This window comes from Gouania willdenowi, chromosome 8 (assembly GCF_900634775.1).
Source record: "Gouania willdenowi chromosome 8, fGouWil2.1, whole genome shotgun sequence".
Taxonomy (NCBI): domain Eukaryota; kingdom Metazoa; phylum Chordata; class Actinopteri; order Blenniiformes; family Gobiesocidae; genus Gouania; species Gouania willdenowi.
The window spans coordinates 25,098,057-25,242,235 of NC_041051.1; positions in this window are offsets into that span (position 1 = coordinate 25,098,057).

Genomic DNA, 144,179 nt, shown 5'->3' on the forward strand with positions numbered 1-144,179 from the left:
TTTTTTCTCATTTTGTCTCTCTTAGTTGAGGTATACCTATGATGGAGACCTCTCTCATCTTTTTAAGTGAGAGTGCCTGCAAAATTGGTGGCTGACTAAATAATTTTTTGCCCCACTGTATGTGATTGCAGAATCTCTCCTGGTCAGTTCTAGTCAAACTGCCCTAAGCAGGCCAGATACCATCGTACTGATAGCATTTACCAAGATCTCTTCTCAGAGGCTCTGTCATTGTTATGACTAGCACTATCAGGAACATACAAAACCCTGAGAGCACAGAACAACGGCAGATTCATTGGGGGGGACACACGGAAACCTTTGAATCCCAGACCGGTTGCTTCCAAAACCCATTGAACAAATAAACCCTGTGTCCACATCTGACCAGCAACCCTAAAACTTGACTCCATCTCATTCCATTCAAAACTGCCACGGCAGTGTACTACCGCTTACTGCATGAAGAAAGCTGAAAATAGGCAGCAGCAGACCCCTGCGACTCTGAAAAGGAGCAAGTGGGCCGGAAAATGGATGAAAATACAATCCGTATTTTATTTTGAAAATCAACCCGATGTTTTATTCTGTGTCTGTACACTACTTCCTGTCACGCGTGAGCTCATTTTTGATGAATTTACGCGTCGTGCTCTGGCATCTGGCAAAAACGGATTGATGGAGTCGATAAGCAGCAGTGACGGACCACATACACGTGGTGGAAATTGACACATTTACCAGAATGAAAATGTATCAGCTCCTTTGTCATGTAGCAGTGGATACGTAACAGTTACGCAGTGGAAAATTGGGGGTCATGAGTGGTCATCTTCACTATCGGTTAATATTAACTTTGAAAGTCTACTAATCTTACGTTACTCAACATATTGATCAGTTTTGAGATGGCCTAAAACTATTTTAACGGGGAACATTTACATAGCAAGTGTACAGTGCAAACAAAATCACAGGGATGAGCTATAAAGTTCAAATAATATAATGAATGTGACTAAAAAAGATTATGTACAGAACAATTTAACTCCAATAAAAATGTACATAACCATAAAAGTATGAAACGTGTCCTGATAAGATAATAAAGGTTAAAAAACATTTAAATTAAAAAAAAAAAATACAATACAAAATACATACTGTATTATACTGATTATAATAATACAGATTGATTATAATTATCCTTTTGTGTTAAAGAAATACTCAATGTTTACATACAAGTTACTATACTATATTTCACTTGGCCAAATCCCTGAGAGCAAAGAACAATTTCACCACCACACGGCACGACATTATTAAAAACTTGAATTTATACAAGTTTAAAGTAACACAAGTTTTGAAATGCCCTTCTTCCCTTTCCAGAGAAATACAAGAGATATTAATAATCTAGAAACCACAGGTTCATTAAGTGTTTTCAACAGGTTGGCAGCAAGAGGGCCATTAGAAGTCCTTACATTAGGAAGCATATTATCTCGTGGCTGCTGCTGCACTTTGAAGCAGCAAAAATACAGATTGACTTCTTGTAAAAGCTTCTTTTAGACTTAGTTTTTAAAAGCGCCTGCTGTTTCTTTTTTCTCCTGCCATGTGATATGTCAGGGCCGCATTCTGTTCTCAGTGAAGGCTGCCTGTCTGCATGGTTGTCCTCCTACGTCTCCTTTCTCCTTGGCCTCCATGGCTCCTTTTGCTCTCACCACCCAGCCTGGTGATCAAAGTGCTCTATTGCAGGGTGCTGAGTGGGTTCCAGCGGCGACAAACATCTGAAAATATGTGGACGTCATTACAATTCTGTCTTCTTTTGTGATTACAGGCTTTGTGACAGGTGTCAGCGTTCCCATCAGCTCACATTAAGCCACGGTTCTGTGCCGCCATCACTGCTGCTGGTAATCCTTTAATGTTAAATCTTCCTCACCAGCCCAATCAATTATATGTGATTACACTGATGTCAAAGTCTTTAGCATCCGCCTGAGCGGCACCAACTGTCACCGTTGACGACAACATTGTGTCCACCTCTTATTTTAGTCAATGGAGCTCAGGTTCACAACAAAAGCTATTGTTTCTCTATACAGATGATGAAGTTTAGATTTTTTATTAGTAATTAGATCTATTATGAAATATTCTGATGATTCTCACCTACAAAAAATAAAATAGAAAAAAAAAATTACTAATTTTTCAAATATTTTTCTTCTATGTACTCTAATTTTGCATCAAGTGCACAAAACAACTGAGATCCCTAAACCAACAACTATTTAATGTTCAAAGTCACAGGTTTAGGGTGCTGAACATAAAAAGTTGGTCACTGTTTCATAGCTGACATTTAGCTCACTTTCCTCACCTTTTGCTCATTTTTCTTTCATTTGAGACAAATTGATGTAAAACAGCATGTTCTATATCATTGTTAAAAATGTGTAAACATGAAAAATAAATCTAAACATTCTTTTCATTTATTTCATGTATTTATTTGGCATACATAAAAAAAAAAAAAACAATATTTAAGGTGCAAGGGAGAAAACAAAGCCCAAATTGCTTGTATAAGAACTCCATCTCTTTCAATAAACACAAACAGTTTAAAACAATGTCTAACAAACAAACACTTATAAAATCTAGAGACAAAATGCACAAATGAACTTTGATAGGTGGAAAACTAATATATAAACAAAGTTCACAAAAAATGATATCAAAATACATATGAAAATATTGGACAAAGTATGAATTGAAGATCAAAAAAGAAATACAAACTTAAAACATACAGTATATGCATACTGTATACCTACATACGTATATACATACACACATGCAAACACAAACATACAAGTTACACTTGGATTGTAATCATGGTGGCACAGAGTAATGTTAATGTTAATCTAAATGTAAAAGTAAAATCTAAATGTTAAATCTAAATGTTAAATTGGTCGCCATGTCTAATGCTAAATGTTTGGAAATCATAAAAAAAGTGGGCTAGATTTAACATTTAGATTTAATATTTACATTTAAATTGAATATTTCCTTTTAGATTTTTTTTTCATGTTTACACATTGTTTTTTAACAATGATATAGAACATGCTGTTTTACACAAAGTTCTCTATCAAATGAAAGAAAAATTAGCTAAATGAGAGGTACGTGAGCTAAATGTTCAAAATATGTAAAAAAAAAAAAAAAAAAGGGGGGGGTTTCAGTTTTTAAATTTGGCACCCCATACACTGGTCATTGAAATTACCCATTTTTCAAAACGGAAAACAATTGGCAGTTCATACAGATAATCATTGTTTGAGGATGTGCTGTGGGAATCTATTCAACTAAACACCTCCAATTTACAACTTGACAGGAAATGTTTTATCCGTTGAAATAAATTGTGACTGTGCTTTCTCATTCATCTGTGCTATCTTGAGTATGAGCCTCTATTGGCCACAAGGCTTCTCCTGCATTTCCGGCATGAGCGCTCCGTCACACCGACATTCACACATGGCCTTCAAGCGTCTCTAAATATCATAAAGCTGTGAATTTAGGTTCTAACACTTTCTAACACACACAAACACACCATGAGTAAGCGTTGCTTGTGTTTCTTTTCTCATGCAAGGATGCATCAGCCACTCTCTTTTAACAGTGAAACATGTTTTTCACACTGTGTATTTAGAATCTCTTAATCACCAATTATTCCCATTTTGATGTTTTCTCACCACCAACACCAGCTTTGTCTTAAGTATTACCATCTCACTGTAATATATAATTTAATCCAAACTAAAAAAAAATCCAACAAAGTAGAAAATAGGGGAGGGGGGATATATGATACTGGGCTCATAATAACGATAAAATGTTTTTGGAAAGGAAAAGAAACACCAGTTTGAAAAATAACCATTCTTTCATTTAATTACAACTGTTGCGTTTAACCCTTTCAACTCAATTTTAATATAAACAATAACTGAAAACAATATTAAACAGTCACATTTTTCATTCTACAAACAAAACTCAAAAACAGAGACTGACAACTCATGCCAGTCTAAAATGAAAACCAAATATAGTCATTATCTAGTCATGGGAATGTATGCTCCACACACATAAGCCTACAATATTGTAATACCACTACGATATGTCTTGTGGTGTTATGATATTGTGATGTCATCTTGCACAATAAATTGTCCTTCCCTTAAAATAGTCCACAAAACACAAAAGGCCCAAAATTCTCTAAGAAGCAAACATTTAGGCTCCAGGAACACGAGAAGCAACAAGGAGGAGAAGAAATGAAAACCCAGGACATGAACACCAGCAAACACACTGTGTTGTTTGGTGCACAATCCTTCTTAAATATTTTACGGAATGTTAACAGGGCATGAAAAACTCTTGAGTAAAGACAATCTCTCTGCCCTTACACACTTGCAAGGCAGGGGGTGCCAAATTACAAGAAGAACCTAAGAAGAACCCCCTGGAGAGTGAAGTGATCCCTCCCCGAACCTGACAGAGCTGTGATTGTACCCGATCAGAGTCTCTCATACTACTGATACGCTTTTATGAAGCAACTGTTGAAACTTCCTAGCTTGGTTGTTAAGCCACACCCACTTCCTTACTTTTTGTAAGAAAGTGGGTGTGGTAATACCGCCGTTTCTTCGAAAGAAACCGAGCCAACAAACATGGCCATGTCGAAGATGTTCAGAGCTGTGCTCTGCTCTGTTTTAAAAGACCTGGAAATATCGTTGAAACCCCAACAAGAAGAGTCTTTAAAACCGTAAGTCTGTATCGCACTACACGCCCATTTCCTCTGCCGGCTCTGTTTAGGGAGCCAGCTTAGCTTGTCGCGTTATGGTCGTCATGTCCACTCTTGATTTGATTGATTGCGCGTGTTTGTCCCGCCCCCAGAACCCAAATGCTCGGGGAGCGCTTCCAGACAAATGGCCTATATTAAACATTGAATAATACAAGGAGATTAGGATGGATTCCAGGCAAGAAACTTTCTACATTCACGCATTGGGAAATCAAAAGATAAGCGCACGAACGCACACGGGGAACAAACGCACAAGCGCGCACACTCTCAGATTTCTCTGTAACCTGTATCCCTCTGGTTAACAGACATCTGTCATCACTACTATGTGAAAAATGCGAGCACAATGTCCAGCAGTGGCTCTGTGGAGAGTGTGATTCCTACCAGGTTTGAAGGAAAAGGAGGTGAAGAAGAGTCAGCGATGCCGTGGAGTGCATACCTTATTACTATAACTGCATTATACAAAATGTGACCATGCAACTTCCGGGACATACAGTACATGATCTGCAGCAAATACCTTATATTAGTGCTGGGTACCATAGCCCACCTTGAGAGGTCTCAACTTCTTACTTTGCCAGCAAAAAGAAGAGCTGCCAGTGTTAGGTCATACATCCACCTTTGTGTCCCTTCATGTACCAACGTTTGAGAGGCACTGCTTCAATGTGTCCCCATGACCCTGAAATAGGACAAAAGCGGGTCTGGAAATGAATGGATGAATGCTTCAATGTGTATGTATGCATTGACTCACCCTCTTCACACTGTCAGCCTGTCCTTTAATCCTTTATGTGTTACCAAATGCTGGATGAAGATAATTCGCTCTAGCCTTGGTACTTACTTACTTTGAGGTTTCATCGAACAAGATTAATGGTCCCTCCTTCTGCAACGACTGTTGTTTTGAGAGAGTGGATAGGGCTTGGAATGAAAACAACTGAGCAGCGGGGGTGTAGGGAGGATAGGTTGGTAGGGAAAAGTAAATGGAGGCTGGGTGAATCATGATTGTAAAAGATGGAGAGATTGATGAGGAAATGCCACTATGGAGGATTCTGAGAGCTCATTAAATTTGGTCCGTGTTTTATTGAGTGAGAGTTGGGGCCCACTTGTGATTGGTTACATAGTCAAGCATCACTCTTTCGGCTTTTGCGGATGGGGTGTGGAATTGGCTGCATTTGTTTTGTATGTCAGCAGAATTTTATTTAAATGTCAGCCTTTCTCTTAGGATGCAAATGAGAAAGAAGCACGATGCTGTGATGAAACGATCTCCTACATGTGTTTCTGTCGCATTACGCCAGCGTAGCCTGAGTCTTTGGGATTTAGTGGGTTGTTGTATGGCTGTAAGGAATTAGCAGTCCTTCATCCCTCCTCTCCTTAGAAAGACTCTATTGCTCATTGGCTGTGTGTGGGTGGATCACGGCATTTGGCTGCGATGACAGTTGTGCTCTTAATTGTGTCAGTTATTCTCCCTCGGTGGCTCTTTCTGAATGTAGTGGGCGCTTGATGTAACCCCACTGGCATTTATTCCTCTCTATGTTCAGAGTTTTTAAAAGGCTTGGCAGGTTATTAGGAGTGACGAGACAATGAGAAGTTGATTTTTCTTTTTCTTCATGATTTTAGTACTGCTCAAAAATTTTTATTTTTTTATTTCATTGGCTTTCCTTCATCTTTGTCTGTCCTTGTTTGCCCTCTCCTCTATTTATCAGTATGTCATCCCATCCCATCTATTAATTTACGCTTTATTTTCTGCTCCTAACACTTTGTACCTCGATCATGCTTAGGCAGTCCTACAGAACCCAAACCTGTTGGGTTGATGGTAGGACACAATGGACAGGTATGTCCTCCTGTCTCAACTAACTAAGATTACTGAAGGTACAGTGTTAGACTCAAGTAAAGAAGCTGCCATGAAAACCATGTGTTTTTCCAAGCTTCAGGTTATTTCTCATTTTTTTTGTAATCTCTACAGTGAGCCACAGCTGTGATCATGCTCAGAAAGTTAGATTAAATCAACCTTTAGAGGGTTAAATATATCTTAAAATGGTTTATATTTGACATTTTCTATTTGACATTATTTTAAAGATCCAGCTTGGGATGGGCATTACAAATTAATTTAGACTGTAAATACCAAAGTAGGTGGCACTACTTTTATACTGTATACCTGTTAGGGATATAACGATTCACTCAACTCCCAATACGATTTGATTCACAATACTGGGTTCACAATACGATTCTCTCACAATTTATTTTACAAAATGGGACTGTAGACAATTGATGACTGAAAAATATTACTTTATTTTTTTGGGGAAAAAAAACTAGAAAATACTGTACTATTTTCCTTTTATGTTTCATTTTCAAAAGAATCCCTTGATAAACTATTCAAAACAATTGACTAAAAATAAATCTTGAATGAAATAAATAAAGGAATAATACAAATGAAGAAGAAGCCTATTAATTTAAATTCTGGTTCTATAGTAAACAATGCAAAACTGCATAATAATTCTTTTTCTTTTTAAGTGCAACTGAAAATGTATTTTGTGCCTTAAGAATTGGACAGCAAATCAGCAAAATGAGTTACATCATTAGCGAATGATTGAAAATTATTTGGAAAATGCACCATTTAGCAACAAAGTTTTTCAGGCCTAATTGAAAGGAAATGACAGTTTGGAGCGTGACGACAGAAATCTGCTTGACTTTATTTGCTCCTGATGCTGGGAACACACAGGAAACATGTCCATGATGACCTGAGGGGTGTGGATGCCTTTAGACAACTCACAAGTCAAAAATGTAATTAGGCCTGAGGCCATTTACAATAGAATATAATTTGTCATTTACATACATTGTGAGAGACAATTTGTTGCATCTAGCTTTTAAGAATCCAGACAAGAACAAGTAAAACCAATAAAAAAAAAAAATATATATATATATATATATATATATAGAGAAAGTTAGCAATATAAAAAACGTTGTGATAAATAAAATATAAAAACACTGTTAATTGCATTTTTCATTTTTGTAGCTTTTATTGTGTATTAAAGAGTCTGATGGCCTGAGGAATTAAACTGTTACAGAACCAGGTAGTCTAGTCCAGATTGTAAACTAGGTATAGGATTTGAAGTCACAGGAAGGCTGAAGTGATTTTAAGGCCTGGGGTAAATCTTATTTACGTTGCTAAGTACTGTTACTGCAGACTTCCGGTCTGATTTTTTTTGTTTAGACCTGCAAACAATTAATTAGGCTTTTCTGCATCTGGTTTAGACAGAAAACCATTGATTCTACGAATGTTTTTCAAATGGTAATAGGCAGACTTAGTTATAACTTTAAGCTATAACTAGGAAATAAACATAACGATATTTTATGCTTGATTTGTAACCTTTAATAACATGGCATTCAGGCGTGCACTGATTGTTGTCCTTTGACTTTCGAGGCCAAAAACAACCACTTTGCCATTGTGTTAAAATAAATTCACTAAAGTACCAATCAAACCCTGTTTTGACATCTTTAGTTTGTATTATGAACCTCTTTTGGTGGAGCTTCATATGCATCTCTCAGTTTTCAATGAAATCAAACAGTTTTGAGATATAACATTTTTAAGAGCTTGATTTAAAATAATAAAATCTCTCTCTTTCTCAAGTTTTGGAACAGACTGTGGCTCACATGGAATACATATTAGATTTGAGGTTGATATATTTTTTTGTGAAATGATGGAGTCTTTCCTTCCCCTCATTTTTGCCCCAAGCTCTTTTTGGTGAATTCAGGAGAACCAATTTTTGAGACCCAGAACACATCGTACAACAGAGTACACTGGGGTTATTTTGTATGACAGGAGATACAGCCGAGGAAGTGTGTGTGTGTGTGTGTGTGTGGGGGGTAGCGCACAATATAGAGCGCTATAAATGTGAGCTGAATTCTAGCACAATCAAGTCTGTTCACCCATCCATACATTTTTTACCATTTACCTGGGATGGGTTGCCTTTCATTCGAGAATCAAGGTCCAAGGGTTTGGAGGAAGACGGGTGAGGAACAGAACCCAAGCTGCTTGAGGTCCAGTGTGAAATATCCACAGTCAATCATGATTTGGGGTGCAATGTTCTGTTCTGTTCCTCACCCGTCTTCCTCCAAACCCTTGGACCTTGATTCCTGAATGAAAGGCACACTTTACTTTCATCAGAAAAGAGGACCTTGGACCACTGGCCAACAGTCCAGTCCTTTTTCTACTCTTTTTTTTCTGCAAAAACTAAAAAATAAATGGTGATTTCTTCCTTCTAATTCTTTGAATTCCTGTTTTCATGGGTTTTATGAGCTGGAAGCCCAAATTAAGTAAAAATAAACAAATAAATACTTGAAATAATTTAAATTGTGCGCCCCAAATCTATAATCTATGAAAGTTTAACCTTTTGAATTGAATTATGGAATTTAAACAACTTTTCCATGATATTAAATTTTTTTGTGTATGTATGCATTTTAAACATGTTCAGATTATTCATATTGGGATGAAAAGGGCCCTGTGTGAAAATAAGATAGTTGTTAAGCAAAGTTTTGCACTAAAAAGTAGTAAAAACAGTTATTCATGCTGCATCAGGGCCCTAGCTACCACCCTCTTTAGCAAAAGGCTGGTATCAGTTATTGGCCAAATAAGTAGCAAAATGTTGGCCAAAAAACCAGTATCATTCATTCTTACTATGAGTCATATTTGTCCCAGATGTGCTGAAAGACATTTGTTTCTCTTTAAGTTGTTTTGAATTAAAAATGTTCAGGATCTGCGACTAATGCCAAATTTGGAAGACAGCAGGAATGCACCTTATCTATCATATCTGATTGGTATTGAATGGATGCTCTAAATGCAGCCTATTGATCGGATTTCTGTCTGTTATTCCTGTCAAGTTTGGAGCATTGAAGATATAATCTGCTTCACCAAGTGAGAGAGAACGATCTGATTTTGCATTCATTTGAGGTGATCTATTGATCAAAGGTGGCTCACTGCATGGACACGCACGCACGCACGCACACACACACACACACACACACACGGACACACACACTCATCACGAAGCTTGCAAGCTTTTTGACATTTCTTTCCTGGCTCAACCTTTGTATTTTGCATCTGATTGACATTTCCTTGGTATATGTGTGCAAACATACAGATCTTAAGATATTTCATCCATTCATGCAGGTAGTCCTTTTCTTTCTCATCAGTAAAAGCCCACTGACACTTTTGGAGAGTTGCCATGAATACATAAATTCACATAAATTACAGTCATCTTTTAAGTAGGTATTAGTTTTTAAATGAAAAAGGAACAGTAATCGAAACATTCATTTTTCTAAGAGTTAGCAGAATTTATAAAACGAATTGACAAATGCACAATAATTATGATGAAAAAATATTGTCTTTTTGATTATCATTTACTCATCATAAAGTCATATACAGTAATTCTTATTAATTTTAATACAATGAATACATGTAATAGCTCTATAAATATATAGAAAACATATGTACGGATGCAAAATTTACCAAAACACACCTCAGAGAAACAAACTCATTTCAATGATCAAATCACACGAGTATAAACAGTCTGTCCAGGATTTTTCGTCAAATTTGTGTGATTATTGTCTGATTTTCTAGCAGCTTTTTTAAAAGTTGCGTTTTTTAGGGCTTTTCCATACTTTTGCATAAAAGGTAAATTTACAAAAAAACGTACTGTCTTTGAAATATTTCATTACAATACAGGAAACAATTTACCAGGATATGGATTCTCAACTTTGGTTAACCATGTGAATCATTGTATACTTATGCTTTTGAGTTGATGCTTGCTTTCTGTTCTATGCTCCAGAATTATCCCAAAGTTTGTAAAGAAAAAAAAAAAGTTTTCTTATAATTAAAGAATAAAAACAGTAATGCCTATAGCGCTGTGTGTAGTGTGCTTAAGAGCCAAGCTTTACAAATTGTGTTAATCAATCAACAAAAACTCTATTTGCTGCCAAAAACTGATCCGTCTACACTTTATGATTATCAGGTATTTACTATGGAGCCTCTATTGTAATAACAGTATTGTGTATTTCCATCCACAAATGTATGAACTGTCAAAATCAGCTGTGCAGACAGGCATCTTGTTTTTCCTTATTGAATTGGTATTCATGTTGCTTTACTTTCTTGCTTGTTAAAAGTGTTATTAATTGATTTATTGATTATAAGAGCTCTTCTGAAACAATTCCCAATTGAACTGTGCAGCGTGGATATGAATTGTTCGAGGTGTGGTTGATTGAAACGAAGAAGTATCAAATAGCAAACACATATTTATCTAAAAATCCAGCTACAAAATGTTTGTGTAATGGTCCTCTGGCATTTAAAACAGAAACTTCAGGGAGTTATTCAAGCGTTATTCATATTTGAGCATAAAGGAAGGATAGAACGAAAGGGAAATGAGGACACAAAGGATGAAACAGAGGATACACGAACTCTGGAGACTTAAAGAGAAAAGAGCAGTAAAATGTGACCTTTAGGGAAAATTATGTGAGCCTGTGTGTTTCATGCTTCCCCCCCAACAACTTTCCAATGTTAATTAGGTAATGTAAAACTTGCAAGACAGCAGGAAAGCAGGAACAAAAGCTGGAATAAAAGGCGGTGTGGAAAACTCACAGACAAAATTTTGCGCTTGTGCTGATAGAAAGTCGGAAGTGATGAATGCATTATTAATGCAATGAGAGAACCCACTGGGTGCGAATTCCAGAAGTTAAGAGTATGTCGTTTTAGAGCATCTTATGTAAAAGTTTTATCGTTTGAATTTGAGTATAGCTGCCCTGAGCTACCACAGGTACTCTCTGATCATTAAGAGATTGATGTAATCAGGAGCTATAGTCAACTGTGAGATAAAAACAATTAAATGTTTTATGAACACTGGTCACAGTTACATGATGTTTTTTTTTTTTTTTTTTCGGAACAAGTTATTCTAAATTAAATCATTCGGAATTAGTGTTCTGCTTTGCCGAAATGAGGTTTACATGGAAAATCAATTTATTCTGCTTTATTCAATTCCGCTTTAGGTCTGGGTGTTGGGAAGGCTCTGATTGGACAGGGGGCGAACGTGACGCATCACGTCTATCAGAAAAAACACACAAAAAACCATTTATTGTCAACTTTAACACAGAAAACCACACGTGAGAACTGTTTCCATTTCCATGTTTTTATTTGCAGTTTTGAAGCAGCAGCTCAACAGTAACATACGGTTTCAGTGTGGACCGCAGAGCGGAAGCGAGATAGGAACTAATCACCGGTAAAAAGCCCAGTAAAACTCCGGAAAACAAACACTAGGAATAAATAGTTGCTCCCTCATGGGCCGCATTTACTATATCTCTGGCTCCTATTGCCAGCTGTTAGTGAAACCTGTTCCGTTTATCTCGTTTACCGAGGTCCTTTTGTGTTTAATAAGTACGTGTGAAAGTCCGCATGTTTATGCTTCCGTCCATCCACTCTTTTCATTAACTCCATGTCTTTTAAGGCTCTTATTAATGTCCGGCCTGCCGCCATCTTGGATTATGTCGTCCCCAATGCGTCATCTCCGCATATCGCGCAAGCGCAGAACGACCGAAATTCATTTCAAGTGGAATTAAGCAAGTCAAGTGTTTACAAGAAAGAGGAATTCGGCGACTATGGGCGTGGTTGTCGTCCCTGGGGGCACTGCTCTCGGTGCTGCTTCCGTTCCGGGTCCTTCTGGCCTGGGGTCCGGACCCTGCTGGCTCTGGGCCCACCGGCGGGCGCCCGCCGACTGCCCGTTCCGCGCGGCTCTGGCCGTCTGCTGGGCGGGGGCCTTGGCTCCTCTGCTGGGGTCTCGGGCGGGGGGCTCTCTGGGCCCTTCCCTCGTATACTGGTATACGATGCACTGGCACGCCTTGGGATGTGGGATAAAACTCATACTGGGCTTAACCTTAGACACGTTAATCCCAAATACCTGCTTTAGGCACTACCATTCACTCATTCCCCCTGTTCACAGCCACCACCATTATAGCTAAGCTTCACACTTGTCACCATACTGGCTGGATTACACAACATAATAAGCACAATTTATTCTACAACCTCACATCTCACCCTCACTTCAAAACAGTCTATTCTTCCCCACCTTTTCTATTTCCTGCCTTGAGTCTCTCCTCCCTGCTCCCTTTCCCCTCCCCTTCCCCCTCCCCCTCCACTTAGGTGTAACACTGCTCTCCCTTTTTATATCCTCCCTATAATAAAAGATTTCTTACCCTTCCTTAGGGAGGGCTGGTGATGGTCACAATTAAGCAATAAAATAAATCAATGTAATTTATTGCAATAAAAAAATATGCATTGCTGTCTCATAATGATTGCACTTCCTGTGGTGTTGACCTTTTACAGCATGTGCAGACAAGTAAAAAAAAAAAAAAAAAAAACAAGAAAGAGGAATTATCTAATTAGAAATTTAAATCGGAATAAACCAGCCACGTAATTCGGATTTAAGTTTAATTTGGAATTAAATTAGCATTAGGAATTAAGTGTTTACATGGTCAGTTTAAAGAGGAATTAACTTTTATTCTGCTTTAAAGAGGAATAAAAGCTCCCATGTAAATGTGGCCATTGAAGGAATTAAAGTGTGCTAAGAGAATTTGAGGATTTCCAGTTATCCAGGTCATGTTCACTCTTGATAGTTTGGTAGAACAACAATACTAGGTTTAAGTGTCTCATCATCTCTCATCCAAGAGGCTTCTTCAGTTCTAAACCTGACAATTCAATGTATGGTAATTATACTGTAGATTTCTATAGGTTTAATATGAACGATGGAACATGAATCCATTTTGTCAAACAGGAACAACCACTTTTCATCAGGGCTGAAACATTAACAATCTACGAGCCTACAAGTAACATCAAAATCAGTTTTCTGCTTCTGTTTCCCAGTAATTATCCAATGCTCTCATTAGGGGTAGATGCTCCTGATCTCAGGGAGAGGGCAGTGCTCTCTCATCGGACATTGGGGAATGTAGGTTTTCGAGGAAGCACATGGTTTCTTGTTGATTGATTTATAACATGGTCAACCAAGAGCTACATCAGGCAACCATTACAGGAAGTAAAGCCTTTTTTTGGAGGTGGTAGAGCAATCATTTGTAGTGAGGATTGATCTTTGGAACTAGAATTCCATGTGCTACACAAAAAGGTTACACTCTCACCAGGATTTGAGGCAATATAATATTTAGTCAAGAATCCTTGAATCCAACATTCCCTGGCCACCTTGCACTGCTATCAAATTATTTCACTCACAAAGTGGGAGATAGAAGAACTGGCTAAGCATGTTCTGCTAAGACTCGTACAAAAATGTTCCCGGTCCCACACCAGGAACATATACTGTATAGTAGGGTCACCAGGTAGCCTGCATAGACCATATGATGTGCCCTCTGGAGCTCTAGTCACCAATGAGCTCCATTTAAAATCTGACTTACTTTCCAGGATTCACAATCACAAGGATAAATACAGATGAGAGATATAGTTAGTACTTATGAGAGTTAAATATTGCTGCAGGTGATAACGTTTTAGCATTAAATTACCATCTATATATATAGTTTCACTGAAATATTGTGACTAATGTTTTTAAGTGCTGCAGATTTGGTGTATGGGTTGTGGTACCCTATTTGGCTTTTCCAAATAATTTTTTATTTTACTCCATCCCTGGTAGGATCTGACACTTAACTACTCACTTCTGAAGCTTTGACTACATTTGGTCCACTTTAATACCTTTATCAAACTCTAAAATAATACAATTTTGTTGTTTAGATGTCTCTCAGAATCTAACTAAATCTAACAGAACTAAACAGTTTTTTCACACCACGTGTGCTTTTTTATTTGTGTCCAAACTTTGAGCTCTAGCTGGTTTAAGAAGAGGTTTCCCTGTTCTGACACTTCTGACTCTCAGAAAGTGTGATGAGGTACCTTTGCAGGAAACAAGGTTAAAACTATTTTGCATGTGAAAGACATCTATAACTTAACTCTTGGCTAACCAGGTCAAAGTTTTGGACATTTGTGATTCACTAAAACTACTGTAATGTGTTTTCAAACCTGTGCATGAAGCAGCTCCCTGTCTGTTGATCTAGATCACTGTTACATTTGGCTATTTTGTCATTGTGGCTTTATGTTTTCATCATTTGAAGACTGACTATTTATTGTCTACCCTATTGGACTAATCGTAAAGTGCATGAGAATATTAATCTTGGATTAAACAAATCACTCCATGCACTTCCTGTATTGTGCTGATGTAATCGCGGGGTTACAGGCTTGAATGAATGGATTACTTTTCAAGACAAATCGCTAATCTGTAAGTGTATACTGTACATTTGGATTACGAGGAACACATAGATTTTTGAATGCATTATAATCACTCGTTACAAATCTCTTCTCTTCTATTCTCCCATGCATGTAAGTCAAAAAAGCCTGCTCACTATTCGCCCTCTGTACTTAAGTCAGTCACTGCACGCCTCCATCCCAGTTACGCACTCTGGGTGGAGCGGCCCTGAAATGTGGGCGTTCTCATTCAAATCTGGTCTTGCGTGCATTCTCCTGTCTGCTTAAGTTCTTTTCCTCTTACACGCTTCTAAACCTGGAATGCAGGGTCCCGATAAGGTGAAACATTATACTGCACTAGAAGTTTGTAATTACTTACAATTTAAGCCACACACACTCATAATATTACAGAACAAACTCCCAGAAAGAATCTACCTAAACTGACACTGTCACAGGGTTCAATATGTTCACATTTACCAGTTCTAGACAGGACAAAATGTGTTACATTTCATTATATTTTATCTGTGCGTAGTGGAGCTGATCAGCTGTGCGCCTCAGCTGCTGCTGCTGCTGCTGCTCCTCGATAAATGAAACTCTGACAGACGTCAGACTTATGTCCACGTTGGTCAGAGTAATTTCCAACTATTTTCATACTCAGTCCAACGTAAAGCCACAGTTTGAGCCACTACAGAGTAAATAATAAGTGAAACAGCTGTCATACAGTATGCGGAGGTTGGTGTCGATGAAATGCACATGATACGATGGATACCAGAAACTGCTCTCGCACACATTTAAATGAGGCTCAGCTTCAGTTCACATCAGCTCCATAAGGCTTTAAACGATTCATATTTAAAACTTATGCAGGAAGCCAATTGTTCTATTTCACTGCATACAGCTCTGTCTCCTCTGGATTAAAGCAGGATGCTCTGCAGGATTATTTCCTCAATCCTCCAGCACATCACACTTTAGAGCTACAGGTTGATGACATATGATGCTGATGCTGATCATTTCTGACTGCAGGAATGGAAGAAGGAAATAAAATCAGGCTTTCCACACAAGCAAACGTTAATCTATCGTTAATATGAGGGGGGCAAAAAAAGAGAGATTTTAACTGTGGTTCAGACAAAAAAATGTGTCCAATCCTCACACTACAATAATCTGATCAAATCAACCGGTTACATTGTTGATCAACAAAGGCTTTTCAAATTAAACGTGTGCTTTATCATTTTCACAGATTTCAATGACATTTACAAGCGTTCGGAAAACTCCATGTTCCATGATTTCTAGACAGCCCCCAAAATGACATCATGTCCCAGACCGCCTCCTTGGCTTCAGACCGCCTTCTTTGACAGACTATGCGCTTTTGGTCGATTTACGCTCGGTGGGTGTGTCAGGAGCCTGGACCGGAGAATACGCGCAGGAGAGAAGCGCGTAACTGCAGGATCATAAAAAAGCGCTTAAGTCCAGGCCGGAGAATAGGGCCCTTAATTATTATGTTCAAATGCAGATTATTGATCATGTTGGTTGGGTGTATCTATCATAAAAAATTGGTCTGTAAAGTATTTTAACACTGGGGTCATTGTAACCACAGCAAAGAATATCAGAATATAAAAAAATGAAGCTTCTTACACAACGGTTCTTACAAAAAGTTTTTAGAATAGGGAAAAAAGCATACACATGAAAAGTTTAGGTATGTGTTTGAAAGACAGTTTTAATTGACCCTAAAGAAAGTTGCAGCCAATTTGCTTTAATTACAGTGACACGTCTCAATATGGATATTGAGTAATTAGCTGAAAAATGATTGTGAATGGTTAGTCAGTCGAGTTTTAGAGGAGCTGTTGGAAGGCTCTGCTCTTTCTAAAACCACCCTTTCCAAAATATGTCAGGAGGCTTGTCAGGGGGCCCGTGCTCCACAGACCCCTTCCTTACACATGGCTGCTTCAGTTAATTGTAGCCACTTTAGATCAGTCACAGACTGGAACTGCACACCAGAGCAAACCACTGGGCTCACCTGACCCGTCACTCACTCGCCACCACATCCAAGGACATTGTGTAAGTCTTTCACACTATGTGTGCATAGCAGAATACGACTTAGGATACACTCATACTACGTTAACTCAACGGGCCTCTGCATTTACAATAGCTAGTCCTAAGTCAAGTCATGTCAAGTTTATTTACTGTATATAGCACTTTTCATGTAGAAGACGATTCAAAGTGCTTTACACAAAACAAACATCACAGTAGCGCTAGCACACCATAAAAATTACATTTAAAAATGTGGAAAAATCAAAACACGTAAAATAGACTGACTGTTTAATTAAAAGCAATGTCGAATAAAAAATTATTTAACCTTAATTTAAAAGTGCTGAGAGTTTGGGTGGACCTGCAGTTTTTGTGACATATTTTGGTCCTGTGCCATGTAGTGCTTTATAAGAAAGTCAGAGTATTTTATTTGTGGTTTTATGCATTAATTTTTTTTAAGCATTTGTTAATTTGATCAATGCAATTGATCACGGTTTGTAAAGTCTCCTGTGGATATACTGTAGTTATGTAAATGTGCATGTCGTCTGCATAATTATGATAGCTTGTTCATTGTTTTTATTATCTGAGTCAATGGGAGCATGTAAATGTTGAAGAGTAGGGGGCTCAAAACGGGGCCCTGGGGAACTCCACATTTAGATTTTTATTGGTTCAGATTTTTTAAATAGGACTCAAACCAGTTCAGTGCCGTGCCAGAAAGTCCCACCCAGTTTTCCAGTCGGTCTAATAATACAGCATGTGATGGTCTACTATGTCGAATGCTGCACTGAGGTCCACTAAAACCAAAACTGAAATGTTGCCAATATCTAAAGCACATTTGAACTCACACACTTTCATTTAATTCAACTAAAAGCTCAGGTGGCAGTGGATATAAAGACCCAACAGTACAAGACATCTTAAAAAGTAGACTTTATGAAATTACTATAACTCCATCTTCACAAAGTGACACTGAAAAGCAGTTTTACAGCTATTGGAAGATGAATGTTGTCATCCCATAGCTGGTACTTACTCACACTTGGAAAGCCAAGCATAACAAAATGAACCAAGGGCAAACCTGCACTCAAGATGAATTAAAATGGCTTTTCAATGTGTAGACATTTTTCCACTCAGGAGGTAAGCCCAGGGAAAACAATGATTAAAGACTTTAAATGTGTGTTATATTTGAAACAAGAATATCAACAGTAGCCAAAGAATTTGCCATGAAGAAGTAGGAAATTCAACCAAAGTTGACATTTTTTAAAGACCTTAAAATTATGTTTAACCTTTTTATGAAGGTACTTCATTGTAATTGTCCAAAAATGTGCAATTTAGATACCAAGTAAATGTACCGTAGCTACTGCACCTACCTACATAATAATCTTAATGAATTATGTGAGAACAGCGGCTGTCATTTGGTCTGGTAACATTGAGTATATAAAAGTCAGAGCAAGGCCAAACTGCACCAGTAAAAACTTGCTATGTGAAGCCAGTTAAAGGAAATAAAAAATGAACAGTTTAAAACTTTGTGTTACAGTGTGCATAGAAACAATTGCCATCCTGTTATTCCTCACCCCTACAATTGCTTGCACGAATAATGGTTGTGAGTTGTGATTTGCCATTTTGTTAAACCATTAGCAGTATTTAACAAGGTAACTCCAGATGCGAATGTGGCAAGGGATTCAGACAATAACAAACTACAAGGTCGCTCTTCCACCATGTGACAACAATCCATACCTACTCAACACAATAAATACATTATTCTGCAAATGTGCAACCACCAACAACACATCTGCTATAGAAAACAACTCCCACCAGGATGAGGAGACACTTCTCTTCCATCGAGGACATTGCAGGCAAATGCCGTCTAAGCAGACACCCTGCACCCCCTCCACAGAGTATTCGCCCTGTTGCACTCTGGGAAGAGGTTTCACAGAATCAGAACCAGGACTACCCGGTTCTGTTAATGTTTTTTTTTCCCTCAGACTCTTGAACTCACAATGAAGGCTAAAAATGCATTTGTTGACCACAAAAAACCTCTATATTAAGGAAAGTGCTATTTGAATGGCGCTAACTTTGTGTATAAACTCTATTTATTTACTTTGTTCTTTTTTCTGTGTTCTTGTCCAGTTTTCACAAGCTTTATGAAACATTGAACTTATCATTGTCATCCATTTCAGTCCTTTAGACCAGTGGGGATACTACGATGGCACTACAGGGGGTACTTGAGAGAGAGTGGAAAATTAACAAAAGTATTAAAAAAAGTGGAATTATGGGGAGTATTTTTGGCTAAAAGCTATAATCATCATTTATTAGAACATGAACTAAAATTACAAGGGTCCCCACACCGGGAGATGACAGGAAATGATAAAAACTGTAAAAATAAATGTATTCAGGAGGCACTAAACATTTCATTTCACTTATTTATAAAGTTAGACTCTTTAAAATGTGTGTTAACATTCATTCCGTCATTATGCTCTATTATTTTTTTGAAATAGTATTTTGATCAAGATGTAATATTCTGGACAAAGGAGGTACTTTAATTCAGGAATAATAGAATTGGGGTACTTGAGCCAAACAAGTTTGAGAACCTCTGCTTTAGACAAAAGAAATAGCATTTTTCCTTTTGTAATTGTTTAACAAACTCCAGTTAATATCTCAATCACTGCTGCCTTTCAACTCATATATAACTTATCATTCAGCGTACACACATTCTTATCAAATACTTACAATTTCAATGATCCACTAATTACTACTAGCTAGTCAAATGAGTTAAAACACAATTTGAAAGGGGCTTCATAGTAGGGCTGAACGATTTTGGAAAATATTCTAATTGCATTTTTTTCCCTCAATATTGCAATTACAATTTAATTATGCAATTATTTTTTATCCAAGGGCCTCTTGTCATGTATTTTTCAATTAACACAAGCAATAAATCAATATATATATATATCATAATAAACAATTTCAGCACTTCTTAAACACGCTCTGAACTTAACAGGACACGACAAGAAAAAAAATTAAATAAATACAATTGCAGCCTTTGCGATTAGAAAATCGCGTTCTATGATATTGTGATATCGCAATTAATCGTTCAGCCTTACTTCATAGTGCACCTGGGTAGTATCTAAGCATACAAAGAGGTAAGCCCAAGGAATGTTCTGCAATGACCCAATAGGTCACCTGATTCTAATCCAATCGAGTATGTATTTCACTCAATAAAAACAAATCTGGAGGGAGACTATCCCAAGATCGGATAAGAAAGACAGCAGACTAAAGAGTGCGGGGATCATTAACAGTATTTGTAATGGCTGTATCGTCAATAATTCAGAATGTCAGTTTAATTTATGATGTAAATTGTTTTGATTTTATTCTAGTCTATTTGAGTGTTTAAACGAAACACTCAAATGTCTACCTTATATGGGTTAGAATAACCTCATATTAAAACTGAAAGGCTCCATGCTGAAATGCTCTATTTTTACATCAACCTCTGTTCATTTCCACAACTAATTTTCACCCAAGTTCCAACCTCACCTATCCTTGCATGAAGCTCATTTCCTTCTTTCTCTTTAATTCCCTGTTGGCATTTCAACCCCATTACATACCTTTTCAACTAAAGACAACTTGAGTTTCTGCTCAGGGATTGTGCATCACTAATTGTGTGCTAGTTTGCTGTTCTGTGCTTCTGTTTGGGGTTCGACTCGCTGCGCCTGTTCCTCTTTTTCCAGTAACGCTGAACACAAGGGAGGTATGGAAAAACAACCACAGGGAATTCATTAATTTGAAACATCCCACTTGGGAGTAAATGTCCTAAATGAAAGTGTGTGTGTGTTGTTTTAAATGGCAGGTTTCTCCTATTTCTGTGCTCTTTTTGCTGGTGCCCTTTGTTGTACGAGAGCTCAGTCATCTGACATTTAATACTCAACCTCACCAAACGGGTACCGTGGCTTTGGTAGCTCCTTGTTATAGCGTGAATAAGAACAGACAGATGTGACAGCTGGATAACCATATGTGACAGGGCTTTTAGATCTTTGCATCTTAATTATTCCATCCCATGGGACTAGTTTTGACATTTGAGTCTTAACCTAAGACCTTTTAAACTGCCTGCCTTCATTTGGCATTATCTATGTCTTGGCAACCTTAATCAAGCTGTCTGAAAGGTGTCTTGTACCTGTAGAGATGGATTGGTTGGTATTCTTCATATTGAAATCATTGCTTGTCAATCAATTTCCTCTTTGCCAAAAAGACTCCTATGAAGATTTTACAGTTTTTGTTTCAATGATTTAAGGCATATGTTGCTCTTTGCCACAGAGGAACTGGAACTGAGATGAATAATTTTCTGTTTTGTGTGGTTTGGAAACCCTTTGAGACTCGCTTTGAATCAAATGTAGTTCAAGGAACAAGATGAGCCATTATAACCCCTCGGAGTCAGTATAACTCTCACTATAGCCCATCCAGAGCTATAGAATAAACTCCAACAAATATATTTTGGTCCATTTTTGACTTAATTTTATCAGACATATAGTATATGCTCAAATATTTCCATAACAAAATATTTCCCGATTGAATAATGAGCCTTTATATTTTTGTTCAGTCTACAAAGAGAGAGTCAGAGGCCGGTGAAAATCATCCAAGATCGAGTAAAACTGAAGGCAGGAAACCATCAGACGGTACAAGGACAGTCATTGCCCAAAAACAACTTGCACCCCTGTGGGTCATGGTCAAAAACATGCCCTGTGAGAAATGTGAGAGCAGTTTGGAAAACCATCAAGAGGAGTTAAAACAACAACTCAAAACCTCAAAGGCCAGTGAGAGACGTTAAATCCACCAAAACGATGGGCTAAGGAAACGAAATGAGGTACACAAAGAGAGAGGATTTAATCGGGATCTCCGAACGAATGCGGAGAAGGAGAGGACTAGACATCATTTGTGACTTAGCAGCGAGACAAGGACCAAAAAAAGAGCATAAACCCAATAAATTATTTGTCAAAAGATTCTTGTCATTTCAGCATTTTGAAAGTTGTAAACGGTTAAAGTTTTTATTATTTTGGTAAATGTATGTCGGAGGAAAAAGTGAAGCATCTATGATCAAACGCTGATCCACGTGTGTTTGATATCCAGTAGTTTACACAGTGTTGTCCTCTTTCTGAATGTCAATATTTGAACACCCCCCCCACTCAAAAAAAAAAACCGAGTTGAATCCTCGCGATCATACGAACAAATATTTAAGTCACATTTTTTGCAGATATCTAATTTAATTTTTCGCAACTGTATGTATTATTGAATATATCTTTTTTTTTCAGCACACTTTATTACAAATTCCTAGTGTTACTTGACATGTCAAATGAATGCATGTTGTCATAATCCTTGTTTATTGCTTAGCGGCTCAACCGCGAGCACTAAAAAATAATGACTACAAATATCTCCTACTAAGATACAGAAGAATACATTTCTCCGAAGTGTTTTCTCTTTTGTCTCTCAGTGGGTATATTATCTACAGAGAGCACCTATAATGAGGCTTCTTTTTAATGCTGTCTTAAGTGTGAACAGAATATCACAGCAGGGAAATCTCTTTGTAGCACTTCGCTTAAGTGAGATTTGGTGAATTAATAGAACAGGTTAAAAATGTTGTGAAGACACCAACACAGTCTTATAGTCTTTCTGCAAACTATTAAAGCCATTAACTCAACTAAGATGAGACGAATGAGAGTTTCATTAACACTTCTTTCTCCACAGACGCTCAATTGGAGACATTGTTGCACAGTAGCACTTTGAGGTTACTTGGAGAAAAAAAAATCCTATTCAATCTTTATTTCAACAGGTTGTTTTAATGTGACGTTTTCAATGGGCTGTTTTGGAAAGTTGTTAATGAGTTGGTAGAGGCAAGATGGCTTTGATAGCCATAACAAAATAACGCCAATTATGTGACTAGCTGTTTCTAATTTAAACTATGCACCAAAATAATACAAAGTCTTCAACTACAGCACCTCATTAGAAAATCCCTACCCTAGAATAACAAGAAAAGACCAAAAAGTTGACAGCTAGTCAGTGTCGGCATCACGGGGGGGCATTCGTGGGCAGTGCCCCCCCTGCTGACAAACTGTGCCCCCACCCCACTCTTCCCACTACAGGAGGATCTTTTCATTAATCAAAGATATCTGATTGGCTATCACAACTGAGTGTGTTCATTCACTGACAGCAGACGAGTCTGCTCCATAGATATATTATACTGTGGTGTAATTGTGCTGTTGTTAAGATCAGCCAATAGAATGTGTATATGTCTATGGCCTGCTCCTTTGATTCATGTGACGTCACTCACATTGCTGGATCGCGACAAAGTGAGAGTGCTAAATTCAGATGGAGGGCATGACGTAAAACTTGAGAACTTAATCAAAATGCCCATGTTTTGTGTAGTTTACGGCTGCTCCAATCGTTCTAACCGAGAAAAGTATCGAAGATCGTCGTTCACAAAGGTGAGAAATGTAAAAAGCTCAAAGAACAACGCTGTAAAAAGTGGATTTTAAACCTACGTCTGCTGTCGGGAGGAGCAGAGTCTGCTGATGCCCGTTGTGTCTGTAGAGACCACTTCGTCAGAGAATGTTAGCGAGCTAACTTTGTTTTTGTGGCTGTGTTTATATAGCATTAGGTTGTCGTTAAATGCGCATTTACTATTATTTACCTTCTTTCTTTCACCCCTGCTGCACACAGTGCACATAAAGCTGAACACCCTAATGCTATTTCGCTACATGTCATAAAGTACTATGTATCCTTGGCTAACGTTGTCGTTAAGATGTTTAGCATGTTTGTTTACATTATAGCCGTTACAGCTGAGGAGGTTGTGGACACGCTCATAAAAAAAGTTATATTTGGTGTAATAGGATCATGTTTAAATGTTGAATGGTGTTATATTTTTCTATTTTAAATGTTGGTGCGCAGATTTTGGTGCTTTCCTTAATGCCCCCACATTTAATACCACCTGGTGCAGCTAGTCACTTCCAGCCCAAACTAAAAAGGGGAAGACCAGTATCTGTATGGATAAAAGAGAAACTCTCTTCACAACAGGGTGTATTTACTATTTACAAACTCAAGGTTCCCGCTGAGGTTGAGGAAACAATCATTTTGAAGAGGCTATTTTAAAAGAATGCTTATTCACATGCAGATAGGGATGACATTGAAGAAGAGGCCTTAAATGAGTTAGGTTCTGTTCATGGCGTTGGTGATTATGTGGTTCTTAATCTTATTGGAAGTACTGAACCCTGCAAGCTTCATCTGCATTCACTGAACCCTTTGTAATTGGAAAAAAAAAATATTTCTTCAAAACTCAGGTATTTATCTTTTTTGGACACACACGTAAGCCCGGGCTGATTTTTGACTTTGTTCAAAACGCTTTAAATTATTATTATTTTTTAAATTGATATTTCCATTTAAAATTTTATATTACCATACTTTTTTTTTTTTTTTTTAATTCACTAGTTTATCATGGAGTTGTTTTTGTGTGACACAAAAGGAATAGATTGTTATGTAGACAAATCTTTGTTAGAATTGTTATTTATATCAATGTTTCTCAAATGGAGGTACGCATTGGCACTATAGGGGGTACGAGAGAGAGAGAGAGAAACAGAGGTAAATTAACAAATAAAAGCATTAGAAATATTAGGTTTTATATTATATACAGTATATAAAAATTAGAATCAGACTAAATATTAACAGCAACTCACAAAATGACACCAACAAAACACAAAATAAGAGAAAAAAATACTGAATAATAAAAAGAACAGACAAACAAAGTACACAAAATGACACCAAAATGATGACAGAAATGATTTTGATTAGAATGGAAAAATAAATTAAAAATACAAGGGTCAGTCTTTGTCACACACCAGGTCGGAGATGACTGTAAATGATAACAACTTTCATTCAATGTATTTACAAAATGAGATTCTTTAATATGTTTATCAATCATTTATTCCATCATTATGCTTTTTAGTTGTTTTATCACAGAATTCGGAGCAAAATGTTGTAGCTGAACGTAGAGGGTACTTGCATTCAAAAGTAAGAGAAAGGGGATACTTGAGCCAAAGAAAATTCAGAATCGCTGATCTATGTTATGATAAATCATATCATTAGTTGCTGATACTTGTACACAATAGACAAACTAATTGAGCAAGAATGAGAAGATTGCAAGTGGAAAGAGCCTGAGAATTCAGTACCAAATACAATAATAAATCATCGGACAGTACAGGGACAGTTAATTTGACTTTATTACAAAACAGACATTTTTTTTTAATTAATTTTTTTATCACGTAGTCCACCTCATTTTTTGCCAGGATGTTACCTTGACAAGAGAAATCCAGCTTTGTAGGCCAAGGAGCGCAATCCAAATCCCTTACAATAGAACTAAAACCAGTTAAAATACATATGCATTGTCTATGTTAAATGTGGGTCTGAGCTGAGGTATTGATTTAATATAATTAATATAACTGCTTCTGCTTGCATTTCCTTCATTATTGCTCATACCTCTAGAAACCCCATAAATAGCAATGATTACGTTTGCTTACAACAATCTTTAAAAATCTAGTAGATGCTTCAAAATGGTTGAAAAGTTGTTCTATATTTGATATGTTAATGTTTGCAGAGAGCGTTAAGTGTGTTTAACTCTGTTGGGTTCCCAAACATTTTTAGTTAAAAGATCCAAAACAGATCTTTGATGGTTCCCATGGTGTCACAGAAGCAGCACTGATCAACAGTGAGCTGGGTGCAGATGCAGAAACACAACATCAGTTTGTGACAGTAATGCTACATCTAATGAATAAACAGCAGTAGTTTTACAACAGGTAGCGGGAGCAGACAGATGATTTAGATCAGACATAGGCAACTTTTATCACAGCGGGGCCGCAACACTGTTCTTCTACTATTCCTTCACAGTTTATGATTTTCTTCCCACCATATTTTTCCTTTTCACAGCCTCAAACGTTGTCACGGAAACCTCAGTGACAATTGATGTCTAAAACAGCGGCTGTTTTATGTTCTTTTAAAATAAGTTCCATTGCTTAAGAAAAAGAAAAATCCGGATCTGCATGTCTATTTCTAGCAAAAATCAATCAATCAATTAATTTGTTGTGTTGATTGTCACCTACCCTCCCCATGGAAGAGAAAAACAGTATTAGAGGGACAGATGTAAAAAGAGAGGGCAGTGTTACACCTAAGTGAGGGGGAATTACAAGGGTAAAGGGGTTAGGAAGGACAATAAAAAGGAGGATGATATATGGTATAATGTGTTGCTATTATTTTGTTAAGTAGTGTAATCCGTTGTACCAGTGTAATGATAGGTAGAGACAATATTGGGGGGAATAAAAATCCAATGCTCAAACACTATGAAGATAAGAGTAAACAGAATGAGTAGATGTGTGCTTACAAGTGCGACAGAGCTCCTTGTTGAAAGCAAATGTTTCTCAGTTATTTCATAACCAGAGCTGTCCCAAAGTCCCAGACATGCCTGTGAGTCCCTCAACCGACAGATTGTTACCCCTAAAAGTTTGATAGTGGCAAAGTGCAATCATAGAGAGAGAAAGCTTGTATTCAGAGCTTAGACATTGGTTACGGTCTCACATTCACTACGAACATCTGAAATGTCACTGTGTGTTTGTGTGAGTGGGCCTTTATCTACCTGGCATTTCCTGCTTTCAAAACGGACTGTGGTTACTCAACGTCATCTGATGACCCTTCAAAAGGCTCAAGCACCGCAAAGAATACTGATTGGAACAGATGTAACGTTAACAGGAGTCTGTGAGATGTGGACGCAGAGGATGATACTGGGATTTTTTTTAACCTTTAGCAGCTGTTATTTGGTGGCTTTTTTGTAAAGTGTTGTGGAAGTTCACATTGGCTTTTCCTCTAATGCTCAGGTTTTTTTAGATTCTATTAGTTGGCAATTAAGGGGTCTAGATTCAAAAGGCTGACAGATTATTTAAGATGATACTATACATTTATGTCTGTCAGATATTGGCATATCAGTTTATGGCTACAATCAAAATATTCATTTATTATAATTTCATATATATATATTTATTTATTTATTTTTCTTTCTTTCCTATAACAAAATTATTCAGTTAAATATGCTTTTTGCTTGTTCAGGCTTTTAAGTTGAAATGATTATTGTAAAGCTACATTTTTAAAACTGCATAATGGCTTTTAAATTATTTATTATTAGAACAAAAAGTCTTTAGACAGAAGACAACTGCAGACTTGTTTCTGCATCTGATTCTTACTGCGGAAATAAGAGCAAATGTGTTGGGTTTCCTTAACGTCACCTTTTTCTCAGTAAGGCTGCCATTTCAAATGAAGAGATTATTTTCCAGCCCTCACTGTTTTACGTCTGTCCTCTTTAATTTAATGGCTAAAATGTATAAAAGGTGAGACGGTAACTTCAGGATTCAAAAGGCGATTCATCTTTAATGAATCTAATGGTAACCATTTAAATTTCTCCCTGAATATAAATGAATATGTGCAAATGCGTGTATGTGCGTAAATGTGGTAATTGGGAAGCCGAGTGACGCAGGGGCACACAAAGGAGTAACCCTTGTCATACCAAGTGCAACCGATGGATAGGACTGAACTTATTAGCGCTGCTACCTATTCTATTCTTTTCCTTGCTGTGAAAAGAGCAACGGGTTGGCAAAGACACGGTCCCAGTGATCCGAGAGTTTTAGTGGTTTTTCTCACTCTCTGTGTCTTTTTACATGAAGAAAAAATACAGGCAAAATTTGGCAATTTTGCTTTTATGACAAAGTGCTTTACAATATCAGTTCATTCATACACCAATGGGACAGAACTGCCATGCAAGGCACGAGTCGACCATTTGGGGCATCTTAGAATCTGTGTTTCCATTACCCTTGGAAATGCGCAAAAACTAAATGGTGCAATAAAAACTGGTAAAGGAAACACCTGAACACAGATATCGCTAAAAAGTTTTTACGCTTTGACGAGGAGGAATTTCAGAGGTTTTAATTTTGAAATGTGTCACAAAAGCACTATGGATACACTTTCCCCGCAAATACACGTCACAGAAAGTGACGTACCTGCTCACATGACGTGAGGTACCTGGTCACATGACCACTTTTCTCCAAGAAAACATGATGCGGTACATCTAAACAGAAGAGGAGACCAGACATTTCTTGGCATTGTACTTAAAAATCATTACTGCCACATTAGACAGCAAACAACAATTGAATACAGAGTGTTATAAGGAGTTTTAGGGCATTCATCTTCCTGCAGCAAAGTCTCGCAGGATGAGAATTCACAGGAGTTACGAGGCTCCTGCCCAAAACAACCTTCACTGGAAACACTTTTAAAGCGCAATTATACTTTGCCGACATTTAGAAACATCGCTTTTATTTTGCGAAAATCTGTAATGGAAACCGAGTTCAGTGTCTTGTCCAAGGACACTTCGACAAGTTTAGCCCTTGGATCAAACTCACTGTATCAGAAGACGTCTATTATATAGACGTATATTCTACAATTCCACAATTTTCATTAAGCAGACGCTTTTATCCAAAGCAATATAAAACACAAGCAGTTAGGGTTAAGGGACTTCCTCAACATCCAACAGTGATGACCCAGGTTAGATTCAAACCGGTGACCCTCCAATTACGAGCCCGCTTCCTTAATCGTTACACCAGCACCGCAAGTGAAAGAAAGAAAGAAAGAAAGAAAGAAAGAAAGAAAGAAAGAAAGAAAGAAAGAAAGAAAGAAAGAAAGAAAGAAAGAAAGAAAGAAAGAAAGAAAGAAAGAAAGAAAGAAAGAATAGCAATTGGTTAACAACAGCTTATGCTGCCTGGCCCCTAATAAATAATAAATAAGATTAATTTCTATCTATTATTCTCACTCATTAGCCACCTTGTCCCAAAGGGTTCTAATGTGGCCTACATTTTATGCTTAACATACGATGTGGCAAGATGCTATTGCTAGTGGGAGTTCCAAGAATAAGATCACAGGGTTTTCTGAAAGCACCTCCATGTTTATTGTAGTCAAAAACAGCAAAGTGTATAACCTCATCAAAACCTCAAACCTTTAGCAGTCATAATAACACTGAAAAGCTTTACTCAAGTGAAATCAACATGGTATCAACAACAGAGGCATTACACTCGGGTCTGTAACTTACGACAGAAACTAGCTACACTACTGAAAATTAGGCACAAGTTACAATGGTCACCACTTAGACCATAAAACCGTGTTCCAGTGTGACAAGATTTTGAATAGCAGGAAATGAATGTTCATTATTTCACCATTGATGGGTTGTTTGGCAGTAGCTCGGTGAGCAGAGGCTTGGGTAGTATAAGCAGAAGTGTCTGTTTATGATTTGGTAGCAGAGACTAAAAAACTTCTAGTAGACCCTAATTTAACAGAAAAGACAGATTAATACAAGGTTGTAATTTAAAACATAGGCCTTCATTTATATTTTACATTTGTTCCACAGTCAAACTTGTGGCCTTGCAACCAGGATATGAATCACATCCTAAATGTCAAAGATGGACACGTTATTGAGTCGACAGTCTTTGCTGTGTCTCCTGATGACACAGGCCTATAATGGATTCCATTATAGACAATGTGATTTTATATGTAAAAAAATTGAACTTTTTGTAAAAGTGTTAATCATCATTCCTGAAGGCAAGCCTTTACCAAAATGACAAGGCTTACTTTAAACCGTTTAAAAACCTGCGTGTTATTTTTGACACAGTCCACCCATTTCTCTCTCTCCGCCTAGAACAAAGGTGCTAATGCATGTTTTTATTTCCAGATGTATAGATTACTGCAATGCCCTTCTTTGTTCCTCAAAAAAAGTACATTAGACTTGCAGCTACTCCAAAATTCTGCGACACAAGTACTGAGGAGAACCAAAAGTCAGGAAACACCTTACACTTGTCTGTAAGAAACGAGTTGAAGTGGTACTAGCTTGTATGGGAGAACAGTATACTAACACTTTATGTGTGACGTAGTGGACAAGTCTACAGAAAGAGGATAGAATGCAAGGGGCCACCACCTAAAGTCTTGGTTGGGTGGCTTATTAGTCAATTGTCTGAGTAACGCATGACACCAGGATGAACTATGGAAGGTAGGACATATTCCCGTAGCATGTGTTAGGAGGTTGATATTCTTTGATTGGGTTGGAAAAACACAATAAAGAAGTCATCGACTTGCCTTCTGAAACACCCATACATCCAATCCAGTACTTGCAACATGTTTTGGTCAATCCTCAAAACACAGAGTTCAAGGAGAGTTGAATCATGATTTCTGCATCAACAGCGCTAAAAATAATTTTGCAAGACTGTAGGAAGCCAAACTGACATTTTGCTCATGACAGTTGGTCAGAAATGGCTTCTTTTCAATATCTAAACATGTGATTCACTTAGTAAATTGGTTGTGTTCCCAATGTTTGTTCAAACACGTCATTCCCAGAGTTTTTTCTCCATTGATCGGCTTTGGCTCGTTTCTCTGCCACTACAGACAGCAGTGACGTGTGGTCAGGGGAGGCAGATTTGACAGTGCTTCCACTCTTGGAAGGAAGAACTACTTATGGTAAATACATGTTGGCATTGGTGTACTGATCTTTTAATTTTTCATATTTTGGTGACCCACAAGTAAGACTGAAGAGACATTCACCAAATGTCTGTACCTGTAAGGGAGATATGTTATGATTTTGAGTTTCTGGGTTTACGTGTGTGTGACGCTTTTGTCCTCTCTCGCTGCTAAGTTTGTATTCATATAATAAGTGGAGAGTAAAGTGATTCGACACATCTCCGTCTCTCGTGTCCTCACTTACCGCACTTCACAATGTAATTTTAACATTTTATGATATTTTTAAATACAAGTTGTTTCAGTTTTCACTTTCAGATTTTGACAAACTGAGGCGGCGGGAGAGCCTGACATTAGATTGAAAAACTTCATATTAAGTGTAGGGGTGAGAATATAAGGAACCTTACGATTTGATTCGATTACAATTCAGGGTGCTACGATTCGATTAATCAACGATTATCACAATAATGGGTGTTCACCGGATTGTCTCTCCAAATGTCTTTTTTTTCCCCTAAAAAATTGTCTAAAAGAAACAAACATTTTATTAAAACATCATTCATTTTGTTGAAATTAGAGGGATGTTCAATTTCAGCTTTTTTGGCTATTTCCGATGTTACGACACCAATATTTATAGACCCCCTCCCACATCTATCTCCATAGAAATATCAGGTTAAGCCTACTTTTGTGTGTGATGCCCCACGGGATGTATTCAACAAATAAACTTCATCTGTGCAAAATAAGAATACTTATTCAACTTTAGTTATGGAAAAAGTTTCATATTCGTTTCTACTGATAATAAATGTTATGGCACGTTGGTTAAGTTTTAAGAAAAGGTCAAACTAAGATTATGAATAATAACACAACAAATACACTACCAATAAAAAAGTTCCCAACCCTACATATTAATAATGTGCTAATCTGTTTTATGGTCTGAAAATGTATAGTAGTTTCTATGCAGTTCATTACAGTATGCTCAATTATGTGGGTGCATTACCTTACTTTGGAATTATTGCTGAATATCATCCCTTGATCCCCGTCTGACTGATTTTCTAAGCCTGGTCCTATGGATCAGGTATCTCATTGAGCATTGTGCGTTGGTTACTAAAAGCTGATACCTGTTGGCATGTGAAGATATTGACTAGCCATACACATGCTGTCTAACTCCCTCAGTGCACTGAGAAGGATCAGAGGAGATTAAAGAAGTGAGTTGGATGAAAATAGAGATAAAGACAGCCTTTGTTTTTTTTTTTTGGTCCCCTCTCAAGCCCACGCTCCCGCTAATTACCAAGCTCTCAGGGTCTTGCAAACACTGTTTGAAATCAACTGGATGCAGATAATTGAGCAGGAAATGTGTTACATGACAAAGTCAGGCTGAAGGACAGCTGCTGGAGAAGGTCTCCTTTCTTCTTCACCTCTGTTTTCTCTTTTGGGTTGACTTTTGAAGTCAAACTTTCCCCAAAAGAGTCATAGCAGAGTGTTTGGCTTTGTTGTTTGTGGAGATTGAAGCTTTGGGCATGTTTGAGTGGCCTTTTGTGATAAGCTACATTCAAAGCACAGACAGGCCAGTGGTTGATGTGTCAGGCAGGCTGGGGTTTTCTTGTTGCTTAATAATTGCTTTTAGCCTTGTGTTTAGCTTTAAAACAAATCCTTTATATCAAAGAAGAAAAAAAGTTTTATAGCTACAGGCAGGGTGTGTTCCTCCATGCATCTCGAATGGTCTCCAACCTTACACATTGGAGATTTGGTGTGAAGTCTGGAATTGATTTCAGTGCTTCATGAAAAATGTGATTTACTGGTTGAGAGACACAAATCCCGAGCAGAGATGGGTTCCCCTGAGAATGTTGGAGTAAAGTGAAAACAAGGTGAAGAGAGACTCCCTGTTGATCTATTTGCATTTTAATTATAAATTGCATCATTGCGCCAAGCAGTTACAAAACAACTCCGTCTTCCTCTGTTGTTCCCTCCCTCCTTCAAGCTCAGCTCATTTCACAAAAATGAAAGTTCATGAAGATAATCCTCTGCAGGGCAAGACGTGTTGGAACACACATTTAACACACACCTCAAACACAAAAACCCTCTATTATTCAAGAACTCAACGACACATTAAAGTGCAGCTCAAGTTGAAGAATACTCCAATTTGTGGTTTAGGTTTATGCTGGGGTTCAACTTAGCTTTATATTCAGTCAAATAAGAAACTCAAATAACCCAACTATGGATTATATGACATTTGGTTGTATGTAAAGTCACAGTAGAGTTTTAGCTCCTTGGCACTCAACATCTTCTGTGCCCGACACATGAGACTTTTGAAATTAAAGCTCAGAGAAGTTGCATTTAAGCAGGCGCTTGAGTTTGTGTATAAAAAGGTGATTGGTCTGACGCTGTAATCTCCCCTCTCTGTCACAAGAGCGCGCATGTAGCCAGGCTGATAGCAACTCTCTTAACTTAGCGAGTTGATATTGTCCTTCGTAGGGCAGCTTCTGTCTAATGAAGAATGTTTGGTTAGGTGAAGCCTGCTAACGAATTTAAATCCAGGATATAATTATCTAGCTTCATAGAATAGGCCCTATAGGTATAAAAATGTATCCTGGAATGATTCATTGAAAAATGCAATGCTTGATTTCTCAATAAGTGTGTCTACGTGTTCATTCTGTGTTCACTGTTTGTTAGCTGAGAGTCCAGGCCGTGTACTTCTCACATATCCATTCACACATTGAAGCTTTCTGGCAGGATAAGTGAACTTTACACGGATCAAGTCTTCACCAGTTGGGACGTGGCTTCAGTGTGTAGGTGAAACGTGGAGGAGGTGCTGTTTTGTTTGCGTTTGGATTCAAGCATTGAAACTTTCCACGCTGAGTCACAAAGCAGCTGGTCCTATATTAGAGCAACACGGAGAATGGAGAAACGTTTGAACGGATGGAGAGAAGAGCACATGATAGAAAAAAAAGCAAAAACACACTTTCTTTTGTGCTCTTTTTTTCCTCAATAACTACCTCACCTAAGCTACATGATTTAAAAAAAAAAAAACTTCCATTGATGAACAAACATTCAACAATTAGAAAATCTGTAATCTCTGAGTTATGTAATATTCACCATGGCTGTGTTGACTAACCTGCACAGTGGTAAATATCCACAAATTAATTTATGTCACTTGAAAGCAATTTTATGAGACTAATAAAATATTTCAAATAATAATGTCAAATTGTTCTGACTTTCATATTGCTAAAGAATGTTCAAAACCTTTAAACATCCTATTTAATGTTGTTTCTGTTGCACAAAATGGACACATTTTAGATTTCATGTAATTGGTACAGAACATGTGGTCTATTTGAGGGTCAACGGCTTTTCAGAAAATGTGTGGAAATCATAGTTTGCTGGCTTTGCGGTAATCCTGGTTTTAGCAAGAAGAAACAAAAAAGTCTGTGAGCTGATTGTTTGCAGAGGGAGAGGAAATCACAGTGAACACAGTGATGTGGAGAGACGTTGCACCATTGCTGTGTGGCTCAGAAAGTACTTTTGTTTCTTTTGGTTCTAAACCATCACACCTTCGGCGGTCTTCTATCTGACACTCCGTCATGCATCTGTCATGCATGTGTGCCTCCTGTTTCTGGCACCTCATCCCAGTTCTCACTCTTGCTTTTGCTCTCAGACTCAGAGTGTCAGGGCGCTCACATCTGCGTCAGACAACTTTCTTTTTCTCTCACATTCTTCTCTGAATGGCAGATTGGTTTATCTTTAACCTTGCTTGAGAAATCTCAATCTCTAAAGCCCCAAAAAGTGGTATTTATTGGGCAAAAGGTAGCTTATTTGGATAAAAAGTGGCCAAAAAAATCAACAAAAAATAGAAAAAAAGGGATATTCATTGGCAAAAGATAGCTAAAGTCTGAAAATAGTCATTTTTTAAAAAAAAGGGTCGGAAATGGGACAAAGGAAGTAGCAAAATGGCCAAAGGAAATAAAAAAGGGGTTAAAAGTTTCCCCCTTTTAAGGTTTTTTGGGGGAATAATAAGACATAAAGAGCCACATGTTGAGCATCACTGACTTGATGTGTCCTCTGATAACAGAAAATACCAGGGCTGAATTTTTGTCCCAGTGCACCCCTGCCTTTAGCCCAGCCACTTAAAGCTGTTTTACCACACTGATGAGTCACAAACAGTCCATTGAGATCTGATAATAAACAGGCACCATTACAACTCTCTGTTTTCTAAGCAGATCTGGAGGAAAAAGGGTAACAGCAGTCTTGGTGTCAGAAAAGCACAGGTTTCACCCGAAGCTTTGGAAACTCAGATTGCATGTGGGCGCTTTGTGTTCAGAAGTGCGTCAAACATGCTGTGAGCGCTGCAGCTCAGTGTCAGTTTACCAAGCTTCTTTCTGGCAGGTTTTCTGTGTTTTGTTGCTAGTCCCTCTAAACTGTGCACTCCGCCTCTGTAGCTCACCGTTGTGCTCGCTCCCTGCTGTTGGACAAGGTGACCCTCTAAACACTTCAGGGTCACTATTTGTTTAACCAACTGAACACAGCTCCAAACCCCAGTACAACTGGTAAAGCTGTCCTAACCACGCTTTTGCGTGAGTCATAATATGCAATCATTTTTTTAAATTAATGTTGAAGGTTATAACACTTATGGCCTGTACTATGAAGCTGGATAAGTATATATAGGATATCTCTTTGTTCGCAGGCTCCACCTAAACAAACATTCTCCATGAAAGAGCAGCTGTACTACGAAGCAGGTTATCAACACATTTACTTAACTCAGGTGATTTCAGCCTGGCGACATGCGCGTTCTAGTGACAGGGGTGGAGATTGCAGCGACAGACCAATTACAAACACGGAAAAACCTGGCAGACTTACATCACAATTGAGGAATAACTCTTTAAAAATGTGAAAAATTAAAATCAATAAGTCAAAAATGCTCTTCAACTGAACCAAAAAAATTAAAATTGATCTAGATTCAAGAACTCCCATTAAGACATTTTGATACAACTTGGACTAACCAGTGTCTGCAGCAGTGTCTGTTCTGAACTAACTACATGTAAACATCCTAATGCTAACCCATAGAAATTGAGTTTTTTCTTATGTTTACAACAGGCTCACAAAGACTTTTCACGAGCATAGACCAAAAATGATTTTTTTTTAACCAGTATATCTGGTGAACAGCCCACAATTTTAGATTTCCCAATATACCTTTTTTTTTTTGTCCATATGCATCCTTGAACCGATTTAATCCAATTTACAAATCCAAATTTTTCCGTTTTGTTTTTCTGATATTTCGCAACGTCACTGCTGTCTAAACGGCCAGGTCGCATTTATCTAACATTTACATCATGGAAATGCAATAATGTCACAGTTCTGCATACCAGAAGGAGCGGCATGGGGGAAAAAAAAACAGCCACACTCATGCTCCATATTTACTTCTGTAAACAATACGTGCCTGCGTGATCACTTCAGGATCACTATCAGTTCAGACTCTAAACTGATAGATGTTGCATTTAAAATATGCAATATGAACAAACGCACAAAACAAATCAGAAGCGTGGAATAAGACCTGCTTTCTGAATGTAGATTTGTATGAAGTGAAGGAATATCACAGTGAGCACATTACTACATTAGGAGCTGAGAATCATGCACTCCCTGCACTGTATCAGGACAGATGGCCGCTATGACTTTCGCTCTGATGGCAGATGCATGGATAACATCATCCAGCTCAGCTTGTGTTTACACAAGGAAAGTCGAGTCTGTCTGTTGGTTTTGTGAGACCAGTTCGAGGTGTGCGATGGAATGATGGAAATAGATGTGTTGTGCTCAACATTGGGTACTCACAGAGGAGTTATTTAAACCTCTGTATTGACTAATTATTGACTAATTATTACAATTATTTCATTATCAAATCTTATTTTGGTAAAACCAAGGATTTACTAAAAACCTAAATAGATTCAGTTTTATTTACATAGAGGTCTATTCTACCGTCTGGACTTAAGCACTTTTGTGCGCCTGCAGTTACGCACTTCTCTCCAACGCGTATTCTACGGTCCAGGCTGCTGACACGCCCACCGTGCGTAAGGAGCTAAAAAGTGCATATGTGTGAATGAAGGCGGGCTGAAGGAAAGGAGGTGGTGATGTCATTTGGAGTTTTCCCAACGCTTGTAAATGTCATTGAAATCCGTGAAAAAGATAAAGTTAACTTTTAATTTGAAACGCCTTCATTGATAAACAATACAACAGGTTCATTTGATCAGATTATTGCAGTGTGACTGAAGATCGACCGCATTCTGTCCGAGTCACAGTTGAAATCTCTCTTCTTGATCATCATCATCATCATCATCATCATCATCATCATCACCATCATCATCATCGCTGTAAAGCGTGACAGAGTTCGATGCGCTGGAGATATGAGGAAATAACCCGGCCGCAGAGCGTCCTGCTTTAATACAGAGGGATGTTTGCAGTGAAACACAACTATTGCTTCATAATACACTGTTTTAAATATAAATAGTTTAAAACGACCAGAGCTGATCCTCATTAAAATATGTGTGGGAACAGTTTGTTTTCCATCCTCATCTGCATATGACAGCTTGTTTCACTCTGTAGTGGATCAAACTGTGACTTTACGTTAGACATAGTATGAAAATAGTTAAATCACTGTGACCAACGTGGGCATAAGTCTGCGTCTGTCAGAGTTTTAATTAATCGTGCAGCAGCAGCTGAGTGACGCACGAGTCCAATATAATGTTTCACCTTATCGGGGCGCTGTACTTATTCCAGGGTTAGAAGCGCGTCAGAGGAAAAGGACTTAGACGTGAAGCCAGATTTGAATGCGTTACTGGGATGAAGGCGTGCAGCGACTGACTTAAGTCCAGGAGAGAATAGCACACAGCCAAAAACAGCACTGCAGTGTGGCTTTTTGGACTTACGCACATGGGAGAGTAGAGCCCATAGTAAATACACATTTAAAGGCAACAAGGTTTGCCTAAAAGTTTCTAAGTGTACTTCTGAGAAGATTTGTGCCTAGGAAAATACCTCATGATACACTACAATCATTTTATTGTCTTTTCAAAATGAACTTTATAGAGTCGATGGGCCGCCATTTTCAATTGCTGCAAAGCATTGTTGGTTGATGAAATCACACGGCCAAAAAGCCTGAAGAACTTCCAGTTCACCACAATGTGTTTGGGACTTTTTGTATTAGTACAGGGGTGTCAAACTAACTTTAGTTCAAGGGCCAAATACGTACCAGTTGGATTACAAGTGGGCCCAAGGTTTTCGATGGGAAAACAAACAATTTGAACATTAATGCGCCTAAGTTTGCACTTCCAGTTAAAAAATAGACATAAAACATGGAAGGCTTATTTTTATTTTACCAAATTTTACTTAATTTTAGTGAGATTTTGTGGAATCATTTGAAAAAAATTGCAGGATTTTTGAAAACTGTTAAGCTCTTTCAACAACAATTTACACCTGAATTGTTTTGTCATTTTCACAATGATTCATTTTTTCTCTGTCATTTTCACTTTCTCATGCGGGCTGAATCGAATACTCTGAAGGGCCAGATTTGGCCCGCGGGCCTTGAGTTTGACACTTATTAGTACTACTGACAGTGTTAAAATGAGAGAAAGACATGCACTTTACATTTTCCATGTTTTACCATCTCGAAGGAAATGATTCAATTTGGTTTGTGTCAGTAATTATCATATTATTCATCCGGATAAGAGCTCATTATAAATGAATCTACAGCTTCTTTAAACACTTAAAATCTAAAAACAACCCCATCATCAGTCATCAAAGACTTTATTTAACGTAATCTCAGCGTGTATGCTCATAATTTGCCTTTTGTCAACGTACAACTTTAGCCCATCCTCCATTTCAGCAGCTGCTTGACTATTGTGCATAATAATAAACCTGTGAAAACAGTGGGGGGTCTCTTTTAATGAAAACTTGCAAAAAACAGCTGTTCACCAATACCTACAGTATGCACAGATTACTGAGACTTTGACTATATGTTAACAATTATTTAATAAAACAATAAAACAAAACAGAAGTCACTCATAACCAACAGTAATACATTTAAAAAATCAAAGCAAAAAGTAAGATAATAGTAATAATAATCAAGAATCACTTCAAATAACAAACACCAAACAAGAGAGAAGGAAATAGAAGAAGAAGAAAACGTACATACTGTAATTAAATAAAAGACTGTTTATCTTTAACCAAATAAGGACCAAAATACCAGTGCACACATAATAATATTACCACCACAGATATATACAACAGTAATAATAATATTACTATTATTACTACAGATATTTACTACAATTGAAGCTGACGAGTTACAAGTTACAGTGATGCATTATATGGAAATCAAAGGATTGTACATTCTTAATATTACTTTTATTTTATGTGTATCACTTTTTTTCCCTGCATACATAAAAAAAATATCTGTCTTGCTGTAAAATGAAACACACACTGCACATATTTCCACAGTGAAATACATATAGGCAATACTACATTTAGAAAGTGTAATACTACATTCATACCATTCATAGTTATTTAGTAGCCTACATAGATGAATAAAATCATTATATTCACTAAAAGCCAGTTTCTGGCTCAAGGTTGTCATATCCTTGGATACCAGTTTTCTGCTCAGGCTGGAATTTATGGCTCTTTGAAGGCTCTTTGAAATACCACCAATATATACTCTACTAGTGGTAATTATTTTTGAAATATTGATTATAATTTCATTTGGCTTTTAAATTCAATTTTATGGTGATTTGGGTGATGCTGGAGTGAATAGTGACTTGGTGACTAACTCTACGTGATGTAGGAAAGGAAGAGTGACTGACAGAGACTCATTAGTACTGGAGTTAATTCATTCTTTTCTGACATCAGACATTATGTGCAGTGTTTTTATGTCGGGGTGTAAGTTGCCTGTTGATCCAGACTTAGAGATGTTTTACTGACACATGTTACACTAATATTTCCTCTCGGTATTCTTGTAGGAGTTATAACATGAAAAAGGATTAAGTAGTGTATTTGATTGATTGTTTTCCAAATTTTTACATTTTAGACAAAATACTTCAGTTTGGCATATGTAAAATGTAATAGTGACTGCCCTCTATGGGTTGAAACACAGCTATTACAATCTGATTTTGCTATTGGCTGAGTAGGTAGTTATCATAGCTTAGATTGTCCTTTAGAGATTTCTAATATAGAGGGTGTGTCTAAACAGCTACAGGAACCCTAGCTAAAAACAAAATGCATTTTTTAAAACCCAATTTGGCGTTGCTCACAAATATTTCCTCGTCTAAGTTTGCTGGACAATTACTTGAAAGCTGCGTGGCAAATCTGCACATTACTCCGTTCGCAAACGAACGGCTTGCAGAAGTGCTCGAGGACATTCCAAAAATTGGTTTACTGCGAACGTCACTTCTCTTATCTGTTCTTTTTTTTTTTCACTTGATCTATTGTCCCGCTTGTTTTCCCTACAGCATTGCTGTTCTCAGTGATAGGAGCATGTTTTGCTGCACATTTTGAAGATGTTTACTGGCCTCATACACTATTACCTTCAGTTCTTTGGCTTCAACTTTGGTTTTGTGTTTCTGGCTAGTCAGCTGAACAAGCTTTTCCAATGCTGAACACATAACATGCACACTCTTTATTTGAGTTCTTAGTGTAAAGTGTAAAATATAAAAGTGCCTACATGACGAGGGTAAAACTACATGTGGTTTGGTCAAAGGTGGACCATTTTCTATACAAGCTGTGATTAATTGTCAGGAAATACCATTTTATCTAAATAGCAGTCTGTGACTCTTTTTATAATCCTGATTATTATTTTTACAAACTGCCATGTGTTTTACATCTCTTACAATTCATACAAAAACTGGAACTAGAGGAAGAGAAAGGCTTGATGGGCACAATAATGAGGCTCTGCTTGTGCACCTGAAACTGGCGAGGCCTGGCTGTCACCGCTTTTGTCTTGAGTAAACTCTCCCTGACAAAGGTCTCACTCAGTTTTCACCCCGTCTTTCATTTCTCCCTCATGCCTCATGCATTCGTCATCCGAGCCTTGGTTTCGGCAACATTTTCTCGGGTCCTGAACTTCTCTTTTAATCAGACACTAATTAAGCATGTGACTGGAAGGTTTCACTGGCATGAGATCAAAAGGGAAGAGAGGAAAAAAAAAGATGTTGAGCCTTGGTGATGGTGAAGTGTAGAATATGTGGATGAGCTAGAGAGAAATCACAGCGAATGTGAAGTTTGGAAAGGGGAGAAATGAGGCCTTGAAGTAAACATGAACATTTTTCTTGTTTAGATTTTTTTTTTTCTGTTCAGATTCAGCACAGTTTTCCTTCCCTTGAGACCTTCAATGTTGCAAAACTAAATAATGAGGACTTTTGTAGCCACAATAAGAAACTGAGATAGGACATCATTAGAGTGGAAGCTACCATCATAGACATTCAGATTGAAGCCATTAGGATACCAATGGTGAGAAGGCTAACCACTTTGACTTCTGTTAGTCGGCGTTGCTTTTTAAAAGTGTCGCCTGTGTATGCTGAGCGTTACAACTGGCAGCTTGAGATGAAAGTCTAGCATTTTCAGTAGAGCAGCAGAGGACAGTTTCTACTTGGCTGGAATAAAATGTCAGGAATAGCACACAGCTTCTCTTAGGGTGCTTTCACACATGCCTCTTTGACCCGCACCATGCTTCGCTTACTCGGATACTCTGGTCTTTTTGCGATATGTGAAAGGTTACTGAAACTCTGGTGCGGAGCAAACAAGCAAACTCTGGTCCTCTGAAAAATGTAGGTCTCGGTTCGGCTCAAGCGAAGCATGGTGCGGTCTTTAACCATTTGAGAAAGCAACTAGGACCAAACACAAGACTTTACATTCAAGCGCAATTGTAACGGAGCAACTCCACCAGTGACAGCGCAGCAGCAGCGCACATTCACAACCCAGTGCTCCAGCAAAAACACACACATATCCATCCATCCATCCATTTTCAGAGTCGCTTTGTCAGCACACAAAAAAAAAAACACGTCACATTCTCCCACATCATTCATTTATTTCACTCATTTTTGTTTTCCCAAACTGGTCACATGATCAGCGATTACTGCACATTTGACTGCACTGTTTTATCTGCCTATATATTCTCATATCTTCACACATTACACATCCTTATCGGTAAGTTACCGGTGATATGACGGCTCTGAACACTGACAGGTGGAGACGGGGTGGCATCAGCTGTGTTTCTGTAGCGCATTAGCGCCGGTTGTGGCATCGAAGATTGTGGATTATTTTGAATTATTAATAATGATATTTCTGCAGGGATTGTTTGAGGATTTCCTTTGGAAAACATAGGAAGAGAAACCAAATATAGGACGTGACGTCGCGTTTGTCAGTAGTGACAGGACAGCGCCACATCGTCACAGCATCAGAGGTTGAAGTATTCTTTTTCTTTTTTATTCTGTCCAATCGGCGACCGACCATTTTGCCTGTGACGTAGTTCAGAAAGTTTGGTATGCTTGGTAAATAGAATGTGTGAAAGCAGTCCGGAGCAAATTAAAATGCAACAATGTTGCAGATTCACCGTCCACCGGACTGATGTGTGAAAGCACCCTTAAAGTTCATCTATGGGAATGGCCTGCTCTTATTATGAAAGATCAACTTCCGTCTCCAAGCCAACCTGTCACAGCTTGACTCACCTCTCACAGCTGTAAGCAATCATCTCATCGCCGGTTTGATTCTTAAGTCCTTCTCTGCCACTTACCAGTGCCAGATGAAGAATAATGCTTTGGATTTTATATAGTGCTTTTTCTTTGACACTCAAAGCACTTGACATTGCATTGCATTATTCAATCACTCTACACACAGTGGTGGTAAGCTACTATTGTAGTCACAGCTGACGCAAGCAATGTTGCCATAGTGTGGCATCAAACCCTGCAACCATCACCAACATTCACACACACACCACATTCATATGAGGCTATATGTGGGTTAAGTGTCATGCCTAAGGACACAATGACAGATACAGCTGCCACCCCACTGTGGCACCTGGAATTTTCAATGGTCTCCAATCCAAGTACGAACCAGGCCCACCCTTGTTTAGTTTCCGAATTCTGATGAAATCGGGCAATGACAGGCAGGTATGGCCACATACCGATGGTATGTGCAGATTGTCTGCGTTCTCATGACCAACTCTTCAGCAATTCTTCCTCGTGAGCTGATCACTCGGCTCCCAACCCTGCATGGCTCTCTGGTTCTTCTCTCTTCAGATCATTCCACGGTACCTCTGTTTTATAGTAGACATTACCTGGTTACGAAACCCAGGTTCATCACTAAACCTCTGCCTCTTGGATCATTCCTCGGTACCTTCTGCATGATCGGACTGACTTCCCGGAACTGACCCTTGCTGTTTACCTGATTCCTTCCTTCATGACTGTGTCTTGAATTGATTTCACCAACAGGCCGTGGATTAAACATTTTAACTGTAAAGCCAACTTCGTTTTCATCTTGTTCCAGACTTGTTCCTCTCATACAACACAAATTCCCACATTATCTATTATTGTGTTGTCTCAGAATCTAATTGTTAAGCAAAAGGAAGCAGTTGACTTGGCCATTTTGGATGTGTCACTCATTCTGTTTGTAGCTTAAGGCCAGAAGTGCTTGTATCTGTCATGTTCTGTTTAGTTTTATTCACTTTATCCCTTGTGGTACTCTTTTTGTTCTATGAGCCTTTGGTCACAGAATGATTTCTGGATCATTGTCAATGTTACCCTCCTCGTATGCTGCTGCATTTTTGTCTCCTGCTCCTTGGTTTCCTTGTTGGGTTTTTGTTTGTTTTTGATCATTAAAATGGATTAGTTCTACACCTGCCTGATTCTCCCTCTGCACTTGGGTTCTCATCCACAACTCCAAAATGTGACAGTATCTAAAATGTAAATTAAAGGAAACAAAAACAAATAAAAAGTAATAAATATAAAAAAGGATTCACATGATGCTCTGACTGCTCAACACCTTAGCTTGCTACTTTTACCTCTACAAAAGCAAAGTGGTTGAAACATACCCTCAGACTTTAGTCTGAAGCTTTTAAAAAAGTATGAAACTTGGATAGATTTTAAATGATTTGAAATGCTTGTAATTTGGCAGAAAATCTGTGCCTGTAATTTAGGGTTGTCCTACCATTCTATAAACAAAAAATTTAATTATCACATGTTTAAATAAAATCATGCGTCAACTCCATTTTCCTGCATTTTTGTAAAAATCACCAATAGACTGTAAAAGTCAATAGGATTACGAAAGGAATTTTATAAACGCATGGACATGGCAACGTTTAAATACGCTTAGCTTTGTTGTTATTTACCTGATCAGATAAAAATCAAACAGTTCATTGTACTCACGTGTGTTAAAAAATGTCAGCAGAAAAATATGTTCCCAACTTATAAACCTTGTTGCTATTTTTAAAGATTTTTCACGGTGAACAACCACCATTTCACCCGTTAGTTTCCTATGTCTGGCTTTTGTAACCCATGTGAACTAGAGGCCAACTTCCTGCCATGGTTTTATTGTGACGAGCCCACGCTACACCTTTATAGTCCCTGGCTCCTCCCCCTTCACTCTTGTTTGCTCCACTGAATGCTGTGATGGCTGCTCTCACTGTGGCATCTGCATGGTCGGCTTACTGATTGAAAATCACCACTGAAATAAAACCTTCATAAGAAATACCTGGATGAACATCTTCTCCGATAAACTAGACATCTCTCCACTCACCGGTGAGTCGTTTCACATTGTACTTCAATGTGTTTCACTAAGTATTTGGCGGATTTGTGGTGTACCAGACTCCATTGAAATTGCTGCAAAATTAAGCCAACATTAGCTGCAGAACACACAGGGTCAGTCTGACCATCTACACTTTTATTTAAGTAATCCTTTTATTTTCTAATTTATAATCAAAGCCGAATTGTTAAATGAATAGTATTATAGTAAAATAATACTTCGCTTTTTGTAGTTTTGATTGATTTTGACCATTTCTGTTACTTTTTGAAAGAAATGCCCATTCGGCTATGTGGTCTTGAATAGGCTTTGACCTACTAAATGAGATGATCTGTTGTGCTACAACAATGATTTATTTAAAGAATCTATTTAAAACATGCATGTTTAATTTATATGATATGATTTAGCTTTACAGCTAATGATGTTGATTTAAAAGTGCACTTTATTCCCTTTGATCTCTGAGTATATAGAATGAAGCTTCAATTTGATTTACCTTGATATGGATTTTTCTGCTATGATTTATAGCATTTATTTATAACTGTTTATTTAACAATGACAAATTGTTTAAATGTGCTAAGGTGAATGTATTTTCTGTTTTAAAATATACTTAAGTTAATTCCTTTTTGACTGATTGTTGTTGGCCTTTTTTTTATAGGTCAGGTTTTTATGTTTGTCCTGGATCACCTACCACTCTCGACCACTAGATGGCGAGCCACCACCCAACCACCACTGCATCGCGGTAGGAATATTTGATCTTTTTGCTTCCTCGGACACTCGGACCTAATACGTGGATTATACCCTGGGGACCTTTTCTGTTTTGTATTTTTCCCCCCAATGCGAAAGAACTTTGCGAAACCCTTCGCTTTTCAACTTGGCGAAATCAAACAAACTGACAACTAAATAATATATATCAATATAAATTGACTTCAAATATCTTTACTATATATAATATCTTTAATATACGTATACTAAAACGAAATCCTTGTGTCTGTGTCCAATTATTCACACACCTTGGCTCTACAGCCGAACCTATTTCTGTTGACCTTTTTCGCAGTCAGTTCCTGAGCCCTAGTGTGTTATTTATTTGTTACACTTTTCAAAGCAGTTTTTTTTTTTTTTTTCCAATTTGTGGGTTTCTTCATTTTTTAGTGTCTCTATGTACACAGGTGATATATTTAGCTCTTGAGGAATTTCTTGCCAAGGACATCTGATTATAAATATTCCCAGATTTTCAGAGCCGGTGCCTGGACCAATGGATGATGGACAACAGTCCAGCATTGTTCTGTGTCCGATTTCAGTACAATCCAACGCTTATACGACCAAAGCGCTGGGCATTTCTCCACTCTAGATATCAATCAATCAATCAATCTTTTATTTGTATAGTGCCAAATCATAACCAATGGTATCTCAAGACACTTTACAGAAGAGCAGTCTTAAGGACGGACTCTTCATTTTATGGATACACACATATGCATATATACGTATATACACATCCATACTGTATCCCACACCCAACATGAATTCATCATGGCGGCAAGGAAAACCTTCTGTTAAGCAGCAGGAACCTTGTGTGGATCCCATTCCTATGATGAACAGCCATCCACGTTATGCTGTGTTGGGTGTGTGCAGAGGAAAGGGTGGAGACAGAGCCGCTGAGTCTCTGTAACTCCACACTGAGGATCCCACGGACCTGCAAGACAAAAGCCAGAAGGAGTACAGGAGCAAACACACAAGGGAAGAAGCAGACATAGAGGGAGTGTTTGAGAGAGGAATGGGACCCTCTCCGGTCCCTCTCTAACCTAAATGACCTCTCTCTTAACGCCCTCTCCAACCTCTCTCCAACCGAGCATGCCAGACCCCCCCACCGGCAGTCTATGCCTATTGCATCTTAACTATGAGCTATGAGCTGGTTCCTAACTAAAAGCTTTACCAAAGAGGAATGTTTTGAGCCTAACCTTAAAGGTAGAGAGGGTGTCTGCCCCCCGAACCGTGGTTGGTAGATGGTTCCAGAGAAGTGGGGCCTGATAACTGAAAGCTCTTCCTCCTATACTACTTTTAGAGACAAATGGAACAACGAGTAGTCCAGCATTTTGAGAGCGTAGTGTTCTGGGGGGATTGTATGGCACTACAAGCTCCTTGAGATAGACTGGTGCCTGTCCATTTAGGGCTTTATAAGTGAGAAGAATAATCTTGAATTCTATTCTATATTTTATGGGAAGCCAATGCAGAGAGGCTAATACAGGAGTAATGTGATCTCTTCTCCTAGTTTTAGTCAGTACACGTGCTGCAGCATTTTGAACCAGCTGAAGTGTCTTAAGCAACTTGCTCGGGCAGCCTGCTAAAAGAGAATTACAATAATCCAGTCGAGAGGTAACAAAAGCATGAACTAGCTTTTCGGCGTCGCCCTGAGACAGGATAGATCTGATTTTAGCAATGTTACGGAGATGAAAGAAGGCAGTTCTTGAAGTTTGTTTTATGTGAGAGTTGAAGGATAAATCCTGATCAAATAGAACCCCAAGGTTTCTAACAGTTGTGCTTCGTGCCAGAGTAATGCCATCTAGGGCAGTTAGGCTAGCATAGGTTTCTCTAAGGTGCCGTGGGCCCAGTACAATGACCTCAGTCTTGTCTGAGTTAAGAAGAAGAAAATTTTGGTCCATCCAGGCCCTAATGTCCTTTAGACAGGCCTCAAGTTTAGATAGCTGATTTGTCTCACCTGGCTTCATTGATACATACAGTTGGGTATCATCAGCATAGCAGTAAAAGTTAACAGAGTATTTTCTCATAACATTACCAAGGGGGATCATTTAGATACAGAAGAGGATTGGACCTAGCACAGAGCCCTGAGGAACCCCGTAGCTTACTTTAGTGTACACAGAAGACTTATTATTCACGTGTACAAACTGGTACCTATCAGATAGGTAGGACTTAAACCAGTTTAGGGCAGTCCCTGTGATTCCAAGTAATTCCTCTAATCTCTCTAGTAGAATATAGTGATCTATAGCATCAAAAGCTGCACTAAGATCTAATAAAACCAGCACTGAGAGTCGTCCTTCATCTGAAGCCCAGAGTAGATCATTAGTTACTTTAACTAAAGCAGTCTCTGTGCTGTGTTGAGCTCTAAAACCTGACTGGAAGTCCTCGAACAGGTTGTTGTTTTGAAGGAAGTCACAGAGCTGAGCCGCCACAACTTTCTCAAGAATCATATAAGTTCTGAACTTATAAGATATAAGTTCAGAAAACCACATGCAGTTAAAGACAAGCTTCACTAAAAGCTAACTGTGGCCTAAACTTTTCTTTTAATGCTGAAGAATCTTCAAAAATGGACTTTTAGTCATCACACTTTGCCTGATGGCATCAGTTTTGTATCCCTGCAGGGTGCCTGTAGCCGTTTTCTGGACCGTCAGTTGTTGTAGACACATCTGTCTGCATGCAGCAGGTGTTCAACAGCTGCCTAACATGACTGACTTTCAGATCCCTTCCACTTTACACTCAGCACTGCTTCACCCTACCTCACCCCAAAACTGCTGCTGCTCCACTGTGGCATTCATCGATGTCTAAAGTCACAAGTCGCCCTGTGGCTTATAGCGGTTACAAACAGGCAAATGAATCATACAAGGCTGTGCAGTAGCTTCTGCAGAGGCAGACAATCTGAGTGAGAAAGGGTAAAACGTGACCTTTCCTTGTGCTCAGTGTGGAGTGGTGCATGTCTTTCCCCCTTCATACAACTCTAGTATAACCTTGATTTCAAAGTTTCCATCGTCCACCCTGTTCTATATGCAGTCATTGTCAACACATCGAGGGGTGATTTAGGCTACGTTCACTGCAATATGGGGCATCAATTGAAAAGTTAGGCATGCTAAAAATAAACATATTAATTTGCAACATTTAGCAACAAACCCCATTTAAAAAATGTATGGGAATTTTTTAATATAAGCTTTGACCAGATTTACAGCAATATTTGTGAAATTTGTGATATTTATTTTTCTCATAAAATATAATGTCAACGTTAGATCTAGATGTTAAATGTTACATTTAACTATAAATGGTAAATGTTAATTGTTAAATCTAAATGTTAAAAATTCAATGTAAATGTTAAAATGTTAAATATAAATGCTAAATGTTAAAAGTAAATATTAAATGTTACATGTAAATGTGAAAGAAAATATTTAGCTAATATGCAAATTCAACCGAAGTACCAAAATAAAAGTTCATTTAGATTAAACATTTACATTTAAATGTAACATTTAGATTAAACATTTATATTGAAATGTAACATTTAGACGTAATTAACATTTAAATTTAACATTGACATTATATTTTTACGAGAAAAGTAAATATCACAAATTTCACAAATATTGCTGTAAGTCTGGTAAAAAAAGTTGCTGTTTGTTTTAGCATGTGCAACTTTACGAATCGCACTCCATACTGCAAGCCTTAATGTTCAATTCAGATTTTTTGCTCAGATCCAATTTTTGTGTTTGGCATGCGCATTTTTGCATTTGTCTCAAAGTTTTTGTGCAGTGGGAGCCAGAGAATGAATGATCAGGTGCAGAGAAGGATGAGGAAAAAGAAAAGGACAAATGTTTTGTTTTGGCTTTTGCGCTGCTGATTTGCCTTTAAACACAGACCAGTTATGGTATGAACCTTCAAGCTTTGACCCAAACACGACAGGACAGGCATTAATAATTTATATCAGAGGCCAACCCAAAACCGAGAGTAAAAACTTCATTTTTTTAACTCCTACAAACAACATATTTATGCTTGATTTTAGTAGTAAGCCCACTTTTAGAGTGTCTAAAATTCTGAGTGTATCTGATGTCAACATCAGATCGGATACAGGTCGCATTTCAGCAATAAGATCGGATTTGGGTCGCATTTCCCCCCAGTGTCAACGTAGCCTGAAAAACTCTAACTTGCATATTTTTGGGTTGTGGGAGGAAATGGAAGTACCTACGCAAACATGTCACCTCCACATAGAACATCTCCACCACAGGAGGACAGATATGTCTTGTTGTGAAGCAGACGTTCTTATTTCTACATCACTGATCTGCCCTGGCAAAGTCATTGGAATGAACATTATTTGTGTCATGGCATTTATGTGTACTTAAATATCTAACTGTAGTTGCATTTTGGGATGAGTAATTGTTGCTTATTTCCACTCACTGACTCGTCAGAGCTGTAAATATGGCTGTGATAACACTGAGGCATATTTATTATTCTCCATTTCCTTGACTGCTTCAACATTAAAAGTCTTATTTGTTTGGCATACAAAGGAAAAGTGTCATTTTACAAGGTTTCTTTCTTGAAAGGTGATTCCTGCAGTAAAACTGTGTTTCACTCATTGTTGTGCACGCTTTGCCAGCTCAGACATCACTTTACTGTTAAAAGCCAAGGTAGATAAAGTATGTCATTGATGATGTGCCTTTTTCATCTCTGCTATGTCCTTGCAATACTGTCACCACTTTTACGAGATCCTTTCTTCTTTCTTTCGCTTGTTGTCAGTGTTTACTAAGATGAAAGCCAGTTTTGATGTCTGGTTTTGATGTCCAGGCTGACCAAACACCACTTACTCGTATAGAATAGATAAATATATAAATAAAATAAAAAAATTCTAGTCTACTTCCAGCTATTGTTGCCTGTTATTATCTCTTTTTGTTTAGTTTCTTGTGGATCAAAGTGGTGAAGTTCCCCTATATGTGCACCATCAACAACTTCTGTTGGGAAGAGATAAGAGAGGTCCTCAAAAGCTCCACAGGCTCCTCAACAGCCTAAATCAAACACATGTTGAGTGCATCTGCTAGCTGCCACTGATGTTAGAGCAATGTTTTTCAAATGGGGGTATGTGTACCTCTAGGGGTTCGCAATGGCACTACAGGGGGTACTTGAGAGAGAGAGAGTTTAAAATGAACAAATAAAGTGTCAGTCTTGGTCCTAGTGAGATGACCGGAAATTTATTATAAATTATAAAAATAAATCTATTCAGGAACCACTAAACCAGTGTTTTTCAACCTTGGGGTCGGGACTCCATGTCTGAAAAATTACAATAGATTTTTGAAAGGTTTTAAACTTTATTCTTCTTCTTCTTTTCTTTTTCTTTTTAGAATAAAACAACACACAATCTTAAATGCTATCAGTACAGTTGGATCAGCTTCACTGCTTTATATGCCGATCAAATTTTAAAACAAATTACGTTGTTCAAAAGATAAACTACTCTTAATATTACATCTAGGAGGATCCTGATACCAGCTAGAAGGCAAAAACGATGAGGATTTACAGTACTCTTCCCCTGTTGGGTATTAGAGGTTATCAAAATGTACATATTTTCCAAATAATTCTTTATATTGTCAACGTCTCAGATTTCTTTGTTTTAGTTATTATTTAAGTATTTCATTAAACAAATGTTAAAGTTTCTTTTGAACTATGTTTGAATTTAATTACTTGCTAGTTTATTGCTTAGTTACATACTTACTGTAAATACACGAGTGAAAATCAATTTTCTGTAATTCTCATTTCTAGTTTTTCGCTTACATTACTGTTTTTCTTTTCTCTTCTTCTTTGTATTATTCTGTTCTTAATATTCTATTCATATTGTAAAGTGTCCTTGGGTAGCCTGAAAGGAACTTTTAATTCTTCTTCTTCATAAATCAAGTCTACTTTTACAGCAGACGTAAAAAGGGAAAGAATGAGAAAAAATAACCAACCCTGATTTTAATAAGTCAATCCCATCAGGACATCTTGACAGATGGGATTATTAATAGGAGCCAATAGATGAAATAATGAATGCTATTTTTTTGTTTTTGTTAATAAATGTAGAGATGATTGTTAGTTAGTGGTCTATGTGCCTCTTCTAAAGTGCTACAATTCACAGGCTGTGCAACACAATGATGTGTTCAAGCATGTGGAAGGTAGGATTTGCTTGCTAAACCTGCATGTGTCAATATACATGAACAGCCTAGCATTGACGTTTACTATTGACTCACTGGAAAGACACTCTTCATTAACAAGAAGGTGTTTAGTGAGGTAGAGGTGAGCATCCAGACCCAACCCTAGACCAGGAGTACATAAGCCCAATGCAAAATTAATTTTACAATAATTTTATGAGCCTACTACCAAAAGGGTTTCTGTGCATCCACAAGTAAACTATTTTCCATCAAGTGGACAATAAATTCAGCATTGTGTTGGATCAGGCAGGCACGGAAGTCAAGCTAATTCAGCCGAATAATCTGACAGTAGCTGTCAACATCTGACAGCATCCATTTCCTAAATTCAGTTAATCATCCAGTTGATCATGTTCCATGCTTCCAATTGGCTTGAGTTAACATTTAAATGACAGAAACACATCTACTTCTGCACGCTTCGTCTGCAAATGGCTCGCAACCCACCCCCACCCTAGCTCCTCCTTTTCTGTCTATTTCAACAGTGTCTTTGTTGGCATCTACCGTCTGTGCTTCTGTTCCAGGGGGTCCTGCTGACCGCTCTCTCTGCTTGTGCCTCTCCATATAGCTCATGGAAGAGCAAAGGGGAGCTCCCTTCACTTGGGCTTTCCACACAGCTGCGTGGAAATGGCAGAGAGGTCCCACAGCAGAGCCTTACCGCCAAATCTAAACTGCATACTAAATAAAAACATTTGACTAAAGTGATCCTGAACTGTTACAACTCTTTGAAGACACAATGAGATGCTAAAATTGCCAAAATGTCAGGAATACTTTACTAGGTGGCTTGAACATTCAGGTTCTGGTTTCTTTTTATTGTGATGAAACTTACTGACTGCCATTGACGTCTAAAAACGTAATTTAGTTTAGTAACGTTGACTGCCAAAGACGTCTAAAGACATCAATTGTGTTTTTCGCTGGGGTTGCTAGGAGACGTGTGACGAATCTCTGCCATGAATATCAGGCTTGTACCATGATGTAGTCACCAACTGTTGACATGTAGGTTGCAGCAACGCACCTTTGGATGAGAGATCACCTGTGATGGGCAGAGCTCAGATGGAGAGGAAAAGAGTTTACAAGACAGATGATGACACTACGAGAGTTGATGCTGAAGTTCCCAGCAGTGCACACTCAACTAGTGAATGTGTAGAACTAAGTGGACTATTGAGTGTCGCGTTGGTGAGAGAAAACGATCAAATAAATGGGGCAAGCCGTGAGACTTGGCATGTCTGGGAGAAGGAGGAAGTGGCGTGTGGGGAGAATGACGGGGGGAGAGACTTGGAGGGCGGCCAAAATTCAGTAAGAAATCCATTCAACTCTGACCCAGATAGCAAAATAATAACAATTTTGCCATCAAAAGCCCAGTCTCAGTGTTGTTTTTGTAGTTTAATAGAAGGAAACCAATGTTGAGGTGTCCCTAAAGCAAAAAAAAAAAAAAATTGCTTCAAAGCTGAGTTTTTAGCTGAAGGCTTTTTTCTCAGCTTTTTGTCACAAACTGGCAATCTGTGTGAAACTTGCCTCTATTCAACTTCTGATTACGGAAAAATGAAACAAGCTATAAACATGATGAAAGTAGATAGTCTAATCTTTCAGATTCTGGTTTAAGATTTCAGATTGTCATCGTACAAAATATTCTGTGGGTCTTGAAAGATCAGTGAAAATCATCTAAAACGCCCGGCAATATGAAGTTGGCTGCTCTGAAAATGGCTGGCAGTGAATGAGGGCACAGTATGACACTAGTTTTGACATATTATGAAAAACGTGCTGATATCTCGTAATAAAAGTCTCTAATGATGCTCAGTTTGTCTGTAATTTAACATCGTATTTTCCACTGCTGTCGAGCGTTGCTGCATAAAATCTGTGACATCAGCTCAGGAATCCTCAGCTAGTAGTAATTGATTGATGGAAGTGTCTTCTAGTACGTAATACAGTAATTCCTCGTTTATCGCCGGGGTTACGTTCTAAAAATAACTCACAATAGGCAAAATCCAAAGTAGTCAGCTTTATTTCGGCACTTTAAGTCACGTGGTGCACCTATCACGTGACCTAAACTGGCCAATGAGGGGCGCTGCGTATGGATAGACTGCCGGTCGATTGACACGTATTACGTACTGATAGCCACTGCCTTGATTGATTTAGAAAATAGTTCCTCTTCTTGTTCAATTGAATCTAAACATGAGTTGCATATAGACACTCCTCTTGAACGATTCACTCAGGCTTTTCCTTATGCACTACAGGAAGAATACCGACTCCCGGCTTCTCAGTAATAAGGCCATTTATGTCAGATTTTATGCAACTGACCTTTCATATATTTTCTGCATTTAAAGTTTGTGTGGTACACATTTTACTTCCTCACCTTGACTTACAAAGTACATTTTGTACAAAAGTGAGGTTGTGTTATCGCTCCCATCATGTCTTTAGCTGGTTTCATCTGACCTATTCTGCTAAACCCCCAAAATTGTTGGGGTAGGGGGGTGTCAACGCAACAACACTCAACAACACTTACAAAATGTTTAATCAGGCGCCAGTGTAACAATCTTTTTTAACGTTGTTCAAACCTGCGTCATTGCATTTTGTGTCAAATGGAAAACACCAAATTAACAAAAAAAATAACACGCAGGATGAAACCATTTCTTACAAATTGTTGTTGCTCTTTATGCCTTTTTACGCTCACTTCCCATACATACACCAGATTATTGTGATCATCACATTACTGTTGAGCAAGGGAATAAAGTAAAAACAACTTTTAAACTAAAGTGTCTCTATAAGAGCTGTTGCCATGCCCTTTGTGCTATGGTTGTAATGCTGTAATTTGCATTATTTTCTAAAATTTGATTTCCACTAAAGAATGTTATCTATGAAACAATTTTAAAGGGGAAAGAAAACCACAGTTCTATGTAACTTATTCTTATATATATATATATATATATATATATATATAATTTTTTTTTTTTTTTAATAAAAAGCTTGATTTAATGCGTGTATGACTAGAGAGTTGAATATCATATTTAACTTGTCAAGTATATATATTTTTTTTGTCAAATTAGAAAAGAGCAGCACCAATGATGGGGGTCAGTCTGGTTGAAGAATCCAAACATCAATATAACAAAAAAAAAATACTTTAAGATACTGGAGACAAAACAAAGATTCATGTTGTGTATGCATTCACCACATTGCATTAAAAGGGTCATAACCCCGAATGACAACCACTGCTGGGGAGTTGGGTAATGCAAAGTACCGATAATACAAATAATACATACTGTAGGTAGAAAATTACCTTAACTTCTTCAAATATTCTTTGATTTCTTTTTCAAATGTTCTTTGATGACATTATTGTGTAGTTTAAAACAACACTTACAGAATCTGTAAACAACTCAAAACACCTCCAATAATGAATATATTCATTAAATATTAATTTAAAATTAGCAAGTGCGTATAAAATGTGTATCTACCGATCATAATGTGGTGTTGACAGCCATATGGGTCTGGGCAATCACTTCCAGTTGGTTTATTTTCTGTTAGATATAAAAGCAGAGTGGAGCAATATTATTTTAATTAGAAAAAGACTCAACCTTTCTACAAGACCTCATCCGCCTCTCTTCCAGTTGATGAACTGAAAATGAATACACCTCCAATTCCTGCTTTTTTTCTTGATTAGGTTATGTTACAGGGTGAAAAGCAAAGTTGTTGGGAATTGAATTAGTGAGGTGCCAGATGTGACCACTTCCTGGTTATCAGCCTTTTTGGCAGCTTCCTTTACTGAAAACCCTGCAGCTCACCATACAGGAGGTGTACGCCGTAAAACTAGTGACGGCTCGCTTTTTTAATTGGAAATCAATTTCCCTTAAAAAAAAAAAAAAAAAAAAAACTCTGTCACTCTTTTGCATCACTTGCTTCTTATATATACATATACACGCATCATTTTTATCTTTTATTTCATTCCGTTCAGTAAGGACATCTGTCCCTATTTTATAATTTTTTATTGGAAAACAAAAAAACGTTTTTATCCTGAGTCGAAATAGATAAAACATATTTTTTTGTGTGATTTCCAAGTTGAGTTTTCAGTCATTTTGCTAATTTCTGCCATAACACCATGACTGCCTTTAACCTGTATTAAATAAGTTCACACATCTCCCCTTAACTTTTTAATACACGTATCATGATATCAGGTACACAGGCAGGAAAAGGACTGACTTCGGTGATTTTTTGTACATTTCCTTCCAGGATTTCGAGGCCAAAATCTGACATTGTTGCGGCTAACACCTGGTTTTGTGGCAGCTTTTTTTTTTAAAAAAAAAGTGTTTAATGTTAAGGTTTTATTATTTTCTAAAACTTTACAGAAAAGAACTCGGATTCACAACAATTTAACAAGATACGCATCATTTCCATCTCATTTTAAAGGTTCAAAGTACAGTTCAGAGAATAAGACGTATAAAATCTGTGGTTGTTCAAGGTTTTAAAATAAAAATAAATAAACGGTTCTTTTACAGAAATAATCTCCTCAATGCAGGGTTACCTTTTGACTTTTTGCTAAATACACTCCTGTCTTTATGTTGTTTTTCATTTTTTTAAGCCTTCAGCAGCAGCTGAGGCATGTTTTGTTGCTTTTGGTTTTCTATTGGCCTTGATATCACTGTACATTTACTTTACTGCACTTTGAAAAACTAAAAATGTGTGAATTGTATTTGGTGGGTCAGTGTATGTTCTGTGTCCAAACGTTTAGTGGGAACGTGCCACACCTGAGTGCCGAACAGGAGAACGTCTAATCACTGAAATCACTGGCAGGTGGAGACACGAGGAGGAACCAGGAAACACAAAGACACAAGCCTGAAGCATTAAAACAACTCCAAACTGAAACTACACACAAGTAAAGAAAGTCTGACTGAAGGGAAACTAAAAGAGGGCCACAAAGGGCTGAAGACAAACACAAAACAATACAGTTCCTGACACAATGAGGGTTTTCTGCACTTAAGAATGTGCAATACGGTGGTTTGCAATCATTTTAGCACGAACCAACCAGGCTAAGGGCCAGGTGCAATTTCTTATTTAAAACAAAATATTGTTTGCCTTTTGCACTTTAGCTGCAACAGTCACTTTATTTGAGCTAAATTAATCAGAATCAAAATTCCTTTATTAATCCCAGGGGGAAATTGCTTAAGAAGCGGCTGGATCAGGTAGAATGCACAGTGGCGCATGCGCACCTTGCAGCATGCACGGTGACAAATTATTTTTTGTGTCAAATAAAATGACACAAATGTCATTATATTTGAGTCTTTGTATTTTATTGTACTGTCCAAGCTGTCTGATTCTGGTGTAGAATTTTTTATTTATTTTAAATGTAAATTTTGTTGTACATTAACCTGTCGGGGACTACAGATGGAAACTAGCCTACATTTACATATTTGTCTATTAATGTACATTATCCCAATTGTCACAAATAAATGAATGAATGCATAAAAATAAATGAAAATCCAATGACCAAAACATACACAGACCTGGGTGTTATTCTTCATTAAAGTTGTTCTAATTGCTACCAGTACTGTAGTTATGAAACATGGTGTGACGGTGACTGTAAAATGAGTCTGGCAGTGGGGGTTTGTTTTAATGATAGTACTTTCTTCAGTTAATACCCCTTACCTGATCTGAAACTTTGAGCTTAGTTAACATTCAGATGAACATGTGTTCTGAATAATTTCCCCCATATTTAGATGTACAGTATGTTACACATTTGAAAGCTTGTAACCTACAATTTCATAATCTGCAAAAAACTCAAAAATGACTTTGAATGATTTGCTGGACTTTTATTCAGCTTTAGTCACATATGTGTTTGCTGACTCCCACTAAGTATTGTCTGATCCAGACAATTGGTCAATCTTCTTAAACCAACTAGAGAAAATAAGAGTTGTTTTGGTGCATTCTGTTGTCCTGTGGTTATTAAGGAAAGACTTTCATGTAGAATGATCTTTTTACTCCCACAAACAACCTGAGAAAAACCTGGATGTGGAGGATCAGCCAGTGAAGTGAAGAGGATTCTATTGCTCTCTCTTTTTCTCTCTTCACATCTCAGAGGGGCTTCAGGCTTTAAATGCTGTGTTCTATGGAGCACACCCCTTCCTATTCTTGCCATATGCCCTCCAATCTTCTCACTATCCCCCAGGGAAGACTGGAGACCCTCTATTTTGCTCATTTCGTTATTGGAGAAGATTACCCGACTGCAAGACTATTTGTGACAGTTTAGTGAGCACTCTGTCTATGAATATGGTTCTAAAGATTGCTTTATCTGTTCTGGATCATTTAGAATCCAATTTAACCCAAGCCAGTAGGAAAAACCTTAATCAAGAAATGATTGTTTATGTATGATGTGTTTATGTAGCAGGACACAGTATGGCCAACACAGACTCTCTGTCCCCGCAGGGACAATTTTATTATGACGCATTTTAAATTGGAATGGTTCACTCAGTTTGTTTACTAAGGAAAATGTTGAATTTGCTCATGTAAAAAATAATTGCGCTTTTAACGTGCTTCCATTGAAGGTTGTTTTTAGCTGGAGCCTCGTAACTCCTGTGAAATCTCATCCCGCGAGACTTCGCTGCAGGAAGATGGACGCTCAGAACCTCCTTATAACACTCTGTAATCCTTTGTTGTTTCACGTCTAATGTGGCAGTAATACTGTTAGGAAATGTCCTGGTCTTCTCTTCTGTTTACACATACTGGGCCATGTTTTCTCGGAGAGAAGTGGTCATGTGACCATGTACGTCACGTTCTGTGACATGTATTTGTAGAAAAAGTGTTTCCATAGCATTTTTACGACACATTTCAATATTGAAACTAGTGAGAGACCGATACATAGACCAGCCAATATTATCGGCCGATTTTTGCATTTTTTTACGTGTATCAACATCTGTTTTTAATATTTGTTAAATATCTTTCACTTGTTGCCGTTCTACCTCACCTTTGTTAATTTCAGTAAATCTTCCTTTTTAAAAACTGAGACTCGTACCATTTGTTATCATCAATGTGTAATTTTTATGATGTAAATTGAGGGAGCAAAAGTCGTATCGGCTCCAAATATCGGCTCAAGAAAATCGGCAGTCTGTATCGGTCATCGGCTAAGGCTGATGGGGAAAAAAAATTGGTATTGGCATCGGCCCTAAAAAATTCATATCGGTCCATTCCTAATTGAAAAGTTTGAAATTCCTCCTCATGAAAGCATGAAAACTTTTTAGCGATATTTGAGTGTTATTTCCCGAATTTTTCCATTAGCAGTTTTTATTGCACCATTTAAATTTTGCGCATTTCCAAGAGTAATGGACACCCAGCTATAGTTACTGACTCGTGTTGATGCATGTAAGTAATGCGATGCAGGTTTGCTATTGCTACTTATTTCAGAATTGGGCACAAAAACAGTTGAATCCCAGCAGGTGGACACTTGCTTCCACATTGGTAGTGGGTAAAAGTACTTAGAGAAGAGGTGGTAAATCCTTTACCATGTTGTGTCTCATGGAAAGTTTTGACTGGATAGCTTGACAGTTTCTGATGAAACGGCCAATCTGCATCTGTCAGTCCTTGAACCATCCCCACCAGAGTGTGCATCTGATTCTAAATCCTCAGATTGTTGGTGCTTACAAATGGAGATAGATTCAGACAGCGACTTCAAACTGCCTATTTCCTCCTAGCACAGCACTTGGCCAGATCATTTCTCTCCTGGCTATAATACCAGTTTTCTCCCTCTGAGGCCGCTTGGTTGGCTGTAAATTTTCTCTTGACGCCTCTCGTCTTCTACCTCGCCCACTTTTACCGGAGAAAACAGCTGCCCCCTCGATGACGGCTAAAAGATCAGAAATGGAAAGTTCCCATCCTTTGCTGCAAGCTGCTTTGTATTCTAATGGTGTCCATGTTAAGTCTTTTTTACTGACCATGGTGTTGTTTTTATAGCCAAAGGGTACGAGGCCTTATTTGTCAAAGAAGCCTCAAAACCTCTGTCTTTTTTTTGTCTGATCTTTTATTCTTTTACCAAAGCAGCAGGTGCGTGTGCGTGCGTGCGTGCGTGTGTGTGTGTGTGTGTGTGTGTGTGTGTGTTGTATGACAGGGCTTGTCAGAGTTGGTTGACCACAGTGACTGATGATTGCGATCAGGAATTATTTGCGTGTGCATGAGTGGAGCGCAGCTAATGGCCGAGCAGCTATTGCAGAGCCTTTACATAATCAGATAGTATTGACATCAACAGAAAGACGGTCGATAGACATGTTTGTGCTGACACTAGATTATAGAGCTTAGTTTTCAATAGAGATGAGACATTTTTCCTTGGAAAATGTCTATAGGTTTAAACTCTTGTGTGTTTAATCTGTCAATTGATTTGCATCAGTGTGAGGACGCGAATAAACTTTTAATATGCCTAAAATCCATATTTTTTGGAAAGTTTACACGATGATAAAGATTGATGGGTGAAAAAACATCTCAGTATCTGAAACTGAAGTCATCTATATTCACTCTGCAGTCATACTGGTGGAGGTAAGCTACAGCAGCATTTTGACTATTCCCTGGGATAGTGTGGACCCTTATCTTGCTCCAATTACAGCGAGAAAGCCCTGCGAGTGATTTAGAGGCTCATCTGTACAAAAAGATTGTAAGGTGGCCTTTTTTTTCATTAAATATAAAAAAAACAAATTACTTCCTCTACAATTTCACAGAAAAAAAAAACGTGATGGATCGTGGTCCCCACAAGGTCCTTTATTACAACAAAGTGTATGTAAACCTGCTTTATCATTACCGTGTGTGTCTGAATAGTCCCTCTTTTCCTATCTCCTTTCCTATCCACTTTTCCTTAACCCTCAGAAATGTTTAAGTGGTGGCCATGATAAGGAGCGTTTGAAAATCTCTTAAAGCTAAGGAAAGGATGCTCGGTGCTTCCTTTATAACCTCCTTTATCCTAGGAAACATTGATGCATCCTTTAACAAAGGAGACCAGATAATGCTGCCCCACAATTCCTTGCGGCGACAACATTTAAAGGGACATGCTCATCGGATTATTCACGGAAACTCACAAAGACTGAAAAAGGACGCATATCAGGTACGATACCGATGCAATAATATGCCTTGAACAACTTTAAATAATCTAAAACCCATATCTTATTATATGTAAGCCATATTATCAGATTATAACTGATGTAAAACAGAGCACTGTCATTCAATAAAATGGGATCAGAGACATTTTCAGCCACGTTATGTTTAATTCAACGTAATTCATATTTCTGAGTGGAGGGTGTGCGAGCAACCATTCTCTCAATCTTTTAGTTCCACTTTTGTTCCTCGCAGCCTGGAAACCTCTTTTCCTTTGATTTCAATTCGAACCTTGTGATATTTGAGATTATGTCAGAAGTTAGAGGCACAGGGGAAAGTGCTATAAATGTGCTTTTAGTTGTTCATTTTTGTAAATGTGTCGTTTTTTTCACCACAGCAGATGTCACTAACCTTCGCCACTGTCAAATTATTGTGTCACCAAGTGGAAGTGTATCTGATTGTCAAAACAACGTGATGACCTTTCCCTAAGTCCTTTAGGACGTCTCCTAACACCTTTTCTAAACTTTGTGACATCATCCACAGAGTTAAGGGAAAGGAGATAGGAGGGACTATTCGGGCGCAGCCTAAGAATGAAGTAAGAACACTTCTAAGCATCCGTCCACGGGACTCCACATCCCACAATGCAACATGCAAAACCTTTCTGAAAATGCGAATGAAAGTGTTTACAGTGGAGATCAAGAAAAACTTATATCGACAATTTCAAACTTTTATATCTTTTTTGAGCAAATAGTCTTTGATTTATTGATCCATGAAGTCTTATGTCTTTATGTGATTTTTTACATATTTTAAGGAACTTTGAATGCCAGAAACCATGGGGAATAAAATGTCAAATCAAGGTAGGCCTTGAACCAAAGCCCATGATGGCATGAAAGCTTGATATGAAGGAAGATTTTTACAGGCTGCTCACAAAAATAACTCAAAGTTCTCGGTCTACACCAAACGTCGTCTTTCCTGGGGTTGAAATGTCTCCAGTTGTTCGTGACAAAGTCTTCCTGTAAGTGTATAAACATCCATATTTTACATAGCTCTGGTTTGAAATGCTCAACCATCTTTTAAAGTCATCTTTCATTTTTACTTTTCAATCTTTTGCAAAATTTAAATGTTAAATGCCCTTTCTCCTGTTTTTTTTTTTTTTTTTTTTTTTTTTTATGTTATGGCTTGTAAGCATCCATCAGTGGAAGTAAAGCTGCATCCTCAAAATCAATATATCATTAATCTCTGACACCCCACAGCTAATGAACACTTCCTTGTTTCTTCCCTTTACAGGGCTGTAGCAAAAGAGCTTGAATTTGAAAAACAAGGCGTTTTACGTTTTTTCATTTTCAAATCAAATAATCAGTGTTTTTTTTTCATTTTTCATGTTTTTGTTACATAATGAAAAACGAATGAACGAATGATACACGGATTCCCGATGCTTGTTATTTCTAACTAAGTTTAGGAGAAGCTGTGTTTCCATTACTCATGGAAATGCGCAAATTCCAAATAGCGCAATAAAAAGTGGTAATTCGAAAAAACACTCAAATATAGTTGGAATATTTTGACGGTTTTGTGAGGAGGAATTTCAGACATTTTAATATTGAAATGTGTTGTAAAAGCGCTAAGAAAAAACTTTTTTCGCAAATACAGAACGTGTCACATGACCGCTTTCTCTGAGAAATCATGGCGTGGTACATGTAAACAGAAGATGGGGACATTTCTTACACTTAAAATCATTTGTGCCACATTAGACGTGGAACAACAAAGGAATTCAGAGTGTTATAAGGAGGTTCTGAGAGTCCATCTTCCTGCAGCAAAGTCTCACGGGATGAGATTTTAAGGGAGTTACGAGGTTCCTGCCCAAAACAACCTTCAATGGAAACACATTCAAAGCGCAATTATAATTTGTCGACATTTAGAAATAATGCTTTTATTTTGTAAAAATCTGTAATGGAAACCCAGCTCGAGACTGGTATTCAGGTTGTGTGAGTTTCAGTGAGAAACAAACAGCCCTGGACTGTTGGTGGTCTGATGGACTATACAGTGTAGCGGTGCTGCCAAAGCGGAGCATGTGAAGGATGAGGACTGACAGACAGAGAGAGACATGTTGACTCAGGTTGTTGTTTCTTTTCATGCCAGAGCGTCTTCTGGCGATCTTCCCTCTCTCTGTGTGTGCCAGCCGTACTCCTGAGTGCTCTGCCTGAATATGGATGCCATGCTCTCTTAAACAGCCGCTTCCTTCTGACTTCAGCTCAGTTTTCAATTCTCATTACCATCTTCTTCACCTGCAGGTTTTCACTTATTTTATCTTTCTTGTCTTTTTTTTTTAAACACTACAGTGAGAAACATCACTCTTTCATTTCAGTGACATATGACAGTGGGAGAAAGTGGGAGATCGCTCTGTATATATCTGCATTCAAGGTGTGATTTTTCACACAAAATTGTGGAGTGCGGTGCACAAATGAAGCCTATATATTCTAATTAAATGTGTGTGGTGACACTATCTGCAGCTTCTTTCACATCAGCTTATTCCTTTACAATCTTCCCAGTTTGTTATCTCTATTGTGTCAGCTTTCCAGTCCACCGCTGCATGCCCGTCTTTGCTATTCTGGCAGTGTGTGCCCCCCCCCACCCCACCCCCCACCACCACCTTGGCCAGCTTGCTGAAAGAGCATGTGTCAGCGAACTGACCTGTAGTTGATTCTCTGCCAGTACAGGTTTCTGGTGCTCCACTGGAAATGGCAGCATGATATTAGCTGAGCTCAGCACACACGCTGTCTGGGGTGGAAACTGAAGAAGTCACACTTTAGTTTCTTCTCCAAAGTTTCCTCACAGTATTTCTGTTCTCTCTTCCTGTCGTCTGCCAGTTTCTCCCTTGCCTCACTTTGGCTTGGTCATTAGTCATTGGCGGGCCACATTTAGGCCAAATAACACATCACAAGCGTTTGCTGCGTTGTGGGATTTCCTCTGGATCTCACATCTGGTCTAACAAACATGCTTTAAAGAAATTGTGGTTGTCAAAGAGATTTCTTCAGAAACTTTTTTGTGCTATATTAGCTGGGTTTCCAAATGTCGACAAATTATATTTGCGCTTTGAACGCGTTTCCATTTAACGTTGTTTTGGGCAGGAGCCTCGTAACTCCCGTGAAATCTCATCCCGCGAGACTTTGCTGCACGAAGACGAACGCTCAAAACCGCCTTATAGCACTCTGAATTCCTTTGTTGTTTCACGTCTAATGTGTCAGTAATAATTTTTAAGTTGTAATACTAGGAAATAACCCGGTCTCCTTCTGTTTACACATACCGCATAATGTTTTCTCGGAGAAAATTGGTCATGTGACTATGTACGTCGCGTTCTGACGTGTATTTGCAGAATAAGTGTTTCCATAGCGCTTTTGCGACACATTTCAATATCAAAACTTCTGAAATTTCTCCTCATGAAATTTTTTGCGATATTTCAGTGTTTTTTTTTTTAAATTTATGTGTTTTTATTGCGCTATTTAGATTTTGTGCATTTTCAAGGGTAACAGAAACACAACTTGTGATCTCAAAATGGGCCACAGATTTTAACAGTAAATAGAACAATTTCAACATTAATGTGCTATATATATATTCAAAGGAGATTTTATCTCCTTTGAATATATGTCATTCTTACTGAAGGGTGATTCAAGAGTTCTGTTTTTAGTCATTTATAGACCCCCAAAATATTCTGGAAAATTCATGGATGAGTTTGCTGAACTGCTGTCAGTTGTATGCACTGAATACAACTTTTTAATAATAACAGGTGACTTAAATATTCATGTAGACAATAACATGGACAATACTGCCCAAGAACTGTATGCTTTAATGGATACTTTTGGTCTTACACAACATGTGACTGGTAAATTACAAATTACATAAGAAATACATGAGACCAACAATATCCATGCATTAAGTGACCTTAAACTTAAATTCACCTATAGTTCTTTGATTTTATTGAATCAATTTGAGATTAAAAATGACTGCCATCATGTGATATAAGCGTGGTAAATTTGTAAATATGTATCCATGTGCATTTGGAGGGGCTGAGATATCTACAAATGAAGTATTTTGTAAATTACACAATGATACTTTTTTTTTTTTTCATTTTAACTTTCTCCTGCGGGCCGAAATAGATGCTTATAATGGCTGGATTTGGCCCCTGGTCCTTGAGTTTGACGCATGTCAACTCTATTTTTTGGAAGAATGTGTATTTGGAGGTCTGAAAAAGTTCTGCATCTCGTGTAAAAAGCTCCAAGTTATCAGCTGGGTGTGTTTTTAATACGCATACACGAACAGTAAAGTGTGTAATGTTTCCTATTTTCTTTGAGAACATTTTAGTTTTGCTGGAGATCATTTAAATTCAAAAACTGGTTTTCAATATAAAAAGAAACGCTGCTGTTCCTTCATACAAAGGGATACAAAGAAAGAATAAAGCATAAATTTGCATATGTTGTGAATTGGCCTGTGTGTGTGTGTGTGTGTGCGTGTGTGCGAGCAGCCTCAAGAAGGATGGCGATTATTGTGAGGGACTCCCTGCATGAGCAGTGGTGGGAATAACTGCATATGCACAGAGGATCTTACAAAAGCCTTGACACTCTATCTTAGAGCATCCTGCTGTGATCCGTCAGCGGATCTCCTGTTGGGATCCCTATGCAGGAGAGTCCCTGTGTTTGAAGAGTCATGGCTGTACACATGTAGTGCGTGCACACACTGCTGGTGTATGAGCACGGTCTCTACCTGTGTGCAGACACTCTGAACTGCAGAAAACTCCATCAAGTGTCTCAAAGTACTTCGTTTAACCAGGTCTCTCGGATTCAATGGGTCTCCACATTGTTTCTCATCATCTGGCATTAGCAGCCTAATTGATTCGGTACTGTGAATGGGAATGGGCCGTGTGCATATTATACAGGAGTCCTAAATGTCATGAATGAAAGTGATGAACTGGAGTGCCGAATATTGGAGATAAATCTGTGAAATTGGGGTTAAGACATTTTCCATGTTTTTTTATAGGTTTGCATTCACTTGCCTTGATTGAACCTCTTTATTAGTATGCATGAGGGTTTTCCAGACAGAAGCTGTGAATAAAAGTCCTTTTCAACAAAAGAAATCTCAGACGAGTCTTCCTTTATACATCACACTTTGAAGCAAATATTTACTAACGTGTATTGTGACAGGTGAAAATGTATGCATTTGTTTGGTCAGAAAGAAGAAAAAAACCTTATATTTTTAGTTTGATTACATTCACAACGTCTTCACAGTCGTACTGGAGCTGTGTCAGCAGATGAAGGCAAGCTCCATCTGCTACCACAGTCATACTTCAATACTATAGCCCTCTGACTACATTTAATTCATTGTTTTAGTCACATTTACACACGGAAACAAGGGTAAAAATTCTGTGTGAGATGTGAGAACAGTGTTCTCACATTGTGTCATCGTGTCATTCTCCAACTCTCTTAAAGTATAACACATTTGATGCCAAAGCTTCTAAAAACTCCTTCATTTGTCCACTTCAGTATGACTCTTACATGAAATAGAAAACAGGTAATAAAGGGTTATGAAAAATCTATTTTTTTTTTGTTTGAAAAAAGGCAAAGAGGTGGAAAACATTGTGGTCCAAAGTTTCTCACCAATATATTAGTTAATAATGATAGAACGTTTGTTTTTGCTTGTTTTTTTAACTTTAAGGTTGCTGCTCAGATGTGGACACCTGCTCGGTGCATAGTAGCTGGGTTTCTATTATTGCGCTATTTAGATTGTGTGCATTTCCAAGGGTAATGGAAACCCAGGTAGTGATAGTCAAAACATTGAAGAGTCTCCTCAGGCAGAGACTTTCAATGTGCTGTGGTATCAGGCCTGTCTGACCAGAATTGACCAATACAGAGAGTTCTGTAAATGTCAGATCTGTTCTTCATAAAAATAGCATCACTTCCTGCTAATGATGACACTAATTCAAGGTTGTCAGTTCGAACTGGTAAAAAAAATTAAAAAAAAAAACCTTGCAGGAGCTTCTGCATTGACAAATATTGGATGAATGAACAAATCTACTTTTAAAACTCAACTAAAGAGTCCTCCAATTTAAAATCCCAAAGCTTTTGTAGTAGGTCGACTAAATAAAGACTCTAATTTGAATGTATTCTTTGTGCGAATGTATCGTATTGTATCCAGTTGTGTATCTGCTCAGTGCAATTCAAGAATCCATGTGTGTTGATGATTAGATTTGGATGGCATCATGTGTACGGGGCTTCCTTGGAAGGATTTTGATGAGAAAGAAAAGAAACAAAAGCACTTGAGAAACCAATTGGTTTCTATTGGTCGTTTTTTTTTTTAGCTCAGGGCTGCATTTTCCTTGAAAAGGCATATAACCCTGCGCATATAAAAATAGACATAAAGTTTTATTGCCTTTATTTTGTAGCACTCTTATGTCCACACTGATTGTGATGTTTTTTTGTACATAGAAAGGTCTGTTATTGAAGCGTGACTGATGTAATTCACAAATCCCAGAGTGGTACCCGAGGAAAGATTTTCTTCTCATTAACAAAATGGTGAATGATGTAATTTTCCCAAAGACCAGTGTCACATTCCTCCAGCTCAGCTCTGGTTTCTTGCATAAGCGTCTGTTTCTCTTCCTGTCTGCAATTAGCTTTAATTTGCTGTGATCTATGCAGTCATCACAGCCTATTCCCATTGTGTTGTGACCTTGTGTGTGAGTGTTTGTGACTATTAGGTGACTGCTGTGACCGCCCCCACAGGGTAACTGTTTGTAGCCTGCACCTTTGCAGAGCTTTGTACTGACACAGAATCCTTTCTGCCACTCTCAGGGATAATTGGCACTCCGTAAACACATGATAATTGCACCGCTTTGATCCCTGTAATTTCTCACTTCTTGGTCGAAGAGGTGCAGCGTTCCCGTCTCATGTTTTCCACTCTTCTTCAGGTCACAGCGAGAGGATGTCGTGAGTGAGACACAGATTTACTTTTCTTTTGACGCGTTAAAGCCTCCTGGTAGCCATTAGTTCCTCCACATTGCAAGCCACCGTTCTCTTTCCCCGCACGCAGAGTTTGATCAGGTAGCAAGTGGCTTCAAATCATGCTGCTTGTCCTTCTTTTGACCTTGTGTTTTTACTTGTCACAGAGCCAGTGGGCATATTGTTTGCGACTAGACTAGGGTTAGAATAAAACACCTTCATTAAAAGGGATGTTACTGGGTCAATATATGAATGTGTGTGTTTTCAAAGCTTTGTTTTTTTATGTGTGTTCAAGGCTTATCTTGGGTGATGTCTGTGATTCCAGAAATTAAAATACGTATGACTACTTCTGTTCATATCTGTCAAGTTTCCCATTTTGGCCAGGAAACTACAGTATTTTGCCCCCCCTTACCGCCATCCAACCGTATTAGTATTATCCTGTAAATATCCCGTATTATAATGTAATAATAATGAAAAGATAAATTAATAAAATGATTCCTTTGCCTCTCTAAACTGAACACTGTCACTAGCCTCGCAAGGACAACCACCTGAAGTGGCCTGGGTGGCAGATTAGTGCCAACAGCAGGAACAAACCCGTAAACAACTCAGAAGAGCGACGGAAGAAGACGTTTCTGTGTAAAGTCGTGCAAATACCTTTGAAAATGGGACCACAAACGTGGCACAAGCGTGTGTTTTTTATTGAATCACCTCTCATTCCTACTAGTAAGGTTTACATACAGGTATAGTAATTATTCAGTTGAGCTGTCTTTGTAATTTGGGTTGTTTTTCCCCTTTATTTGATGTCTTTATTGGTGATCCATTGCTTCTGGGTTCAGATCATACGAGCTAATTGTCATTCAGCCCACATGGCCTTGCTCTCAGTCCTCTCGTCTAAAAGCTGGCTGCTGCTTTTTATTGAACATTCCCCGTTGTTTTTCAGCTGTAACACAGGGGGCAGCAGAGGTCAACTTTGCCCTTTCACGCTCTTGTTCTCTATCTTTCCCTTTTCCTCACAGTAAAAGCCTGGAATCAGGGAAGAGGTTAAACTTTACGGGTATGTTAATGATTTCCCTGTAATTATGCGCACATAAATGTTTCAAAAGCACGGCAGTGGCTGCTTTAAACAATTCTAATTAACCCTGCGGGTACAGAGGATATTGTGTCTTCAGGTTTTCCGTCTTTGTATCAGTGCAGCGCGCAAGTCTGTTTAAAGTGTTTCCAAACGGGGCATATTGACAGCGTTGTAGGAGGGGCAGCGCTGCCTCTCCAGAGCCATGTGGGATGGGGGGCAGAGTGTGTGTTTGTGCTGGAGTGTCTTCTGTATATATTGTGCATGTTTGCGCATTCAAGTCTCGCTGGGACGGCTTTTTGAGGATGAGACTGTTTGCTGGAGAGGATGAGCAGGGAGAGAAAGGGACCAGTTATCTTTAAGGGTCCACTCTCATCAAATTCAACTACTTTCTCCCAAGTCGATAGAGATTGGGTTGCTAGTTCAACTCCTCAGTGGCCATTTACTCCCCCGTTAAGGTCTGTTGCAGCTTGATAATTAGTCTTTGCTGATGGAAAAAAAAGCAGGGCAAGGTAAACCGGCTTCATGTACCATATTTTATAACACATTTTAAGCTCGAAGAAAATTCAATTTCTTTAATCTGTGAAGTAATCTGTAAACTAATTGCTTCACAATGTCAAACTCTGCAAATATTGAAATACATTCTCCAGACAGCTTAAATGAATTAAGAGGGTTTGTAGTGCTCCGAAAAGATTAAAAACTCTATACAACAATCAGCCATAATGGTACAACCACTAAAAGGTGTTTTTGGTTGAGTGACATTTAACTGGTTGGAAAGTCTTTTCCATTTATACCTCATCTATAACAGATCATCTGTGACTCACAGTTTTTTGCATTACACTATTCATTCATCACTTAAAGGAGTTTCCCTAAAAATCAGGCCGAGTGGAGAGATTTAAAAACGCAGTCCAGTCGGAGGACGCACGGTGTACCATGACTATGGGATTAAATATGACTTGGATTCTGGGAAGAAGGTGTTTTTTATCTCGATGGTGACTGCAGACCCAATGCTACTTTTCACCCGCTAATAAGGTTTTTATACATCTGCGTTTTTATCAGACAGAGGGCTGGTAGCTGTGCCCGCCGCAGTAATTCCAACCGTGACTCAGCAGCAAGCCTCGGCCTGCAGGTTCCCAGTAAAGTCTCACTTCTTAGCTGATGGTCACGGACTCCATTTTCTGGTATTGATATCTCACAATTTTTTTTTCCACCAAAAATTGTAAAAAATTTCATCATAAATCCTAAAATTTTCCTTAATTTTTTTTTTTTTATCTTACCCATGGTAAATTCTAAGAAAAATCTTGAAATTTTAGGAAATCTAAGGTTTTTTAAGAATGAAGCCACTCAGAGCTACTTATAGCTTTAGGATGCTTTGCGAATACAAGCACAGGTTCTTAGAATGTGATAATGGAGGGAAATGTTGAACACCATTGTCCTATATGATTTATGTTGCTCTGAAAAATCATGTCAAATGTTTAACAGGCTATTTTGATTGGAATACAACAGATATTCTAGGAATAAATAGACGTTTAGCCTTTCAGGTTAAATTGACTTTAAAGACCTTATGTGAAAAAGTCAAAAACAATAGTGGTTGCAGCTAACATTAGGAGATGATGATGATTTTTCTCTCTATATCCATGCATCCATCCATTTCCCATTCATTTTCTTCCACTTATCCGTTGCCGGGTCGCGGGGGCAGCATCCTTAGCAGGGAGGCCCAGACTTCCCTCTCTCCGATCACTTCATCCAGCTCTTCCAGCGGAATCCCGAGGCGTTCCTTGGCCAGCTGAGAGACATAGTCTCTCCAGTGCTTCCTGGGTCCTCCTCGGGATCTCTTTCCCGAGCAACGTGCCCTGAATGCCTCACTAGGGAGGCGTCCAAGTGGCATCCTATTTAGGTGCTCGAGCAACCTCATCTGGCTCTTCTCATTGCGGTTGAGCAGTGGCTTTACTCCAAGCCACCCGGTGGAGGAAACTCATTTCGGATGCTTGTACCAGTGATCTTGTTCTTTCGACCCAAAGCTCATGACCATCGGTGAGGGTAGGAACGTAGATCGACCTGTAAATTGAGCGCTTTGCCTATCGGCTCAGATCCCATTTCACTACGACAGATTGATGCATACTCCGCATCACTGCAGACGCTGCACCAATCAGCCTGTCGATTTCTCGCTCCATCCTTCCCTCACTCGTGAACAAGACCCCGAGGTATTTGAACTCCTCCACTTGGGGCAGGATCTCATCTACAACCCGGAGAAGGCACTGCACCTTTTTCCGGTCAAGAACCATGGACGCTGATTCTCATCCCGGCCAATTCACACTCGGCTGCGAACTGATCCAGTGAGAGTTAAAGGTCAAGGCATGATGGAGCCAACAAAACCACAGAATTATTCTCTCTATATATATATATACACATATGATTAATGGCACCTCTATTCTGGGAATATTGATAATACCTTTAAAAGAAACCATTTTTAATAAAATATTTTACTTGGAACTTTACAATTTTTTATTTTTTTTTACATTATTATTTTGATACAGAAGCAAGCACAATTTCAAGTCGTTAAAAAGAGAATGTATTTATCTCGGTATTTAAAGAAATTAGAAAATTAATGTAATTTCAGTCATAATTCAAAAACTTAGTTTTTGAAGGGATCAGGAAGGTGTGTGATTTATTTTAGTCCTGAAGTGAGGGTGTTATTTGTCTGTGTTTAGGCCTGGACGTGTACTCCCACAACATATGAGCAGATGGATGGTAATGTAGGGACAGTGACGTGCAGTCAGGGTAGGCAGGGAAGGCAGTGCCTACCCAAGGGTGAATTGATATTTTGATCATTTGTTTTAACTATAATATAATTAAACTTGAAAGTGTCAGCACTTTGTGATTTTCATAACCCAAATGACTCAACACCGCTATTTCCTGGTAAGGCACTGCTGCACAAGTCACTCTCACTCCTGTGCTGTATTAGTAAGGCAGGAGGAGGCCACACCCTCTCCCAAAGCCATACTGTTGCTCTGCCTTTGCCCCTCATTTCAGTGTATGGATGTGATTGGGCATGCACAGTCAGTTCCCCAATATGAAAACCATTTACGTAACCATTGGACGTAACCGTGCTATGCTAAATGCTATACGTACGTTCACAGTGCATTAGTGAATCGTTACAGCGTGGCTGATGCTATGTTCTCTAGCTAGTGGGTGGGATAACACTACAGGAAGGATGATAGCGCTAGAGACAATAAAGAAACTTTCACAACTTTCTTTTGATGGGAGACCAACACCTGAGCTTCAGCAAAGGAAAAGTCAGAAAATTGTTTGTACTTTCCACAGTGAATGGTACAAAAGGTTGTTGTTGTCATTTTCTCCGTGTTTCTGTGTTTCCAACACAAACTACGGATGTGCTGCCGTGTCATGAGATATATCTTGTTGGGAGAGTATGGAGGATGCTATTGAATAATTGTTTATGTTTCTTTAATGGTGTTTTACAATCTTGATTTCGTCATTGTGTAGGGGTGTGTGTAGAGCTGTTTAAAGCATTATTCCTGGTCGTTTTCCATGTAAAAGTGCAACTCAATGTTTACTGTCAGGGCTCTGGCCTTGCCTCCAACCAGATGGTCCCGTCCTGCATCTGAGACTGTCCTTCATCCCAAGGCTCAGCTCCTCTCCTTCATCTCACCCCTCTCATCTTCTAAACTTCTCTCTTTTTCCTCTCCATCTTATCCTTCATTCAGACGCAGCCTCTTCCTTCTCCAATCTTTACTTCTTTCTCCTTGCTCTACTTATTTCCTCTGTCCCGTCACTCAGCTTCTCCTCCTTCATTTGCCCCTTCTTTGCTTCATCTCACTCATTTCCCACTCTTTCCATCTCTTTCCAGTGTCAGAAAAGTGAAAAGAAGTCCAGGGAGAGAGCTGATGGCTTCCTCTCGACCTCTCGTCCTGACCTGTACGCCTTGTTCAGTTACCTCTAGAGACATCTGCAATTCAGATTTAGCAAAGGGAATTTATCTGTCAGAGGGGGACCGAACAGCTCCCAATGCTGCGCTGACACTAGCTGGATTTCCATTACAGATTTTTGCAAAATAAAAATGATATTTTTAAATGTCAACAAAGTATAATTGCATTTGAACGTGTTTCCAATGAAGGTTGTTTTGGTCAGGAACCTCGTAACTCCTCTAAAATGTCGTCCCGCGAGACTTCGCTGCAGAAAGACGGACGCTCCCAACCTCCTTATAACATTCTGTATTAAGTATTTTGCTAAGAACAGTCCCGGTCTCCTCTTCTGTTTACAGGTTCTGCGCCATGTTTTGTGACCATGTACGTCACATTCTGTGACGTATATTTATATGAATAATTATTTATGAATGCTGTGTGCACCAAATATGTATTCAAACTTTTTGTTGGAACATTACGTCAGTTCATCTTTCAGAGTTCTATATAGAGCCATGCCTTCTCTATTTCCATCCATCAGTTTGACGTAAGAAGACTAGAGTGCACCCCAACAACCCAATATACATTTGAACTTCCCACTACGCTGCAAGGGAAACTAATTTTGTCCCGTCATGACTTAGATCTCCTCATTGACCTGAAGTCTGTAATTGTAGGTGAAGAAAATAAACACTGTTTGGCTCACACTGCTGCTAGCCTCAGGGATTAATCTGATAGGCTGAACCTCTTCTAACAAAATCTTTCTCCATTTTCTGGGAAAGTGTTACATGGTCCAACTTGGACATGACTACTTCTCTCCAAGAAAACACGGTGCGGTGCGTGTAAACAGAAGAGGAAACCGGGACATGTCTTAGCATTATACTTTAAAATGATTACTGCCACATTTAGACGTGAAACAACAAATTAATACAGAGTTTTATAAGGAGGTTTGGAGCATCCATCTTCCTGTAGCAAAGTCCCACAGGATGAGATTTAACTGCAGTTACAAGGCTCCAGTCCAATACAACCTTCAATGGAAACAAAGTGCAATTATACTTTGTCGACATTTAGAAATATCGCTTTTATTTTGTGAAAATCTGTAACGGAAATCCAGCTAGTGTCTGCAGAGTTGTAGGTAGATGACCTACTGTTTATTTTTGTCAACCACTGTCAACCATTTTGTGTAATGTTTTCCGATGGGTGTCTTGGCTACCACCGACTCCTTCGAAGCCTTTCCTTCAAGGCTCCAATTCTGTGTCCACACCTCATGCGCGACAGCGACAGGAGAATAAATGTGCAGGGTCCTGATGTTCAGCTGTTTCCTCCTCTTCCTCCTGGTGTTAGTGTGGATCGCCTCTGCTGTCATCGAGTAAGCACTTTGCTGGGTGACAGCACCCATCCTTCAACAGGCCTAGCCATATGCTGCACTGCTGTCAGAGGAGACGACTGCAGATGCTCCAGCTGCTCTTTCTCTGCACACTGAACAAAACTCTTTCTCACTCAGACACACACACACGCACGCACGCATGCACGCACACGCACACATGCACGCACGCATGCACGCACGCACGCACACACACATACCTAGCTCCTCGGGCAGGATAAAGGAAAGAGGATGGGAGACGGGATGCGCAGAGATATTTGGTATTTAGGGGCCAAAGGAAAGGGAAACACTTTCTTTTGTTAATGAGAAGGAAGGTGAAATAAGAGGTTTACTGAGGCGAGGAGAAAATGAGCATCCTTGCTGTTTCCCATGCATTGTAAATGGTTGGTGGTATTTCTCTGGCTGCACTAGATTTCCAAACTCACAGAGCCTCATCCACATTTTGCACTCACATCACATATACATTCTTTTATAACATTTAAAAAGCCCTTTGTTTTGCCTGAGGAAAAGACTGTAGAAGTTGGACAAATAAAATAAAACAGGCCCAGAAAGTTCCAACATTTTCTTCAAGCTCTTCACCACAGAGCTACCACTTTAATGTCCATGATCCTCCAGCAGAAATAAACAAATCAGTTCATGCACTGTGCCGGCTGAGCTTTTGCGAGTTCGTGTGTGTGTGTGTGTGTGTGTGTGTGTGTGTGTGTGTGTGTGTGTGTGTGTGTGTGTGTGTTTGTTTGTGTAACACTTGGCTGTGTTTGCAGGTCCAGGGCGCATCACTTGTTCTGCAGCAAGACGTCAAATCATGCATGAAATGAGACTTTGTCTGTGCACGGTCTCACAGATACAGAGGGGCGACAGCCTGAAACTTACCCAGCTCGGTCTCTACTGCCTACAGCCAGTGAAGTGCCCTTTGTAGCAAATGTGACAATGGACACACACATCGTAACCAAGGATACAACAATGTTTACAAGGTCTGAGAACAAAAATATAGAAAAGCATCTTGTCCCAGTTTACCTCGCATTCACCTACCATTATTTTATACTTGATCAATTCAGACTACAATTGCACGCCTGGGGTGAACGATCTGCCATGCTCGCATATAAAGACGCAAAAGCAAGCGTACTATGAATCTTAAAGATCCACACAGCATTTTTTTCCCCCCTTGTCTGCATATGCTACCAAAGGTCAAAACTATATGTAGTGCAATCTTTTTGCCACAGCTATGAAAGTTATATTATTGCATTGAAACAAATATATTTATTTTATTGCATAATTGCAACCATCACCAGCCCTCCCTAAGGAAGTGAAACCACATCATCATTTTGAAATAAGTAATTTAGTGATGCTTTAAAATACTCAACAAATATTTACAAAAGGAAACATAAGTTATACTTTAAAATACAGCTTTAATGTGGTATTTTAAAAGGAAATGAAACAGAAAATCATGGTAAATGCTGAATACTAATGACGATAGAATCATAGTGTTATTACGTGTTTAATGTGTACCGGATTTTTCAATGAGTTTCATTTTAATCAGTCTTCATGTGTTTAAACCATCAGTAATAATAATATGCCTATAGGGATACGTGCATATCCATCGCCTCTGTTTACCGCATGGTATATGTCCATATTCATTGAAGATCCAGACATTATTAATGATAAAGCTCTAAATATACAGAGAGGGAGGGGCTGCTCAGGGACAGTCACAGGACAGAGCACTTCCCCAATGACAAACTCCATGAACAGCATCATTTTTCGGGAGGTGATCAGCACGCACATCTTCCGTGCGCGCTGATCACCTGCACCAGGAGCAGCGTTGGATGTGACATCCAGCTGTGCACACAGCTGAGCTGCTCCCTCCGTTCATTTGAATTTAATGTTTAGTGCCGAATTCCAATAAACTATTCATCAAAACACTCACAAGTCTCATAAATTACATATTATTTAATTGCAAGTCACAGCATTGTCTTTTATTAAACGCTGACAGGTGTTAAAAACTTATCAAACTCACATGATCAGTGTGATCCCATGCTTCAATTGTTTTCTATGATAAATTGACAAAATGACACCATCTTTAACCCTTTACTACTTTTAAAACCACAGTAACTCACTGCTCAGTAACAGATGATGTCACGTCCCGTTGGTCTCAGCATTGGTTTCTATTGGCTGTTTAATCAGAGTAATGTTGCAGCGCATGCGCCCTCACGTCTCTAATCATTAAATCTGTGATCCCGTGGGTCTTATGAAGATGGGCACTTAAGCTAAACACTGTCAGCTGAACAGTTTAAACCAGGTTTAAACCGTAGGCCTGATTCTACTAAGAACACTTACTTAGAATCCTCCTGGATTTTACCTAAATAATAAACCAAATGGAAATCACAAAAATACTCAAAGGTTGTGAATTTCATTCAGATTGAGCAATTTGATGGTGCATCCAACTCAACTGGATTTAGATTTCGAATCAATGCCAAATTTTGAAGTACTACTCACCACTACTGATCGATATAATAGAATAGAATAAACCTTTATTTATCCCCATAGGGAAAATTCACACGTTGCAACAACACCACCACATTGCAACAACAAATACCATCATAGGATAATAGTGCAAATATACAACGGTGGGACGGACATAAATTAGAACAAGATAAAAAATAAAATACATTTAAATAAAATGTAAAACAAAAACAAAACAACAACATAAAAAACACAACAATGTGCAAATAAGAAATAAAGGAATATGGTTGATGTGTGCAGCTTGACCAAAAAGATAGTTTCTTTTATTGTGTAGTTATAATGTGTTTCTAATTTATTTGGTGTGTTACACCCAGAATCCACCTTAAACAACCCTAGGAATAATTTCATCAGGACATGTAACAGACAGAGCCTAAACAGGGACGATAATAATGTTTAGACCACCTCGGTACCGTGTAGTGAACCTTGCTAACTTGCATGGAGCTACAGTATGTCAGCCATTTCAGTTTCACTTGAGTTTTCTGCTTTGTGTTTTATTTTCTTAGCTCTTCGTAGGTTTGTTGTTTATTGCTGCTCACACCAGCCACCCACTGTTGAAGTTAGACAATTTTTCTTCCAGGTTTCTGCAAACAAACCAGAAATATAAGACTAATTGCTTTTTCTACCTACAGCAAAGACCAAATAAAGGCTAGTTTGAAAGCAAATGTAGGCAACTACATCCACTCCTCAGGATCTGAACTGGGAGGCAGAAAACTAATAATCTGAAAACAAAGAAAATAGACTTTAATTAAAGAAAATCAAGGCTTTATCTTGTCTGTGAATGAAGTGTTTATTTTTTACCCCAGGCTTAAAAGCTTTGGGGTTTTAGTGTAATGTTTGTTTAATAGTGTCAAGACCCAATCGGATTCTGGAGTTATTTTCAGTTTTAATCAGTTTAGTCACCTGCTGATGCGAGAGGGCGGCTGACTTCAGCTCCCGTATCAAACCATCTCCGCTTTAAAAAAATAAAAATAAAAAAACCTACCAGTGCTCTGAGTACTTTGGCTTTTGTGAGCAATGAGAGCTAACAATAACTGTAGAGAGTAAATGAGCCATAAAGCAGCAGGTTTCTGACATCCAGCCTATGTCTTCTGCAAAGATGAGCTTGAGTCATCATTAAAATAAAAAAAATAAAAAAAACCTCATGATGAGTTTTGAGCTTGGGGATTTTAATGACAAGCTTAAATATCACTGATCTATAAAGCTAATGCAGATGGAGGAGTGTTTCTGTGTGTGTTCATGTGATTTCACGAAATAAACCCTGGAGAGACGTAAGACTGTCGATTAAACAGAATCAACTCTGGAGGAGTTTCTTTCATAAGTAATGAAATGTGAATGTTTTGCGTTGTTCTCAAATTCACCAGCTGAGATTAATTCTTAAAGGGTAACTAAACCCCAAAACCAATTTCGCTCCTAGTGGCAGGTCAGGAGAAAGCAGGGGTTTTACCGTAGTTACTCTTTAAAAATCAGTAATTACAGTTATTGTTTGTACTGATTAACTCACTCACTGCCATTGACAAGCTATTTCGTCATTTCAAACCCGAACGTTCACTGCCATTGATAAGATAATTTGTCAATTGCGTTTTATAACTTGGGTTGCTTAGATACACTGTGACGGAGTCCTCCTGTGAATATAATGCTTGTCCGTTGATGTAGTGACCAACTGGTGCCTTATAGGTGGCAACAGTGCACCTTTGGATGATAGATTAGCCATGATGCTCAGCATGAGCAGAGGAGGGAGAAGCAGGGACGAGGAAGAAAATGGAGCTACGAAGTGATATTGTGCTACACGCCGAGCCGAACGGGTCAACTCGGCGTGTAGCGGAGGAAGACGACGTTACGTGTGTGGAGACTGACGGGGGGAGAAACTTGGAGCAAGACCAAAATACAGTAAGCAAAAAATACAACTGTGAGCCAGATAGCAAAATAATAATAATTTTGCCATCAAAAGGTCCGGTCTGAGTCTTTTTTTTTTTTTTTTAAGAAGGAAACCAATGTTGAGGTGTTATAGTTGTCAATAAAGCAAAACAAAACAAAAAAAAAACTTCAAAGTCACTGACATTTTTTCAGAAAAAGCCTGTTTTCTCAGATTTTTGCTCAGTAACTGGCTATTTGTGTGAAACTTGCCTATTCAACAGCTGATTAAGGAAGAACGAAACAAGCTAAAAACAAACAAATGAAAAAAAAAAAGTTCTGATGAAAGTAGAGACTTCAATCTTTCAGAATCTGTTTTCAGATTTCAGATCGTCATGGTGCAAAATGTTCTGTGGGTAGGGCTCGGCAATTGTTTTGCCTAAAAAAAATCTCTGATTTTTTTAAAGAAAAATTCAAGTTTCGATTCAATTTTCAATGTTTTTTTCAATGCACTTAAAAATAACTGCAGACATCAGATATATTGTCAAAAGTGCAACTTTATTGCTGTGATTGTCCTCAAGAGTTAAAATGCATAGAACAATCCCAAAATAAAAAAGTAAATGAGGCTCTGTTATTCAACAATTTCAAGCTTTAACCCAAGATTAAGCAAAAGTGCAACAGCAACTTCACAGTAGCTTGAATTTTCTGATTAACAAATCAGATAACTACAAATTCTACAACATATAACATTACAATAATAGTAATAAAAAAAAACTCTTCCTTAAGCATCTCAGCATAGTGTGAATAAAACATTAAACATGCCTGTGGCACACATATAGACTAAAGGGTAAACAAATGTAAACAAAGTGGGGGCTGGCTCACATTGCGCTATGGTACGTGAAACTATATGTATATATATATATATATATATATATATATATATATATATATATATATATATATATAGTTTTTGTTTAAACTCAAACTTGCAAAATAAAAATCGTTTTCATCTACAAATTCAATAAATCGATTAAATTGATTTTTTTGCCCAGTCCTATTTGTTGGTCTTTAAAAATCAGTCCAAATATTGGTTGGCAGTGAGGGGGTAGCAATTTTGAAAATGGTTAGCAGTGAATGAGTTAAGTTAATGGATCATTTTCAAGTATAAATGTCCATTTAATTTATGGATAAGCATAGCCTCTATTTTCACATGTAGAGCTACATACAGTACATGACATTTGTTCTCTGCATTTAACCCATTCCTGAGGCCCAGGGAGCAGTTAGTGTTAATGAACTTTCTCAACATTCTGAAGTGATAGCCCAGGTCAGATTCAAACTGGTGACCCTCTGATTACAACTCAGATTCCTTAACTACTAGACCATCACAGCCTTGATATACCTTAAATTTGAAAACCAATCTTTGTTTTTTTCAGTTAATCCTACCATTTCACTGAAGTTGACCTTCTATCCCAGCAAAACACACCATTATCTATGATAAACAAATCCAAAAGACAGTAAGACACGCACTCAGTAATTCTCTCATATCTCAATGTTTCTACAAGGTTGAAAGGACAAAAGCAAGTTTTAGTGATTTTCTTTCATTATTTGTTCTTAAAGTACATTATACTTTGTGATTCATGTCATTCATGTTTGATTTGTATGATTTGCCATGACAACAACATGGGTAAGATAAACTGTGTAGGCAACTATAGAAAGAGGCTGGCTGAAGAATTGTGCAGTATAGCGAGTTGTAGTCTCTATAAAGAGAACCACAATCAAACAGTTCATTGTGTCCCTTGAGAAAAGCAGAAGGAAATCGACTCTGTTCTGCCCTGGGGAGATCTTCTGCTTTTGTGGAATTATTGTGATTCAACTATGGATAAATGCCATATTTATAAGTGAAATATGATTCACTGCTATCCTGTCCAAAATGTACCCCTGCCTAGTGCATGACGAAAGCTGGATATAGGCACCAGCAGACCCCTGCAACCCTTAAAAGGAGCAAGCGGGCCAAGAAATTGATGCAAATACAAACTGCCATGAACCACTGTCTCTCATTACTTCCAAATTTGCCTCGACTTTTAAAATGTAAATAACTAAACATTAATTTCATAATGAACACATATGTAATACATGTACAACCTCATTTAATTTGTTTGCAGTTTGATAAGAAAATTTATGAAAATATGTCAGGCTTATTCAATAGTTTAAGAGCGTAATCTAGGTGAGCATTTGAGTCTGGTTTTGTGTTTTGTTTATCTCATTGATATGAGGTTTCAAATAAGTGTTGCAGTATTGTAAATCGATAGTTGTTGGTGTTTGTCTTGTATGGGGTTTAAATGATTAAATAAAGTATGTTGTATTGCATTGAGTGAGATCTCAAAATTAAATAATAACTTGTATTTGTAAATTGCTTTGTAGTTTTCACTGTGCTCTGCTATGCTCATCTTGGTCAAATAAAAAGCAATGAGGAAGAATCATTTGAGACTCCGGCATCTTGTTTATTCAACCCTAGGACTGTTACACCCTCAGTAAGGCTGTGAATGTGCACCCCCTCAAAAGTGATCCTAAACAAGAAAACACATTACATTATGGGCCTATACTACAAAGCTAGATAATTATAAACTGGATTTGTTTCCACGTCAGACAGAAGCTGTACTACAAATCTCCTGGTGCTTGGGGACTAACAGGGCCAATTCTTGCTCTTGATTGGGGAACAGGCACAGTTGGAGACATAGAAAGCTTTGTTAAGGGTGCCGGCACTGGCGGTGTCGAGGGCAGATTGCTTCTTGCCTGCTGGGTGCTCACAGGAATTGAAAAATTTGACTGGGAGTCAGTAGCCACTTGGAAATTTGGCTGGATGTTAACCTGGACATTAGCGGGGATCAGGTTGCAAGCCTGGGAAGAGGGCGCTAGGGAATTAGTCTGCAAGCTAGAGGATGCAAGGGAACTACTCTGGAAGCTGGAGGGTGCTAGGGAACTCGTCTGGAAGCCAGAGGGTGCTAGGGAACTAGTCTAGAAGCTAGAGGTTGCTAGGGAACTAGTCTGGAAGCCAGAGGGTGCTAGGGAACTAGTCTGGAAGCTAGAGGTTGCTAGGGAACTAGTCTGGAAGCCAGAGGGTGCTAGGGAACTAGTCTGGAAGCCAGAGGGTGCTAGGGAACTAGTCTGGAAGCTAGAGGTTGCTAGGGAACTAGTCTAGAAGCTAGAGGGTGCTGGGGAACTAATCTGGAAGCTAGAGGGCGCTAAGGAACTAGTCTAGAAGCTAGAGGGCGCTAGGGAACTAGCCTGGAAGCCAGAGGGTGCTAGGGAACTAGCCTGGAAGTCACAGGGTGCTAGGGAACTAGTCTGGAAGCCAGAGGCCTGATGGACACTGGAAAGCTAGCCTGTGAGCTAGTACTCACTGAAGAGTGTAACAAAAGGGATTTACCACATTGTCATATTATTTCTCATATTTATTATTTTGGCTATAAATAACTTTTGCTTTTGTAACATTGCAACACTGACTATCGCCGGGTTTGTTTGTGTCAGCATTTAGTTAAAATTTACATTTATTTAGTCTTTGTTTCATTAACAATCATTTTGATGTTTCTTCATGCATACTCATGTGTTTGTTTTTGTTTAGTGTGCCATTTGGTCAGCAGCTAGAGTGCAGGACCATCATTTCCTATCTTTTTAAAGTTTATATCACCAGAGACATCTCTGGGCCATACCAACTGAAGGGAATTTTCTTCTTTGATTTACATTTTCTTTTGTAACTTGTAATAATTATTTAGCAAGTAGATTGATATAACTTGTTTATTTAAGTCCTTTAGTTGTGTAAATGAGCTAATGTTGATTTCAGAGTTTGATGCATTTTGTTTGGTAATTCAGGAAAATGTGGGTTCTACCCTTTAGTGAGTATTCTGTTTTGGATGCCATTTGGTGAACATGTGTTGCTTTTTAAACCACTGTAAATAAAAGCTCACTTAAGGCAAAAAGACTTTCCTACCACCATCCTTGACACTTTGGCCAAACTACTCTCCAGAGAGCTAGTCAAAGCGATTGAGGGCCCTAAGGAGCTAGCCTCACTAGTAGCTTTGTTCAGGAATAAACATTACATCTGCTCTATTTATAACAGTTATCTCCCATTGAAAACAATGTGTTTGACTCTTCTTCATCTGATGAAAACTAGACTAGGACGTATGAAAAAACAAGGAAGCGATGCGAAGAGACTAAAGGACTGGGTAAAAATTCAACGCTGCTGTAAAATTGAGAGCATATGCATTACACTTGGTGGGTAAAAAAGGATCTGATTGTGTGCATGAATTTGACAAGATGAGTGCACGAGCGAGTACGTTCATTCACGCTTGTGCTTTGCGATCTAAGCTTGTGATAGCTTGTTTGTCGACACACTGGAGTGAACAAAGAAAATGGGACTCGGGAGGTAAAAGAGCAAGCTTTGCCTAACTAAATAAATAGATGATTCCTTTTTCAAACTATTTCACGCATGAAGAAACAAGGTAAATCCATAAACAAACACATATACAGGCAGAAATTCTGAATAAATCATTGAGGTACCAAAACTCAATATTAACTCTGCAATGCCTGGAGGGTTTAATGAGAGCTTACAACAAATCCATCTTGATGTCTCAGGAACTAACTGGGAGGCAAGTGCCTTAGTGCTTTCTTATCTTGGGAACTTAATTACCAAAACAAATGATGGCGGTGCAGCAGCAGGTAGGATTCTTCATTACTGTCGTTCTTTACCTTGGCTTGTAAGCACAAAATGTTTCTGTCATAATTATTATCATGATCATCATTAAAATCGATTACACTAAGGAATAAGTCATTCAGCAGGTTGTAGGTTTGTTTAAAACCACTTATATAGCTATTATTGTCATTTAAACCTGAAAAGGATAATGAATATATGCGTTGATGACCCTCAAAACTTTATTCTAATGCCACCATGAGGTCCGATTTCTAAAATATCAAGTCTACCCGGCAATACTCATGTTTAGACCTCTCTCAAAATACCCAAAAGTGGCTAATATTGTATTATATACAGGGGTGTACACAACATTTTTTGGTCTGGTGCTCTTGGGTTTTTGCTTAGTGCTTTAAGTTTAACCTTTAAATACAAATGTTTTTTTTAGCACATCACAGCCTACTTTGTTCCTGGTTCAGCCTGTGATCAGCGGTTTTCATTGTTTGCACTACTTTGTGATACTCTTTGCATGCTTATCAAAAGCTACATGGCTATATAATTAGCCATGTATGTCATGAAGAAGCTTATTTGGTATGGGTATGTGATTTTCAGAGAAAAGAGTCTGGGGCTTAACAAACATTACTTTGGTTTTTCTACCTAATAATAATAAGCTTCTTCATGACCTACATGGCAATTTTTTTGCAACAAAGCTAGGAATTATGGAGATAATGCATGGGCATTAACTACAGCAAGTTTGGTGATAATAATGAAAAATGGGCCAAAGATACACATGTTTTTGTAAAACTAAATTTCAGGTGGAAGCCCACTTTGCTACAACTGTGCCAAATTTGCCAATTCTCTAACTGTGTAATATGTCAGTCAAATTGATTCCAATCATTTTTCGTTTCATGTTTGATCAAAATAAATACATGAAATAAACATCCATTTTTATCCAAGTTTTTGCTGTTCCATGCCTAATGCTATATTTCACTCCACTCTTTGATGCAGTTACACATGGGTTTTATTCCGCTTTTCAGCAATGCTTTGACTAGTCTTTATGCTTGACACAGAGTTGTAAAGCTCAGAACCTGTCAAAATTAGTGATATAAAACACTATGGGTGTGGGTTTTAGCCCTGGTGAATCAGAGCTGGGTAAAGGAGGGACATGTCTTTTTACGCCGAGTGCTTGAATTTGTGGACTGAAAAATGGCCAGATGTACAGTAATGGCAGTGTCAGTCTGACGATACGATATGAATTTATCAAATATGGGGTTTTATGCACATTGGAGCAACTTTTGACAAGAAACCAAATCATCGTTGACTTTTGCTGTATTTTGTGACTTTGTGGCATTGTTTGAAACGTAACCTACCCGACCTGTATATCTGTAGATTCAGCTCGGCCTGTATGTTTCATGTATGGCTGAGTTGTCGACTTTTCTCTCTTTGAATATAATGGCCTGGTGTGTGTGCTGTGGTCTTTTGCTTTGAATTTGGGTTGGCTACAGTTGTAGCTGCATTTCTTAGGATTATGGAGAGGTAGAGAATGTGTGATTTCATTGATTCTTTACAACATTTAGACCCGTGAGAGTCATGGAGGCAGGAACTGCCCTCTCATGGAGTTCGGGACTACTCATTTTTCTTTCACATTCTAACAAAAAAGATTAGTTCCCACCGTAGATAGTCCGCCTTGTCTTAGCAGTGGGAACATGCAAACAAAGTCTAGATTGGTGTTTGTTTTGGCTCGATTTTTCGCGTTTCTGATCGAAGTTTAGAGCGATTCAGGTGCGCTGTGAACACAAAGGCTTTCAGCTCAAACCAAACACAGGACGTTGCAGAAAAACCATCAATGATGTTTAATGCTGTGAAAGAACAAGCGGAAAAGGCAGGGATTTTCTTCTCATTTCTGTTTGTGAGTAGCTCATGCAACTTCATCAGAGGCTGTTTGGAGAGGTTCAAAAAGTGCACTGTGACCTCAAAACAAATCAAATTAAAGTGATAAAATGAGTCCGGGGCTATTCTGCTGTGAGAACAACCTAAGACAAATCCACCCATTCAGCCCTTTCTATCCCTAAAACGTTTTTTCTCTCCCCAAATCTTTAGTTTACAAATGCACGTTTCACCTTTTGATCTGGTGCTCATTCTGTGTTTTTGGAACGAATGTGAACCACCACAACACTGATGTGCACGACTGATTATAGATCTAATAATATGGGTATTCAAGGCAACTAGCTGTACATCCATGAGATTTCCTTTGGGAGGTTTCACCCCTCATTTATCCTCTCCAGTTTTCTTTCTGGTTATTTTGGATTTCACACATTTAATTGACACAGCTGGAAGGAGTGTTTGGATTAATTTATTTTTTGTGAAATTTGAAAGTCTATGAAATTAGCACTCATTTTGTGCAAAATTAGGAAGCCAAGTCCAAATTTTCAAAACAAATTACGCTTGTTAGGTCAGTTTATTCATTAAGATATTATTTGGTTTTCGAATGCATTTGAGCAATCAAAAATATTTAACAGTGAAAAAGAGTGTTGGTTAAAATAAATTAGCAGCAAGTTGAGGCAACTCAAATATAGAGCGAATACTACCGTATTGCTTTATTGCTAGACTTGGTGCTCTGCATTAATGAGTTGCATTTCTGTTTACCATGTGTAGTGCATGGGTGTATGTTGCCCGCGGTGAGAGAAATCTGCAGACAGCTCTGCGACTGCCACCCCTGTAAAAAAAATAATTATCATTAAATAACTCCAGCAAGTTCGTTTTGTACATTTTCGACTGACTCGAGAACACCTCAAAGCGATCTGCAGACACCTCTGAGGAAGACTGCCAGTTGTCATGTCATGTCACGAGCTCAAAGTAAATTTTCCTAAAAATCTGAAAAAATTAAACCCGAACATTTTATTCAAAAAGGACACTGAAGCTTGCCAACTAGTGATGGCTACTGGTAATATTCCTCTTTAAAATGATCATTGGATAGATTATACAGAAGTATCAGTTAAATGAAAATTGTTAGAGTTGATTTGATTAATATTACATCAGGGTTTACATGCCTAGTTACAGAAACAAATAAACCAAGAAATTGAGTCAAAGTATTATTTAGATTATTGTTTACTTTTTTATATGTATTATATTATCGTTTTGTTTGTATTCTATATTTTGTGCTTTTTTGAGCATCTTTGACATGTAAGAAAACTGATCTAGAGGGTATATAATTTCTGCTGTTCTTGTTCTTAGTGCTGTTGTCAAGTGTATTATTATTGAACAATGGATTTTGAGGTCCAGTGTGTTGAATTGTAGATATGACCCACATTTAACCAAATATTTCTACAAATTAAAACTGTTATCCCTTCAATTTCACCCCTAGAAAATGCCTTTTATGTATTGTACATTTTGTAGTTGATATTTGGTTTCCAGGCTATGAAAAAGTCCCGGCCCTGCCTAAGTTAATGCTACTAACTGAAAGCATAATTGAATAGCTATGCTGCTCATCTTCTTCTTTCCCGTCTGGGGAAGATGACATTGACCGAAAATGACAGCTAATGGTGTGAAGACTGTCAGGGGCAGCCGGGTGTGTCTAAATAAGCAGGTGCGGCAATTTAGCTGCTGTCTCGTTAAACAGTGAAATAATTGGTCAAGTTAGCCAGTTAGCTCTGCCACGCTGCGTCCAAGAGCCCAGCAATGGCTCTGCCTTACTAATTGGGCTATTTATACTGAAACGCAGTGACCAAGATCACCGGATCCCTCTCCAATTTTCCACACTTGTGTATTCTTGCAGTGGGTATTAAGGACAAAACTCTCCTGCTCCTAAAGTATTATTTACTTCAGTCCAACGTAAGCTCTCTGAACTTGTGTCTTTGTGTCCATCCTTCAGTCCTCACTGTTTCGTGTAGCCTTAATCAGCTGTTCTATGAATGCAGAGTGTGCACGTTGGTCTTCAATTCCCCTCAGCCTGCAGGGATAGATCAATGTCATTCCAACATACCTGCATCTTCCTGGACTGTGATTACACTTTTTTCCATTGCTTAAGCACGATTTTGAAAACACGTCCCGTTTTCCCAAAACACTTATTAGCCTTAAAGAACACCCAAATAGCATAACACCTCAGACCCTTTGCTAAATGAAATACTCTTGTCAAAACTATACACAAATTTATAAAAAACTTATTTTGTCACCATATGAAACACACAAGCTTCATATTACTTGATTCTGTCTGAACCAGTTAAACACTGCTGTTCTTAACCTTAAAGACTTTTAACAATTCTACTTCTCATTAATTGGAGTACTGTATTACACAGAGACGGTGCAAATACAATACGTCCACCAAAACACTTGGCAAGACCAGTGCTGCAGACGGAGAAAAATATTTCTCCCCGTACATCTAAATCAGTCAACATGGAGAATCACATCAAAACATATCTGCAGTAATGTGTGTAACACTGTTACTGTAACCCAGCAAACAACAACATAAAATACTGTATCCTGTACAGGCTAAACATAACAGAAATAATAAATAAAATAATCTGATAAATAAAACAGAAAAAGCTTGACATTATCTCTTCACCTTGCTGGATCTGGCCAGAGAATTTCATCAACATCACAGGCAATACCCTCATTGACAAGACAACATTAGAAGAACCGCCTTGAATGTCTAATCCACCCTTGCACAGCTAAGGCACTGACTTGGTCACAGATGCCATCCATGGCCTGAATGAGGGGTACCTGAGCCTGGGCCTGGAGATCGTAAATTTTCAACCACCGTTAAGAAAAGGACAGTATGGTGGAGGGTATAGAACTGTGAACTGTGGATGGTGTTGAAACCAGTTCTAGACCAGAGCAGCGCCGTGGAATGACACATTGTCCCAGATGACAATGTATTGTGTCTGCGGTAGTTGGTTCTTTGCTGTGACTGTGTGGTGCAATCGGTTTAAAAATGTGAGTATGTGAGGTGTATTGTAGGGCCAATTTTGGCATGACGTAGTAGGACCCCATCCTGTGCCTCACAAAGGGTGTTACCCCCACGTTGCCCTGGGACATTGATTATAACCCTGTGGCCAATGATGTTTCTGCCTCTCCATCTTGCTTTGGTGAGGTTGAACCCTGCCTCGTATATGTATGAATTCATGCTGGATTTCCTCAGCATCCATCTGTAGAACTCTCTGAAATACAGTGAGAGACAAGATTTTATAGTTCAGAATAGATCTAGTATACAGTCAATTTACATGTCAAAAGATCATGTGTAGGGTATGCAACATCATAGTGCTGCAGTAAGGTCAACAATACATACCTCCACATACTCATGCCGCAACCGTTTAACCCTCTCTGAGTTCCGCTCTAAAAGCACTCTATACAGTTGTTTCATTTGGATCTGATTTCTTTTCAGGATGCATGCCAGTGTTGACAGAGAGACCTGATGGACATTATTGAAAATAGCTTTGTCACCAATAATGTTGGCTTGAATTTCTCTGAGCCTGATGGCATTGTTGGCCAAAACCATGTTTATTATCTCTCTCTCTCTCTCTCTTGTTCTTGTGTGAATATGCGCTCCCTTCCTCCTTGCTGTTCTCGAGCCTCAGTCCCATGTAGAAAAAAAAAAAAAAAACACCTGTAAAATGGCACAGGAAGGAGTATAAGTGTTGATACGGTGCATACAATAAGCAGCAGATTACTGTAACTGTAGACTGATTTGTTTTTTTTACCTGTTTTCTTGTTGAAACGTCCTTATGACAGATGTCACTCTATATCTGCTTAGATTTGGCTGAACTCTTAGTCCAGCCTCCCTTAGCGTCAATCCAGATTTTTTTTCCCACGTTCTCCTCCTGCTTCAGGTCTTCGTCTTCCTCTACGGCCTCTACCTCTGGCTGGGCCTCCACCTCTTCCTCTACGTCTACCTTTATCTCCTTCTTCTCCTCTGTGGATTCCCCCTCTCACCCTCACTCTCACTCTTCTTCTGACTCCTTCCATTATTGTAAGGCAGGTGAACTTACCTGCTGCATTTTTATAGTGCTTGAACATGATTAGTATGTCTCCAAGTCAGCAATCATGTGTTTGAGTACCTGATGGCTGTGTTTACTGAATTGCTCACAAGGTAGTGGCTTCATGATATACTTCTGTGTATAATGTATACAAGTGTGTTTAGTGTTTTGCAAATCACTGTGTGTATTATTTTGCAAAAAGTGTGAGGCTGACATTGTGCTTATAGTGGTGCACATCTGAGCCATGTTTTGATAATTGTGTAATACTTTCAATACCTAAGCGATCGGAAAAAACTGTAATGAAGCTGGCTATGGAAGGTGGACTGTCTCACACACACAAGAATCTGGTCAATTTGTCTCTTCTTCAGAAAAAGCCAGATTTTTTGCTTCATTCTGCTAATTTTATGTGAGAGGATATCTCTAGCTGTATCTTCCACTCCCATCCTCTTTGTGTGTGTGTGTGTGTGTGTGTGATGGCTTCGTTCTATCCTGTCGGTCTGTCTGTCTGCCTTCTTATAGCACCCTATCTCTGCATCTGTATTCTCTGTGCCTTCTATTATCCACACATCTCCCTTTTCTTAGCCCCTCCCTCTGTTTTAATATCAATCTTTTTGTCTCACTTTTTTCTGTCTTTCAGTCTAACCCCCCCAAACCTCCATCAGAAGCAAACAAGGCTCCTTGACATTCAATTTCCTGCTGGCTACACACTTCTCTTTTGTATTTTATTCTCCTCCTTTCCTTGGACTCATTGTGTGAGTTGAATAGGTGGATAGATGTGGCATTGCCCGAATAGGTGGGCTGACAAATGAAGAGGGGATGGTGCAGTTTTGGGTGTCAGCCTTTTTTACTGAAACTTGAACAATGAGGTCACTTTGTAGGAATCTTTGGTTTCTTTTGGTCGTCAATAGCTTATTAAAAAAAAAAAAAAAAAAAAAAAACTTTTAGGATGTGTTTACTGTGGAACAAAATATTTCTTGAATAACAAGAATTTTAGAAAACCATGTTCCTTATTAGTAGGGTGATGCATCAATCTTGATTATTTCAATACGATCATCTTTAACGTCTTATGGCCAATAACTGTTAAAGGGGCAGTATCATGAAATCACATTATAATGTATATATACAAATATACTGTATATGAGGGCCAAAGTTGAAAAAGTTCTGTTTCTTCCCTCCCTTGCTATTCCACATTTTGTAAAAAGTCAGCTTCAAATGGGCGAGTTGGATTTTTGCCCCATAATGAGTCATAAGTTGGAAACTCCTCCTCCAGACAATCCTGGCTCCTCCTACCCTACATAACAATGTGAGCTCCTCCCTCTCAAACTACCTCAGAGGTAAAACAATCATAGCAAAGGCAGGTTGATATTACAGTTATTGTGACAGTTAATATCTTTACATTCAGTATACAGATAATCCAGTATATAAATAAACCGAAGAGCACTCACTACAGTTTCACTTTTAGTAGCTGTTGTACCACCTTGTATCGCCTTTATGGGATGATCTGACGTGTTTGTGACCCAATGCGACGCAGCGGTTGGACAAAACAATGAACTATTCTCTTAAATAGACTATTTTTGTGGTCAGGAGAGGAGAATTAAGCGGCGTAGCAGCTCATGTGAGTGTTTGAAACAGCTGACTCAGCTGATAGTTGAAAGTTTACACCCCTGCGGCGCAGTGAGCGGTTAAAATCAGTTCCATGTTGAATAGCTGTTATCCCACCTTGTATTGCATTTATGGGATGATCTGACTTGTTTGTGACCCAATGCGATGCAGCGGTTGAACAAAACAATGGACTATTGTCTTAAATGGATTATTCCTGTGGTCAGACGAGTAAGGAGGAGCATTAGATTTGACGTTTGCAATTTGATTTCATTTGGTGCCACTAACTACAGTTAAAATCTGAAACCAGCTTTGATACAGCAGTTTTTCCCATAGTTTACAGAAGATCTTCTTTTTTATGAGAGGGGAGTGACAGTTTTGTTCTTTAAATCAATGTATAGTTCGGACTTATTGGGTAAAAAAAAACATTATGTAACAAATGGAACGACAAATGTGTTTAACTGCATCAGATGATCTTTCAGGTAGGAGGAAGCCTGAATTAATCGATCCTTATAGACTTAATAGTCTTTGAATGCTTGGTAATTAGTGCAAGTGGGAAAAAATGTGTCTGTGATACAAAGGTTTAGGTCTGTGTGTGTGTGCGTGTCCTGTTGAGAGATAAACGACTCTAGTTGAAATTGCCTGAAGCAGGTGGTCAAGTCAGCAGGGAGGACCTTCTCACTTCCTGTTACACGCACGCACGCACGCATGCACGCACACACACACACACACACTTTATTTTTATTTTAGTTATATGTTTAACTTAAATATAATGTAAAACATGCAATTTAGTCTAATAATAAATACTACAGTAATCTGTGGACAGCAACAAACCTTTCTGAAGTTAGCGTTGCACTGAGGAAATGCTTAGATTTGCTAAAGTCATGTGAGAAGGTGACGGTGTTTCGACACATCAGGGACAGAAAATGCTTTCGGTCTCACATTTTGCATTTAGGTTTTAAAAACCACTCGAAAACTAATAGATGTTGGATTGCACCTCATGTACCTTTTATTAAGAGGTCACAGTTTCACAAAACAATGCACAGTTTTTAACATCTCTGTTGCAGTAAAGCATTAAATTAAGTGCACGTAATTATGGATGAAGCTGAGAGCTGTTTAAAATAACTTCGCAGGCCTGACGTATTTCTTTTTTGTAAATTCACACTGAAACGTCTGAAAAGGAGATGCTTGTAACTACATTGTTACAGTTCATTTTAGATTTAATTTTGTATGGTTGTGGGACTGAATTATAGTCCTTTCAGCTGCATGTTTCTTTGACTGATTTTCTATAAATGTGAGGTTTTGATTGTGCTGGGTTTTGGTATCGAGGCATTGACAGGTGAGAGTCTTTTAGATTTTTATTTTATTTATTTTTTTGTTTCTTTTTCTTCTTATTTTCTTCACCAGCCTTCTCTAAGAAAGAGTAAAACAAAACTTTATTAATGGGATAATATAAAAAGAGATGGCAGTGTTACACCTAGGTGAGGTAGAAAGAAACAGGGAAGAGGGAGTCAGGGTAGGACATTGGGAGGGATGGGGAAAAGTCTTTTTCAAATGTTCATAAATAAGTGTTTTAACTCCCCTTTTTGGGGTATTTTTGACAGTTTATGGGTGTATGTACAGTATGTTCGCTATGTGGATGGCATTTTGGGTGAGGTCCTTACAGCGAAACATTGTTGAATTGAAAAAGTAGGTATTTGTTAAAGTTGTTAGAAAGCCCCATATTAGCAATCGGCAAAATAAATAAAAAGTTTAAAAATAAATATTTAGAGTCAGATTTACCGCAGCCTACGTTTTTGATTGATTTGTGATACGCACATAAATTATTTGTACCAAGATAAAGAGTTGACGGGGTTGACGCTCCAGTAGACCTTACTGACAATCTCTACAGCCTGACATGTTTGTTTGTCTTGGTAAAGTGGGGGAAAAAACGAGAAAAGGAAAACCTCCGGAATGCACGCTCTGCATTAAATGCCTTCACCTGTGAAGCCAACTTTAACCCCGAGTCATTACTGTCTGGGCCTGTGGACAAACAGAATCCAACAGAAAATCTGACAAACTAATCTTTTCCTCACTCCTGTGTCATTGTTCATTTGTGTTGTTTGCCCCAACGCAAACACATTCAGGACTTTTTTTTTTTAAAAGGAAACTGAAATAGTGTTTTCTTTCGGCACAAAGCAGCAATATTTACGATAACAACAACAGATTTCTGTGCTGAAACTCTGAAAGTAAACAAAGAGAGCGAGTGCCATAGGCTTTGTAGATTCTATTTACAAAAAAATGATCTTTCAGCAACAATGAAGAGCCTGTCCTGAGCTGTGTGTAAGTGTTCAGTTCACAGGGACGAGGAAGCTCTCGGTCTTATTGAAGACAAAGTTTCTCCTGGTGAAAGGATATGAAAAAAAACTCATATATTATGTGTATGGTTTGCAAGTTGCATTGTTCTCCTATAGCAGTGTTTCTCCAATGGGGGTACGCAATGGCACTACAGAGGGTACTTGAGCAAAAGTGGAAAAAAATAACAAAGTGTCAGTGTTGGTCACACCCCAGGTGTGAGATGACCGGAAATGTTACAAACTATAGAAAGAAATATATTCAGGAGCCATTAAAATCAGCCCTTTTCAACCTTGGGGTCGTGACCCCATGTGGGATCGCTTGAAATTTCTGAAAAATTTTGACATTTTTTAATCTTAAACAACTGTGTTCGTGTACTTTCACTTTGTGAAATATAAATCTAGTTAAACTAAAATGCAAAAAGATAAGTATCTGAGCTCAAACATGATGAAAAACTAATTCTGGAAATTCTTGGTATCAATTCTTGAACCTCTGCACTAAATATTGAACCTTTCCTTTTATTTACAATATTAGATTCTTTAAAATGTGTGTTATCACTTGTTCCTTCCATCATTCCATCCATTATGTTCCTTCCATCATTATGAAAAAAGGGGTGTTTTAGGGGAAACACACACTAAACACTAGCTCAACATCAGCCCTTGGTGATATACTGTTTGAAACCTACTGTGTGTCCATGACATAGAATGACATCATAAAAATATTTTTATTGGGAAACAAAAATGTTTTGCACATGGTGATGTTAAAAAATTAAAAAAAAGGAAAGTCATTATTGGCTCAACTAAAAGTCGGCAAATTAAAATATTTAATCATTCGCATGCAGGCTATTTAATGACCGCTGTAATCAGAGAGGACTCTTATTGTGAAAGCTTGGATGCAGGAGAGACTATAATAATAATAAATAAATAACAATAACATGTTTAAAAAAAAAAAAAAAAGAAAATACTCAAAGAAATGTTTAGAATTACAAATTCACTGTATCTGTACATTTTCTATTTACAGTTTTTCTCAATTGAAAAGACATTGTCCCTGAAAAATAGCACAAATTTCCCCAAACACTGCACCCTGTTTTCTTTATTAAGACTTTATTAAGACTCACTACAGAAGTGAGTCAAAAGCTCACTTCTTTGTCATAATTCAAACTTTGTTTTCAAAATTAGGACACAGAGCAAAAGTAGCACACTGCACTGCTAAATACAAAACACTGTCTCTCACTGTGTGTTTACATGAAATATAAAACAAACAAAATAACAAGTAAACACAAATGCATCCTGAATGAACCAGAGGGAATCATTGCAATGGCTGACTGTACATAAATAAAAATAATCTCACACAAAATTAAAGTGCTGTATTGTACACAGTACAACACAGTCTGCGTGTTAACTTTTTGAAAAATGTGTGCTGTATGAGTGAAAAGTGTTTTCAAATTAGCAAGAAACGTGTTCAGTGTTTTGCAGAAAGAGTGTAAGAGTTTTGGAAAATGTGTGAAAACCATGAATTGTGTTCAAGGTTTTAACATCAGTGTCCTGTTTTTGAGAAATGTGTGCAGTCAGTTGGTGCCTGTGTGCAGTGAATGGAACGTAGTGTGTTATTAATCAAGAAAAACTGTAAAGTGACCCCTCGTGAAGTGGATCTTCAAGTGCACAGTTAAATATTTTTGTGCTTAAAGCTGCCAAGTGAGCATTCTTTACGTCCTTTCTTCACAGCGCTGAACTATGAAGTGATTCTAAATGAATGAGTCTAAATCCATGTTCTCTTATTTTTCTGTACCTCACACAATTATTCCATAAACTATCATCCCCGGATTGAGTTTTTATATTTTTTCAGAGAGTGGGGTCGGGGTTAAAGTTGCTGCATAAATATTGCAGTCACCCTAAACATCTCACCAAAGCCAACATAAAAATCTGGCATTTTGATGATTTGACTGCTTCTGAGTTTTTTGGGACGGAGCTCAAGGAGGAGCATGTTTGTAAAGAAGAACAATGAAGCGACCTAAAATAAACCCCAACAACGTCAGAGGAAAAAAAACCTTTGTTTTTTTCGAGAGTTGCTAGAGGGGTGTGAAAAGTCACTAAATATAGGGACAAAAGTTGCTAATTTGCCAAAACTGGAATTAACTGCCTGTTAAAGCAAAAAGTGCATCAAAGGGAGTCGTAGTGCATTTATTTTTTTTTATCCGCAAATAAAAATTTAAAAAACACTTCACAAATTAAGATATTACAGGAAATAGTAATAACACAACAACTTAAACTGCACGTAAATTGGAATATAGTACCAATTACTTTTAATGTCATCGTGCATGTTGCCTTAAAATGGTTATTGTTATGATTAGCGGTGCAAATGTGTTTACATATACTGTAGATGTTAACCATATTAATAATGAGTGACAGTTCTCTCAAACCTAAATAAATAAAAAAAACAAGCTTTTTTTATGTGGTATTTTTATTCATTTAACATATTTGTAATTTTATATTTATTAATATTTAGTATTAGAGACCCTATTGGCAGAGTTTGTGGGAGCAGGGGGGGCATTCCCCCCTAGTGGTTAAAAGTTTTCATTAATTCCAATAAGACAGAACTCCTTCTCATTGGCACCAAATCCATCCTTTCCACCTCACTGTACCCACTGCCTGCTCTCAGTACCACGGAGAGCAGACCTTTCAGTTGCTCTGCTCCCAAATTCTGAAACTCCCTCGCCCCCTGAACATCAGAAACATATTACCTTACCCCTCTTCAAATCCAGACTCAAACCCCATCTCTTCCAATCAGCCCACTCTCTGTAAATTCTCATTCCTAATTTCACCTACATTGCTTTTCTTTTCTCTTCTTTGTATGTTTTAATGTATTGCACTGTTTTTATGATTCTGTTTTAATTGTTGTTAAGTGTCCTTGGGTGACCTGAAAGGCACTTTTTAAATAAAATGAATTATTCTCATTAGTATTATTATGATTATGGTTATTAAAGTTTTCCCAAATTCATTCGAGAAAATAAATAACTTATGAAATAGTTTTCTGCTGCTTTGATTCTAACACATTACTGTTAGTTTCATGCCACAGATGTTAGTAGTTCTATACTTAGGTGTGTAGTATGTAACTTTGCCTGCAAGATGGATTCTCCTGGTGTTCACAAACACCAGGAGAATCCATCTTGTGCTGATCCCGCCTTTGCCTTTCGAAACTGAACCGAAATGGTTTGAACCAATCATGAGGCAGTGTTGTGGTTTAGGGCGGGATATCTGGGTGTGACAAAGGTAGAAGCAAAACTGGTGCGTGCACAGGAACTAGCTGGGCTACCGCTATTAGCATAGCTCTGAATCAAAATAGAAAGATGTCAACACAGGAGGATGAACGTGTGGAAGCTGCTATTAACTCAGTTTTAAAAGTATCCAGTATTTCCTTTTTGAAAGAGCATCAGCGAGAGCTTTGTGCATTTTTAGATGGTAAAGACGACAAAGCAGAGCCTTGTTGTTGTAGCAGCGTCTCTAGGTGCTTATCCCAAACTTTTGAGACTTTAGGTTGGTTCTTCTTCTGTTGAACAATTCTTCTGTACAATGTAATTAGTGAAGTGACACTGCACCATATATGGTACTGCAGCAAAAATGAAGATGGCCGCCGACCTGATTTTATCATGAATTTACAACATCAAACGACCCGTCAACGCACATTTTTGGAGACAACATTATCAATTATGTTATTAATTATTTCTGCATTATTGTAAATTTTACACACATTGTGGTTGGCGCGACTCTCGAGACGGTCTTTATAATTAACTATTTTCAGACTCCGCCTATGCCTATTGGGTTGGTTGTGGCCTCTAAAATCACCTTGTGCTCGACGCCTCTGCTTTGCACCCGTAATAAAACAAATTGCAACAAGTTGCTCATATTGGAGCTTTGACGACAGCCATGATAGTAAGAAGTTTGTGGAAAGTGGTGAAGTGTAGGTCTCAGTGGAGAGAAGGGAAGGTTGTTCATTATTGGATTTGTTAAAATGTGTGTGCGAGGAGCCATTTTAATTATATGCTGCTGTGGTTTGGGCTCTTCCCTCCTCTCCCCCTCCCCCTCTCCCTCTCTCTTCCAGATTACATCCCTTTCGTTGTTCCCCCTCTTGGCCGTTACGGTGACAACACTCCTGGACATTAAACGCAGCAGGGACAGACAGAGAAGGATCAAATGAAAGAGAGAGAGAAACTTAAATTGGATCCACGGTGGCCATGTCATCTTTATACAACTCAGCCTCTTCTTGCTTTTCATTCACTTTTAATATTTCCTCTGTAGCTCTCTATTTATCTCTCAGTGCCCCCACCGTCCTCATTTTACGTCATGATGCTCCTTTTTTCATTCTTCCTCTGCCTGTTTTCGCCTCCCTTGACTGCTTTTCTCTACGTCCACCCAGTTGTTTTCTTCATCCTCCCTGACTCTAGTAGAGCCCCCATCCCCCTTGTATTTGTTTTTCTATCCGTCTTCATCTTTTTGTACTTTTCCCTCCTGCCCAGTTTTATCCTTTCCTTATCTTCCTCTCACTATCTCTCTGTCTCCCTCATCTCTTCCTTTTGTTGCTGCAGTATGAGCTCACCAGCATTAAGACTTACTGTATGTTTGTCCCACCTGACCATGTCACAGACAGGTTGGTTTGTTTGCTGCTTGTTTAGCAGAAACACTATATCTCCTTAACTTGACAAATGTCCCTGACTCTGACCTGTACCGTGTTTTAGGTTTCAGTTTATATTATTAGAAGTTTGATTGTACTTGTAACTGTTCCTGCTCCCACTTAAAGGCAGGGTAGGTAATTTTCGAAAACAAGCATGATTTTGAAAGTAGCCTCTTACGAGCGCTCCGCTTTTACCCGCCCCCTTCCATCTGTGCTCCCTCTAAGGCCACGCCCCTCACTCACATGCACGAGGGCCGGTGCTCCAAAAGCGGACCTCAGCTCATCGCTTGTATTGTGTAGAAACTACGACGTCTCATGTCTCATTCAGTGGTAAGTATACACTAAACTATATCATTATACTGTATATGCTAAAAAATTTGACTAAAAACTCTGTTCTAACGCTTTGAGTGTAGGCTAGTGCACGCAAGGGCTCAGGTGATATTGTACATGATATGAATGATAACACGTGTTATAAAGACTATTTTGCACAATAGGTGTACCTTCAGATTTTTACTTGTCCTTTGGTGTGCCTAGGGCACAAAAAGTTTGGGAACCACTGCCCTAACCCTTCGTTACCCTAACCCCACCAGATCCCTCCACTTACCCCAAAAAATGCCAACATAGCTCCAAAAGTGTCAGAATTTAGCAAAAAGTGTCAAAAGAAAACAACATTTAATGACAGCCTACAAAACACCTTGTTCATGCTAATGACAGTGTAATGTCAGCCTTATGTACTAAATTTCAAGTGTTGCATTTTTGGCTTTATTAAGCTTGCAAGTAGCACAATTTAATAAAATAAATAATTTCTGTTTAATTATTTTTTGATTTTGCTACATCATTGATAAAGAGATTAGATTTTGACTTCATTGTTTGGCTCAATTTAATGAAAAATATCTTGTGCATTATTGATTTCTATTATTAAGTGACTGTGCAGAATGTATCTGTATAATAGTCATTCTTTATAAAGGTAATATACATATATGAAAACTCTTAAATTATTCTAGTTGTAGAAAAACAAGAAGAAAAAAAAATCACGTTTTCATAAAGCATTTAGACTTTTTGTTTATTACCATGCAAACTAACAAGCCCTATGTCAAGGGTTGTTGTACAATTTTATAAAGATTTTAGGTATGTTGCAAACCTTAGAGACTGCTAAGTTAATGTTTTCTTCTAATTTCATCAATCAAAGTCTAAGGATGTGAAAATGAAATAATATAATTGTTGTAATTTCATGTTACTGGTATGAATGGTTTTCCAACACTTTCAAATCCAGCTCCACACGCTGCACATTTTGATTGGTCCAACACACAATTAACTGTTATAATCAACACGGCTCACTTTACTTTTGCAGCAGTGATGAATGGCATCATATTTACACACCGTGGGTATTATTAATGCCGTAAATGGTACTTGAATTAATGATCATATCACTGACTTTGGCATCTATTTAATAACACAGTAAATTATTTGTGCAAATTTAATTGCTGGATAATTAGCAACCCTTAGTAAAATGATCTAAATTGTGAGAACATAATTAAACCAATTCAACTATCTTTAAAAATAAGCACGGGTAAGTGAAGATACATTTCTGGCTTTTTTTTTATCACCTTACTGATAATCACATTTACACTGAGGCTCAACTCAGAGGCTCCACCCACCGTAACCCCTGCCACAGTCATGGCCATGGATAATAGGAGAAGCGAGAGAGAAAATACACTTTGATGCAACCTTGAGTGAAATGCACATGGTGTAAGCCATATTTCAGACTTGCACAGTTATTACTCAGCAGCAAGCTCAAGTTGGTCTGATTTTTGTAATGTGAAGTGGAAAGATTGGTGCCAGGCAGCCTGTATGTGTTATACAGTCAGGTGGGTCTCTTTTTTATCTGTTGGTTAAAGTCAAACAAAAATTAGATGTAAACTTAAAGAATTTATGACATAATGAGAGTATACTGTATACAATGATAATTTATGAGCTATATTTAAGTTAGAGATGCTGCAAAATGAAAATTCTTGGCCGAAACCAAAAACTGAAAATGAGGAAACCAAGGCCAAAAAATGAACACACTGAAAGGAATTGTAATACCAATTATTAGTGCCTACCATTGCATTTATGGCTCTGAATGTGTACTAACCTTTCTTTAATCAAGGCATTACAATTGCATAAATTAATACTGATATTTCAAAGGAAATACAATTTAAAATATATGAAAATATTTATTTAGCACCGACAGTACAACAGTTCACAATATCTATCTATCTGTAAAGCAAGGAACCTCTGTCTGTGTGTGTCTGTGTGTTTGTTCCTCATATATCTCTGCAAATCAGGCTCAAATTGACCTGAGACTTTCAACATGGCTGCTGCTTGGTTCAAGGGTGTGCAGCGTCGGATTTATTTGGACTGCAATGATACCGTTCATAAATTATTTCATAAAATTGTCTTAAATGCAGCTTTGCGGAAGAGCTCAATGTTAACAGGTAGTCATGGTAACTCAGGAGAGAGGTAGTCATGGTCACTCAGGATAGGTTAGAACAGCTGTGTGTGTGTGTCATTCAGAATAAAATTTGCATTAAGAATTGAGTGTTTACAAGGTCAGTTTAAAGAGGATTTAACGTTTATTCTGAATTAAAGAGGAATTAAAGCTCCCATGTAAACCATCCATGAAAAAGCTACTTAACCTGCCACTTTACTATAGCATAACATAGGGGCACTGCACTAGTAAAATATAATACTAAATAAAATGTTAAATATGACCCCACACATGTGTACAATAAATAATATATGTATAACTGTAAACCCTGAAAAGGGATTCTCCAACCACCCTTTATGTATTCTCCTTCACCCTTCACTACTGTATATATTATTCCATTAAGACTTTTACAATTATTTTTTTCTTTTACTATGTCCACCTTTGTTTTTATAGATCACATGTGTCAAACACAAGGCCCGAGGTCCAAATCCGGCCCTTTAGAGCATTGTAGAAAGTACAAATGACAAGAGATAAGTTATTGTGTAAATATTTAAATGTGTAAATAATTCAGTTGTAGATATTTAAAATTCACCAATTTATTGAAACAATATTTTTCAGGGCTTGCGTTTTTACTTTAATTTTTCCACAAATTTTGCCATTTCTCACAAACAATTCCCCAACATTCCCTAAATTACAAAAATGGGAACAAAATCAAGATTTTTTTGAAGTGAATTAAACTGATATTGAAAACTACTGCACAATGATGTAAAAATTGTGCTTTTTTTTTCCATCACCTAAAATCTGGGGCCCACTTGAGATGAAACTGGTCTGTATTTGACCCCTGAACTAAAATTAGTTTTAAGTATGCATGCTTTTTACTTGCAAAAATTAAATAAAAAAAATACTCCGGACCACGGACCGACTTACCTCAAACTCTCACACTGCGCATACACATACACTGTAGGACCGCAGTAAAATTGAAGGACGGTACTCCCCACGTCTGTCCAGCAAGTTCCTGGTCCATCGCAATGCCGCCTTTTCTTTTTTAAAGCTATTTTTGCTGAGATTTATGTGTCTATTCACTTCCGTGGTCTTCGAATAGCATCCAGCTGCAACCCCGGAGTGGAAGCCCCTGATGTGTTCCACTGTTCTGGAAAATTTGGAATTTTGCAATACTTCACTTTTTTTTTTTTACTATCCCTGACCACTACCCCCTGGCTATACTTACCTTTCTTTTTTACTAACCCTAACCCTAACCTTAACCACTACTGCCTCCACTTCATGGCTAAATTTGAGGTTTGTCGCACATGTGGGTGTTTTTTAATGGCTTGTGGGCACTTCCGGCACATCAGGGGCTTCCGCTCCAGGCATGCAGCTGGATACTATTAGACGCTTCATAGTTCTTCTTCTTCTTCTGATTTTTACGTTGCATTTCCATAAACAAGACCCCGTCGTGTCATGTGTGGACATACAGTTTGAGCAGTCAGATTGTGTCAGAGTAAAGGTAAAGGATTTCCAAAGAGAGGGCAGTGTTACACCTGAGGGTTAAGGGGTTAGGGAGGACAGGACAAAGAAGGAAAAGAGCAAGGCCATTTTGTAGCACGTGCTGCCCCACCTCCCCAGGCCACACAAAAGCACCTCCCCCCCAGCACACCTAAACAATCAGCCCCAAAATAGAATAAATAGGACTTTAACCAGATTACAAAACATTTGATACTGTGCCATGTTTTATAGTTTGTCTGTGCTTCCTCCTTCCTCTTTTCTATCATTTTCTCTCTTGGTTTCCTGCCATTGAAGCTGACTTTTCCTGATCTGTGGTTTGCGGTTCAACCAGCATGTTCAACTCTAATGTTCTTTCACTCTATGCTGTTCTGTTCTCCTCTTCCTGTCAAACTAACCCCAACCATTATACAGATGGTGGCCCCTGTGATCCTAGTTCTGCTGGAAGTTTATTCCTATTAAAAATAGTTTTCTTGCTCATGTGGAATTTGTTTTTACAATATAACATAACTTTATATTTTGTTGAGTGTCTTGAGATAACTTAATGTAGTTGGAGCAAGAGAAGTTGAATTTCTTTGTTAGCTTGAAGGAAATCTGTCAGGATGAATTATTTTTACTACATCATCCTCCCCGGTCTTAGCTGTCAATCATCTCATCTCTGTCCTCCAGCCATGTGGGAGAATTTTGAATGTTATCTGATACCTAATTTATTTATTTAATTCCTTCTTTTTTTTCTAAGTCTTTTGTTTTTCTCTCTCTGCCAGTTTACTTTCTGGTGTTAAGTGCGATGTAGCAGGTGAGTCGACTCTGTTACGTGACTCTGACTTTTTCCGTGAGTGAAATGTTTCAATGTTGCTCTTTCTTTCTGTTGCATCATGAAGTCACTCACCTTTTCAAATTAGGTCTGCAAAGGTTCCTTCATGTCTTGTCGACTACAACACTAATTTCTGGTTCGTTATTAAAAGTGGCCAAGTGTGAAATGTTTGTATGTGATTCAAAAACCTTTGATTTGGCATTTTCAACATGTCATGTATTTGTTTATTATTTTCCACTGAGCAAATGGGATTTGATACTTTTATTGCTATGGAACAGTTAGCCCATTTGTAATTGGAGGCAGATGCTTTTCAGTATTTGGTTATAGTTAAATGCATATTTTAGGGATTTGGATTCACTTTTATTGCCTTTTCTGACAACACGTCAAGGTGAAGCATGAATATATAGTAGCAGAGTCGGAGATGCTTTGCTTTTTTTTTAAAAACCTGAGTCCACAAGTTAATTATGACAAGAAGAAAATGTAGCAAAACATATATTAGATAGAGTGGGATTAGTTGGTGGAGATAGAGAAACACCACCTGTACTCACCACAATCAGAATCAATGTTGGACGCAACTATAAGGTTCTGTTGGGATGATACAAGGGGGCTTTTCTCATGACTCAGGGTTAGCGAGTGTATATTAGTTTTACTATGTATTGTTTCAGTCAGTTTTAGTCTCATATGATGAAGTCTGTAAATTTAATCTCTGGTGGGCTCTTTCTGAGTTCATATTTTCTTTTGGTTTTGTTATTTCTTCACTGGTTCTTGTTTTATTAATCTGTTCAGTCATTTTCCATCTGTAGTTCCAAGATACATTCAGGTTCATTGCACCCCTTGTCTTGTAGATTACTCCTTTGTCTACACAGGTGAAGCTCACTATAGCTCTTAAAAATGCGCAATAAAAACGGGTAATGGAAAAACCTGAATTTTGAAAAAAACATTCATATCGCAAAAATGTTTTTACGCTTTCATGAGGAGGGGTTTCAGACATTTCGATATTGAAATCTGTCGCAAAAGCGCTATGGAAACACTTTTTTCACAAATAGGCGTCACAGAACATGACGTACCTGGTCACATGACCACTTCTCTTTGAGAAAACATGGCGCTGTACATGTAAACAGAAGAGGAGACCGAGACATTTCTTAGCATTGTATTTAAAAATGACTACTACCACATTAGACGTGAAACAACAAACAAATACAGAGTTTTCTAAAGAGGTTCTTCATGCAGTGAAGTTTAGCGGCATGAGATTTCACGAAGTTACGCGGCTCCTGCCCAAAACAACGTTCAATGGAAACACGTTCAATGCGCAAATATACTTTGTCGACATTTAGAAATATTGCTTTTGTTTTGCGAAAATCTGTAATGAAAACCCAGTTCATTAGATTAAGGGAAGGGGTGTTTGTTGGGTGGATGTCTTTGAGGACTTAACATTGGTTAAAATGCTAAGCTTTCATTAACATATTTTGTATGCAACATGGATATTTTGAGACAGATTTAATCTGCGATAGTAAACATGAACAAACATTAGCAAAAATGTTGTAAGTAAATGATAAATTGCATGCAGTTAGCCGCTTAACAATTGAACAGATTGAAAAATCTAATGTATAAATGAGGTTAAAGCAAAAACTCTGTGAACTGTCATAGTTAATCTGAACCATGTCAAAATGCCTCTATCAATTTTATGGCTCTGGTTGAAGAACAACATCCATCGCTAATATGGAACTGAGAGGGAAATGTACATACAAAGGAATTCATTTTACGTGCACAGATTTTAAATTAATGATATGCTGATCTCAGACAATAAATTCTAAGCATCAGCACTAGGTCCTAACTTAATCTGTAATTTGTATTTAAACTGAGCTGATTTGCAGTAAATACTGTAGAGTTAAATAGGGATATGTTAAATATGGGTTCATAATTGAGACTCTATGCAGTTCATACCTTTTAAAGTCTCGTCTGTGATGTTTTTGCGTGCCGCTGGGTTTGTATTACCTAAATCTAATCCCTCAGTCACGCTTGGCAGAAGTGGATATGTTTAGAAACAAAAAACAAGTCTTTAAATAGTGTCTCGTTAGATATGAAGACTTGTTTTAACGTCAAGGTGAGTTTAGGTTTGGGTTTGTGGACGATGAGGAATAACGATAGGATAAGTCTCCAGAAAATGAATGTAAATCAATCTAATATTATCTGATGGCATTGAGACAAAGTGTGTACTGGTGTGTGTGCACATCTCCCCGTGCCACAGTCGGATGTGTTCATTTGATAGGAGGCGGGGAGATTGAACCGTGGTGATTTAGCAGTCACGTCAGCGGAATATTGATGCCCGCGCAGCTCAAATGGGGAAATTATAAAGCACAGAGCCAGGAAATGCATCTTAATTGCTGTTTAAGTGGGCGTCTTCATTAGCAAGAGGGAGAGAAGGTGGGCCATGTCCCCATACGATTCAGAGAAAACAGATAGATTGGCTAACACTGCTCTGCAGCACTCTATAGAAAAGACAAATGAGCTCATAAAGAAAGAATCTAATAGAGGACTGGTGTGTGAGTAGAGGAGATGTTTCAACACTGTAACTACACGCTTGTTGTCTGTTCATGAGGCACGGACAGTTGCTTTTTTTTGCTCCCCAAACAGAAGCCATTTCATTTTACCATATTTGATAGTTTTACATTACTTGTGCAAATATCTTTTTATATGTATTGTGGTAATTTTTGAAATCTTGCCCTTTACTGTTTCTTCCTGTACTGTTGCTGTGACATCCACATTCCACTATACAGGGGATCAATAAAGTTTATTTTATCCTATATATAAAAGTTTTGATGCATATGGGCAGTAATGCTCCAGAAGAAGAAGAAGAAGAAGAAGAAGAAGAAGAAGAAGAAGAAGAAGAAGAAGAAGAAGAAGAAGAAGAAGAAGAAGAAGAAGAAGAAGAAGAAGAAGAAGAAGAAGAAGAAGAAGAAGAAGAAGAAGAAATGTTCTGGCTTAGCCCCTGCCAAACGGGTCATTAAACATAGCGTTAGTTCAGGCAGACCCCACGACCCTGAAAAACAGGAACAAGCGGGTCTGAAAATGGATGAATGGATAGTTCAAGCAGGCCTCGGACAAATCAGATGACAGCATCTGATCTTAAACACACCTTCAATCAACTACATCCCAGATGCCACCCTTTTTTGCTCCCTATTGGCCAAAGCATACGAGGACACACTATTTAAACATGACAGCTGCCTTAATGTGACAATTTCATTGTCATAAATATCGGCTCTGCTCTGTTCCAGGGGCGATCTGCTTATCGCTGACCTTGCTTTTAGCCTTTCCATGAAGACTCATGGAAATGTTCTCCCTGCCTTTGGCTTTCCACGTAAGCATCTGGAAGGGCAAGGAGGTCTCAGAACAGACCCATACCGCCAAATATAAGACTGTATTCAAGGAGTGATGGCTACTGGTAAAACTAAATACAGAACATTCCTGTTGCCGGTGCCGCGCCTCCACAGTGTGAACGTACACTGTAGTGTCAGCACTATTTGTTCATGTGGAGGTGTACTCCGCTCTTGTGGTTCGGCGCATTGGTGAACCTGTTATATCGCCTCGTGTCGCTGATCTGACGTGTTTGTGACACAATGTGACGCAGCGGTTGGAAAAAACAAATGATTATCACATTAAATACACTATTCCTGTCGTTAGAAGAGCAGAAGAGGAAGAGGAAGTGACTTAGCAGCTTAACGCTCCAGTGAGAATTTGAATGACTGCTGCTGCTGCTGTGAGACCCTACCCACTGAGCAGACCGACATGGAAACAACGTTGAAATGACGTGATGGCCTGAAGACTTTGGCGGGTGCAGAATGAAAGTTTTTTCAATGTCTTTTTCTGACGTCGTCTGGACCAAAACCAAAACAAACATTTTTAAACATTGTACACAGTGTCTAATAAAAGCTAAACCAATGGAATTGCTGATTTGCTTCCTCTAAACTCCACTCTTAGAGAAATCCAGAATAATTTTTCTTCAAGTTCTGCATCATAACACCTTTGCTCTTCCTGTCCTCGGTAACACTTAACCAACAACATAAGGTGTCATGAAGGCTGTCATCAAGCTGTCATTAAGTGTCATTTGCTAAATGATGACACCTTCAGAGCTATGATGTTGGGTTCTGTGGAGGGATCTATTGGGGTTAGTTAGGGTTAACAGTTAGGTAGGGTTGGTAATGGTTTGGTTTAAGTAGTGTTGCGCTTAGATAACTTAGGGTTAGAGGTAACAAACAACACTTAATGACAGCCTTCATGACAACTTATTCGTGCTAATGACAGGTGTCATGTCGTAATAATGACAGCGTAATTTCAGCCTTTATGTACAAAACTTCAAGTAAACTGTTATTCTGTCCTCCAGTAAAAACAGACACCCCAAAGTTGGAAGTCATGGTGGAATGAGTACTCTGATCCAACAGATGACCTAATACTAACACTAGTTGCTAGTTGCATTGGTGCAACTAGCAACTAACTGATGGAAACCCCCCCCCCAAAAAAAACAAGCACTTTTCGTAAATGATGAGCTGACTTAGATAGGATGGTGTTTCTGCTTATATTGTGTTTCAGAATATTGGATGCCAGTACAGCTGTGGATGTTACTTTGACCACCAAACCATCCTATCTTCACTACTTTATACACTATTGCCATTATAACGCATGCTTCCCTTCACTTTTAACTCTCATGACTCATACTTGTTCCTGAAGATTTCTCAGCGGAGGTGTTGTTATGTGGTCCGAGTTTACACAAACTCACTAAGCTATTGGTACACCCAGTATGACCCTGCTAAGACATTACCGGTCACCGGGCAATAAAGCACTGTTATAATTGCTTTGTTCATTTCTCTCAGTGGGAAGGGACACATTGGGGTTTCCCTTGCTGTGCCGGTAAATGATTAAGTCTACATTTGGTTGCTGCAGGCATCAAGGAATGAGGACTCAGGATTATTATTCTTTTTTTTATATAAAAGAATAAAATAGATGCGTGAAAAATGCAGTTTTGATGAAACGTGTTCAGACTGTTCACAAGGCACAAGTTTTGTTTGAAGTATTTGGCACTTGAAGCTTGTTATGTATCACAGCTTGGCTGGCTGTCCCTGTGTGTGTGCTAAACAAGGTGAGGAAGTTTAATTTAGGTAGATTTCTTGCATAAAAAGAAAAAAAAAAAAAAAACAACTAAAAATCAGCAGCTGAGTGCAGTTTTGATGGATTGTCAGCGCACTCTTTTATTTCTTCCTACCTTTTTTTTTATAACTCAGTTAAACCCTGTGTGTATTCTCCTCCCATGTCCTCTCCGCCCGCTCAGTGCCATGTGGAGATAAATGACGCGGAGCCAGATGTCTTCAAAGAGATGATGTGCTTCATCTACACAGGCAAAGGCCCCCAACCTGGACAAGATGGCTGATGACCTGCTGGCTGCAGCTGACAAGATACAGAGAGTGTGTGTTCCTGTGTGTGCTTGCACCTGCTCATGTACATTTACACACACAAGCGGGTTTGCATAACAATGAAGCCAATAACACACCTGAGCAGCTCCAAATGTTTCCAAAGGCTTAAACAAACACATACTTATTATCAGTGATAAACTAACCACCTGCTGAAGATGCATTCAAACACATACCTAAAATTATTGATTGTCTTTATTGTCTGTCTCCATACACAGACCTATTGTTTATTTATTTGTATTATTTTTTAAAAGAAAAAAAGAAAGGCAATTTTATTATCTGACTTTCCAACTAATTCAGACCAGATCTCCAAATTTCTTTAAAATTAATTCATGATATTGCAATAAACTGGTGCCCTGTTCAGGGTGTAACCCTGCCCAGCACCTGGTGACAGCTGGAGATATATATCCGTGAGGAGCAAGCGGGTCAGAAAATGGATGGATGGGTAATTAATGAAAAAAAGTGGGCTCTAAATCTACATAAAAAAGTTTACAAAATATTTTTACTTTACTTTTCCTGTAACTTTTTGATGATTACGTGCATTTGAACATTTTCCTGTTTGGGGGCCTGAAGAATGGATGCAATGCTTCTTCTCATCCATTAGTAATGGGGCCGGCAACCTTTAGCATCATAAAAGTCACTGAAGCCCCGCCCACAAAGCAAACAGGAGGCTGAGATCCACAGATCAATCACTATTAATAATAAGTTATAATGATTTAACAACATTTTACATTACATGATGGGAATCAGTTGTTGCTATGAAACACCATCTGCAGCTGAAGGTATTTGATTTAACAGGTGACCTTTCTAACTAATGACTGCTAACCTTAAGGTTGGTTTCAGATAGCCAGTGTCCCATTTTTAGGCCTAATTTTGATTCAGAAGCGTCTGATACTGTGGGGGTTTTAGTGGACGTACCAGACAGGCAGTGTACATGAAAAGGTCCCATGCAGCTCTAAAAGGAAATATTCCACTACTAAGTGCTTTTTATTGACTATCCTTAAAAGATTCAAATTCTATTCATTAGCATGAAAACCACATTCTAAAAATATATATATATATATATATATAAGTATTTTTTTAATAAATGACAGAAGTTACTGTTGCTTCACCTTTGTGGCCATTGAAAAGATCAATTAGGAAGCAAAGCGTCACACCCACAGTTTGTTTTGTGCACTTCCTGTTTTATTTTGTCGCCTCGTGTTTTGGTTCCTGTTTTCCTCTCCTCATTTCAGATCACGTCATTCCTCATTTGTCTCACCTGTTCACCCAGCTGTACCTCGTCACTCCCTCCTACTTAGTAATGGCCTTCCATCTCACGACTGCAGTTCCAGCTTATCTGTGCTGATTCCTGACCAGTGATCCCACGGTCTTCCCAGTGCTGTTCTGACTCTGCCTGTGTGTGACCCTGTTTTTGATTCCTGGATGGTGCCTTAGATTGCCCGCGTACCAAACCTGTTTCACAATAAACTCTCTAACTCTGGATCTTGCATTTGAGGCCCAACGTTATACAAAGTTGTGCTACAATGAAAATGGAATGAAAGCTTTAACTTCATTCGATTCTAATGAGCATTAGTTACTGACTATAAAATGTGGCAAAGCAAACAAGTCTTGTCCAAGCTCTTTTAAAATGATTGTTTGGTTTCTTGTTTGCAGCTTCGATCTGAAAGAAACATTTCCTCACTTTTTCTGCTAAAAAAGTTAGATCTATTGTTTGATGTTTTCTTTTTAATCATTATCCAAACTTTTCTGTCGGAAAGCTCTCTGTCTTTGTTCGGCGTCGTCATAGATGCCTGATGTATACGATCAAATCTCCTTCTGTACTTTGTTTTTTCTTTCTCTGTCCTTCTATTTGATTTTGTACACCTTAACCTGAAATATGTGTGTGTGAGAACCATGACAAAGTTGTTGTACCTCACAATTTTGCAATTAAACTGATTAGAATTGATTTTTATACCTCACACAGCTCCCTCCTCAGGCTAAATCTCTTTAGCTTCTCTACTCCATTCTTTTTCTCATTCATTCCAGCCTCGTTGAGGCTGCAGTGAAGTAATTTAGTTTTTCCGTATCATTAAACAGCACCGCCTGTTTAAGTCTGTTTGTTTATCTGCTGTTCCTCCTCAATGTCATTAGCAGCGTGCTATAGAGAAGCTGAAGGTGATGTGTGAGGGCTCTCTGAATGTCTCAGCCTTGCTGACGGGGGAGGCCTACCAACCATATCAGTACCAATGACTGGTCTTTTGCAGATGTAGTGGGTGTATGTTTGTTACTTGGACTAAGCCAGTGGTTGCCAACCTTTTTTGGCTCGTGACCACATTTTGATATCATACATTTCTAACGACATTTTTCTAGGACATTTTTTTTCTGGAATTAGTTTGTAATCATCTTTATTGAAGTGTATTACAAACGCAGAGTAGCCAGGATTAGTGACAAGTGATGAGATATTTTTTTTCCTGCATTTTATTTGGACTAGATTTATATTAGGGAAAGTTTAAGTATAGAATACAGTTATTATATAATAATTTTATTTAATTTGTATGATGTTTTAATTTAAAAAAGAATAATAATATTAATAAAAAAAGAAATATTACTTTAATCATCAAATGTTTTTTTTTTGTTTTAGTTTTTTTTTTTTTTTTTTCCCAATATATTCCAGATGACCACACATGGGGTCATAATAATAATAATAATAATAATAATAATAATAATAATAATAATAATAATGCATTGGATTTCATACAGCGTATTATCATAAACACTCAAAGAACTTTACAGAATTAAGGCATTATTCTTTCACTCCACACTTAGTGGTGGTAAACTACTATTGTAGCCACAGCTGCCCTGGGGCAGACTGACGGAAGTGAGGCTGCCATAGTACGCCATCTGCCCCTCCGACCAACACTCACTCACACACTACATTCATACTAAGCAATGTGGGTGAAGTGTCTTGCCCAAGAACACAATGACAGATACCACTGGAGCGACTGTCCCCCACTGTGATACCTGGAATTCTGCAGTGGTCTCCCATGATCTCCTTACTAACCAGGCCCAGACCTGCTTAGCTTTAGAGATCTAACGAGATCGAGCAGTGACAGTTGCTTTTCTCAAGCTGCTCTAAGAGCCAATCCTGTGCCATTTTCTCTTCAATGGGGTATAGTAGTGCTCGGCTCGTGATGTCTAAGAAAATGAAAGTCACTAATATTGGGTTAGTTCCTCAAATACCTGACTGTTTCATTTGGATCGGATCCGGATTTTGCTTTTCATCACAATTTATCCAAAAAACGGGGGCTGCCCATATATTTGGACGTACTGTAGGGTTATTAATGATGATAGGAATGTGTCATAAACCATTAATGTGTGAATGATAATGATACCATGATCAGAATCACTGATCCTGCTAACTGTGAATATCTGGCAAAGAGTCTGCAATTGTAGATGACTCTACCATTTTAAACGTAGCTTGCGAGTTAAAGTGTGAGAACCCTGATCTACCAAAACATTAATGCTCAATTTTCTTTGTCATAGTGGGTCATCAATTTTTAGTATGAATAATTTTACCCATTAGAGAAAATTTAATTCTTCTCTCAGAGGAAACGGTTCTAGTTTTCCCTTACTGTGGTCCATTTAACAATGCAACTCAGCTGCTGGTGTTAATCATGTCACATACAGCCTATTTAGCTACAATAGGGCCTATTAGCATCACTGACTGCAGTTTATACCTATGAGCTGCATGTTTGAAAGCTCACGCTCGTTCACTGCTTGTTTTCTGATGATGCTCTCTCACAGCCAGACACATGTCCCATCCCTTTGTTCCCTCCTGTGTTCTCTCTGTTCTGCTTCACTTTGTCTCCTGGCCTCGTTCCCTCCGTGGTCCCATCGCCTTCCGCTTTGTTCTTTCTAATTTTCCCTCTTTTTCTTCCCCCCTCTCCCCCTGCTCCTTTTCTGTGCTCAAATGCTCATGTGTGCCCAAAGGTGCAAGGTAATGCAGATTTCTCGCCCTAATCCCAGTCATTAATTGTGGTTATGGGCGTTATGACAGTTTCATTTGCGACAGCAGTGTTGAGGTTGTGGGAAAATTGGCCACTGGGGATTCCCAGACCAGCACAGCATTATCAGACCCTCCTACTGCCGAAACAATCAAAGGCAGCAAAATAAAAATCAATTTAGAGGAGGAATATATGAAGAAAAAAAAAGACGACACAGAAAAACCAATAATCCTGTCCCCAGTCACACTTTTACCCTTTTTCCAGACCAGGCGTCTCCTCTCAGGTATCTTACATGGATTTAGTAAGAACAGAAGGAACACTTTATACTATTTATCCATCCTGTGCAGGAACACACAGAATCATTGATACACCAGTGGAGGAGGGTGACTAGATGACCTCGACTAAAAAAATAATCCTCGTTTCCACTCTTTATCAAGACTGTTGCAGTTAAATGCCCTATGCTATCTTGATGACTGTATTTAGACCCAAATGCAGGTTGAAAACATTCAATATAAGGTAAATGTGTGGGACATTGAGGATGATCTTCTTGCAGTTCATGCTTGGCAACCATAAAAATATGCCATACTAAAAATGTTATAGCTTTTTTAGCCTTCTTGCTGCATAATGCTGTTGAGCATCTAGATAGATAGATAGATAGATAGATAGATAGATAGATAGATAGATAGATAGATAGATAGATAGATACTTTATTAATTCCCAGAAGGGGAAATTCAGGTGCCCAGTAGCATTCCATTCCACACACAAACTCATGATTAATAAATAAAAGGTTAAAAACTTAAAAAGTGCACATCCACAGGACCCATTGTACATTGTGCACATGGACAAGATCCTGTCACTATGGCTACTGTTTTATGCAACCAATGTAGAAGGTGACTCTACACACCCCTCCCCATCACTAGCTGGGTTTCCATTACAGATCTTTGCAAAATATAAGTGATATTTCTAAATGTGTAAAAAATAATTGTGCTTTAAACGTGTTTCCATTGCTTTGGGCTGGAGCCTCGTAACTCCCATGAAATCTCATCCCGCGAGACTTTGCTGCAGAAAGATGGACGCTCAGAACCTCCTTATAACACTCCGTATTCCTTTGTTGTTTCACACCTAATGTGGTTGTAATAACATTTTAAGTATAATGCTAAAAAATGTCCCAGTCTCTTCTTCTGTCTACACGTACCGTCATGTGACCAGGTAGGTCACGTCCTGTGATGTGTATTTGCGGAAAAGGTGTTTCCATAGCGCTTTTGCATGTATTTGTTTTTTTGAAATTTGTGTGTTTCCATTACCAGCGTTTATTGCACTTTTTAGATTTTGCGTATTTCCAAGGGTAATGGAAATGCAGCTACTGACATGCACTTTCGAACCAGCTTGTCCAGTTGGTTCCCCTCCCTGGCTGTTTCACTGTTCCCCAAACACACAACATTAAAAAACACAGTGCTGACAACTGTTGAATGATTTAAGATGTAGAGCATTTCAGGACAATCATCAAAGTATTTCAGTCTTATGAATAAGAAGAGTCTGCTCTGTCCCTTCTTGTTTGGTCTACCAGTTACTGGCACTCATTTTTTTCAGTTGATGATGGTTTTATTCCTTTGCATATTCAAGTGAAATATACTCTAGCATTGCATGTGTGATGACCTCTCATCACAATAATCATCTCTGCTGTCATTGCTTGTTTTTTCGGGGCTGTTTTCACCCCAATCTGCTCATGCTTCTTCTCCTCTTTCTGTTAAGTTTCTTCTCTTTGTGCCCTTTTTCTGCCTCGCCCTCAGCTCACTGACTATTTCTACGGGAGGAGGTCAATCTCTCCACAGAGAGTTGGGTCAAAGGTTTGCTTGGCATCTAAAGCTGTATATGGCAGACACACATTACTGCAATGCCACATGTAGACATGCCAAGGCAATGAAACTCATGTTTATGTGGACTTATTAAAGCATTGAAAATGTCACTGAAGGCCACACATGGATGCACGTGATAGTGCAGCCCAGCGCCCCGAGGGTATGTGGAGTGTGACAACTGTCAGGGTTTGCTGCTGCTGCTGGAAGAGCATGTACTGTATGTGGGAAACAATGACAACATGTAAATTCATTTTCACTTCCTCATCATCCAATGAGAATATTGTCAGTGAGAAATGTGTTAAGTAAACCCAACAGCACATATTGTAAAAGTTTATAACATGTTGTACTTGCAGGCAAAGACGATTTTGTTTAGACATTCCTTTCCAGGAGAGGCCACAATGGACTGTAACTGTTTCTTCTTTTTCCTAATGCTCCAACATACGTCCTCCCCCTCTACTTTTTCCTTTAAAATGATATACCAGGACATAGGACCATCTCTTTTCCCTAAAATGGCTGTTTACCTTAGACCTCCTATACAGAGACATATGACAGCTCCTACAGGGACTATCAATCCAGTGAAAAATGGTCAGATATTTTTACTCTATTTCTCATCTAAGCAAATACACTGTATCAAGAGACTAAATAAAATCAATTCAATTCAACTCATTTTATATAATGCCAATTACAACAATAGTCATTTTGAAGCGCTATCAAAATATAAAATTCAAAACAACTCCATTTTAGCAGGAATGAATCTCCAGCAGAACCAGGCTCAGAGGTGGCAGCCATCTGCGTCTACTGGTTGGGGTTAAGGTGGGCATACACTGTGAGATTTTTTCATGTAACTCATTTGCAGAGTCTGAATGTTCACAGCTCGAGATTCATGTTCTCACACTATACGGACCGACACTCTGATATGACCTGACCGATCACACTGTACATCATTACACGACACGTTGGGAAGGAAATTAGAAGAAGGAGAAAAAGAACTCTGAAGCGTCGCAATTAAAACAGAAGGAGAAGAAGAACCCGGAAGTTAATACACACTTGTGAATTTCAGCAAAAAGAGCTTTAACTCATTGACTGCCATTGACGTCTATAGAAGTCATTTGATTTAGTAATGTTGACTGCCAATGACGTCTTGACGTCAATTGTGTTTTACCTGGTTGCTAGGAGTCATTGGGACAGAGTTCTCCTGTGAATATCAGTCTTGTACTATGGTGTAGTGACCAACAGGAGGCATGTAGGTGGCAGCAGAGCACCATTGGATGAGAGATCAGCCATGATTAACACCATCGATGGGGAGGGAGTAGGGACAAACCAGGGACAAGAGATTAAATGGCGCTAAGAGAGAAGACGGTGAAGCTCCCAGCAGCTGACAGCAGAGCACACTCGACCGCAGCATGTGTGGAACTAACTGGACTATTGAGAGTGTTGCTATCAGGAGACAAAACGATCAACAAACCGGGGCAAGAGGGTCGACTCTGCATGTCTGGGAGTAGGAGGAAGTTGTGTGTGTGGGAACTGATGAGGGAGAGACTTGGAGGACGGCCAATAAAACAGTAAGAAATCAATCCGATTCTGACCCAAATAACAAAATATTAATAATTTTGCCATCAAAAGCCCGGTCTCAGTGCTGTTTGTTAAAAAAGAAAAGGCGGCTATGTGATGGACCAGGAACTGGCTGGACAGACATGGGCAGAACGGTCCGTCAATTTTACAGCCGTCCTATGGTGTCAGAGTATTGCACTGATTTTCTTGCGATCACACGATTGCTAATTGGGAGCTTCTCGTGAGGTGTTATCGCTTCTCGTGACCACATGTATACTACACGATGCACGACACACGATTAGCCGAGACTCGGCCCGATCACAAAAATAGATGCACGAGTGAAAGATCGGCATATATATATATATATATATATATATATATATATATGTGTAAATATACAGTATACTGTATATCTAAAATTATTACACTATTAATGTAACATCTTATGACATCATCATAGTCATTGTCAGAACTCAGTGTCATTCTCCTTTAATTACTCATCTGGAGCTGATAGAGAGAAGAAAATGTTTCATGCTAACTCTTGAAAAATATATTATACGAAAACGTTTCACAAATAACATTTAAGTTTTCACTCTTTTTATTTTAACTTAGTTTCATATAGAACAACCAAATATTTTTTGAAATATTTCTGCTATGATGAAACATAACTCAGTAGATTTATCTTGGATATTTGTTCCTTTCCAATGAATGTAGTTATTTATCTCCAGTCTTGTCCCTTAAGGTTGACTTGGTATAAAAATAAAGTAAATGACAGTTTCTGCCAGCTGGTGTGACAAATTTCTCATGTTTCTGAACTGCACTGCAAACAGATGGAGTCTCGCAGTCCAAAGACTGATCCCTATATTCCTCACCCATTTGTCCTATGCTAACCACGTCTCCTGGCTGTAGAACTCTTCCTGGCATTTACATTATTTCTGCTCTGTAAGAGATTATTTAAATATCTTCATTGTCCAGATAGGAGACTGCTTTTAACATTTACTAGGTTGTGGAATATGAGACGTCTTCTGAACCCAGTTGGAGAACCTTTATTGTAGAAGCTAGGTTTACTGTATGTGTGTGATTGTCTATTTGGTTGTTAGCTTGTGATGGAAAGTTATTTATTCCAGTGTTCTTGATTTGATAGATAAGATAGACTATTACTAAATGACTGCAGAGATTGATGGATACCAATGGTAACATCAAGCTTTGAATAATCTATATTCTTTCCAATATTGAAAACATTGCATTTTGGGTCTTACAGGCACAGTTTTATTGAAATTGATAATGATTTCAGCATTTATAAACAAACACCTATTCTCTACTGATCCTGCTTGTCTTTGTCCATGCTTTACTTACTCTCCCAGATGAATATCAGCATTTTTTTTCTCTCATTTTATGACTGATAATACACATTTTTATATTTCTGTTGTTTTGTGACCATCACTGGTTCCACCCATTGACATACAAACTGTAGATACATACGTTTCTACAACATAAAGAAAGCATTATTTAACAATCATGTCTAAAGTTAGCCAGGAATATCAGCAAATATGTAAATTTGAAGAAAGGGATGAGACAGTTAAGCTATAGATTAGCATGTAGTACAACGTGGAATGAGTCACAACTATGTGCATTGCATGAATCGGGACTTATACAAATATTTAGCACTGCCCATTCTTGTTAAAGATCATCAGAATTCCAAAGTGACTCATTGAGGAAGGTTTGTTCAACTAAGCATGCGTACCGTTAAAAGAAGGGTAGGTAATTTTCTACAGATACGCTTTTTAAATTTTCAATTTAAGTTGTCTTTAAGTCCTGAGAAATTAAGATCTCATGTGCTCTGAAAAAGGAACAAAGAAAATATGTCTTCTGTAGCAGCTGTAAATCTGTAAAATTGTTGATCAATGAAAAAAATGGTTGTATTTTTTTTTTTTTTTGAACCAATCACGTCTCCCTGTTTCCTGCTCGTTCTCGACCCCTTGCATGCACAAGCCCACACTCAAAGCGCGACACCGGTGACAGAGTTAAAACAGAGTAAAGGCGGAGCCATCGGAGGATGCTACATTCAAAATCATGCTAGCTTTCGAAAATTACCTACCCTGCCTTTAACCTTTATGCAAGTGGTGCCATTTTGACATCATGAGTGAATCAGTCTCCAGGCCAAACAGACCAAAGCTATGAAGCCTCCACCCTGGATGCTGGGAAAGACATACTTCTACAACCAAAACCACAAAGAGCCCGTAGCCTGAGGAGGATCCAGAACAGATTGTAGTAACCAGGCTACTGAAGGAGAAATAGCATCCTAATTCACAGAAATTTTAGTTTTTCTTTCCAATATTTTAATTGAATACAATCTTGATGATTTCTTAGTATCCTGTAAAGTGTAGAAGGTTTCAACCTTTGTTTGTCATCTTTTATGTCCTTGAAATCCATGTTTTACTATAAAGTACATTTGGCCTTGAAACTGCCTCAAATATTCACATTTTTTACTCCTTCCGTTTCACATTTAATTCTGTTTGATCAAAGCCTGATCTCTTATTATTGCAAAGGGTGTAGCTGTGTGTCTATAGGCTCAGTCTCAGCCCTGTTTAAGGGGTCTCTGTGTTCCTGCTAAGAGAACAAAAAGGCTGTAATCACTCCTGAGACCCCTCTTTCACTGACAGTATTTTAACAGGGATTCAACTGTGTTGACCTTATGCGAGGCACAGTAGGCTTAGAAAAGGCTCATCTCTTAACCCTGCAAATCCCTTCTCATCAAACAATCAAAAGTGTCGACCGATCTTCTTGGATAGCATCCTGAATAGACAATAGACAGAAAGGAAGGAGCATATTGTTGAAACACACAATAGATAGCGCGTCTCACTAAGGAATTGATGAAAAATGTATCAATTATAGCTCACTGTGTTAAGATATTAGGACTTAAAGTTCACAATAGAAGACTCAAATGTGGAAAGAAATAGCAGTAAGGCCAGAGCATCCTTTTCTGCCTTAAATGGCAAATGGAATTGATTTATATAGCATTTTATTCCCACCAAGGTAATCTCAAAGCGCTTTACAATATCAACTCATTCACCCATTAACACAAATAGAACAGAGCTGCCATGCAAGGCACTAGTCGACCATTAAACTCAGGATTTGGTGTCTTGCCCAAGGACAGAACAGGTAGCCTATGGCCTTAGGATCGAACCTCCAACCCCTTAGAAGACGACCCCTCTACTACCTGAGCCACGGCGGCCCAGTATGGAACTACACTCGGTTTGTGCTCTGCTTCAGGAGCCTGTGGAAAAATCTCTCATTTATATGATTGTTTAAAGTGCATTCTTGATAATTCAATCAGAAACCCAATATTGCTTTGACTGCACAGTAGGAGTGCTGTAGGGTCTGTACCATATCTACATGCAAATACCAATAAAATCTGCACAGATGACACTGGATATCTGGGAGCAAAATAACTGGTGATGGCTTTACTTTGCTTGAGAAATGACATTTGAGGGTACACAAAGCCATTACAGGTGGTATGATATAAATCAATCAATGCTTATTTATAAAAAGCACTTTTCATACAAAGAGATGCAGCTCAAAGTGCTTTTACATAGTTTAAAATACACCCACCCCGTACAAAATCGGGCCATCCACCACACACAGACACACAAGTTAAAATAAGGACAATGGCACATAGCTGAGGATGACAGAGGATCGAGGTAAACAGACATCACAAGGAGCCGTTTGCACCATGAACAGGACACAGACCGTGGGCACAGGGCGCTGAGACAGAGCCCCCAGTCCAGCAAAATAGCAAAAGCTTTTCACCACCACTGAGGGCCACGAGACAGCTCCACTGCAGCCACGGCCCATCACTGCCCCCAGTGCAGAGGGCTCCCCCCAAGGAAACACTGGGATAGTAATCCTCTTTTTACTATACAGGACTTACTCTCATATGGACAAAGGTAGCAGCGTGATGAGAATCATGTTATTTGATTTCTCAAGTGCCTTTAATACCATCCATCCCCTCCTACTGAGAGACAAGCTGACCGAGATGAAGGTGGACTCGCACCTGGTGAGATTGAACAATGATTACTTCACTGAAAGACCAGAGGGCGTCAGACTGACACTGTGGTCAGCAGCACCGGAGCACCACAGGGAACTGCGCTTTCCCACGTCTTGTTCACTCTGTATACCTCTGACTTCCAGTATAACTCCGAGCTCTGCCATATGCAGAAATACTCGGACGACACTGTGATGGTTGGTTGTGTCAGGGATGGACAGAAGGAGGAGAACTGGAGCCTGATTGAGGGCTTTGTGATGTGATGGAGCTCTAATCATCTGCAGCTAAACACCTCCAAGACCAAGGAGATGGTGGTGGACTTCCGAAGGATCAAGCCACATCTACAACCTGTTACCATCAGGGGATCAACGTTGAGGTGGTCAGGACCTACAGGTATCTGGGACTGCAGTTGGATGACAAGCTGGACTGGTCTCCAAACATGGACTCTACCTGGGGTCCTTCAACATCTGCAAAAAGCTGCTGCAGATGTTTTATCAGTTTGTGGTGGCCAGTGTACTGTTCTACACGGTAGTGTGCTGGGGAGGAGAGCTGGCTCTGTGGTGGGTACAGAGTTGGACTCACTGGTGACGGTGGCAGAGAGGAGGACTCTGGACAAAATACTCTCCATCATGGTCAACACCCCCACCCTCTGCACAGCTCCTTGAGCAGGCAGAGGACCATATTCAGTGGCAGACTGCTGTCACTATCGTGCTCCACAAACAGGCTCAAGAACTCTTTTGTCTCCCTGGCCATAAGACTGTACACATCTCACTGTTACGACAGGGGAGAGGCACACAGTGACGCCTAAACTTTCATTTTTTTTATTTGGTTCTCACTAGTTATCTGCACCGCTATCCTAAGAGTCGGCCTCTAGTTGAACACTTAATGCACATTCTGACAATCACTTTAATTTTGCACATTTAATGTTTGGACACTTTAATGACAATCACTCTTTTAATGTCTGTTTTCACCTATTGTTTGGACACTCAATGTTCATCTGCTATCACTTTATTTCTTTATTTCTGCACCTTTTAATGTTTGGACACAATAACGACAATGACTTTAATTTGCATTTGTAATTTGCACCCTTAATGTCTGCACTGACTGTTTAATGTCTGTTTGGGTAAATTATATGTGGAAGGGAGGGAGAACAGCAGCTGTTTATTGTTTTATTTTTTTGTTTACTAAATATAGTTTTTACTGTTTATTGTTTACTGTTCATTGTTTACTGTTTATTGTTTACTGTACTTATGTCTTGTGCCCTGCATGTTCTGTATACTGCTACAATCTATCTATCTATCTATCTATCTATCTATCTATCTATCTAAACAACTAAGGATAACAGTAAAAACATGAAAGATAATCCTAAAATTAATAAATAATTAGTTAAAAGCTAATTTGAAAATATAGATCTTGAGCCTGTTCTTAAAAATATGAACATTCCCTGTAGCCCTGAGGTGCTCCGGCACAGACCAGAATTAAATGTCTTGCGGAGGAATGTCAGATAACAAGGAATACCCTAAAAAAAAAAAAAGAACTAAAATGTTAAAAGTGTAGCAAGTGTTTTAAAGACTTAAACAAACATATTAATATAGCGCAAATTCTCACGCTAAAAAATACCCCAAAACTGTGCCACCCTTCTCAGACCGTTTTGACTCCTGAAGCATTGAATATATATATACTGTGTATATATATATATATATATATACTGTATATATTCACAAAATTGAATCAACTGAAATAATCCGTAATAAACACTTTAGCATTTCGATGTTAGGTTGTCAGTCAGTAGGAAATTAGTGAATACCAATAAACTATGAGTTAAGTAATATTTTCATTTGTTTTGTAATTTCTTTTTCCATATTTAATTGTAACCACTTTCATTCACCCTTGTAGTGCCTTGTCCTCTGCCCTGTATGTGTTTCTGTGCTGGGTCTTTGTTTGTTTAGATACATTTAGGAACCAGATGGTAGAAAGAGAATTGCCTCTTTTTACGGTCAATAAAGTTGTTTTCTTCGCCACCTTCAAACACATTGTCACATTAGAGTGACTACATTTACTGTTATATAAAATATTTGCATAATTCTGCTGTGGGAGATATTCACTAAAAGACATTTTAGTGCAGGGGTGTCAAACTCATTTTAGTTCAGGGGCCAAATACAGACCAGTTTGATCTGAAGTGTGCCACAGATTTTAAATGGGGGGAAAAAAGAACAATTTTACCATCATTGTGACCTAGTTTTCAATATCAGTTCAATTCACTTTTCATTTTGTCACCAAATTGTAATTTAGAGGAATTTGGTTCAATTGTTTGTGTGAAAATTGCAATTAAAAATGACTGCATTCATGTGATATAAAAAAAGTAAAAATGCAAGTTTTTTTTGTGGTAATTTACACAATAATTCATGTTTTCTGTCATTTTCTACTTTCTTCTGTGGGGTGAATTGGTTGCTCTTAAAGGCTGGATTTGGCCCCCGGGCCTTGAGTTTTAGTGTATCGCAATAAAAAGAAATCGACAACAAAAGAAAAGAGATAAATATTGTCAACTTAGAGTTCAGTGTGCTGCCCAAGGGCACATTGTCACATGGACAGACATAGCCTTGGGATCAAACCCCCAAATCTCTCAATCATGGGACAACACCTCCATCACCTAAGCCAGGGTTGATTATTGCAGTGTCCATACATCAAGTCTTTTCTCTTCCTTTCACTCCTGTCTGTGATTTTCAATGACATGGTGTTAAAACGTAGCAGTGGAGTGAAGGCCGTTGAATTTAACTTCCAACCTGAACCTCAATCAAAAGGCTAAAGAGCTCAGCTATCCAGGAGGAGCCTGGGGGGGTGACACTAAATCTCTAGATGATGAGAAGCCAGTTAAAGAGACAGCTCCACCAGGCGTGGCCACCTGTTTTGAGACCCTGGGATTGATTTACACTCTGTGGAATGATTATATCTCTCTTAACTGCAGAATGGATATACATCAGGATCCTCTGGGATGAGCTGGAAGAAACTTTAATCCTCTTATCCTGAGCACTTGGCACAGAAGGATCAACACTGTTAAGAGTTATGTCGACTTTAGACCTTTTCATAGCGTCTCATAAGCAGTGATTGTTTGACAATTTGGTGTTAGATTCTCTGAGAATTTAAATTAGGCATTGTGTTACTTTGGCCTTGAATTATTTATTTTTTTCTTCATTTCTGACTTTCTACAATACTTGCTTCTGTTTACCTACTGTGCTGCCGTTTGCTATATTTGTTCTGAAAAGATTGAGTCTCTCAAGCTATTTATGTATACTTTTGATTGTTGATTAAAACCATTTGTCAATAAACGTAACACTTTTGAAAGGCAAAAAAACCAATATTATTTCCACTTAGACATTCAACAATTTAGCATTGTTTCTAAAGCAATAGATTTCCACCTGTATAGATCATGTAAAAAAAAAACAACAACAAAAAACCCCCTAATTTTCTTAGTTACGATTAATTCTTAAATAGCAAATTTCATATATAATTTTTTTAATATAAATCATGTATTTTTTATTTATTTTTTCTTCTATCTCACTGGTACTCTATGCTCTCCTTAATCTGTGTATCAATCGTTCTTTGAATATTTTGTTTCAAAAGTAAATAAAATGTTTTAAAAAAACCCCACAAATAATGGTTATTATAAAACTAAATCAGGTAAGCAGAGTGTTTCTGTTTTAGAATCAAAATATTAATGGCAAAATCATGTTCTGTTTGTGTGATATTTGCATAAAGAATTTTCCTGTAAATACTTTATACCATTGATATTTTAATTTTAAAACAGAATAACACTGCTTACCTTTCTTTTATTTATTTATTTTTTTCATGTAATTCTGTTTTGGTTTTAAATCAGTAAAACAAAATAACCACTGATCCTATTTGAAAACGGAATATCCAAAGAACTGATTCTCAATCAACAACCTTATATTTGCACTTTATTTGTATAGTTTTAATTCATAAAAACTCCCACATCATGTAAACATTGTGAAAATATATCATTGAAAGCTAATGTTAAAACAGAACTTTACAAAGAGTGTGAGAGCAGTGTGATTTAAAAACCCAAATGTTCTGGAACACTGGCAGCTCAAGTTTATTTCACTTTCACTTGTACTTCTAATAATTTCTAATTGGGTCAGAAATAAAACATATTTGGTGATTTATATTGATTTGTTATTTAACACTGAGGTTCAAATAAAAAAGAACAAGGGGTCGAGATAAGCAACTCCTGGATGAAGTGCAAAGGGGACACAGAACATCGGGGCTCTTGAGGCTTTACTCTTGGCCTTTGATTTTTTGTGTGCATCGGTCAGCATTGGCTTTGATCCTGTAGCTGAGAAGATGAGCATGCTGTTATTCTGGTTTCCTGTTTGTTAAATGTCTGTTAATGAAATGAGTGATTCAAATATTTGCAGAGTAATCTCACTTTGCTCTGACTTTCCAAAAATCTTCTCATTAATTTTTCCTTTTGTAAATTATTTCTCTGTAATTTAAAAGGTGTGTGCTAGACAGAACACATGGCAGCCATGTGGCTCCATCTGATTGGAGATGCATATTATGCATTTTATTTAGGAATTCCTGTGAAATACGATGTGTGTATTGGGAGGAGAGTGTTAGAAGAAATCAGGATTGTTGGTGTGACCTTCTTCATGCGCTGATGTTTAAAGCATCAGGCAGGGATTTTTTTTTTTTTATCCCTGCTTTAATAGGCAGCCAGGGTAGCAGCTTGCAGCCAACCTTCTGTGTCTTTGTGAATGTGTGTGTGTGTGTGTGTGTGTGTGTGTGTGTGTGTGTGTGTGTAAGAGACCATTGGCCTCAGATGAGAATGCCAGGGAGAGATAGATGAAGTAGTGCATGTGGAGCAGTGCGCTCAGTTGTTATGCATGCTGTATGAGTCTGTCACTCTTCCCCTCCACCTCCCCGCCTCCCAGTCATTCACTCTTTTTTTTTATCGGAGGAAAGAAAGCGAGGCGTGGCGGGTCAATGGCGTGAACGCTTGTGATGAGGCTTGCGTCTTTGTCATCCGGCCATCATCAACGAGCATGAGGAGTTCTCGCTGAATGGTAGACAATGGCATTAGGTCACCTACACCCTGTGTTTCAAGGTTAATCGTTTCATATTTTTTACTCAGTTAAACCCGTATGAGTAATAACTTTGGTTATTTGGACAATTTTTTTTAGGAAATTGTATCTCGTGACATTTTTTGACTGGGACGCATGGTGGATTAGTGGTTAGCACGTCCGCCTCACAGTAAGAAAGTCCTGGGTTAAAGCCCTGGGGTGGACACCAGGGTCTTTTCTGTGTGGAGTTTGCATGTTTTCCCTGCTGCGTGAGTACAATGGTTTCCTCCCACAATCCAAAAAATGTGACTGTTAAGTTGGTTAGAGTCTCCAGATTGCTCATCAAAGTGAATGTGAGAGATTGTCTGTCTGAATGATGGACTAGCGATGGACTAGCGCCCAGTCCAGGGTGTACCCCCACCTAGTGCCCAGTGTGAGCTGGAGATAGGCACCGGCAGACCCCCGCGACCCTGAAATAGGACGAAGCAGGTCTGAAAATGGATGGATGGATGTATGCTTCCTCAGAGGTGATTGCTTTGATGTGTCCTTAAGAGTTATTTCATAAGGCCCCCTCGATGGCCCATTGAGATCAGAGAGCAGAGCTTTAACATTAAGAGGGATGAGGGAACTATTTTACTCTCCCACACCTTGGACTCTCTACTCCAGAGACCATCGGGCGACAGGAGGCGTGGCCAACCTGAGAGAATATAGGAAAGCAATCAGTCGATGTTTTGATGCTTTTCCTTATGAAAGAGGGGACACATCAAAGCAATCAACTCTGACGAAAACTGACAGTAGGCAGTCGAAACATGTCAGGAAATAAAATTTCCTGAAAAAAGTTATCTGAATAAATGAAACCTTATCATATTTTTTCAATGTCATATCTTCACTGAGTGTTTTGGGAAATTTTGAGTAGCTGTGAAAAATACAACATAGCACAATGATAAGTAATATTATGCCACAATTTAAATGTAACACATTTTGGCAGAGGTAAATTGCTGAGAGCTTTGCGTGATGAGGACAATTTGGTTTATTTTGGATAGGATGGTTGGTTTAAAAGTACTTAAGTTAATTAGTCAACGCTTCCTCTGAACATATTTTGTTATTTCTTAAGGTCTGATAGTAATTACAGTTCCTTTTAGCGAGACCAGGTTTGGGGAGAGCTGTAGAGATGATTGTTCTGGAAGGTGTTCCTCTCTTTTCATACATGGCCCTTCTTCCATGACTGCTCAGTTTGGTGAAGTACTCAACTCAAGTACTGTCATTTACATTAGATAGAGGTCATTGTCAGTGTTGGGTACTTTAACACTGTGGAAGATGTTCAGTATCTTGTATCTTGATATTTATTTTGACATTTTTTTTGCTGGAAATTTTCTACATACCTCTAAATTCAGCCAAATTAATGATTTGGATTGGTTTTAGACAGTCAATGTCCATTTTACATTTTTAAACAAGGTTCAAACACTTAGATTTAGCACATTATGCATCTCTATTTTATCCTCAACAAAAGAGTGTTAGATATATTTGATTATGATCACTATAAGGAGTCTTACAGAAACCATAAACATTGGCATATACATGTTGGTCGTGCTTTTTCCACCACGAATTCACTCTCTGCTATCCCTGCTTAAGGATCCATGTCATTTCAATTCACTGCATCTAGCAGCACGCATCTGTCTCCTCACTGTTTGTACCATATATCCAAATTACATGCTTTATTAGTTACCAGCAACCTGGATGCGGTTCATTGCCTAATCATCATGTTCTCGTGTCTTGTACTGGCTTGAATCATTTCGTCTGTTGTTCCAAGCTGTGGCTTTGATTCTAATTTGGTTTCCACTCTTTGGATGTGATGCCCTCTATCTCTTTCCTTTCTTGTTTTATATATAGATTTAGCTTCTGACTCATTGGTAGCTTGCTTAATTTGGATGAGGTACCTTAATCGTATTCATATATTTATTTATTTTTCTGTAGCACTCAGAGATTTGCTTTAAATAAATGTAACAAATTCATAATTGGTTTTTAAATATTGTAAACATTATATAGAAAAAGTTTACAGTGTCTCATTCCTATAGGGCAATTTGGAAATGAGAAAAGATCTGTTACAGTTATGTTTTATTTAGTTTTTGCTATATAGTGTTTTTGCATAAAGAAAATGGGATAAAGGCTTAAAGTTTGCATAGTCTTAGATATGTTTGGCATTAATAATAGATAATAATCATACGAAGTACGACATACAACAAAATTGAACCACAGTCCTCCTCGATGCAAATCACATTTCATTCAAACACAACATATAAATAAATGAATAACTATTTGTATTATTTAATTATTGAATGGGCATTAGATAAAGTTGGAAAGTTGCACATTTCTTTGAAACTTAATTTTTTTTTTACTTGCATTTTCTTGATAATATGGAAGGAACATCTCATGGTTGCCGTTGGAAACATTTTCATTGATAAGTTATTTGGTCATCAGCTGCTTGGGTCTTGCAACGACGTGACCCCTCCGAGGGTGAGCTACCCCCTGTAGCTAACCATGGATCAGCCTTTTAATTCAAATCCATCTTGGACATTGTAACAGTAATTTGAACAGAACATTTGAAATACTCTTCACCACATGCTTATTCTCCTGACTGACTATATGTTACCTAATGCCTGCTTTGAAATGAGGTCAGTTTCCAGTTTGTCACATATAGAAAGAAAAGCTACGCTGAGTAGGGTCTCAAGAAACCATTATTAGGTACACTATCAATCGCTGATACCTAGTATATGAGTATAAATCCATTTTACTTCGATTTGAGCTTTCACAATGCTGACAGTATTATAGATCAGCTTATAAAACTTGATTTGATCATAGCGTAACCCAGTCATCACCACAGCAACCACCAGCCCTATGCAACAGTTTATTATTAAAGCTATTATTACCCTAGCGAAGACTCATTTGACCACACATCCCTCATGATATCTCAAGTAATTCACTCTCATAGTATGATGACAGGTGAGGGAAGCTCAGGCCTTGGGGTGGGGAGATGGAAGGATAAGGTGACAGGGGTAATGGATAGATGGAAGGATGAAGAGTGATCGGATGTCATACAGGTGGGATGGGGCCAGACACCGAGCGCATAGTGGATGGATGACCAATGCTTCACAGACATTGACAGTGTTAAGAGATTTGTCTTCTTTGAACACCATTTGTCTTGTTGCTCCTTTCCAGTCATGTTGCAGCCAGTTAAAGCCTTGAAATACTTACTTTATGGTAAAAAAAGAAACTTGAGTTAGTAGTGCTTAAATGTTCATGTAAATGTACCATTAAACATTAAATACATGGAAGTGTACATAAATTAAAAACACACACATTTGAAGTACTTTTTATTTTAATCATAAAATACAGTATAATCAATGGGGAGCAGCAAAGTTTGGTCAGATTTGATGCTAAGTATCGCTTTTCTCCACATTTTTAACATTGTTTTATAGGGTTGCATCGAATATTCGATAACCGAATATATTCGGCCGAATATTGCAAAAAAAGCAACCTTCGGCCTTCATTTTAGTGAGTTGAAAGCAAGGCCGAATAGTTGCGTGTGACACAATGACACACTCAAACAATGTGCAGTGATTTCGAGTCAGGAAAGTGTGTGCGTGTTGCTGCAGAACCAGAGCAGCAGCAGCAGCAGTTCCTCCTTTTTGCACACAAACACAGCCAGACTCTCTCCTTTCCGCGTACCGCTCTCAGTCGTCCGTCACCGCGTAAAAGTTGGAAGCCGTCCAATTCCACAACAGAGTCCGTTGTTAGCGCTGTGAGCCACAAATCCGTAAAACATCCCGATCGTTTTCTCCTTAGTTCACAAGCAATGTCGGGTCTGCGTAGGCTGGTGTGGCATTTGGAATGCATGTTTTGTTTTATTTGAAGGCCTAATATAAATTAAAAACAAAGGCTACTGGGATATTTAAAAAATGTCAGAATATTCAATAAAGATTTACTTTCTTTAATAAAACATGTCTAAAAATGTATTCGAGGCTATTTATGAACCTGGAATAAGTGCAGCGCCCCGAGAAGATGAAACATTATATTGCACTAGAAGTTTGGACTCAGTTACAATTTGCGTAACACGGACTCATAATATTGCAAAAGAGATGCCCAGAAATAATCTATTCAAACTCACACTGCAACAATCCTCTCAAATCAACCTGTAAAGAAGGTGTTTCAAAATAAAAGTGAGCGTTATCATTTCACAAATTTCAATGACATTTACAAGCATTAGGAAAACTCCATGTTACGTGATTTCTATACAGCCCAAAATCATGGTCTAGTCCTCGTCCTTGGCTTCAGACCGCCTTCACTGACAGACTATGCACTTATGGTTTATGCCCGGTGGGCGTGTCAGGAGCCTGGACCAGAAAATACAGACAGGAGATAAGCACATAACTGCAGTTGCATAAAAATCACTTAAGTCCAGACCGGAGAATATGGCCCAATGTGGGCTCCTATTGTGCATCGGAGCAGCCACAGCCGTCAGTGAGCGCCACTGTTTACATACGAGATGCGACAGAGATCGCTCTGCACAACACCAGTGACTAGGAGAGAGAAGGTGGATTTACCGCAGGACGAGTCTGGGAGGACATTGAAGCGATTTTAAAGAAAATCAACTAAAGAAGTACCCGACAAGAAGAATTGAATAAGCTTTGACCCTGCATGTTTATACCCATTTTTCCAATGATTTATAGCATTGTGCACCATTTATTTGAATTAGTGTCAGACAAGCCTGGACATTTTGTCTTGTTTTACTACAAATGTAATTGTTTCTACCACCTGAGCGACCGTGGCTCAGGTGGTAGTGGGTCGTCTTCTGATCGAGAGGTTGGGGGTTCGATCCCAGTACCTGACTATGTGTCGAAGTGTCCTTGGGCAAGACACTGAACCCTAAGTTGCTCCCAGTGGTCGACAAGCACCTTGCATGGCAGTCCTGTCCCACTGGTGTGTGAATGTGAGAGTGAATGGGTGAATGAGCTGATATGTAAAGCGCTTTGAGACTGCTTCAGTGCTATATAAAATCAAGTCCATTTACCATTTACTTGTACAAGTGATGAAGCTCTATAGTGATTGCATATTGTATGTTTTCTTGCCCAGTCACAAAGGTTTAAAAATGTAGTTGTCCACTCACACATACAATTTACTTTGTTGTCTTTGGAGACTGAAATTTGACTTTTTTCTGTGATTTCCATTTACCTTTACAAGCTTTTCAGGACCTCCTTCTAAAAAGCATCAGCACAGAATATTACCCTGACTCATGTCATTTGGAGAGGGAATAATACATTATCACTACAAAGATTTTAACATTGACAGACTATGTTAAAAGTTTGGGTATGGTGGATACATAGCTTGGTTTGGCATTTAACCAAATGTTTTTGGAGCCCTAGTTACAAGTTTACAATTTAATTTAGCAGACGCTTTTATCCTAAGTGAGATACAAAATGAGATGTTAGGATTAAGGGACTTGCTCAACATCCCACTTTGATGACCCCTGGTTGGATTTGAACCAGTAACCCTCTGATTACAAGACTTCCTTAACCGGTACACCATCATCCTTGCACTGGAGCTGAACCAAGGCTAAGTGAAGCAGAAAAGGCACAAGCGCTCAATAAACCTGAAAGGGATACACTGGTATAGCTGCCATAGGCTACTGTTATAATTTGATGTATTCTAACTATTCTATGAGCACATCTTTAAACACTGTTGATTACCTGTTTGGAAAAAGCTGGCACCAAATTTTGGTATACTCTTCCATTCTTAGAGAATTCTGCCAAGGATTACAGAAACCACACAAACAAACAAACTGTGATCCACAATAAACTGATTGTTAATCACACCGGATGTACGAATTAGAGCCAGACATGGGAGTCGCACACCCACACTCAGACACTCTCTCACGCAGACACATTTACATATATATATGAGCTGCTAATTGCTTTGCGTATTCCAATCCGTTGTGTCCAAATGTGCCAGTGCAATATTGCAGTGCAGTGGGTGTTTGCTCGACTCATAACCGCAGACCAATGTGGCGTAGACAAGCTCATATATTAAGATAACCCCAAAACGGAATGGAATTGTATTTCCCCGGTGATTCAAACGACTTCTGTGGTTGTAAACTGATTGTGGATGAGATTTAGCTTTAATGAAGCAAGACTTAATGTGCACTGAGCAACAGAGGAAGGTGCAGAAGTTGTATATATTTTATTATTCAGGGGTGTGGGTATATGTCCTTAACAGGCCACGTGTTTGCTTTTGGTCTAAGCAGATTTCATCAAGTTATTTTTCTTTGCTTTGGGCCCTGTGGGTGTGAGAGAAATATGTAACTTGAGATGAACAAGTGAAAGGTTTTTATTTTACACTCATCTTCAATGTAGTTTCTGCCCCAGTCTTGCGTGTGTGTGTGCTTGTTTGTTGAGCGTGTGTATGAAAGAGTGTCATTTTTGTCTATTAATCAGAGAGTTTGTAACTAGTCAGGATATAATGAGTCCAGTAGAGCTGAGGAGCAATAGAGAAGAAATAATCAGGGTGACACTCTCCATAACAAAGAGGGAAGCAGCAGGAATATAATAAGCCACCAAGGCTGCTACACAAACAGCTCATTGTTTGGTAAATGTGGGGCTAAACTTTCAATTTTCAAAAACTCTTGTTTTTCCTTCATTGGTTGATTATGTGTTTCTGCACAGTTCTTAAAAAACGTGTTGATGGTTTTGATGTGTGTGCTAAAATGTGGCCAGTAATTGGGTTCCCATCATCTCCCTGATTCTACAGCTACTTTGAGTACTTGAGCGATGGCTAAAACTCCATATGGAATTGTAAGCTCAGTTACAAAGCAGCAGGGGAAACATTTTTTTTTAACATCCCGTGTCTCTGGGGAGTGTTAATCCTGTCCGAATGTAGAGCCTAATGGAAGCAGAGATTAATGAAAAATAAATGGAGGCCTGAGTAGATAAGAGTTTTATTGTCTCAGAGGCATTATTAAGATGCTCTGAGAGCAAAAGTGAGAGTAACAGACAAACAACACAATAAATACAAACACTGGCCATTTTACAGCTTTGAAAGGAGAGCAGAGCGGATGGGCGCTGAATGGTGTGCTAAATTAGATCCATCAGCTTTTTAACATTTTTTATAAATAACTTTTCATTGTAATCATCACCATATTCATCATAAATACGTCTTCAAGTAAGAACAGGGTAATTCGTCAGGATTTTTTGAGTTTTGAATGTTGTGCTTTGTAAGAGTTTCAGACACCTTGTTTTCATCTGTCAAATGTATTTAAAATACAACTCAAATTAAATAGATAATGCTCTTTCAATGTTCAAGCTTTTCATTGTTTTTAAAATAGATTTTTTATGGTCTTGGTCTTATCTTAGTCTTGGTCTTGAGTCGGTCTTGAATGCCAAAAGTGTTGGTCTTGCCTTGGTCTTGGATAGTATGGTTTTGAGTACAACACTACTGAACTCTGTTTTAAGTCCACATGTAATAAGAGTAAGTGTCCTTTAACCACTGTGATGAAAACACTAGTGTAAGGAGAAATCATTAGGTGGGCCATAAAAAAAACTGTAATTTAGCTTAGTCACCCTAAAGATGCACAATTGCAATAATCCAATGTTGTGATTAATGGTAAAAGTTGTAACAATCAGGGTCTGTGATTGCATCATTTGTTTACTTTCCATATACACTCTCATTTTAAATGAGAAAGTGTGTCCAAACTTTTGACTGGTGCTGTATGTTTAGTTCCTGTTTACAAAAATGATAGTTTATGGTGGTTGGTTTGAGTCACAGTGGAGTTACTTTTCTTTAAGGGTTTTGTTTCCATTCCTAACTTAAATTTTCTTAACTTTTTTTTTCTTCTCTCTGTCTGTATTTAGTCTTTTTTCAGGATGTATTTTTAGAGAGCTTCTTTCAAACTCCTCTCCCTCCCTTTTGTTCTCTTATAGGTGAATTGAATAGAATGTGACGTACCTGGTCACATGACCACTTTTGTCCGAGAAAACATGGCGCGGTACATGTGAACAGAAGAGGAGACCGAGACATTTCCTCGCATTTGTCTTAAAAATTATTATTGCCACATTAGACGTGAAACAACAAAGCAAAGTCTCGCTGGATGGTATTTCACTGGAGTTACAAAAACAACCTTCAATGGAAGCACGTTCAAAGTGCAATTATATTTTGTTGACATTTAGAAACATCGCATTTATTTTTTTTTTTGCAAAAATTTGTAATGGAAACTCAGCTCATGTTGAATTAGTCGACGAGCAATTCCACAACTATTCACTGGAACTGGATGATAGTGTTTAAGAGTGAAACACCAATACTTATCTAGAAGTACGAGGACAGTGAAGAACAACCTATGAAAGGGAGGAACAGAGTCATCTTAAGAGCTTTGTGCTCCATTTGTTACCTGCACATGGGTAAATGAGAGCCCTCTCTCAGCCTCGTTAAACATGATCCACAGCCTGGGCCATCAACCCAGCGCTGATTAAAACACGACCTCTGAAGTTTAAGAGGGAGCGGCTGCTCGACTTTGCAGCCAAAACAAATGCAAAGAAAGGTTCAATGGTTCCCTCTCCTATGAGATATTTTTCAGCCTCTTCCCTCGGGCACAATTCTCAGCTTTATTACTTGAAGCATGTAGGATCGTATCACTTTGCTTTCAGTTTTAACCACACACATTGCTGTTAATTATTCAGTGCCAGCCATTTTCAGATGTTCTACCCCCCTCAGTGCCAGCCGTTTTTGAGCCTTTTGACTGATTTTTAAAGACCCACAGAATATTTTGTACTATGACAATATGAATTCTGACACCAGATTCTGAAAGATTAAAGTCTCTTTCATTAGAAAAAAAATATTTTGTTTTGTAGCATGTTTCATTCTTCCGTAATCAGCAGTTGAATAGAGGCAAGTTTCACACAAATTGCCTGTTTGTGACGAAAAGCTGAGAAAAACGTATTTTTCTGAAAAAATCTATTAGTGACTTTAAAGCGATTTTTTTTTTGCTTTAGGGACACCTCAACATTAGTTTCATTACATAAAACTACAAAAACAACACTGAGACCGGGCTTTTGATGGCAACATTATTATTATTTTGTTATCTAGGTCAGAGTTGAATGGTTTGCTTTCTGTATTTTGGCCTTCCTCCAAGTCTCTCCCCCGTCATTCTCCACACACGCAACTTCCTCCTTATCCCGGACATGCCAAGTGTCACTGCTTTCACCGTTTTTTGATCGTTTTCTCTCACCGTCGCCACACTCTCAATAGTCCACTTAGTTCCACACATGCTCTGGTCGAGTGTGCGCTGCTGTAAGCTGCTGGGAACTTCAGCATCAACTCTCGTAGCACCATTTTCTGTCTCATAAACTCCTTTCCTCTCCCTCTGAGCTCTACCCATAATCTTCCTCGTGCCTGCTTCTTCCTCCTTAGCTAATTGTAGCATCGGTGGCTAATCTATCATCTAAAGGTGTGTGATGCTGCCACCTTCAGGGCACAGTTGGTCACTACATCAACAAAGAAGCCTTATATTCACAGGAGAACTCGCAACTTCTGTGAAAAAACGTAATTGACGTAAAATTACGTCTTTGGCACAGAGTGTTTGGATTTGAAATGACGTAATATTACGTCAATGGCACTGAATGAGTTAATATCACTAATTATTATTATTATTGCAACAACACATCGTCAGTAGGATAAAACTAACCTGTCTCACGATGGTCTAGACCGTCTCACGGTTTAGGGTTAGGGTTCTCTAGAAAATTAACTAATGTGGTTGTGTTATTTTTATCTTTGATTATAATATAAGCAAGTGTATTTACAAAGCTGCTGATGTTGCTTTTCACCAACAAAATGTTTTATTAAGTCATATGTGACAAAGTGGGGTAAATTATTACGCTGGGATTACTAGCACAACCTGGAGGCTACTACCAAGCACACATCTAATCCCAAATAATAAAGGTCACACAAATCCACCACACACCATCGGCAACAGATGAAAGATCGTTAAAGGTTTTATTTATACAAAATGGAAATAAATACATAGCTCTTATTAGATATTAAAAGACACTAGTATGTTGTGTACAATACTACTGACACAGGTACCAAGCTGGTGTTAGACACCCGTGACTCACGACACAGCACTTCTCATGGTGAAAGAAACCACCACCTTGATACAAGGTCGCCACCAATGGACTCCCTCAGCTGTGTTCCTGAAACAGAGAAACCAGGGATTAACAAACAATCAGAGTATGGCACAATACAGATAAATATCAAAATAACGGGGGAAATAAGCAAGTTAACAAGTTTTAGCAAATGAAAAGAACAAAATTCTTAAGTAACACAACAACCCTCAAAGTATGTTTGTTAGTCAGGTATTAACTGAAACCATGTTATTTGTATACCAAACGGACACACACACACACACACATACACACACACACACACACACACGCACTAACTCAGTTCAACAAATGGATGCAACAGAAAACTTAAATACAAAATGTCATTAAAGCACGCTTTAACTGAAACCATGCAAGGTTAGTTAAACACTAACATGCAGGTACACACACACATAGACGCAAACAAAACACAGGTAAGGTTACGGTAAATGGCTCCAAACACCAGAAGGATGACTGCCAGCAGGTATAAAACGACATCGGGTCAACACCCTCGCTAGGACACTAAAAGCGTACGCCGCTCTGTTGAGCTGTGGTTTGTGGAGGCGGAAGCAGGACTGCTGCAATCTGGCCTATAACCACATCAATGGAGAAGCTGGCTAGTTGCCAACGGAGTCTCAGACGCTCACGAATCCTGAAGAGAAACATGATATCTTGCTAGTACCCTCACAACATGATAAAGCGAGATTAGCTCCAATAAAAACTAGCCTACCCTTTACGGGAAGACAAGCTGCAAACAAGAGGGAAAGCACTGCAATAGAACCAATAATTGTCAGTAAGCAGATGGCGCACCGCATTAATTAAGCAGTGCTATCTGCCAACACTCACCCTTTCCTGTCTTCGGGGAGAACACGAATCGGTCCAACTGGAGCTCACACTCACACAGATACCTTTACTGAAGTACGGTCCGTTACTGTATGCACGCGCATATTTACAGGTAGCCCCGCCTACTAATTAAAGTGCTCTCAGCAGGGAGACCAGCCAAGCTAATTTTCACGTGTAAACTTACATCTGACATGATTGCGAGTACACACCTCAGTACCAGTATGGATATCAAGATATGTCATTACTGCCACATTAGGAACACAGAATGTTATAAGGAGGTTTGGAGTGTCTGTCCTTTATCTGCTTTTCATTTATTGTTGGAATTAATGGTTAATGTGTTGTGTAACCATGGTGTTTAGTGATATCTCACAGTTATTTGACCAATTGTGTCCCGTGGATAAAGCTAACGCTAACTGTGGGACTTCGTGTGTCATGAAAAGTGCAAATGTTTTCCTTTCCTCAAAGATACTCAAAGTGAATTATATTCTCAAACAAAACTTTACAAAGGCTTTAACTAACTTATTCTGCTGCCCAATTTATAGCACAGTCTTACTGACATGACTTCACCCATCCACAGCTTTAGCTTTCTTGTGAGAGTTGTTGATTTCATGGTTAAAACTGTCGACCACTTCCCCTCAGTAGCTCATCCAAGATGATATAGTGCTGCAATTTATCTTTCAATTTTAATGAGCACGATGTTTTCTAGTGTCTTTATCCAACTAAATGTTTTCAATGTGTTTATCAGCTTGTGGCATTCACTGCGAAATATTTAGAGCATATCATTCTTTGCATATGACTTAATGAATTAAATTAAAGGTTGTTAATTTAGATTAATCCATAGATTAATTACATTTCAGACGTGTATTTACAGACTGTGCATAATTGTGGGAATCATATTTACTACATGACTACAGTGCCAAAATTCCAATTATTGTGTTTAGTAATTTGAAAACCTCACATGTTACACCAGTGGTTTTCAAACGGTGTGCCGTTGCTCACTTAAATAGTACACAAAAGTAAAGATTACTACTTTCACTCACCACGTTTGTTTTTGGTAATAAATCTGGCCACGGTAACCTTGCATACAGTACACATCACATGTATGAACTTAAAAAAGTAAAAGAGGAAATCTTGCACAACTGAAACTTGAAACAACAACAACGGACTTATGTGTTTAGTCCAGTCTTGTGTTGAAAACATTTGGTGAAAGACGTTTCCGGCAAAGGTTTGTCCTGGCACGGTGCCTGCAGGCCTGTATCAGTTCATAATTAGCACCTGCAAAATAAAACAGCTTAAAGTTTAACTATCAAAGTATTTTCTTGCCCATGCCTGTGGCGGTAGAATTTAAAACCAACCTAGCAACACTGCTTAAATGTCTAGGTCTGGAGTACTCTTACAATTTCTTTGAACTGATACATGTTAAAATAAGTGTCTCTGGCATTATGTATACTTTCCTTTTTCACTATTTATAGCAGTTTTAATCATCTGTTGTGCGTCTCGGAGCAAATAAAAAAAACCTTAATTGTATTAGACCCCAGACACATCAACAAAATTAGATTTTTTTTGTTGTTTTTTTTTTTTTAATTGCCATGAGGTTCAAGTGTGCCTTAAGTATTTGTAGAAGAAAAGAAAGAAAGAAAGAAAAAAAAAAACATAAAAAATGGAGTGGTACAATGGTAATGTTGAACATACTAGATTAAATCATTGGAAAAAAGTGGAATAATAAGATCTGCCTGTTGATTGGTTGGTAAGGGAGTGGGGTGGGGGCTCATTTCTGCAGCCAGGCACCCCTGAATCAATCGCCTAGCACTTTTTAAAAAAAATTAACCAGTTTTAATGTATTGAGTGTGCTAGTCCAGGGGACGGCAACCTATGGCTCCCAACTTTTATAAACTAGGAACACAGACATGATGAAGAAACACAGAAACATAAGGCGCAAGGCAAGAGTTCAAGACAATGCATAAAGACAGAGGGAGCCATACAAAAGAAGAGACAATCCACACACTGAAAAAAACAAACTGATTCCAAAAAAAAAAAAGAAGCCAACTCAAACAAAATTCAACCAATAGTGACTTACTCGGGATTGGACTTGAGTCATTGGAAGAAAAAACTAAACCCAAACCAGTTGAATCAAGAGAATAGCAGGGGGGTATGTCATCAAAGTGGAAAATTAAAACACCCAGGATAACAGCATGATGCCTGGTTTAGCTAAAACATCTCTGACCAGGCTATCTTCATCTGCTCCTCATGGAACCAAGTGTTTTCCTCCAATACTTAGTTCGCTTTGTAGTCACCATCCTTTCTCTTGCAAGCCTGTACTTCTTCAGTGTCACATCTTCATTTTCTTATATCTTTTTTCCACTTCACTAAATGGTTTAATAAGCCAAGAATGGAGGCTGTGTGATACATATTTCTTTTTATATGTTAACAGTACACGTTGTACATAAAGTCACAACACTTTTGAATATTTCACTCAGGCATAATTTCGTCGAAAGTCTCCTAACTTCACTTCAATTCCATTTTGGTGGAACAAAGCTGATACTCACACCCTCCTTTTAAGTGTCAGTGGTTTCATGGAGACAAGGCTACACATTGTAATTCTGTACGCAGCAACTAAAGCACATTAGTGCTCACCAGGTGGTATGTTCACTAGATAATGAGTGCCGAGGTAATTGATTGGAGGTTGTAATTAGTGGTTAGCAGTCACTGATTAATCACAGTCCACTACTTCCAGCATAATCAAACTTCCAGTTTCATGTTGTTTTGAGCATGTGTGACTGGTTCATTGCGCACCAGTCGAGGTTTCATACTATGGTTAGCTATGACCTAATCATCCATCCATCCATTTTCCAAACTGCTTACTCCTTTCCAGGGTCTCGTTGGTCACCTGGGCGTCAGTCCATCGCTTTAAAAAGTTAGAGTAAATAATTTTACATTTGTATGTAAAATAAAGATTAATTATGAATTAATCAGTGTATGAATAGCATGTGTGAAAGGTACACACATCCATCCAAACCAAGCTGGGCAGGTGCTGAGCTGAAAAAGAGACTACTAGAAAAGTGAAAGATGTCTCACACACTGCAGGGCTCCAACAATATTATTGCACTAACGTGACATTTCCAGCTACAATACTTTTCATCAGACAATGAGCTCTGCAGTGTGTGAGACTACTTTCTGTCGTTTAGAATGTGTGCCAAAACCATGTTGGGTGTTCATTTTGAGGCTCTCCATAAAAAAGCGAGTAATGCTGAAATGTAATGTCTCCCGGAGTGATGGGGAACACCATTAACAAACCAGAACAAAAATACCATCAAGCAAATTACTGCCTTCCTTGTCGGGCAAAGAAACATAACAAGTCACAGTAACAATGAAGTAAAAACACTTCTTAGATATCAGAAATTTGACTTTCAACATCGCTGTCTAACCGGATATCGTACATTTTGCCATTTTATATAAGTTGTGGTGAAACCACGTTTAAGAATAGATTCAGATTCTACGAGGACATAAAACTTTTCCGAAGTTTCAGTCACATGTCCATTTGCCAATAAACTCACTGTTTGTGATGGAATTAACAACAATCTTGTGAAATCAGGTTGATGCAAGATTTGAGTAGGGGCATCAGGCTAACTTTGGATCACTAGAACAGGTAAAAGGTTGCTTTTATTGTTGCAAGTGATTCAGCGCACTTTACATGTTTTCCCTCACAGTGAGTAAAACTGCAGATACTCCTAATTAACTCCTACAAAGTATCTCCTTTCGGTGAATGCTGCAGATCTCGAGATATCGTGATTTTTCTATTGGCCATTTTCTATCCCCCATGGCTCAAGTGATCTATTGGCCCTTGTTGTACCCATCACTTATTCTCCTCTCAGAGAGGACTGTCTTTCATTCATGTAAACACACACACACACACACACACACACACACCCCACCCCCCCCCCCCACAACTGGTTAGAAATTCAATCAACATTTTTTCACTCAAAACAGATTCAGTTTTGCTTGGTTTGTTGTTTACGTATGACTGTACTACTGCTTTATTTTACATTCAAATCAAAGATTTCATTAAAATGCAAAGAGCTTTGAGCTTTGTCACTTCTTATTCCCTAATACACCCCTCTTACACTAACAGAAACATACACCCTTGGCTGCCTTTGAGACTTCTCTAAACTTTTATGGCTTTGCAAGTTTGCAAGTTATGGTTATTCCTCAGTTATGACCAAAATCTCTGTTTTTTTTTATTTTGATACCAATTCCAAACACCAACATTTGAAAATGTGAGCTTAGACAAATCATCTCAAATTGACATTCAAAGAAAATCTGCCATGGTTCCTAAACTGGCCACTTTCATGAGACTGATCAAAGGGTTTGTGAACTTATGAATAACAAACAATGCAAGGGGCTGAATATCACTTCAGCAATCATTGAGGTAACAGCATTGGAACAAGTGGCAACACCAACCACCGAGTTTGTAGCAAGCCCCAGCTGGCACAGAGAAATCATGCAGCATAATAGACTGTGTCTGACACAAGTCTCGCTCAGCACTTGCCCTCAAGCCTCAGAAAGCTGCACTCATTTCTGTGTTATATGAATAGGCTTTATTAGGAAACAGCCCTCAAATCTCCCACACAAAATGGGAGGCTGATCTAGTGATCTGGTAATGGTCAGTTTGGATCTTTCTTTGCCTGCTATTTTGTCAAAACATGCCATTTCAATCAAAAGCAGCATTTCCATTACCCTTGGAAATTCGCAAAATATAAATTGGAAAATATTTTTATGCTTTCCCGAGTAGGTATTTTAGACGTTTTGATGTTGAAATGTGTCTTTTCCACAAATACACATCACAGAACGTGACATACCTGGTCAAATCACCACTTCTCTTCAAGTAAACATGATGTGGTACGTGTAGACAGAAGACCGGGACATTTATTAGCATTATACTTAAACGAATTTGGATGAACTACGGCTGGGCCAGCGGAATTTCTCCGTGCCGAAAAGCACGTATCAAGTTCCTGAGAATTCAGTCAAATGACTCGGTTCCACCGAGTAAAAAACGGTCTCCGAGAGGCTTTTGACATCCACTCATAGAATATCCATGTCAAATTAGGAGAAGTAGTTATTTGAAAAATGGGGCCCCCGGGGGCCACCTGGTGCCCCTGTGACATTTATATATTGTTATGTGCCAATGATTTAATACCACCAACTGTCGTAATATTTGACTTACAAATAAACGAGAAATCGACTTTCGTTTTTTTTTTTTTCTTTTGGGGCCCCTTGGGGACCCCCTGGGCCCCAAATAAAAAATCAGGCTCTGAGCGTTGATGCGTACACATCCATAGATCATAAATTATACCTACCAAATTTCAGCCTTATCTGTTCACGAATAACAGAGGAGTAGCTATTTTAACTAGTGTACACAACAAGAAGAAGAAGAAGAACAAAGTGAGTGGCATTTTGAGTCCAGTAGCCCGGCCTAAAAATTATTACTGTCACATTAGGCGTGAAACAACAAAGGAAGACAGAGTGTTATAAGGAGGTTTGGAGTGTCTGTCCTCCTGCGGCAAAGTCTCGCGGGATGAGATTGTATGGGAGTTACAAGGCTCCCGCCCAAAACAACCTTCAATGAAACACGTTCAAAGCGCAATTATACTTTTGTCAACATTTAGAAATATCACTATTTTGCAAACATCTGTAATGGAAACCCAGCTAGAGACTGAGAAAGAACTCAGATCTAGTCACAAGACCTTTTTGTTTAGCAAAGTCAATGTTGTCACAGTTACTTAATGTAAGTTAAAAATGTACCTAACTGCTGTTTACTTATTTAAAAAGTAACAGTTACTTTACTGATTACATGATTAAAAAGGCAACTAAGTTTATTAGTTGCCTTTATTAGTTACATTCAGCAGCTGCCGATAACACTCCCCAATGCCTCAACATGAAAATGAAAACCAGTTTTTACAACACTCACTTAATTGGAAATGCAATTTTTGACACGAAAATATCAGTCTTTCTCTTGTATTTCTTTAAATAAAACGTGACGAGCCATGAGAAAACCATGAACATGGCCAGGGTGCGTTTTGTTATTTACAGTTTCTGAAAGTGTGGATTCTCTGCTTTCCAATGGTGCCCCACACACAAATATCATTTGAAGAAGTTATGGCCATTTGAATGTTGTCACTCTCTAAAGTACCCGTTGGAGAAAACAGTCTTAAAGAATTGTAAAGTTTTCATCACCTCAGAGCTGCAGGCTGAGGGGGCAGAAACAAAGGCGGTGCATTTGCATCATTTTGCACTAACCTAATGGTCGTCAATAATGCAATTCACAGACAAAATTAATATCCTTACCTTCTCATAGAGTTTGAGAATCGAAGCGCAGCATGAGCGTTCAGAATATACTGATCGTAAAATGCTTTAGAATGACTTTGGTGGTCATGAGGCACTATCAAACCCTTTACCACTTATAAGCTCTTTTTTTAGGAAAAATGAGGCTTGCCCTATAATTAGGATAGTAATAATACACTTTTACCAGGACAGTCACTACAAGCTAATTATTTACCTTTGAATAGGGAATCTTATAAATATATTTGCACTACTTTTTGGCTTGGTTTACTTTCATACAGCACTTTTGAAAGGGATCAAAAGCTTTTCCTAAGGGAAGCATTTAACAAGCTGCTTGTTTACCACACAGTTGCTATCTTGGGTTTGGTTCCTTTGTTAGGGCATTGAGACAGTGGTGCTATTGTGTCTCTGTACAATATCGCAAGGTTTTTGGTTTTCTCTCACCTACCTACACCAAGGGAATAATAAGACATTGATTTGTAAAACATGTGTACATATCAAAGTTATCTACAATGTTTGATGCTTCTCTTCTCTGTCACTATTTGAACAGTTTTTTTTTTTTTTTTTTTAAACACAAGATAACAGATAACGTGTGAGGTAATAAACTGTCATGCTGAGAGCCAAAGTGAATAATTAAATGCGTGCGCTATGATAGCTGCACAAAGGTATGTGTGCAATGATGGGGATAATAATCATCACTGTGTTGTCGATCTAGCTAATGACTGTAAGTGTGATGTCTTGTACAATATACCGCGGCGCTTCATAGTGTGTGTAATTGCAGTCTGTCTGTAGTTAAAACATTTTTTTTTCCCATAACAAATTAAAGCTATAAAACCATCACTTCCCTTGTCTCCTCCTGCATTATTGCTGAAGGCCTTGTGTCAAAGATATGAAAAGTGAGTAAACAGCTGCCATGAATTAGCTGCGCAATAAGTAGGTTGTCTACTGCTTGTGTGGCAGTAATTCTCTCGTCGCATTTGCTGCTCGAATGCGACAGCTGACCACCCTCAACATACCATGAACCGTAAACAATCGGAAAGAAGGAAAGAATATTCGAAGGCCTCTTACCATCTGCAAGCACAGTGGAACTTAAAATGCAGTTGTGTTCCTGCTAAACTTCAGATGGTGTGTGTGTGTGTGTGTGTGTGTGTGTGTGTGTGTGTGTGTGTGTGTGTAAGGAGCTTCTATTGATAGACTATTTAGAACAGCTGACATGGAGTCTGGTGGGGATTCTGTGCTTTCTTTAAACCTTTCTCTCCTCCTTTATTCTGTGAGCTAAGAAAAGCACTAAGCTCCAATCTCTGTTGGACGAAACATCTGTTTCGCCTCTGTAGAATGTAGAAAAAAAAAACAAACTTGTGGCTGCATGTGTTTATGCTACTTTTTCCACGCACAAAAGACAGTTTTTGCTGCTTTGTCTTTGTCGACTCTTAAATGTGGTTTGTAATAGGAAAACTGCATTTTCAAGCATGTTTTTGGACTGTGGGAATCAGAAATCCCAGGATAAAACCAATGAAGTAGAATAGCTTTATTGCCTGCTGGGAGTTTGAGTCATAGCCTGTGCAATATGAAAACCATTTACGTAAAAAGGGAGCTTGCTACGCTGCCTTTGGACATAACCATGCTATGCTAAATGCAATACGTGAATGTTCAGTGTACATTAGTGAATTGATACAGCGTGGCCGCTGCTACGTTTTCTAGCTAGTGGGCGGGCCGCGGGATAACACTACAAGCAGGATGACAGCGCTAGAGACGATAAAGAAACTTTTTTTTGAGGAAAAACGACAGCTTTTAAGAAATGGGAGACCAACACCTGAGCTACCAGACCTTCAGCAAAGGAAAGGTCAGAAAATGTTTTGTACTTTCCACAGTGAATGGTACAAAAGGAAAGATTGGCTTTGTGGATGCACCTCACTGAACCGGCTGTTCTGAGTGGTTGTTGTTGTCATTTTCTCCGCGTTTCTGTGTTTCCAACACAAACAACGGCTGTGCTGCTGTGTCATGAGATATATCTTGTTGGGAGACTATGGAGGCTGCTATTGAATAATTGTTTAAGTTCATTTATTGGTGTTTTTTACGATCTTGATTTTGTTTGATTAACACTTGCCAGCTAAAACATATGAAATTGTCTTTGGTGGTCTCAATTTGCAACGCCCTGCCTACCCAACCCCAGTGGTCCCGGCACGTTACTGGTGTAGACAGAAGAGGAGACCGGGACATTTCTTAGCATTATACCTAAAATTTATTAGTGTCACATTAGAGATGAAACAACAAATGAATACGGAGTGTTGTAAGGATGTTCTGAGCGTCCATCTTCCTGCGGCAAAGTATCGTGTGATGAGATTTCACGGGAGTTACGAGGCTCCTGTCCAAAACAACCTTCAATGGAAACACGTTAAAAGCGCAATTATACATTGTCAACATTTACAGCTTTTATTTTTCCAAAATCTGTAATGGATACCCATAGGTTCCTCCTCAGGTGTGCTTCATTTTACTGATTTGCCTCCTTCTCTTTTTAGCTGGGTGTTTGGACACAGAATGGTTTATCGATCAGTGTCATTATTTTCCCTGCTTAAAATACTGTGGTGTCTTCCAACTTCAAGGTCAGGTTATCTTTACTTTGTACTAAGTTGTTTTGGATGGACTGGTTTTATGAGAGCTTCCAACACCTCACCTCATGATAAAAGTGTAAACTGCTCAGAGCAGTTGTAGGCCTGCATTCAAACCCATCACATT